At 40.7% G+C, this 139,203-nt stretch overlaps 5 protein-coding genes and 2 long non-coding RNA genes across 13 annotated transcripts in view; 3 read left to right on the top strand and 4 right to left on the bottom strand.

The window, feature by feature from the left end:
* Positions 1-24,192: 24,192 nt before the first annotated feature.
* LOC120718396 (tripartite motif-containing protein 16-like) lies at positions 24,193-28,860 on the top strand. The gene has a single exon (XM_040006944.1). It carries the CDS (start codon positions 25,427-25,429, stop codon positions 27,098-27,100), a length of 1,674 nt encoding a protein of 557 aa, XP_039862878.1. The 5' UTR covers positions 24,193-25,426; the 3' UTR covers positions 27,101-28,860.
* An 8,045-nt stretch (positions 28,861-36,905) lies between these two features.
* LOC120718414 lies at positions 36,906-48,488 on the bottom strand. Of its 3 annotated transcripts, none has more exons than XM_040006975.1 (10): positions 47,913-48,488; positions 46,773-46,832; positions 46,004-46,113; positions 42,727-42,865; positions 41,441-41,467; positions 40,655-40,734; positions 40,429-40,519; positions 40,224-40,331; positions 38,597-38,764; positions 36,906-37,544 (listed from the first exon to the last, which is right to left on the bottom strand). In XM_040006975.1, exons 1-10 carry the CDS (start codon positions 47,941-47,943, stop codon positions 37,408-37,410), a joined length of 951 nt encoding a protein of 316 aa, XP_039862909.1. In that variant the 5' UTR covers positions 47,944-48,488; the 3' UTR covers positions 36,906-37,407. The 3 variants fall into 3 exon arrangements, with proteins under 3 accessions (XP_039862909.1, XP_039862908.1, XP_039862907.1); XM_040006974.1 differs by having other exon boundaries at positions 36,906-37,541; positions 46,004-46,119; positions 47,913-48,486; XM_040006973.1 differs by having other exon boundaries at positions 46,004-46,119; positions 47,913-48,478.
* A 6,569-nt stretch (positions 48,489-55,057) lies between these two features.
* On the bottom strand, positions 55,058-61,689 carry LOC120718423. The gene is made up of 4 exons (XR_005692481.1): positions 61,517-61,689; positions 58,896-59,030; positions 58,378-58,425; positions 55,058-56,826 (listed from the first exon to the last, which is right to left on the bottom strand). It is a non-coding gene; the product is annotated as an uncharacterized LOC120718423 (long non-coding RNA).
* A 1,911-nt stretch (positions 61,690-63,600) lies between these two features.
* On the bottom strand, positions 63,601-86,693 carry LOC120718381 (protein FAM160A1-like). Of its 2 annotated transcripts, none has more exons than XM_040006912.1 (18): positions 86,524-86,693; positions 82,686-82,743; positions 80,857-81,104; positions 78,943-79,144; positions 78,638-78,859; positions 77,291-77,453; positions 77,043-77,154; positions 72,322-72,423; positions 71,828-71,887; positions 71,619-71,705; positions 70,977-71,144; positions 70,816-70,895; positions 70,352-70,524; positions 70,160-70,271; positions 67,766-69,069; positions 67,289-67,467; positions 67,084-67,204; positions 63,601-66,241 (listed from the first exon to the last, which is right to left on the bottom strand). In XM_040006912.1, the coding sequence occupies exons 3-18, from the start codon at positions 80,959-80,961 to the stop codon at positions 66,009-66,011; spliced, it is 3,423 nt and encodes a 1,140-aa protein (XP_039862846.1). In that variant the 5' UTR covers positions 80,962-81,104; positions 82,686-82,743; positions 86,524-86,693; the 3' UTR covers positions 63,601-66,008. The 2 variants fall into 2 exon arrangements, with proteins under 2 accessions (XP_039862846.1, XP_039862847.1); XM_040006913.1 differs by having other exon boundaries at positions 71,828-71,884.
* Positions 86,694-91,761: 5,068 nt separating this feature from the next.
* On the top strand, positions 91,762-123,387 carry LOC120718383 (SH3 domain-containing protein 19-like). 3 transcript variants are annotated; one of them, XM_040006916.1, is made up of 17 exons: positions 91,764-92,335; positions 100,249-100,285; positions 104,556-104,596; positions 105,016-105,109; positions 106,101-106,236; positions 106,357-106,516; positions 107,548-108,765; positions 112,033-112,104; positions 114,271-114,496; positions 115,090-115,384; positions 115,461-115,658; positions 116,021-116,079; positions 116,177-116,427; positions 117,169-117,200; positions 121,041-121,215; positions 121,318-121,412; positions 121,945-123,387. In XM_040006916.1, the coding sequence occupies exons 1-17, from the start codon at positions 92,245-92,247 to the stop codon at positions 122,050-122,052; spliced, it is 3,288 nt and encodes a 1,095-aa protein (XP_039862850.1). In that variant the 5' UTR covers positions 91,764-92,244; the 3' UTR covers positions 122,053-123,387. The 3 variants fall into 3 exon arrangements, with proteins under 3 accessions (XP_039862851.1, XP_039862850.1, XP_039862849.1); XM_040006915.1 differs by having other exon boundaries at positions 91,765-92,335; positions 115,458-115,658; XM_040006917.1 differs by lacking the exons at positions 121,318-121,412; positions 121,945-123,387 and having other exon boundaries at positions 91,762-92,335; positions 115,458-115,658; positions 121,018-121,115.
* Positions 96,507-98,640, top strand: LOC120718430. The gene is made up of 2 exons (XR_005692488.1): positions 96,507-96,817; positions 98,301-98,640. It is a non-coding gene; the product is annotated as an uncharacterized LOC120718430 (long non-coding RNA).
* Positions 123,388-134,735: 11,348 nt separating the features above from the next.
* The window catches only part of LOC120718401 (zinc finger and SCAN domain-containing protein 12-like), a 22,453-nt gene continuing 17,985 nt past the window's right edge, over positions 134,736-139,203 (bottom strand). The window contains exons 4-5 of one of the 2 annotated variants that reach the window (XM_040006955.1): positions 136,447-136,891; positions 134,736-136,110 (exon numbers count right to left, since the gene is read on the bottom strand). In XM_040006955.1, coding sequence (XP_039862889.1) covers positions 135,674-136,110; positions 136,447-136,891 — 882 coding nt within the window. In that variant the 3' untranslated portion in view covers positions 134,736-135,673. Of the gene's footprint in view, positions 136,111-136,446; positions 136,981-139,203 lie in introns of both variants that reach the window. The other variant, XM_040006954.1, reaches the window with a different exon arrangement.

Raw genomic sequence — 139,203 nt, 5'->3', positions numbered from 1 at the left:
CGTGTGCTTTGTATTTTGCGTGTGTTTTGTATTTTGCGTGTGTTTTGTATTTTGCGTGTGCTTTGTATTTTGCGTGTGTTTTGTATTTTGCATGTGTTTTTGATTTTGCATTTGTTTTTGATTTTGCATGTGCTTTGTATTTTGCATGTGCTTTGTATTTTGCATGTGTTTTGTATTTTGCATGTGTTTTGTATTTTGCGTGTGCTTTGTCTCTAGGGGCCACCGTACCCTACAACATCCAGATCCTTCAGGAACTCAGGCCGAACCTCATCCACCCCAGGGGCCCTGCCACCAAGGAGTTGTTTAACTGCCTCAGTGACCTCAGCCCCAGAGAGAGATGAGTCGTTCCCAGTCTCTGCTTCATCCACGGAAGACCTGCCAGTGGCATTAAGGAGGACCTAGAAGTATTCCTTCCACCACATGACAATGTTCTCAGTCGAAGTCAGCAGCACTCCACCTGCACTGTACACATTGCAGGTAGAGCACCACTTTCCCTCCTGAGTCGCCTGACAGGAGGCCAAAATCCTGAAGGGACCCCTTCTTCCGCATAGTGGCTCCCTTCAACTCTGGTGTCTATCATTTGGACACATGATAAGGGTCTGCGCAGATATCTGTGTGACTGCCTCTTTGTGACTATATAGACCTGTTCATATTGAATTTACATTACAATGCACCAATTCCTCATGAGCCCCAGACAGTGGACTTCAACTGGACTTCAAAGACATATAGTAGGAATGATTACTTGACTTTTAGGTCTCCAGATGGCCACTTCAGCAAATGAGTATGACCTAAGTATAACAAATTTATTAATCCTTTGAAAACCAAGATCCTAATAACTTACTATCAATACTGAGTGTGCTTGTTGCAGAGCTGAAGCCATAATCTGTGTTTACTTGACACAGGTAACGACCCGAGTCCTCAGTCCTGAGTCTGGACAGTTGAAGTCTGATTCGTCCTTCTCTGAGGGCGTCTTTGTCACTCTGGACTCGTCCTGAAAACTTTTCATCCTGAGACTCTGACAACTCAACACCTTCATGAACATGATACAGGACTGAGACTTCGTGACCAGTTATCAGGTAACAGAGGATGTTAAGCATTTTGGTGGATCTGTCAGGTTTGGTGGTGAACGTCCACTCCAGTGTGATCTTGTGGTTCTCCTCTGCCTGATAGGAGGTCTGTGTCACATTGACTACAAATGATCCTGTTAAGGAGACAGAGAGGGAAAGAGAGGAGCAGACACACTGAGAACTAGAACAAATCTGTTGTTGAGCTTTATTTGGAGTTCATAAAGTGAAGCTGTAAACTAACCAGAGACACATGAAGTGAGGATGATGAGCAGCAGGATCCTGCAGATCATCTTCTCCCTGTGAGAGGAGACAGAGGTGAAGAGTCATCAACACATGAGGTCAAAGGTCAGTCAGTACAGCTACAAGAAGATCATCAGCAATAATTATAGAATTGAAAAAAACGAATGGTCTTTTGTATTAAAAATACAAATGTCGTTCAGATGTGTGTTGGCATGCTGCAAACGGAACAGGGTCGCATGAAGTGCAATTGAGGGAAACCAGTAGCTGTTCAGATCAGTGGGGATGCAGGCCTTGATGAGAGTTAGAACAAACCTCTGATGCACTTCATAATTGGATACCTGCCTTGTGGTGGCAGGTATCAATTAAGGCATGTGGGGATGACAGGGGAATGTTAAAGATGTCAGCACAAGATTTCAGGTCTCTCTTATCATTACTGTAAGCCAGCCTGTCCCCCACCTGTTGACATCATCCTGTGCTCTGAGCAGAGAGCAAACATTTCCATCACAATTTTTGGTTTGGGAACACCTTGAGGGTGTCGGTGGTTAAAAAGTGTCCATAGAGAAAATGATATAAGCCCGAACTGCAGAGCCATATTACTCTAAATCTATACTCTATGGAAACAGCTCCAAATCTGTGTTTTTGAAGTATTCTCACTCCAGTAAAATGGATTCTGACTTGGATGGTTTTTACAGCTGGTCATGCTCTGTAGATCATTTTGTATGTGAACATTAAGGAAGGGAGGAGAGAGAAAAATAATGTGTATAAAAATTGCATTCAGACTTCATAAGTTGTTCTTCCAGTAGTTTCCTGCAATCGGTAAAGACCATCATCAGAAGATCCAGCCTTGGGAGTTCACATTTGGAAATTACAGCAAGAAACACCAGAGAATTAATTTGGATGAACATGTTGGACTTACAAATTTGATTTATACTTTTTTTTTTTTCTGTGCTTGTTTTTGCAATGTTGGATTGTAACATTCAAGGATTTGGCTCCCTTCCTGTAGGATTACATCAACACAGAACCGAGATAAGTGACTCCCTGCATTGGGGGTGTCTAGTGTAATCCTTACATCAGTTTATTGTTTTATGTTATTTGAAAATGTGTCATAAAGTTCTTTAAAATAAAAAAAAAAAGTCAAACTTGGAAGCTTCCTTCCTTTGTGCTATAACTGCAAACTATTTTGTGTGAAAAATAGGTTATCAATCATGAACGAAAAACCTCAAAAACTGGTGAACAGATAAAAATCTGTTGAGAGGAGAACGAGACTTAAAGTTGAGAAGAGCCTTTTTGTCTGTCTTGTTCTCTGTTCCCTGCTCTTTAGATGGGATATAGAATCAATCAGAGTTTGTTAAAAAAGTAAAAAGTAGTTCCTTGAGGATGTTTTTATTTTTTGTGCAAAGCCATCTGAACTTTAGTCTAACTGAATCCAAACTTTAGTCTTTTTTTAAGTTCTATTTATACTCAGCTTGAATCTGAAGAAAAAGAAGGAAAGTAATGTGTTTTCCATATATATATATATATATATATATATATATATATATATATATGACTTTGTCCCCAGCTAGTCAGGGGTTAAAGTAGATTCAGCGGATGAGGGAGCCCTGAAATCTGTTGTAGCTCAAATCTACTGGAGCTATCATGTACAGGTTGTGATCAGCTGACCTGCTGCTCTTTGTGGATTTATATAACTGAATTTAGCCAGATGTCAGCAGATGTTTTATGAGTTGAACAGGCTGATTTCCATGCTCTACACTGACAGTAAATTGTTTATGCTGTCTTTATATTAGACACTATTCAGCTGGTATGAAGGTGGAATTCAGTGAATCTAAGCATCATGAGCTTAACTGCAAATTCATCTCTGCTACACTTGATGTAACCAAACTGAGCATGAAACCACAGCCACTGTGCAGCAGTCACACACCGTTCTGTTAAGTCCATCACAGAGCAGCAAACTAACCTGTTTATCCTGCAGTAGCCTGCAACCTTTAAATAAACCAGTTAGTCTGCCTCAGTTTGTTTAGCAGCACGTTTCACATCATGGAAAAACATAATGTCACATGTACAGGCCCAATATCTGGTTTAAAAACATGAGGAGTTACATGTGAGCTTTAAATGTTACATCTGAGCTTTACTCTCTCCCTGCAAAACACAGCAGCTGGACCTTTAGCTACAACACACTGAGACAAACTGCACACAAACAGTTTGTGTGTTTGCTGATGTTTGTTGAGCTGATAAAAACCTTGCATTTAAAATTACCGGTACCTTAAAAAACTTAAAAAAATTATTCCTTTCATGCTCGTTCCTCTTCTGTAGCGCTAGCTAGATGCTGAAATACCGCAACTGCATTCATTCTGCAGTCATTCCAGTATTGTGTCAAAAACAAAAACAAATAAAAAAAACACCATCCAACTTTAAGCTCCTGACTTTGTCACACATCATGGTGACTTTGGCACTTTTTACGCAACATCCTTGATAAACAAACATAATTGTTTTTCATGTGTTTCTGTTTAGGCTTAAGTTGTTTTGATGTTTGGAGGCTCACAGTGACAAAATAATAACTCGTCCCAAATGCATTATACCAGAAGTAACCAGCCTGTTTTTAAAATATAAGGAGTAGAAAGTACAGATATTTGTTTTAAAAAAATATAGGGGGTAAAAGTAACAAGCGGTCAAAAAAATGCTCAAGTAAAGTACAGATACCTGAAAATTGTACTTAACTACAGTAACAAAGTATTTGCACTTTGTTACTTCCCACCTCTGGAATCAACACATAATTTAATATTTGATACAGTCAGAATAACACATTTTACTTTCAGAGCTGTTGCTTTTAAATGATCTCAAAGAGGATAAAAAATAACACAAAAATACATAATAGACACAAACATAGCAGAAGGAAACATACAGTATATGAAAAGGATGAAATTCATACTTCTCTTGTGTCCTGTTGTTCTTTATGAAACTCTCTTCAACAATTTGAATTCTGTCGCTCAAATCGAGGACTCTGTGTGCTTTCTGTTTTGTGCTACGCAAAGTATTATGCTCACAGTAAAATACCTGATCAGTGAAATGATGACATGGTGATCAGTCAGCATTCCTCTGTTATCTATAGCTACTGACTCACCTTCATGTTTTAAGTTACCGGGCAACAACCCACATGTGGCTGTACACACAGCACATAAACTGTTTCTGATCAGCTGACTGGATTGATTTCATCTGTAAGTCAGACTGTTGTGCATATATTTGATTTTATTGATGAGAATAGTTGTAGTGGTATGAAAACAGTTACAGAGTTTTAGTAGAGAAGAAGAAAAGACAAGGAGGAGGTGGCTTGCACGAATTGGTCTGTAAGGGAGAAAGATGAAAGATGAAGTGCAATTTAAAATACACAGAGTGGAGGCTGATCAGCTTGAAGAGGGCAGGCAGAAAGATGATTGGACGAGAGCAATGCTATCGGCATTAAGTTTTACAGCATGGAAAAGTGAAAGTGATGTAATCAATCGACCAGCAGCCAAACACTTGGGAAAGCACACTGACGAGTGAGCTTTGATCTTCGTTAATGAACTTACACATAAGCTTCATTTAGCTAAATCTCCAGCATCTCCAACAACAAGCTTCATACGTTTTGACAAGGTTTTAGCATAGTCAGACTAATAAGATAAGATAAGATAAGATAAGATAACCTTTATTAGTCCCACACGTGGGAAATTTGTTTTGTCACAGCAGGAAGTGGACAGTGCAAAAGTTATGAGGCAAAAATTTGAATACAATAAGAATAAATACAGTACACAACTGTACAGAATAGAATAAAATACTATATACAGTAGAATAAAATAAAATAAATATACAATAAGATAAAAATAGAATACAAATACAAATACTATATACAACTGAGTAAAAATACAACGATGACAGAAAGGATTATTGCACTTAGTATTATTGCATACGTATGGATGTGTGTGCTTGATCAGTTAAAGTCTTTATTATGGAGTCTGACAGCAGTGGGGAGGAAAGACCTGCGAAATCTCTCCGTCCCACACCGTGGGTGCCGCAGTCTCCCACTGAAGGAGCTGCTCAGTGCTGTCACAGTCTGCTGCATGGGGTGGGAGATGTTGTCCAACAGGGATGACAGCTTAGCCGCCGTTCTCCTGTCACTCACCACCTCCACTGGGTCCAGAGGGCATCCTAGAACAGAGCTGGCCCTTCGGATCACCCTGTTCAGTCTCTTCCTGTCCCCAGCAGAGATGCTGCCGCCCCAGCAGACCACGCCATAAAAGATAGCAGAAGCCACAACAGAGTCATAGAAGGTCTTCAGGAGTGGGCCCTCCACTCCAAACGACCTGAGTCTCCGCAGCAGGTACAGCCTGCTCTGCCCTTTCCTGTAGAGGGCGTCTGAGTTATGAGTCCAGTCCAGTCTATTGTTCAGATGAACACCAAGGTACCTGTAGCTGTCCACAGCCTCAATGTCCATACCTTGGATGTTCAGTGGTTGCAGTGGAGAATGCTTGTGCCTGCGGAAGTCTACCACCAGTTCCTTGGTTTTACTGGCGTTGATCTGGAGGTAGTTCAGCTGGCACCAGTCCACAAAGTCTTGGGTCAGACCTCTGTACTCCTTGTCGTCCCCATCAGTGATGAGGCCGACTATTGCAGAGTCATCAGAGAACTTCTGCAGGAAGCACTGGGTGGAATTGTGGGAGAAGTCTGCAGTGTAGATGGTGAAGAGGAACGGAGCCAGAACCGTTCCCTGTGGGGCCCCCGTACTGCAGACGACCCTGTCCGACACACAGCCCTGAGTCCTCACATACTGTGGTCGGTCGGTGAGGTAGTCCAGGATCCAGGTAGTGAGGTGATGGTCCACTCCAGAGTTCACCAGCTTGTCCTTTAGAACCGAGGGAAGAATAGTGTTGAAGGCACTGGAGAAATCAAAGAACATGATTCTCACAGTGCTCCCAGCGGTCTCCAGGTGAGCGAGGGAACGATGTAGGAGGTGAATGACGGCATCATCCGCTCCAATCCCAGGCTGGTAGGCAAACTGAAGTGGGTCCAGTGATGAGCTTATTAGGCGCCGAAGCTGAGCCAGGACCAACCGCTCCAGGGTCTTCATCAGGTGGGATGTCAGAGCCACCGGCCTGTAGCTGTTGAGGTCCTTGGGGCGTGAAGTCTTTGGCACTGGTACAACACAGGAGGTTTTCCAGAGCTGTGGGACTCTTCCCAACCTCAGGCTCAGGTTGAAGAGGTGCTCCATCACCCCACACAGTTGGTCCGCGCAGGACCTGACGACCCTCGAGCTGATGCCATCTGGACCCGCTGCCTTCTTGCCATTAATCCTCCTCAGTTCCCTCCTAACCTGGGTGGTTGAGAGAAAGTGTTTATAGATCCAGAAGCTGTTTGAATAATCTGTTCCCAAAATATGTCCACATCTGAATGTGTGCCTCATGAAAAAAAAAAAACTAATAAATATGCCTGAACAGAAATGTGTAGAAGCTGTCAGGCAGTGAGAGCACAAAATGAAAATATGCAAACAATCTTTTCTTTTTCTCTTCATTAACACGTGACTGTGACAGTCAGCAAATACAGACACAAAATGAAGCAGCAGCACCTGAAACCAAACATTTCCTGAAATAAAAATGTAACTAAGATGAGGTCGTGTTTATGCACCACAACACACATTTTAAAAGTTCAATTTGAATCAAATCTTTTTGTTAAAACAAACAGAAGTCTGAAAATATCAGAATCTGATTTACTGCTTGTCATGTGGACTATAAAAGCAACAAAAGTTCTTCCCCTGCAATGCTTTATTTGTTCCCCACAGCAGAGCAATGACCTGAATCCTTCTACATCTTTTTTTCATGTTTTGAAAAACTAAAATCATCTTGTAAATCAAAGCAGCAACTAAACACGTGTTGCATCAAATTTGCATTATTCTTAAAAGTTTTCCATTTACTGATAGTTCCACATGGTTGGAAATGTGTGTGTGAGTGACCTTCACGGCTCTGCATAGTCAAAGGTTGCTGATCCGGTCTGGTCAGTGTCAGGGAGCTGTGTGATCATAAACTCTTCAACTGTCCAATCAGAAAGGTTGTGTACAACAACAGGTCAGGATTTACTGTGCAGGACTTCTCTTGGACTGATCTTTATTCTCCTCCTGAATACTGCGCGCCATATACTGATAACTTTGAGTGTTGTCATGTGACCAGTAAAGTACAAGAAAACTGGACCTGAATCACCATTAAAAGTCACAATAGATAAAATGGAAAGAATGCAGGATGGTGGCTCTGAATTTGAGTGTTATTTGTTAGTTACACGTCTGTTAAAAGTATCTTTTAGTCCATTTAAAAAGGGGACACATCCATGAAAAAAGCACTAATATAAGTTGGTAAACAATCTATGTTGTGTAAAGTGCGAAGACACGGACTCCCTTTTTTATTGTACTCCAAGTGTTTGAGTTATATTAAAAAATTGGTAAGATTTAATTAGCTCAGCCTAGGTTGTTCTCTTTGAAAGTATTTTGAGGTAAGGTAAAACAAAACAAAAAAGACGTCAGTATTACCCTTTTGTCAGTTGAAACATGGCGCCACCTTGTGACTGAAAATCATTTCTGCAGCTCTGAAAACCTTAAAATGTGAATCAAAGTGCAGGTTTTCCTTCTGGTTGTTTCCGTTGCAGTGGTTGTAGTTCTTGTAGTTTTGCTCAGTCAGTGTAATAATCTAGATCAGACAGGCTCACGTGTTGTAATGAGTGAATGAAGTCAGGCTGTAGATTTTCCTTCTTCTAGCTGTACTGACTGACCTTTGACCTCATGTGTTGATGACTCTTCGCCTCTGTCTCCTCTCACAGGGAGAAGATGATCTGCAGGATCCTGCTGCTCATCATCCTCACCTCATGTGTCTCTGGTTAGTTTACAGCTCTCTTTTTTAATTTTTATTTAGAGCAACATTCTTGGAAACCTTTTGTTATGACCAACAGAGGTTCTTTCCCTTCAGCACCCTCTGCTGGTCATAGTGGGATTACTCACAAGCTTATATTTTGGTGGGGTTTTTTATGTTCCTGTGGGTGGTTCAGAATATGCTGTTTGTCGGCTTAGATGCCTTTTAAAACATTTGTGCCTTGGAGAGTTATTGCTTGTGAGTATTAATGATACAACATGTTTACAAGTTTATTTAGTGCAGTGGTTCCCAAACTTTTTTACTAGGCCCCCTTTGTTTTACAAGAAAAATCTTTGGTGATCATTAGTCTTTTAAAATGTGCTATAGAAATAAACTTTGATTTGATTTGATTTAATTAAAGGCCGGTCCGTGAAAATATTGTCGGACATAAACCGGTCTGTGGTGCAAAAAAGGTTGGGGATCGCTGGCATAGTTTACTATAGTATAGTTTACTTTGTGTTTGTTTTTAGTTTTACAGGAAGAAAAAGATTGACAGAACTATTGACAAAGTAAAAGCCTTAAACTTAATTCTGTCTCCAATGTTCATTGAAGCCATTAGCTGTTTGCCAAGTTGGTCAAAGGGAGGCACAATAAGGACAGAACACCTTGTATGAACTTAAGTGTTAGCAGTAACTGGAAATGAACCTTATCCACCAGTTCACAGTTTTATAGTAAGTGTTTTACTGTGAGTTTTGTAGAGGGATTTTCTCCTTTCTGATAGTTCTTACAACACAGAGAGCCATGTCTCGATTGATGATTTTAATGAGTTCATATTGTAAATACATTTCTATAAGAAAACTTTTTTTCAGAAACTCATAAGATAAGATCAAAGAAAAAAGTTATTTCACAACAAATATGATGAATTTTACTGCTGTCACTTCTTTGCTGGACACAAATGAAAACAATTATTCCAGTATAAAAAATACACATGATGCAAAAGGCAGCTGTTGTCTGTTTACCTGCTGGAATTTAGTTTAAATCAAGGTTAATGATATTCAGCATCTTCATAAGAAATTCAGGCTTTATATTGAAATACATGAATCCAGCATGTGCTTTAAATCTGCCGAAAGCATTCAGAGCTGAAAATAAGTTAAATGAAGCCTCATAAAAATCTGTGTACAGGCTACATCCAGAGTAAAATATTGTATGTTTTCTCTGAGCTCACAGTTAAGCTGATGATTCTCAGGTGGAGTAAATACATGCGACAATAAGCACACACAGGAAAACATTAGTGTGCAGTAAATATTAGACAATCTTGTAAGCTTGTACTTTAAGATATATTTGGTTTAGAAAAAGATCTTAGAAAAAGTGAAGGGCCAGAGGGAGAACATATCTACAGTGGGTTTTAAATCTCTGCAAGTTGTATTTGGTGGAATCAGTGAAATATCATAAAACAAATTCCCACAAATACTTTAAAGAGAAGATTGTGTGTGGTTTGATTTGCATTGGATCTGGTCTCCTTTCTTGTTCTGTAGATTTGAGACAAGAAAGACAAAGAAACAATGATGTAACTCACAGCAGAGGAAACAGTTCAGAATTAAAGATGAAACAAACTTACCTCTGCTAGCAGACGAGCCACAGTGTTTACTATGAAACCTATCATGACCATCACAGTACCAAGTATTATAACTGCTATGAGTGCAGTTGTCAAAAAAAACTGAAAATTCTCCAGTTTGGTTGCTGCAAAAGAAAAAAACAGGTGATGTTTTTTAAAAGGCAAAAACAAAAAACGTTTTTGAGCAAAAACATAATTATCTAGCTATAAAGTCTAACAGAAAGTTTAGCGCCTCTTTGGATTGTTGAAGACAAGGCATACTGAAGGAACAAACACCAAGTCCTACATGAAGGCTATGATAAGGTCCAAAATACAAAAGGGTACAAAAATAGAAACTGAGGGGAAGACTGGACTATTTTATATACATGAGGTGATCAGGGAATTGTACAAAGACAGTAATAGGGCTATCCACACAGCAGACGAAGTCAAACTAAACACTAAGTAGGTAAAGCGCAAATAGAAAAGAGCTCATTTGTTTAGTTTTGTTATGTTCAGCATTTCACATGTTACTAGACAGGGACAATTTTAATAATCTACTTACGAATGACATTAAGTCGACGTCTTCCAACACCAAAGCCATAATCAGTGTTCACCTCACACACGTACAGACCCGAGTCATTACTCCTGAGTCTGGACAGCTGAAGTCTGATTCGTCCTTCTCTGAGGGCGTCTTTGTCACTCTGGACTCGTCCTGAAAACTTTTCATCCTGAGACTTTGACACCTCAACACCATTATTGACTTGATAGAGGACAAAGTGTTTATTTTGAACATGGCAGCAGACAATTGAAAGAGTTTTGGAGGATCTGTCAAGTTTGGTGGTGAACGTCCACTCCAGTGTGATCTTGTGGCTATTTTCTGCCTGATAGGAGGTCTGTGTCACATTGACTACAAAGGATCCTGTTGAGGAGACAGAGAGGGAAAGAGAGGAGCAGACACACTGAGAACTGCAACAAATCTGTTGTTGAGCTTTATTTGGAGTTCATAAAGTGAAGCTGTAAACTAACCAGAGACACATGAGGTGAGGATGATGAGCAGCAGGATCCTGCAGATCATCTTCTCCCTGTGAGAGGAGACAGAGGTGAAGAGTCATCAACACATGAGGTCAAAGGTCAGTCAGTACAGCTAGAAGATGGAAAATCTACAGTCTGATTAAAAATCAGACAGCATTTCTGCAGTAAGTTTTCGATGCACACAAAGAGCAACAGCAATAATTATTTAAAAAAATTGAATGTAATTTTGGTAATATAACTCTTCTTGTTGGATTACATCAACACAGAATGGAGATAAGTGACTTTCTGCATTGGGCGTGTCTGGTTGAATCCTTGCATCAGTCTACTGCTCCATGTTGTCTGAAAATGTGTCAGTTCGACCTAAACGCTGTAAAGACATCATAGAGGGAACCTCATCATGAGAAGCACCATGTGGCTACGTGTTTAGAGAAAAGAGAAAAGAAGAGGAGAAACAGGAAAAGATGCAGGTAAGCAGATGTGTCTTTGGATAATGGCATGTATTATGTATCAGTTTCAATGTATGATGAATTATAATGGCTGTTTGTTATTCATTTACATACTCTCTCTCTCACTATATAAAATATATAGTGTATTATCTTACTTATTTTGTATTTGTTGTACTTTATTTGTATTTTCTGTACACTAAACAGGCCAGGACCGCCCCTGCTCAGAGACACAGGCTGATGTGACAAACCAGTAAGTAGGTGTACAGCGTACACTGTAGTCTACAGCACACAGGAGTGTTAGGTTATTATGAACACGTTGGTAAGTTTTCTCGTGGCAAATGAACGAATTGAAACAATTCAGCGTGCTGTGTGTGCAACAGCGCGACAAACATGACCTGTCCTTTTATTAACTGCAGGGCTCGCAAAATTTAAAAATCCCTGGTAGCCCTTCGGCTGAGAATCTGAAATTTCCACTGAAGTCACGGGTAAGAGGTAAGTGGAACCAAGATCTAGGTCATTTGCTTTTTGAAGTTTGCAAAGACTACTAAATTTTGCCAATGGTGGTTCAAACTTTGCAACATAGTACGTTGTTCTAAACAGTTTTTTCAGGAGTTCTTGTTGAGCTTGGTTTATTTTTAGTATGTTTTTTTTTGCAATTGGTTTTACAGTCCTTAAAAAAGCACTGTGTTTTAAAGAACATACATTAAGAAACTGATTCTATTAGATTTATATTCCAAATTTGACAAAATGCTGATTTTATAGCAGCAGAATGATTGTAACTTTAAACATTTAATAAGCTTTCTGCCTGCACAGAATGGATCGTCAAACATACATCATATTGAATACATTATTCAATACTTATTTTTTATCCTTATTACTTTATTATTTTACCACTCGGAAAAAATAAGGTAAGGATTCAGCACCATGATGTAAACTTGTGGCAATAGTATATTCAGTATTCTGGACATTCTAAAATGTCACTGTATGTGCATGTGTGTGTGTGTGTGTGTGTGTGGGTGTGTGTTTTATGTGTATAGATTTTTTTAAATTATTACTCACTTAACACTGTCCAGACATGCCTCCACACAGCCCTGCCCTCCACCACTATCAGCAGCAGCAGAAACCCCTCAACAACAACATTGTACTCACCAGGTAAAACATAGGCAACATTAGCTTTAACCTTGTCCCCACCTGATGACAGTGATATAGTATACTGTGGTTTAGGGGGTTGGGAACCGGAAGGTTGCTGGTTCGATCCCCGGGCTCTCTGTCCTGGTCGTTGTGTCCTTGGGCAAGACACTTTACCCTACCACCTACTGGTGATGGCCAGAGGGGCCGATGGCGCGATATGGCAGCCTCGCTTCTGTCAGTCTGCCCCAGGGCAGCTGTGGCTCCACCAGTGTGTGAATGTGAGAGTGAATGAATAGTGGAATTGTAAAGCGCTTTGGGTGCCTTGAAAAGCGCTTTATAAATGCAATCCATTATTATTATATGGTCCCATATTAGATTCTTGATGAATGTGGGTTTTGTTATTCAGCTTGGTTCTATGAGCACCTGCCCCTTCAAACATCTCCACACAGCCCTGGTGCTGGGCGCCATCTAATGAAAACTTTGAATGCTGTCATATGACAAATAAAGTACAGTTAAATTGGACCTGGATCACCATTAAAAGTCACAATGAATGAAATGGAAAGAATGCATAAATGCACGTTTCACTAATCAACATTTCACATAAACAGTGAACAAGAGCAAAGCAGCATTTCTCTTGTATTTAAACTCTTCTGTTCCAGCAGTCAGAGCAGACTCTGACTCTCTACAGCTCAGTACTCCTCTGCTCGCCCCCCAGGCTCCAGCAACCTGCAAAACAAGGCGATTCAAGGCTCTCTGCGCCTGTTTAGAGTCAAGCCCAACATAACTCTGGTCCTTTTTGAGGCTATTTTTAATTAAAGAGAACTAAGGCAAATTGTCTTTTCTCAACTGAGCAAAATATTTAACTTCTCCGTGGTTACAGATCTGTTATGAACCAAACTGAATTTCTACCAAAATACATCTATTAGTGAAAATGTGTTAGGGTGTTAAATTAATGTCACAAAAATGTGACCAACACATTTAATGTCAATAATAGCAGCTGCATGAATAAAAGAGATATAAACGTCTGACTGCTGTTTCTACCTTTTGACAGGATTGTTCTTTCTGGCTCAAAGTGACTTGTTGCCATATCATGAGAGGTATGTTTGACAGTTTAGAAGCCAACAATGGTTTAAATACAGCTATCTTTTTTTGGCAATGACCAAAAATTACTTTTTGGCACAGCATTCCTTCTAAAACTTAATAATTAAATCTGATTGTCAGATTAGCCTAATGCATAACAATGAGTGCTGTAGCCTGGTGCACAGCAGGCTGCTGCACAGAGATAATCATTACCAAAAATAACTCGCCAGAATTTGATGTTTTATATCGGACGTTGACTCTAGACATGATGTGCTACTAATCTTATTGTAAACTTGAGTTTATTGCTTTTGTGTTATTCAAAGTTTGTTATTCAAACACTAGGCAGTTTGGCATATCTCAGTGCAGGCTACACTGGTTAGTCTTTAGTACTGTGGTGAAGTTTACAGTCATGCTCTGTGTTGGGCTGATGCAGAGAAGATGTGATTAATGTGAATTTGCATCAAAACCAGTTTTTTAAAATTTAGTTGATGATACTGCCCTGGTGTTGGAAATGAGCCGTGCAGGTTACTTAACATCTCTTTGACTTCATTTTCCTTCCATTGTCCAAAGACACATAGTTTGTGGGGTTAGGTTAATTGTTCAATTTTATTTATAGCGCTAAATCATAACAACAGTTGCCTAAAGGCACATAAGGTAGACTGTACAATAATACTTAGGTAATAATATATATACAGAGAAAAACCCAACAATCATATGACCCCCTAAGAGCAAGTGACAGTGGGAAGGAAAAACTCCCTTTTAACAGGAAGAAACCTCCTGCAAAACCACAATACTTTGCCCCACATTCCCCACATTGCATCAATCTTGAGCTTTCTCAATGTTTCACCTTGAGTAGGTTCAATAGCTGCAGCCTGAGCTCAGGTTACAGCAGCTCACTGCCCTCAATAACTGCACCTTCCACCCCCCGATGGTACCCAAGCTTGTGGTATCAAAGCGGTTTTGTGTGTGCGAGGCGTTATCTGCATTTGAGTTGCAGACCTTTTGAGTGCTGTATCTGTGGTTGATGATGAGCGATAGATTTGTTTTCCACCGTGTTCTTCAGATCCTCCTGCACAAGACGAGCTGAATGACCTGCTAATGGAGTAAAGTTTTAGGGTCTCTACCAACTACTGTCAGACAAGGTTTATCATGTGTACATTTCTGCGTGGTCTGAACATGTTTGTAGTCTCCCATTAATGGCTGGTTGCGATATTATAAAAAAACGGGTTTAATCATCAAAGACGAGTTTAAGCTTGCAGCGGTCTCAGCAATACTTTGAGTCTGATCACTTAAATAAAGTCAAAAATACACTTCTCATCATATCAGATTTTTTTTTCACATTTTGTCCTATAAATTCTGTTTCTATTGTAAGATTTTTGGTCATAATATTATTGATGAATTACCTCAAATCGGTTATAATCTGCTAATTACTAATCTGCGAACCACTGTGTGGGATAACCCAGTGAACTAAGATAATAAACTTCATTAATAATAATAAAGCACATTCATATTAAATAAAGATTTTAAAATAAATTATAACTTTATTTTATATATTTCACTACCTAGCTAGAGGATAATCTAATCTAAAAAAAAAAAAAAAAAAACCTCTGTCTGACAGATATTGTTTTTATTATTATCCATCCATCTATCTATCAGATACAAAAGCAGATACCGATCTAACATATCGATCAACATATTAGTTTGATTTGTTCCAGTATTCTTTGTAACACTGCAGTGTATTATAAATGACAGCACACACACATTTGGTTTAAAGTGTATGAGTTACATTAATTATTTTCTTGGGTTACCTGTCTGCTGATCCAGTCCCTCCTGCTTTGAGTAAAAGAGGAGGATGAGGGTGGAGCTTGTTTAAATACAGACCCGAAACAGATGGACTAAACCATCTTCTTTGACAGTATGGGGGAAACTCGGTTTAGTTATTCTGCCTTGCAGTTCTGAAATTGCTTATTTTCATGATTAAGTATTCCTGGTATCAGTTTTGTCTTTTGAGTATAATAAAACTCACATTGTGAAAATGACACCTATGCCCAAGCATCAGTTTACTGCAGGGGTGTCGAACTCCAGGCCTCGAGGGCCGGTGTTGGAATTGATATTTTTTATATTGTCATTTGTGCTAAAATATATAGATATATAATCATTGCCTTTATGTGTCCTAATATGGCTATCATTATGAAGAAAAAGCCAGACAGTCAGAGGATTTATTTTCAACTTTCTAACATTTCCTTTATCTGTCTGTGAGACAAAATGTGCTTTCTTTATTTAGATTGCAGCTTAGTCCAGAGATGAGCTATGTTATACATTTGATAAGCACCGTGTTCTCTTTCTTTTAAAGTCCAAGACTTCGCACCTTTAAATGTTCAGTTGAGACATGACCTATTACAAGTTCCTGTTTTTATAGTTTAGCGAGACGCTTACTTCTGCTTTTCTGCATACACACAGTTTAAGTTCATTGAAAGGTCGTATGTCTATGTATGGTATGGCGGGAAACACACACACATACATGCACCTACAGACACAATACAGACACTGATGTTGTTCAGATATGACTGCTTAAGAATGTCACGTGTATTTGTAATCGCATATTCGTGAATGATTGCTTGCTGACAATAAAAAGGACTGTAGCGAAGGAATCAGTCGAAGTTGGCTAAGGACAGGTGAAGGCCTGGGCTGACTTCCCTCGCGGGCCACAAAGACAAAAGAGCTCTGTCTTGTCTTGTTTTGTCGTGCAGTTAGTGGTCTCGTGTTCCAGCGGGGTTTGTGTCTAGATAAACCCAACAGCCGGTGTCCTGCAGGTTTTAGATGTGTCCTTGATACAACACAGCTGATTTAAATGGCTAAATTAGCTCCTCAACATGTCTTGAAGTTCTCCAGAGGCCTGGTAATGAAATAATCATGTGTTTAAGGTATGTTGACCCAGGGTGTTATCTAAAACCTGCAGGACACCGGCCCTCGAGGCCTGGAGTTCGACACCCCTGCTTTAAAAGGTCCTCACCTTTCCAACAAAAATGCAGGTTTTCAATTGAATCATATATTGTACTGATTAACTTACAAACTGTAGCCTTCTTACACATCATATCAAAGATCTTTTACTTATTTAAGTATTTACTTGCCATAGCAGCCTGTTTAAAAGCACCTGGAGAAAACATCTGTCAGTGAAATATACATTTGTGCATGTGCATATTGTTTTATCTTGACAACATCTACAAGGTTCCCACAAGCTGCAAACCTTTTTTTCATTTCAACCACAAAGGAATGTGAAAGGATGTCACATGGCACAGTGGTAAAGTGTTGATTCTGAAACTTTCCAACCACAACAAGGGGGGCACACTCTACAGCTTGGCTGTAGATAGTCAGAGAATTTGGTGAAGGAAGTTTGTTCACAGGCAGCTCAGCAGGTTTTGGAAAACAGACACACACATAGCGCCAACATCAGAGGTGCTTTGTGTTCTGCAGGAAGCATCTTAAAACTTCAGTTGGACCATCAGGTGTTCCAGGTCTCAGAGGAATGAGATTCTGTAGTTCAAAGTTCAGATTGGATTTAAAACAAGAACAACAGTGAAGCATCAGGAACAGACACTGAACACATGATGTGACATAAATGGCCAAATGGCTTTTTCAGTCTCAGCTGAAGAAGTCACGCTTTAGCTTGAAGTCGTGAAAAGAGATTGCCCGACGTTCTCCTTCAGGATCTTTTGATGGACAGCAGAATTCATGGTTCCAATTACCACAGCAAGTCGAGGTCCTGAAGCAACAAGGTTTTTCCACTGTGGAAGCTAATGAGGATTAAAATGTTTAGTGCATAACCTCTATCTTTGCCAGGATTTAGACGTGACATTGAGGGGGGAATTGGATTTCATCACTAGGTATCACTTAGATAAACATGTGCTTTATTTACCTCTGTGTATTACATAGGGCCTAATTGGAACACTAATTGGCAGAAGTGCACAATAACAAATAGCACCCCCCTCAAAAACCCCACAACATCTGTTACAGTGAATTTGAAGAGTAAAGTTGCATGTTCATAAAAAAAGTGGCCACCAGTGGGCATAGTTTGGAATGCAGATCCTTTATTGAAATTAAGTGAAAATAACACTTGTGCTCTTGTTTTGAGATAGTGTTGTAGTTCTGTAAGAAGATTATTTTCTGCTGAAGAAGTGTGCAATGTAACATATTCAGACACTAACTTCTTTACCATACTATATGTTTAAGATAAAACCTTTCCTTGCTATGTATTTACACAGTTCATCACAAAGCATTGCACAAACTATTACTTTTTTTTTTTTTTTTTTTTTTGTGTCCCGTTTGGATCTTTAGCCATCAGAATTGTTGTCTTAAGGCCAAGAAAGATGCCAAGCGGATTTATTTTACCAAGTGGATCATCATGGCCTTGCCATATTGGTCCATTTGATTGACTTTTATTATAATTATGAATTTATTTTATTTTCAGTTGCTACAAACGGGACAGACATGACTGGGGGATAGGACAGGGAGAAAGAATGAAAGAAAGAGAGGGAGAGAAAGAAAACCAAAGGGGAGAAGAGACGGTGAGAAGGGGGGGGAGAAAGAAAAAAAACCAAACAAACAAAAAAAAAAAACACCTGGGTCACCTGTATGGAGAAAAAAAACAGAAGAGAAAGCAAACAACAAAGAGCAACATAATAAAAAAAACAGCACCATCACAATAAACTAGCTACCAGTAGATATCAGTAGATACTAAATAATAAACGATATTGTGCAGCACGCAAGATAGACAGCACACAATGTGCTTTGAGGCAGCAGCCAAGAAAGCTGTAGTCCGCGTCTGTGAACACCCGTGTGTACACCTGTGTGCATACCTGTGTGGATCAGCATGCTTGCATTCCAAAGGTTTATCCATGTAATGATCTGCTAGGGAGTGTGGGGAGCCACAGCCCCGTCCTCCAGGGTATGAAGCAGGTATGGAGGAGATCAAAACTCCAGACATCCAGAGGCCCCCAGAACACAAGAGACCAAGGAAGACTAACAGAGGGGCAGCCGCGCCACTGTCCCAGTAAGAGCTGAGGAGAGTCCCAGATGAGGGCTCACTCAGCAGCCGCAGAGCAGAAGCCAGGGGGAGTTGCAGTGACGCGCCCGGGAGCTCAGCCGGCAGCCAGCTGTGCCTGAGTGACCGAGCCCCAGGCCGAGAGGCCGGGGGCACCCTACCTCCGAAGTGCCCCGAGCGAGCCCCAGGCTCCAGGCCCCGATAAGCGGCCGCCAAGGAGTGAGCCGGTGTGTACCCGGACGCCCACCCCCAGACACAAAGAACCACCAATGCACCGACACCTGAGGGAGTCCGCCACTGGCAGGGGAAGTGGTGGTGGGTGGAGATAGGCCTCCAAACCTTGGAGGGCCTGAGATGTCCCCAGAGAGGTGGCGTCTGATACCCAACCTGACATATAGACACAGACATACAGGCACACACAGACACAAACATCCATTCCCACCCTCATGCTCTCATATGCACTTACTCCACACTCAACCAACGTGGAGACAGACATAAAGAGACGCTGTACACACGATCACACTCCCCAAGCGTACTCTACAAACCGGGTCTAGGTACCCTTGCCCCTGGAGGGGGGAACTGCACCCAGACCCAGGTGGTGTTACCCTTTTCCCTGCGGTGGGGAGAGGCAGACCGCCCCGACTCCGCAGCAGCAGGGAGGCCCCACACTCCAGACCGCAGTCGGACGGCCAACTCCTCCTAGCCCCCCCGCTCCAGCAGGCCGCAGAGAACGGGGGTGAGAGAAGACTCCAAACCTCCCTCCACCCGCTCATTGTAGTGTTGATGCATGTGTGTTCTAAGGCGCAATTAAAACCCAGGAGGGCATGGAGCTACCTGCCAGAGAGCAGCAGGTAAGCGCATGGTCCCTCCTGCTAGCCCTCAATGTCTACGTGTATTCAAAATTGAGAGGTGGGCAACGACGCCAGGGGTGAGGTGTACACCCTGATGGTAATTTGGACTCCGTGTATCGTGCCCACCCCCAAGATCCTATATGTATGTGTAATGAGAGTGTGAGTAATGTGAATGTCTAAGTTGTGGGATAAAATTGAGGCAGAGGCAGCCAGAAGGGGACAGAGGGGGGGTAACCTCCTCTGCACCCTGGTGACATACCCCTACTCCAAGGCCCTGCATGTGTGGGTGGTTGTGGTGGAGCGGGAAGAGGGAGGCAGCTGGAGATGGGGAGGGAAGGAAGGGAGGGGCAGGTGACCCCTCCCTGGGGCCAGCTCCCCCGCTGACCCCAGTAGGCACTCCCATACTCCGCGACCCGCCAGGGAAAGGGGGCCCAGGCCCATCCAGACCGGGGCCCAGCGCAGCAGCGCCCCCCGGCCCCACAGAGCCCGGGACAGTCCACCCAACCCCACCACAGAGAAAACTGCACCCACCCCACCATCCACTCATCTTCCAGACTACATGAGACAATAGACGCCCAGGCTGAGATCTTCCTCCACCTCTCCTGTATCTCCCCCTCCTGTAGAGAGTTCCTGAGGAGAGGAAAGCTCCTGCAAGGTGTGACAATCTCCCCCACCAGTTGAAGAGCCCCCCAGGTGGCTCGATGCACCGGCGGCACCCTGCGCCAGGGGTGGGCCCCCACGCACCCACCCGCCCACAACCCCGGCAACACACCAACCAGGACCCAAGCCCCCGAGGCCCGGCCAGGGCCCCAGCCCAGAGACGGAGTGCCCCCAGAACCTCACGCCCATCCCGGACCCACCCAGGGGCAGACAGGCTACCAGGTCAGTAACCCACGTCCGTCAGCACAGACCCTCCCCTAGCCCCGCTGCACGCAGCCACGAGGAAACAGTCACCCGAGAGCCAACAGAGCCCCTAACCGGACATGACCGCTACCCCGGGTTGAGCCCCCCAAGGAAGATGCCTCCGGGGAACCCCCCGACGCCCTAAGCCTGTCCCTACACCCACACCAATCACAACAGTGAAGGCGGGACCAAACTATGACCCCCCACCCCCACTAGGTGATGGAGCTGATCAAAGGAGCCCAGAGCAATTGATCTGATGTGGTGGCAGAGGCTGTATCAAGACTAATGTAATCTAATAGATAATTTCTATATTGGTTAGAATTAAGATTGTTTTTATTTTTCCAGTTCATGAGGACAGTTTTCTTGGCTATGCATAGGGCAGTGAAAACCATATGGGCTATATTCTTTTCTGAAGTGACATTATCTAAGCTGCCCAACAAACACACTAAGGGGGAAGTTGGAATGTTACATTTCAGACACTTTGATAAGTCTTCACATATCTCGCGCCAAAACTTCTGCACTGGTGGACAGAACCAAAGAGCGTGAATGTAATTGTCTGGTGTATTGCCTTGACAGTGTGAGCAGTTGTTGGAAGATGTAAAGCCCATCTTGAACATCCGATGACCTGTATAGTGCACTCTATGTAGTATTTTGTATTGTATTAATTGCAGACTGGGATTTTTAATCAATTTAAAGGTTTTTAAGCAAATCTGAGACCAGAAGTTTTGGTCTAAACTGAGTGAGCTGCTGACCAGAAAATAATCCAGACGAGAGTAAGAGTGATGAACATGCGAGAAAAAAGTATATTCCTTAAACTATTACTAAGTAACTCATATTAACTTGTTCAAACGTCAGCACCTCCAAAGTAATAAACTGTCTGATGACGCCCTTATAAACAACTGCAACCACGTGGAAAGTTGGAACAAACTACACAATCACAAACAATATAAACAGGGAAGAAATCAGCAGCAAGCCTTGAATCTTTTTACTGGCTGTACAGTCTTCACAAACGTTGAAACTCACCACCAGATCTATGTAATAACTCAACACGACAGTCCTTCCACTATGATCCCTTTCCACACCTCTACCAGCAGTCTCCTTGTGCAGTCAGGGAGTATTTTGATTGGTGGCCAATTTAGTCTATCAGAGGAGCCCGTCCTTTGTCACAAGGCAGATTTCATATTTTAAAGTCCTCACAGCTTCACTTCTGTTTTTTTTTTTTCTCTGTCAGAAGGTGGCGCCATGTTTCAGCTGATGAATATAATTGTATTATTGACCTCACTTCTTCCACCTTGAACACAGAAGACTTTCACTGACTGCTGCAGTAAAGTTAGACTTAGATCACACATTGACCCACATGAATAATACGTTGAACAGCTGGTTGATGATTCGCAGTTTGGGGGATCTAACGGAAATATTGTGCCTGAACTCATCCTCCTCCTTTCAGCTCAATGACTCACAAACTAAAAACCCACAAGCAGCGTCAGCTTGAGCGGGGGACTAAAACGATAATTATCTGTGGTGTTCACACAAACTACCTGATGCTTCCGACCATCGTGAGAGGCAGCTGAAGAAGATGATGCTGGAGAGCTCCAATCCCGTGCATCTCTGCTTTCTTTCTCGATCGAGAGAAAGAAAGATCCGTGTGTTTTTGTGGGGCGGGGCTAACCATGTGCTGCCTTGCTGTGAAGGTTGGTGTTTCCAGCCCTTTGTTCCTGTCCATCTGAAGTTAACAAGCTCACATTTTTGTCACCTGTTGATCAACTCATTACTACTTGCTCAGTCTTTGACAGAGCATTGAATACAAAGTAAAAAGTAGGTCATTTTTAAAACATTAAACAGCAGTTACAAATGGCTGGAAATATTTATCGATCCATTCGTGTCAGTGTGGTGGGGGCTGGAGCCTGTCCGAGCTTTCATAGTGCGAGAGATGGGGTACACCCTGCAGGGCTAAAACATGGAGACAACCATTCACATTCACACCAGTTAACCTAACCCCACAACTGCATATCTTGGGAGTACCCAGAGAGAACCCACGCAAACTCCAAATAGGCCCAGCTCAGATGATGGACTCAGGACCTACTTGTGAGATAACAGGTCTAAATACTGTGACATCATGCTGCCTGCATTATGTTGCATTATTTCTGTTGAGCAACATTCAAAAGTTATTTATTTGCAGACAACAATAACAATGTGGCATCACTACTGTAGTGAGCCCAGTGTAGACCTTACATGTAGCACGGTCTACATTTAGGCTCACTAGCTGAAGTGGGAAATACTTCAAATAAATAAATAAATACTGAGAACTGAGTTGCAAGGATTGTTAGTAACCTTTGATAACTAAGGATGAAGGTCTTAGTCATGTGACGTTGACATCAAATGTAGTGACATCTATATGTAGGCTAACTACATGAAATGAGCCTACATGTAGGACTTTCCCACTTCAGCTATAACAAACCACCTCCCCTCACTTACCAGAAACTCTACTCAGAAATAGAAGCAGAAGAGTTCCCTTAATCCGGTTGTTCAGTCTGACGTCACTAGCCGTGTCTGGACCTAAACTCCGCTGCAGGTCCATATATCAAACGATCACTATGGCATTACTGAGAGTAGAAAAACTGTCTAAAGTCTTTCATCTTTAATAAAATGATCAGCATTCTGCTCTACCAGGTGTAACAATTGAGTTTAACATCCAGGCATCCATGAAAATGGAATTTATGACATTTAACGGAAGTTAGCAGGGAGTTAGCTCGCTAGCTTCTATCTAAATACAATATAGCATGTCCTGACTGCGGGGTTTTGGAAACAAATTAAAACGTACAGCTCTGTTATCACTTCCAGCATACATGAAGACAGAAAACTAAACAGCAGTGACGTTTGTAGGGTTACTGAAGTTGGGCTAGCTGGTATATAATGATGTGCTACGTGACCGCTAGCGACACAGCTATGTTAGCATAATATAAACAAGCTAACTTTTTTTCCACTCTATAAAAGTTAACGTGAGTGTTCTCGGTGGTCAGGAACAAATGTAATCGCATGGCAGGATGCTGTAAAAGGACCAAACTTCAGCCAGGAGAACAACTGAGATAATCCATCCACAATACGAGGTTAGTCATTCATATACTGCTGCATGGGCTGGGCTGTAGTTACATCCTAAGGTTTTAAAAACTGAGCTTAAATAAATGATTAGCGGTAATAAAAGCCGAGGGAGGTCAACAGGGATCACTGACTGTTTTAGGAGCTTTTTGAGATTAAATAGAAGAAAATACATAACGTTAAACATGTTAACAACACAAAAGCCATATTAAACGTAGACTACTTTAGGCCCGGGAGTAGGATTTAATGACAGCAAAGGCTTCATTCATTAGTCCATAATTCAGCCACACCACTGGTTGATTCCCATAAATATCCACATGGAGTCGATAAAGTTAGACGAGAAAAAAAAAAAGACTCTAAAGTAGCTGGAAGCACCTGGAGCTGCTTAAATTTCCACTTTAAATGGAATTTAGCTGAAAAGAAAGGACAAAGAAGCGACACCTGGTGGCTGCACGACTTAATACACGGGAAACCAAACCAAATAAAAAATGGCTTGTTCAAGTTTGAGAAAAAGCATTGAAGGTGAGGATTCCCAAATGCAGATGAAAATCTGATATTTCATATATTGTAATTTAACAATCATAAAAATAAACTCTTAATAATGTCAGATTATTATATTATCTTATGCCAAGTTAAACCCCTGATTAAAGATTGTGAAATTATTATGTAGTTTTAGTTTGCATTATTCTCCTGAATTAGAAGAAGGGGATAACTATTACATTTATTAAACTGATTTGTATTACATTAGACTGCTGATTTATTGTGAATGGATGATATTGTTTTATGATGCATTATACTGCTGATTTATAAGAAATATTGTTTTCTGAGAATCACGGGCTTGGTGTATTACGATAGCATAAACCGTTCACAAGCTTCTTCTGTCTGAAAAAAGTCAACTTCCCTTAGTTATATCATGGGATGAGCAGAGAAGCAGGTGTGGGGAAGTGGCAATGCCCTAAAAAAGGCCTGGAGATTTAAAAACCTGAGTGGCCTAGGCTCAAAAACTTTTTTGTATATATTTATTTTAGTTCATATTTGAAGTTGATGTCGTGTTACGTTTTGTTCCTGCTGAATATCAGTTTCCACTTAGCTTTAAAATCTGAAAAAAAAAGTCAATTTTTTTCCACTTTAAACTGTTGTTCCATTGTCATAACAGTACAATAATGTAAAATGACTGCCAGAAAAAGCTGAGGTTATTCTGAAGAAAGGGGCAAAAACATTCACTTATAGTATGATTTCTGGCCATTTTACAGCCAAAAATACCAAATAAGTCCAGGCAGCCTGTATGATACTTGGTCAATAAAGGGCTAATATTGACTGGTTCTCACATGCCTGTATTTAGCCACGCCCTTGCTCAAGATGATTGTAGAAGTTGTGATCAGCTCAACCATGATAACAGAAAAATACTTTTAAAGAAGGAGTCAGAGTTTCTTTTTATTATTCCTGCAAAACACTTATCACATTTTTATGGAGATGAATGTGTTTGAAAACCATTTAATTTGTTTACTGCCTCATATATCAACTACTACACCTGCTGCACCCTCTCACCTTTGATGGTGTTTGAGGGACAGAAACAATTAAAAATGAACATAAACTTAAATGCAACATAAGCATCATGTCAGTGGCTGCCTTATCTGTATGTTTAGGATCATTATCCTCCTGCATTGACTGAAACTGAAGGACTGTTTGTTAACTTCAGTGAGAACTCTGACATTTCTAAACTGAAGTTTATTTATATAGAAGAAAGTGTTAACAAGCTTAAAAGTTGATGTGAGCAGTAAATAAAAGGGTTAAACACACAGTTTCACTCTCTAACTGCTCCTCTTCCTGGAGTGAAGCACAGCCTGATAACCCTCCCTCTTCTTCCTGCTCTTAAACACAGCACCTCCTCTCTGTCCACGTGTTTCCTCGTTCCCTCCCCTTCAGATCTGCAGTTTGAAGATGGGTGTAACCAACATGTGGTGACATGTAAGAGCTGACAGGCTCCATTCACTGCAGAAACATGTTGTTGAGATCAGAGCTCAGACTAGTTTCAGTTATAAGGAAGAGAAACTCACACAGTCACTGACACTGAGAGGAGAAATGGCACAGAAAGGAGTTCAGCTGGACCGAGAAACCTTCTCTTGTTCCATCTGTTTGGATCTACTGAAGGATCCGGTGACTACAGCCTGTGGACACAGCTACTGCATGAACTGTATTAAAAGTTTCTGGGATGAAGAGGACAGGAAGGGAATCCACAGCTGCCCTCAGTGCAGGAAGACTTTCACACCGAGGCCTGTCCTGGAGAAAAACACCATGTTAGCAGCTTTAGTGGAGCAGCTGAAGAAGACTGGACTCCAAGCTGCTCCAGCTGATCACTGCTATGCTGGACCTGAAGATGTGGCCTGTGATTTCTGCACTGGGAGGAAGCTGAAAGCCATCAAGTCCTGTTTAGTCTGTCTGACATCTTACTGTGAGAAACACCTCCAACCTCACTATGATGTAGCTCCATTAAAGAAACACAAGCTGGTGGCCCCCTCCAAGAAGCTCCAGGAGAACATCTGCTCTCGTCATGATGAGGTGATGAAGATTTTCTGTCGTACTGATCAGCAGAGTATCTGTTATCTCTGCTTGATGGATGAACATAAAGGCCATGAAACAGTCCCAGCTGCAGCAGAAAGGACTGAGAAGCAGAAGGAGCTCGAGGTGAGACGACTAAACATCCAGCAGAGAATCCAGGAGCGAGAGAAAGATGTGAAGCTGCTTCAACAGGAGGTGGAGGCCATCAATGGCTCTGCTGATAAAGCAGTGGAGGACAGTGAGAAGATGTTCACTGAGCTGATCCGTCTCATCCAGAAAAGAAGCTCTGATGTGAAGCAGCAGGTCAGATCCCAGCAGGAAACTGAAGTGAGTCGAGTCAAAGAGCTTCAGGAGAAGCTGGAGCAGGAGATCGCTGAGCTGAAGAGGAAAGACGGCGAGCTGGAGCAGCTCTCACACACAGAGGATCACAACCAGTTTCTACACAACTACCCCTCACTGTCAGCACTCAGTGAGTCTACACACTCATCCAGCATCAATATTCGTCCTCTGAGCTACTTTGAGGATGTGACAACAGCTGTGTCAGAGACCAGAGATAAACTACAGGACATTCTGAGAGAGGAATGGACAAACATCTCACTGACAGTCACTGAAGTGGATGTTTTACTGTCACCAGCAGAGCCAAAGACCAGAGCTGGATTCTTAAAATATTCACATGAAATCACACTGGATCCAAACACAGCAAACACACATCTGTTATTATCTGAGGGGAACAGAAAAGTAACAAGAATGAAACAACAACAGTCTTATTCTGATCATCCAGACAGATTCACTGGATGTTATCAGGTCCTGAGTAGAGAGAGTCTGACTGGACGTTGTTACTGGGAGGTGGAGTGGAGAGGGGGAGGAGTTCGTGTAGCAGTCGCATACAAGAATATCAGCAGAACAGGGACGGGCGATGAATGTTTTCTTGGAAACAATGACAAATCTTGGGCATTATATTGGGTCACAGGAAGTTTTAAATTTCGACACAACAATGTCCGAACTGACCTCTCAGGTCCTCGGTCCTCCAATATAGGAGTGTACCTGGATCACAGAGCAGGTATTCTGTCTTTCTACAGCGTCTCTGAAACCATGACTCTCCTCCACAGAGTCCAGACCACATTCACTCAGCCGCTCTATGCTGGACTTTATCTTTATGGAGATGGAGCCACTGCAGAGTTGATTAAAGTCAAATAGAGAAGACAGGTTCACGTTGATCCCTGACCATTATATGTACTTGTGTAGTTTCTAAATGAGGCTTTACATTTTAGAAGCTGAGAAGTTCAGTGGTCCATTGATGTGTGAAAATAATATTGCACTGATTCAAACTGTACTTACATTTATATACCTTACATCAATATAAATCTGAATTTGTTCTTATGGCTGATAATCATGTGAGTTTACATTATACTACTCTTCATATTCAGCATGTTTGAAATCTGTCATCAGTCTGGTTAGTGGTTTTATTCTGTAGTTGCTGTAGTGGGTTGTCAAATGCAACAATATATTGGAGCTGCAGTGATTCATCAGTTAGTCAATGATTAGAGAATTGATTGTTTTATCATTATTTTAGTCACATTTAAAGCTGCTTCCAGTTTCTGAAATGTGAAGAAAATTGATTTTCTTGATCATATATGACTGTAAACTTAATGTGTTTGAGATTTGAACTTTTAAAATGTAACAAAAATGATTTATACATTTAAATACAGACACTAAATGATACAGGCCTGTATATTGTGGAGGATAGACATGTTTCATTGCCCTGAGCTGTGTCTGGCAGGCAGAGCGTCTCCACAAATCTGAAGCTTCTGATTTGGAGAAAATGAGCTGAGGGAGACACCTGGTGGACAAACACAGACATGACAGGAAGAAAGACTAAAGTGCAGAGTGGAGAAAAACAGCTGGAAATACTTGTTGGAAAGGATTGTCATGCTTCAGACAAACACACAGCACACACTCTAACAGTCCTTTATTTGCACTGAAGGAGACACGTGAAGAAACCAAATCATACAATAATGAAGTGAACACATTTATAGTCAGTGTTCAAGATGATGGATAGAAATGAAAATCATGAAGCATTTGTTCACGTTAAGGTCTGTTTCTTACAGCAGAAGCAGCATTTACATGAACTCACTGGCCTTTTTCCACTGAACGTTCTCTTCTTCATCAACTCATCTTCCTAAAATGTGGATCTACCAACAGTTTATTTCTTTGTTATTATGATTAAAATGTCAAACAAATATATTTTCCACTTTTTGTGTGACAGATGCAGGAAGTTCTCAGTCCTGCATGTGGAGAAATCTGCTGTTAAATCAGAACATTAACAGGTTTCAGGTTGTAATCAAACACATATTACTGTGTATCATGTGTCAGCAGGCATGTGTTAACAGGGATTATAAGACACTTTAGTGGCTTTAATGTATATTTATATGTTTAACATATTTCTGTTTGTTCACATATAAAAACATGTGTTTCGTGTCTGTTTATCTTTGACCTTGTAATTAGTTCAACACTTGTCCAACATCAGCATGCTTTTGAGAAAGAGGAGGTTTTAACCGACCAGCAGGTCTGTAACCCGGAGAGGAACTCTAGTCTGGACCAGGAGGACCCAGAGCCTCCACAGATTAAAGAGGAACAGGAGGAAGTGTGCAGAAGTCAGGAGGGAAGCAGGAGACTGATACTTTCATGGAGACTCCTGCTTATGGGGAAAGTGCCCACAGTGAACCAGAACCAAACAGCGAGCAGCTCCTTTCTCCCAGCTCTCCTGAAGCAGAGAGCCGAGATCATGAAGAAAATCAGCATGTGGACTCAAGATCAACTAGAAATGCAGAGCTGAAGAAGAGACGTCACAGTCAGAGAGTAGACAACACTCCTGTGTCAGTCAGTCAAAGTAGAACGGACGCAAAGAATAAGTCTGTACAATGTGACATGTGTGGAAAAACTTTGCAGAATAAATACAAAATGACTAGACATCTAAGAATTCACACAGGAGAGAAACTGTATTCCTGTAGCACCTGTGGAAAAAAATTTGCTCACCCATCAACGTTGAAAACACACACGAGAATTCACACAGGTGAGAAGCCGTATTCCTGTGGTACCTGTGGGAAAAGATTTGTCCAGAGGATGCACTTAAAGAATCACATGAGAATTCATACTGGTTAAATGTTCATACTTGTAAAATGTGGGAAAACTGTGAGTCATTGCTGGACACCTGAGTGAAAAGATGATCCATATTTAAGTCAATATTTTAGACCCAGAACAGTAAAGAAATGTCAGCATTGTTTGTTCAGTTTATTACCTTATATTATATTAATTGTAACAGGGAAAGTTTGATCTGACATTTCACAAAGGTTAAAGTTCAGTGTGCTCCTGTTCTGCTGGTTCATTGTTTAATTTTATTGATTTAAGTGTGGTTCATGTGTTTTTTAAGATTTATTATGATTATGATTTTTTTCTTACAAAGATGATAATCTCAAATGTGTGAAAGCAGCATAACAGAGTGTTCTGCCTTATTTAACACAGGTTTTTCTTTGTGTTTCTGACAGCGGCATTCCATCAGGACAAGCTTGCCCTGTCAAATTTAAACAATACTGATAAATTTAAATGTACCAAAGTAAAGCGATGTCTCTCCTTTCATTTCAGACAGCACAGTCATAAAGCTCCTCACTTTCATTTAATGTTTAATATATTTATGTTACTGCCGTCTTGTGGCTGCAGTTGGTTATTGTCACTGAAAGCTGTTCTTCTTTCATATGTAGTTATCTTGGTCCATGTGTACGTCTCCCATTAACAATGACTGGAGCTTGTCAAGCTGTGAGGCCAACAGCTTGTTTCTGGTGGTTTGTGCGAGTTAATTGCCCCTGTGAAATGAATTTATTGGCTCAAATTATGTTTTGTTTTGTTTGTTTTTTTGTCGTGTGCAATTTATGACATGAAAGTAATTTCATAGTTTAGACCAGGGGTAGGCAACCTTTCTGATGAGGAGTGCCATCTAAAATTTCCACAGAAGTCAATATGCCGTATGATTGCATTAGCAATAAATTTAATAACGCTCTATATTAACAGTTGCACACTATATAGAACAACATTATACAATTATATTTGTTCGCAGATGTTTGATATGCTGCAAATAAACTCAGCCGATATGGCATGTTTGTTGATACAGGGATACAAATGTTAATGTGATCTTTGAACTTTGAAACTTGAAACTTTGCTAGACCCGCCCCTGCACAGTTACCAGCTGTCAGCAACTTAGAAAAGGATCCTGGTGTTATTTGTCTCTCAGAAACAGCTTATAACTTCCCTTCAACTCATTCATGTCGCCTAAAAGGTAAACAAGCAAGAGAGATGGGACTTGTGTTAGAAATGCTGATCAGCTGATCATTGATCAGTTTTGTGATTGAAGTAGCAACAGGAAAGGGAGGGGGAGAGAATGAGAGAAGAAGAAACAGCTGTGCAGCATAAAAACGCAGAATAACTCCAGCGTTGTGTCTTTTTCCATTCTAGCTGAAGTCCGGGACAAACTGTTCCCTTTTCAGCTCAATACGAAATGCATAATATTTGTGTTCCTTCTCCACTGGTGCAGGCAAGCTACAGTTGTAGCCACAGCTGCCCTGGGGCAGACTGTCAGAAACGAGGCTGCCATATTGCGCCATCGGCCCCTCTGGCCAACACCAGTAGGCAATAGGTGAAGTGTCTTTCCCAAGGACACAATGGCCGAGACTGTCCAAGGCGGGGCTTGAACCAACAACCTTCATACATCTCAATCAATCTTTATTTATAAAGCACTTTTCATACAAAAAAAAATGTAGCACAAAGTGCTTTACATGGTTAAAAGCAGCCCACCCCACCTCCAACTCACTCCCCGCACTCTCATTAACATAAACAGTGTGAATACACACATATCCCCCCACACCACACACACACACACACGCGCACACTTAAAGAGTAAAATTGGGCTGGGCTCGCATGAGCCAAGTGAGGAAACACTATCACAGGGAGCCGTCTGCACCGGGAGCCGGTCACAGACCGCAGCCTCCAGGCTGGGCACACAGCAGGAGGGAGGCAAAGGAGCCCCCCAGCCAGGCTGAGAGGACCCCCAGAACCCAGCAGCCACAGTCGATCACAGCCCCGGTGCAGAGAGCGCCCTCTGAGGAAACACTGGAGATATGACACAATAGGATATGTACAGGGTAAAACGATAAAATAAATATGAACGGGATACAATATAAATATAAATATAAATAGAGTAAGAAGATTAAAAAATGAATAAGAATAAAATCAATAAATATTAGGTAAAACCTAAATTAATAAATAGAATAACAGGATAGAATAAATAAGCATAAAATAAATAAACGCTAAGGTGAAAGCTAAATTAAAAAGGTGGGTCTTGAGCCTGTTCTTAAAAACATGTACGTTCTCTGCGGCCCTGAGCTCCTCCGGCAGGCTGTTCCACAGACGAGGACCATACCACTGAAAAGCTGCCTCTCCGTGAGTATGTGTCCTGACTTTAGGGACAATCAAAAGGCCAGTACCAGAGGACCTCAGGGTCCGCGAGGGTTCATATGGTAAAAGCAGAGTTGGCAGTTCGTCTACAAGACGAACTGGCAACTCTTGAGCCACGATCGCCCCCATGATGGATGTTTTACTGTCACCACCAGAGCCAAAGACCAGAGCTGGATTCTTAAAATGTTCACATTAAATCCCTACAGCTTCCTCCCACAGTCCAAATAAATGCACTTAGTGGGGATAGGTTAATTGGAAACACTAAATTGCCCATAGGTTTGAATGGGGTAAATGTGAGTGTGACTGGTTTCCTCTGTCTATGTGTTAGCCCTGCGACAGACTGGCGACCTGTCCAGGGTGTAACCTGCCTCTTGCTCAGCTGGGATAGGCTCCAGCGCCCCCAGGGGACCCTAAAAGGGTAAGCAGAAGTGAATGGATGGAACTACAGTCTTATTCTGATCATCCAGACAGATTAACTGAATATTATCAGGTCCTGAGTAGAGAGAGTCTGACTGGATGTTGCTACTGGGAGGAGGAGTCTAAAGAGGTTAAAGGAAAAAGACGTGGAAAATCTTTCTTCCTGAATTGATTACTACAAAGGTAATCATGGAACTTGCAGATAAGAAACAGATTTATAAATCCAAATGTGATCAAATAAAGTGCAACAACATAGAAAAAAAGCAACTTATGTCAAACACTCATCTCTGAACTTGAGTACACATGCTTTATTGCACTAGTTATCATAAATATAAAGCCAACATTCGTCTATTCTCCTACTCCTAATCTTGTTTTATGTATGTGGCTAGAGACTGACCACATATGCAGTAACAAATAAAAACATAAATAAGCGCGCTTATTTTTTTTCCATATATTGTCGCAGTTACACATGCGACTCTCCCCTCTTTTAACAGCTGACAATAAACAGTTTTAATAACAACAGATGCTTATAAGCTAACATGATGCCAGCTAATGCTAGGTTCCAGTGTCTGAAAAAATCACACTTTCCCTCTGATAAATTGTTTGAATACATTCTCACATAGCACGAAGGTTTCTTTGCTAAGTTTCCAAGTGCAGTTATGTTGGATTCACGTCATAGAAGGTTTCTCTAATGCTGCCTAAAACAAGAGGCTAACAGCACTCTACAGCCAGTGCTGAGATTTTACACACCATACCTCTAAGCTCATTTTTGGTGATACCAGAATGATTTGGTGTAAGGCAGATAAACAGAATTCCCACGAATCCAGGACTATCCAATACTGCTGCTCCCTGGTTAGTGCAACATAGGCAAAACTGCTGGAGTTATAAAAGTTCAATCCCTATAGAGAACTGAGGGAGTTCATGACTTCACAAAAGACCGAAAATACAAATCAGGAGTCACAACTGTAAAAAAATAAATAAATAAATAATAATAATAATAATAATAATAATAATAATAATAATTGTACTACTCCCACAGATGAGCAACTTGAAACTTGAAATTCTGGATTTATTTATTTATTCATTTGTTTATTTTTTTTTAATCTGAAAAATCACGACTTAACTTTTCACAGAAACAGTGAATACTTAATACTTAATAGTATTTCCTCGGAACCTGCTTTTGTCTGATCATTTTTTGTCAGTGTCCCGGCACACTGCTGCAACAAACAAGTCAGTTTATTCTGAACTGGGTGATGACTCCTTTAAATGAAAATTAGCTTGTAGCTTGTTATCTGTCTAATGATGTGACTGGATATGTGAGCTCAAATATTATTTGTTGAATTTAGCCTGTTGCATCAGTTGCTCACTTTCTATTATCTCGGGGTTAACAAACTCAGTTGTTGCTTACTCTGCAGTCTGGAAGAGGACCCTGTACTCTGCACAGACTTGGATGAGCTTTGTTAAACGAGGTTCATGTTAACAGTTTAAATTACGCATTTTTTGGAGGCAGTGACAACCAAAGACAACGGTGTTTGTTACAATCTGAGAAAGGAAGAAGCAACCCATGTATGTTTTTATTATGTTTTTCTGCTTCTATTGCTACTGTTAGTGATGCAAAAAAGCAAGAATGTGCATAGACTATTATTAGTACAAGTAGTAGTAGGATTAAGTAGTCATAAATTATTAGATATATGAGAATTTGTAAGTTTTTGAGATTTCTATATCATCAATGTGATTTTTGTTTTTCCCACCAAAACACTTGTGATGCAAATTCATATTTATTTTTTTATCTGTCAGGTTCAATAAACACTACATTTTTCACTCTAATTTTCTGCCAATTATTTTATGATTAATGCTTTAAAGAGTTAAAGAGGTTGTGTCATTAACATAATGCTTTTAGAGGACTGTAGCTCATTCTGTGTGTCTGTAGCAAAGTATTTAAACAGTTAAAAAAAATTCTCAGTTTAAGTAACAGGTACAAAAAAAAATCCTTGAAATGAAGCTCAAAAAATCTAGAGAGAACTATGGTGCAAGTTGATTTCGAACTTATTTTCATAAAAAGGGCGATCGTGGCAGTTTGTCTTTTAACCAGAAGGTTGCTGGTTCTAGTCCCGGCTCGGACAGTCTAGGTTGTTGTGTCCTTGGGCAAGACACTTCACCTACTGCCTACTGGTGGTGGTCAGAGGGCCTGGTGGCGCCAGTGTCCGGCAGCCTCGCCTCTCTCAGGGTAGCTGTGGCTACAATGTAGCTTGCCATCACCAGTGTGTGAATGTGTGTGTGAATGAGTGGAAGGCTGAATGTGTAAAGCGCTTTGGGGTCCTTAGGGACTAGTAAAGGGCTATATAAATACAGGCCAAAAATAGCATCTACATTTGGATGGTAAACACTCCTTTAAACACCATCACAGAAAACAGATTTCACAGTGTTGCTGTTTTCTATATGTTGAAACATATAGAAAACCTTGTGTCAGATATATATTTTTGCAACTCTGAATATAAAAAAAAAATATGTCAAATATTTTGAGAGCAAATTTTTCTTCTGGTTGCTTCCAATGCTGTGTTTGTAGTTCATGTAGTTTTGGTCAGTCAGTGTAATAATCAGCATCATGAACAGGATCAGATGTTGTGATGAGTGAATGAAGTCAGACTGTAGATTTTCATTCTTCTAGCTGTACTGACTGACCTTTGACCTCATGTGTTGATGACTCTTCACCTCTGTCTCCTCTCACAGGGAGAAGATGATCTGCAGGATCCTGCTGCTCATCATCCTCACCTCATGTGTCTCTGGTTAGTTTACAGCTTCACTTTATGAACTCCAAATAAAGCTCAACAACAGATTTGTTCCAGTTCTCAGTGTGTCTGCTCCTCTCTTTCCCTCTCTGTCTCCTCAACAGGATCATTTGTAGTCAATGTGACACAGACCTCCTATCAAGCAGAGGAGAACCACAACATCACACTGGAGTGGACGTTCACCATCATAGATGACATGTCTTTGATTAGTGTCCTCTGTTATCAGAAAATTGAAGAAAAAATAGTAGTCTTGTACAATTTTGTTCATTATTTTGAGGTGTCAGAGTCTCAGGATGAAAAGTTTTCAGGACGAGTCCAGAGTGACAAAGACGCCCTCAGAGAAGGACGAATCAGACTTCAGCTGTCCAGACTCAGGACTGAGGACTCGGGTCTTTATGTTTGTGCAGTGTTTACTAACTACTCCTCAGGTTCAGCAAAATGTGATCTCAAAATCACTGGTAAGTTTATTCAGTAGAATTAATAGACTTTTCAATTTTCACTCTTTCACTGGCTGGACTTTTAATCTGCACTTGATGGAGTTTAATTGTTGAGAATTTTATTATTAGTCAAGATCAGCTTTCATAATTAAAACACATTTCATGCATGTAAGACAAACATCAAAATGTGCCCATGCTGGACATGAACATATGTTAACTGTTTCTTTCTTCTTCTTTTTTTCTTTCTTTTTTTGTCTTTTACAGCAGCTTCTGATCAACTCAGAGATCGACTTTAACACCCAACACAGTTGGGAATGGCACTGACAGCACCACCTCTGATGTGGTGTTTGCCATAATTCAGAAAGAAAGTGCAGACACAAGACTTATTTATAGCTGTAGAGATGAGTTTCTCAGATTACAAGTAATAAATCCAAGTTTCTTTGATGATTTTACATCTCATCAACACCAAATAATTTAATTCCAATTTCTTGTTTAAAATGTATTTTCTGTTTTTTTACAACCTGCAAAATGATCATTAAAGAAATTAATTATAGGATTTGACAAAAGTATTTTTTGTTATGGTGTGCTGGCTCTGTGAAGAAACAATACTGGCTTTATCAAGGCTTTCTGTGTTGGGTAAAAATCAACAAAAACAAAACATCAGCTATTTAACACTAATAAAGTGATTGAAGACACTGAGACCTGAGGGCCATGGCCACAAGAAGAAGCATAAATACTCACAGACAGGTAAGTCAAAATTGTTTTATAGTTTTGATATGGACCAAAGAATATACAGATGACTTTCTGAAAAGGTTTGGTGTGAGTAAGGCAGCAAATGGAATTAAACCCAAAAATTAGTTAAGTGAGAGACATTTTAACCATCAGGATAATAAAGAGAATGAAGAAGAGATAACAGTGAAATTCTGAAAAAAAAAAGTTTTATTTGAATCAATTTGATTTTTAACATGAAACAAAGTAACACTTCTCAATGTTTGTTTTTTTAACATTAGTCAGAAAATTATATATTTATATATCAGTTTGAATTAGCACTTTGAGCAAAATGGCAGTGGTGAAATGTATTTTTAGTTAGCTTCTGAAAAGAAACCAGTTTATTAAAAAAATGACTAAATAAATGTAGGTTAAAAAAAAAACAAAAGCATTTAAACATCTAGTAGAATGGAAACCTCCAGAGTCACAAAATTAAAATATAGAACTTGAATAAATGTGAATAATTCACAGTATTCTACTAAAAAAAATATATCGTGTACAAAAATATTTACAGCAATTATGACACAGAGTGTATTTTTATAGTTCAGAGATTTCACAAATCTCCCTGTAGGTTTAGGGGAAACTAGCCTACATCGATAATTTGAGAGTAACAGTTGTCGCTGCTAAAGCTAACTTTAATCTTGTTTTATGATGCTTTAGTAAATAAAATGAAGTAGAAAAATGCTACATTTTAGGAAAAAACTCATTTGATTTAAGTTTGATGTGCTGATAATGTATAAAACAAACAAAAAAATCATAAGGAAGCGTTAAAGCTAATTTTATGTTTATTGGTAATGAGATGTGGTTCCCAAATGAAGCATCATTCTTGTGTATGTCCATTTGCGTCTTGGGATTACAACCATAACTTATTATTGCAATATTAAACTGTACAAAAAGTTAATCAACTGTTTCCTATATGAGTACTTTGTACACACTAATTTCCCCAAAAATAATCTGACTTAAAACCAAACATCTCTTCTGAGAAAACTTTAGCCTACTTCAAAGGATGTTAGATCTGAGAGGAACTGCAGCCAATCTATACGCTCATGAAGTGATGACATTTGGAAAAAAAAAAAAAAAAAGTTCAGGCGTTATTGCTTAGTCTAGATGTCACAAATAAGCTACCTTGCTTATTTTACTTCCTTTGGTATGAAGTTTGCAGTGTGGTTAGGCAACAATAATAATAAGTCAGTTAAATGCAGGAAAAGTTGTGATTTGGGTAAAAAGAGTTAACATTTCTTCAATCCTTCTTTTTCTTCGATGCAATTTTGGACTGCCTCTTTGAGCTTCCCAAATTGCTCAGTTTCAAACAATTCAATTAAAATCAGTTTAAAGTCCTTCATATAGTCTTAGAAAAAATACTAAATGAGACCAATAAATTTGAACAAAAACATATAAAAAATAAGAAATAACAATAAGAAATCAGTTAAAGCTAGCTTCATGTTTACAGGTTGATGTTAATTCCTTGGTTGTTCACTTCACAATCCATACTAGCTTTGGGAAAAAAACACATGTTGTGCTCATGTCCATGTGCTACGAAAGACAGTCTCTGCCTATATGTTGATGGAAGAGGATAACATTCAAGGTGCTAAGAGGAAGAGGAGGATAAAGAGAATGGAGAGAAGGGGAAGACCGAGGAAGAACCTTCAGAAGAATTGAGGAGCTGATCACACCATGCCGGCTCGTCCAGGTTTATTTCAACAAATGGGTCACTGGAGCAAACTGCTGTGAGAGAGGACAAAGATTGGGATTGAAGAAGACAGTGGATTGCAAAATGGAAAATGCCAACTTATCTGCAAACACCTAATCACTGTGCAGCAGTAAAACATTAAAAAAGTGCCACAGAAACAGATAATGTTCACTTTTAGAGTAAAACTGATGGATCACTTCTGCAGCCAAGACTTTTAAAATGCAGACATTTTCATTTAAAGCCAAATGGTCTCTACCTTCAGTTGGTCACTGACCTGTTGCTACTGTAGGTCTACCTTTTGAATTTTGCGTGAAGTAAAAACATTTCAGGAAAAAAGTCCACATTTGGAGGTAGGGATTGATGAGGGAGACATAATTCACATCACTCCTTAGACCAGCGACCACAGTAAGAGTCCCATATACAGCTGTGGTTGGACGTTTCCGTACACTCATTATCGGCATGAATGTCATGGTAAATAGTCTGACAAGGATAAAGCCTATTAAATTTTTAATTGTAATCATGGTTGACTACAACTGGCAGGTTTTCTTTGCCGCATAAAACAATTTGTTTAGCAGCACTTATTGGAATAAATATAGGGGCAATCGTGGCTCAAGAGTTGGCAGTTCGTCTTGTAATCGGAAGGTTGCCGGTTTGAGCCCCGACTCCGACAGTCTCAGTCATTGTGTCCTTGGGCAAGACACTTCACCCGTTGCCTACTGGTGGTGGGCAGAGGGCCTGGTGGCGCCAGTGTCCGGCAGCCTCGCCTCTGTCAGTGCGCCCCAGGGTGGCTGTGGCTACAATGTAGCTTGCCATCACCAGTGTGTGAATGTGTGGATGACTGGATGTAGTGTAAAGTAAAACGCTATACAAATACAGGCCATTTACCATAAAGAGTTGAGCCATATGTATACAAAGAATTTCAGTGAATATTTCATGTTTTGTCTTTAGACATACATAGAAGCGAGTTATATTTTGGAGCTTCATGGTAAACTTTCTCGTGCAAGTCCTGCATGATTTCTGAAAATGCAATAGAGAAATGACCGTACTGCTTTGTGTTTGTATTTGCATTATTAAAGAAAAATCTTACTTGGGTTGTTGTTGTTTTCATTCTGCTGCTCCCCAGTAGCATCAAAGAAAAGGCTGGTACTGCTCGGTGGGTTGGATATCTTGTCAGCTTCATCGCTACTCAGTGAGGGAGTGGTGTTTTCAGCGGGTGAAGTCTCCACACCGTTTGCTTCTGGCTGTTCCTCAGGAGCTGAGTAGAGAGGTCAAACAGAAGACAAACAGGATTTGTAAGATAAGGTGTAACTTTCTTTAGTGCTGCAGAGTTTTGGGTAATCCCCACGATGCTAAAGATATTATTTTGTGTAGTTTAAAGCCCTTCCCACAACATACAGTACTTTTTTCGAAACATGTAATTTGCAATCTTATTTGTAATTTGTAATCTTACTGTGTCTCTGTCCTACCCAAATAATTTTACTTTACTTCTAAAAAAATAACTTATTGATGGCAAAATATCTTGCCTTGTAGTTTAGGCTGTTTAGAAATAATGGCGTAGTGTGGAGGCATATATTCTTGGACCTCTCTGGGCCGCTTATTACAAACAGAGCATTGTTTAAATCCTACTTTAGTGTTGATGCTGATCATGAGTAAAACACAGTGTCACAAAGCTCAAATCTCTCAGTGTGGTTTCTTGTGAATGACAATGCGTTCACAGTACTCAGAGGCAAGAAGTCATGAAGTACAAATACATAGTTACTATACCTAAGTACAATTTTCAGGTATCTGTACTTTACTTAGTAGTAATTTAAACTTAGTAGTTTTTTAACGTTTACATTTTTAAACAACACAGAAATGACTGCAGGTGTCCATAAGTTGCTGCGGTACTTTAGCATCTAGTTAGCCTTACACAAGTGGAGCGAGCATAAAGGTAGTAACATGATTTGTCAGGTAACTTTACATGCAGAATTTTTATCAGCTAAACAAACATCAGAAAACACAAAAAATGCTTGTGTGCAGTTTGTCTCACAGTGAGTTGTAGATAAAAATCCAGCTGCTGTATTTCACAGGAAGAGAAAAGAAAGAGAGCTAACTTCACTCAGATATAGAAAAAGATAAGAAAGACGGGACAGGAGAGGAAGAAGAGAGCTTAGATTTAAAGGTAAGGACTGCTGATTTAAAGCTCACATGTAAGTCATTGTGTTGTTAAATCAGATATTGGGTCTGTACATATGACATTATGTTTTTTTCATAGTGTGAAACATGCTCAAAATAAAACTGAGGCAGACTAACTGTTGCATGTTAGTGCAGGATAAACGGCTTAGTTTGCTGTACTGTGATGGATTTAAAGTATAGAACAGAGTGTGACTGGTGCACAGTGGTTGTGGTTTCATGCTCAGAGTTAGTTTACATCAAGTGTAGCAGTGGTTCTATAATACTTTTCTAATCTACCTGAGGACCCAAAGTGTTTTTTAGGACTATAATTAACCAATATGTGTTCCTAGTAGCGAAACAGTAGTAGAATTTCTCAGATGTGTTCTATTGAGATCTGGTGAATATGAAAATTCTAGTGCTATTATGATGGCCATGAAGGACATGAAGGATTTTCGCGTGCTCGTCAAAAATATAATTTATAGTCAGGAGCTTTACATTTTATTCACTTGAAAAATTTTTAACTTTTTCTTTGAGAACTGAAAAACAGTTTCATTTTGTACCGTTCTCTCCAGTGGAGTCCTTTTCCTCCGACTGTAGACTCGTGCCATTAGCGACCGGTGGAGGTGAAAGGTCATCGGTGGCTTCAATATCTTTAGGTACTGGTCGCTCTGAGATGTGACACACATACAAACGCCAAAGCAAACTCATTAGGATCATCTTAAGTGCAGACATGTATATATAAAATGTAATTCCACAGAAACACACCCAGATCATCCAGGTAGACTGGCTCAAAGGTGCCAGTGGGCTGGTTGAGATGACCAACAGGATTTGGACGCTGGAGGTCAAATGAATATGTCTGCACAAACAAACAAAAAAGCAAGCAAGATACTAATAAGCGAACATGATGTGTGTGTACCTGTTTTAATTGTAATATAATAAGCAAAGGCTAAGTGCACAGAAAACAATTTCTACTTCCATTTCTTTTTCTTACCCTGGAGGCTCGCCTCAAGAGGTAGAGGATGATACACAGAATTATAATCACTATGATGATAAGCGCCAGGACAACATAACCTAGAGACAAAGATAAGCAGAGCTGTTTTAAAAGAAGTGGTAATAACATTGGGACCACCCAAAAAAGGGAATGGGCTTTAAAAATTAATATTATGCTGTTATTCTTATGTTGTTAAACTCCTTAGAACATCACTTAAAAAATATAAAAGTATTTAAAAATGCAAAAGTAGAATTGTAGAGAAATTACAGTGTCAATTTTTTATCATGTAATCAGCATTGCAACCACAAGGGGACACTAGCATTTTTTATGGTTGATTTTTTTTTAGTCCCACCAAGTAAGAAAAACTAAAAGGTGTCTCGCCCAGGCAGCATACACATTTGAGCCAAATCTAGCCTACTTTTGGCACTGGCCAGTGTTCTGTGTGGCATGTCGTGTCAAAACTTTAGTGGAACTGTGGCTGAGTAGTGGTAACCAGGCACATCCTGAGTAAGTGCTGCCAGTCACAACCCAAGGCAGCTCACAGGAAACCACTGATATGTGCCAAAAATTCCGTTAACATCTAAAAAATTTCACTGTTTTGTTTTTTCTTTTGTTTTTTTTAAATATAGATTCTAGATCCTATTTATTACCACTGAAACAACTGGCCACTGTAGTTTTAAGAAGTTCACTACAACATTAGTGTCCATTTGGACAGTTGAAAATGATAGCAGAATAAAACAGACAGATGTTTAAATACATAATAGATAATATAATAAAGATTCTTACCTGCAGACGAGCCAGCTGGAGGGGGTGCTAAAAGAAACAAACAGCAGGCTCAGTAATTCAGCTAAAGTCAGTTTATGTTTTTTTATAATAGAAAAGTGAAGCAAATTCACTTTATAGGTAAAAGCGTAGCATATGTCTGAATATTTAAATTACAAGAGGATGAGCATTTGATTTTTCTTTAGTTAATTTGCAACATTTACAAGTGACTTTCTGTTTAGCAGGCACTATTTAAGCATAGTGATTCAATTTAAGTCAGTAACTCCTTTCCATCTATCCATATCTCCTGTTAGTATCCATGTGATTACTATTCAGAAACTGCTTTTCAAAAAAAAAAAAAAACTTTAAGGATTATTTCGGTTTAATATCCCAAAGAATCGATTAAGGTGTTCCACAAGGATCAGTACTGGGCCCCTTTTAATACTTGTTTGTTTACAATTTTATTACAATGATACTTTTATATCTACTACTTACGTACTTTTCTATCTACCCCTCACCAGGTCTGCCTTTGTTTTAGTCCTGTCTATAGGAAATACCCTAAAACCTGCAAATTAAAATACCCTGAACTTTGGTTCGATTGCAGGCTGTCCAACAAAGTTCAAACTGAACTTGGAGTGTATTTCTATTTTCAATAGGACGATATGTTTTTCTCTCTACTATACATTAAAATTACTTTTTATAATCCACAACAAGAACTATCTAGCTAATGGCCAAGTTTAAATAAAGCAATGAACCTATTTCTATTTCATGTTGACTTTGTGATTTCCAAAAATATTTCTGCTGATATGTTGCTTCTTTTGGATTATTTATAATGTGACTAACCCTTATTCTAAATCTTAGTTAACTTTATTGTTTTAATTGTCTTTAAAATGATAGATAATGATAGATAAAGATGTTTTACATGTTACATGTTTGTTTTGAGCACTATATATCATTTTAGATACAAGAGATCAAAAGTCAAGCAGAAACTTATTCCTTCTGCTTGACAATATGGCTCAAATGATTAACCTGAATTGATATTTAAGTCCTAATTTTAAAAAAGAAAGAGGAAAAAAGGGGTACAAGTGTGCTGCTTTGTGGTCCTTTTATGTGATACGGTGACGTGCCACTGTGTCTGAATATTCAGTTTGACGGTGTGTTAGAATAGGGTGAGAGTGTTTGAGTGGTTGTGTCTGCAGCCTGCTTACAGCTACAGAGCGTGTGAGCCTGCGAGTGTTGTGGTTTGATGCACAGGAAGACAACTTGGGGCGCAGAACTTGTGCATGCGCTTTCTGAATATGTGACGGTACCTGTAGTTCCTGAGCTGGTACTTGGTGTCGTTTGAGTCATTTTACCACCACGGTCTGCTCCTCCTTGTGTGACTATGCTGGTAGTCTCTTTTGTTGGTACATTAGTACTTGTTAGAGTAGTAGCCACTGTGCCTCCAGGCTGTGAAGAGTAACAAACATCCTTTGGTTGTAAACATTTCATCCTGTAATCTGCCTGATTTCTGTTTCACTCATTGAATATGAAGGCATCTGACTCTGTACAGCAGTAGTTTCTGATTCAAAAGGCTTCCTGTGAGGAGTCTTTGTAGTTCAAGTGAGTTATTTTTTGATGTGGGAAGCCATGTCTATAGACTGTGAATAAAAAATAAATAAATAAAGGTGACTGTAGCCACCGTGGTATCACCCAGTGGTTTTAGAAGTCTTATTTCGAAGGCTTGAGTTGAAAACTTTTCAAGGCGCCATCTTGTTTTATTTGAAATTTGACGTCACCATTGAAGGATGAGTCTGGATGTGAAACCGAGCTCACTGCATACTCGTGCAGAAGCCACAACCTAATTCATACACTCCTTTCTCATCTATTTTACTCAAATTAGACTATAAATTTAAAAAAGGACATTATGTTGAGTCCAATATGACTTTAAACTAGCATCAGAGTCCATAAACTCCGGAAACAAAGCTCCCCACAGGAGTTTCCGCACCGGAAGTAGCATATGCTAACGTGCACATAGTCAATTGTGTTGCTAGGACTGATTGGAGGCAAATTTCATTTCAAAAGACTACTCGAGGGAAGCCTTGGTAAAAGCATGGTTTTGTACAAAGTGTGCAAAACGGAGTTTGCATACCATCGAAGCACTTCAACCTTATGTTACCATCTAAATGCAAAACATGTTGCAGCGAGCGCAGAAACTGTGGGAGCTATTAGCGCTAGCAGTCCAAGTACCAACAAAAGGTGTCGGCAGCCCAAACTTCAGGCTTCAGGACCAATATTAGTAAGTCAACAAACTTTGGATGGATTGCTCTGGACTGTAGACCACTATCAGTGGTAGAAGATAGTGTTAGAAAATGTGCTACAGTTAGCGTCAGGTGATCCAACTTTCTAACTGCCATGGCGAAAGACTATTTTAAGTAAAATTCAACAGCTTTTTGACATTGATAAATAAGCAAAATTAGATGCATTACAGACAGCCCTGCTAATATGGAGGAACTACACCAGGAACAAACAAGACTGGGGCAACAGAAAGAGCCACTCATACAGGATGTTTCCACACTGTGGAATTCAGCCCTGGATTTGGTTTCTCGTCTACTAAAGAATCAAGAGGCTGTTTTTACTGCTTTAGACAAACAAAAGCACAAGCTAGTCATTTTAACTCCATCAGAGCTGGTAAAACTCCTAAAGCTGCCGACTGTCCTTGAGCCATGCAGGTAAATAAAACTATTTTTAACAGTTTCTTCAAAAAGCCCTATAGTTACAGTTATTATGTGGATAAATAATGAATTTCTTGAACCGTCTGCTACCGGTTTGTGACTGAGCTTCTTGGAGGTGAGACATGTGTCTCATGTTCAGTGGTTTTACCTGCTTTCTGCCGCTTGCATCACACCATGGTCTCTGATGATGACTCAAACTACATGGTGAAATTTAAGACTGCCTTCACAAAGGATCTATCCCAACATGTAGCTACACTCAACCATCAGTGGCTCAAGATAGCTATTGTGCTTGACCCACGCTTTAAGGACTTCACATGTCTTGCAAGGGTAGAGCGAGAAGAGGTTTGGACCAGCCTTGAGGCCCTGCTGCAGGAACAGTGTAAAAATGCCACCACAAAGGAGCCAGCAAAGACAAAGACCCTCCTCCTCTCTTCATTGTCTTCATCAGCGAGACAGACTGTCCACTGCAGTGGTGGTCCAGTCGAGCAGGGACCTACCCACAGCTGTCTGTCCTGGTATTTGATTAGTCCCCCCACTTCTGTCCCCTGTGGGAGACTGTTCTCATTTGCAGCTCACATAGTAACAAAAAAGAGAGCTGTCTTGAAAATGTGAACAGGTTAGTTTGTCTAAGTAACTGGCTGAAAGAGACCGACAGTAAATAATATATATATAGGTATAGTGAGTCCAATGGGTTTGCTATTTTCTTGCACTGAAATGTTCGATGATCACACTGTTTTAGCCTAATGTTAAAATAATGTTGGCAAAGGTTACTCAGAGTTTAAAGGTGAAGCTGGTCAAATAACCTTTTATGTTTTTGCCTTATTTTTTTAAGAAGAAAAACTGCACTTTATGTTGAAATCTGTATTACTATTATTAATTAAAGACAATACCATTTCGAAAATGTACTTAAAGTACTTAAAATAGCACTTTATTTTTAAGTCCGCCCAATTTTGGAAAGGGATATTATTTTTTTCTATTTTTTTCTCTCCAGAAATTAAAAGTGCTTAAGTTCACAATATTCATGTCCATGTCTATTATTTGATTCTGTCGCCCACTAAAACATTTTGGATTAAAAAAACATTTGCGCTTTGGGGCAAATTTTCTTGTGTGATTAAATGCAATTAATCAGATTAATTAATTACAAAGCCTCCAGTTAATTAGATAATTTTTTTTAATCAAGTCCCACCCCTAGTAATACTAACTTACTACTATGAGCTTTGGCAAATAAAATAATAATTTAACTTTTGGTATCCTACCTTGACTTGGGTGTTTTAATTAATTATTTACATTTTAAAAGGAATTAAACAAAGCTATGAAATTGGTGTGCTCAGTGTTATTCATCCTTTGCTGAACTGTTATATTTTTCTTCATCAGTAGCTGAAAATAACTATTTGGGATGTAAAGCTGTTGATGGAGAATCAAGTCAAAGATTAAACTGAATTTGTGAAAACAGAAATTGAATAATTGCTCTTTATGTTGTGTGATGATCAGAGTTGTGATTAAAGGCAGTAAACGACAGCTTGTGGTTCTCCAACTCTCTCTACGTCTGTGCAGCTACTCTGCTTTTAACTACGCAGCTTCATAGTGACAACAAGACTTCAGGAAGTGACTGCATGTTGTGCACCAGGAAATAGCTCCACCATGTAACTGTGCATAAAGCCTGAGTAGGTGGCTTTTTGCACTTTAAAAAGAACCAGACTGCTGTAGGTGTTACTTTTTATTCCCTTCTTAAAATAAAGCCTGTTTGAAGTTTATGGTCACTGAATGGATGCCAATAATGTGAACTCATAAGCATGAATTCCCAAACCAGACTTTGTCGTTTTACACTTTGAGAACCAAGATTTGCTATTTAACTTTCAGATAATTGACTTACCATACTGTTTGTTTCCTCTGCTGTAGTACTCTCAGCGTCTGTGTCATTTTGCATCTCGTTTTCAGTTCCTTTTAAAACGTATGTGGCAGCGATTGAGGGGACAGGAGAAACTGTACCTGACATAAAGGAGAGACGCATAAAATCACTTTGAGGCCACAGTTAACCTCCCCCCTCTGAAAATAGCACTGTAAAATAATAAACTATTACAACTCTGCAAATAATGAAGTGATATAAAAAATAAATTGAGTGACACAGTTATGCAACAACACAAGAGAAACAGCAGTCTGCTTTAGAAGATAAACCAATGCAGATTTTTATGGTAGTTTAAGAAGCTACAGAGTGCTGACCAGGTTCAGGGGTTAGTGTCTAAATCTGAATAGATTTACACAATACATGAGTTGTTCTTATTACAGAGGACATTTATACTGTAGCATTGCTACTTTTTTAAGGACAAAAATACTCCAATATTCTCTACTTTACACCAGAAAGGAAATCAATATAAATAGATTTTCAGGTTATCAGATCAAGTGACTTTTATTTCTACAGCCTAATATTACATGTAAGGGTTCATAGACTTTACAGGCATAAACAAAACATATTAAGGACATCAGAGAATTATTCAAATGCTTTCAAAAAGTCAGACTCTTGCTTTTTCTCATTTTCATACCACAGGTCCATCTGTATTTGGACTTGTGGTATGCAAGAACCTTGATATTCTCAGCTTGTTTTATGTTAATTAAATAATTTTCTAATTTCCCGTGGAACATACCGTTGGGTTGCACATAACTTGCACCATTTTGTCCCAGGCAAATAGGAGAAACTGCTAGAACTGAAACAAAGAGAGAGAATGAGCAACAGATAAACATGAGGTTAAAAATGAGCCAGTTAGTCATGGAAAGAAATCAAATTAAATAAAAACATCTAAAATTGCCTCAGGACGCAGACTGTGGGTGTGCAACATGATTCTACACTTTACCCTAACAAGTAAATGTCATCCAGATTCTGTGGCTAGCCGGTGTGAGATACACAAACCAACTAAACATGCTCATTTACGGTCACTTGTTTGACAAAGCACGCTTGTTAACTGCTGCTGCAAATACGTGTGAAAAACAGAACAGCTGGTGTGAAAATGAGAGCAGAGAATGGTGAGAGAAGCAGGACAGGAGATATATCATTTTAAATCGTATCAATCAGTCAGTTACAAACTTTCATTCACTCTGCACTCTGACCTTTGACCTCTCTACCAAAGTTCCTCTGTAAGCCTGCAAGCCTTATCTGTATATTACATTGTTATATGTACTGCATACATGTTCTGTGGTCCTAATTTATAGTAATTACAGCAACCAAAACACTTTCATGTTTACAGGGGCATTCACGTTTTTTGTGGTTGACAAATTTAAATTTGTAGCAAGACAAATAATTCGAATAATTATAGCTAAAGAGAAAAGCCTCATGTTGAATTAATACATTCTCGTAATCTGTTAATATTTGCATTGATTTGCACAAAAAGCAGATTCAAAGAAGGGCGTGCATATGGCGAGATTCGTGTGCTCCCAGATTACTTCCTGGATATGTCATGCTTCTCGAGTCCCTGAATGACACTGAAATGTAATCAAATGCATGCAAGTGCAGATTTAAGAGCAAATCAAGGCTTTCCTTGTGTTGGTCAAAGAAAGGTTTGATGTGGAGCAAAAACTCGAGCCTCCTGCAGCGTCTGACCGTAAAAACAATCTGAACGTTGCCCTTGAAAGCTTCTGAGTTTTTGAGCGCGCACAAGGACCCCGATCGCAAGCTTTTCTGTTCCCTTTTAATTTTATTTTTAACTTACCACAAATTCAAACTTCCTCTAGCGAGATAATAGAGCGTGAAATCAGAGATGAAAGCTGCGTGACAGTTGAGTTAAACTCACCGAGGAAGCAGACACGGCTCCACAGCTTCATGGTGGTGATGAATTTACTTTTCTCTCTCTCTCCTACTCACTGAGATTTTAGCCACTTAAAGTTGACGTATGACCATCAGCAGGACTGGTGAGTTTCCTTTTTTGTTTTTTCCTTATTTTGTCCTTTTTATAGCGATCCTCTTCTTCTGATGCTGCTCTCGCTCCTTAGCTATGAGCTTTCTGCTTGCCGCTTTCTCTCTCTCTTCCTCTCTCTCACGCTCTCCTCCCGCCCTCACTGTGTCTCTTGTCACTCAGTGCCTGTTTCATTTGTGCTTAGTGCTCTATGCTTGTTCTGTTAATGCACGCTACACAAGCTAAAGCATGCTGAAAACAGGGCGGTTGATTGATGTGGGCCCTTTATTTCGAAGAATCTTAAAGTTTTGTACCTTCATCCAACAACTTTAGGATGAAGCTGAACCTGGACTGTGGGTTACAACCTATGACCCAGCATCAGTTTTGGGTTAGTCGCTGGTCCTTGAGTTGCAGGTTGGGATTATAATCTCTGTAATAATAATAATCAGGTGAAAACACTGAAAAAAGGAGAGCATCATATCAGATGCATGCTTACATGCTGTTCTTCTTCACTCTTTTTGTGTCTACTTCTCTTTTTCTCCACCTGCTGCAGTCTACCCCCCCCCACTTATTTCTCAACATCTCAACCCACTGTTCTCGCTCTCATATTCTCTATATGATCTGCATGTATCTCCACCCTCTCATGTTTCCCTCGCTCTCAGGAACTGAGTCATCGACCACAGGCACAGGATGCTAGCTCAGTTTTGGCCTCTCACCTCAGAAACACATCGGCAGGACCTCTTTAGTGTTAATTTTCACTGGTTTAAAGCCACGACACACCATATAGCATTTAAAAAAATGCTTACACAAACTCCAGAAAGGGAAACGATTGCCTAAAGTGTTTGAAATCCAGCTTTTGGTGCATTAGATGCTTTAAATTTGCAGCTTTTGTCCCATTTTTTTAACCACAGTCTGAATGTTTTGATCCAGATTATTGAATGTCTCAAGCTTTTTGTGGCTTACAATAGTTTTCAACTTGCGTGTCTTGTCAGATTTCGCACAGTGATTCTCATGTGATGTCTAATGTTAACCACATGAGGGAGAAGTTACACAAAACTACAGCACAGAAATCACTGATGTTGCAAAGATGACACTGATAAAGGATGGCAACAATATAAGAGGCAGAGCAAGATCAAGATCAGTAATTTCAGATGAAATTTGAGCCGCTGTGTTAAACATGGTTTAAACATGTCAGGTCGGGTCTTGGACTCCACCTCTCTGGGAACATCTCAGCCCCCCACCCCCCCAGGTGTGGGGGCCTATCTGCCCTCACCACACTCCCTGGCGGTGGCTGATGCCCTCGTCCATCGGTGTGTTGGTGGATCCTGGCGCCCGTGGCTTGGTCGGGCCCCTTCCGGGTCGGGGCACACTCGGCAGGGCCACCCCCCACGTATCTCTGCTTGAACTCTCGCACTCTAGGGGGCCTCTGGATGTCTGGGGCCTGGATCTCCACCATACCTGCTTCATGCCCTGGGGGGCAAGGCTATGACTCCCCACACCCTCTAGCAGATAGTTGCATGGAGAAACCTTTTGAGGTTGTGACAGCAGGTGTACACACGGGTGCTCACAGAAAAACACTATATCTTCCTTGGCTGCTGCCTCAAAGCATACTGTGCACCGTCGGTCTTGTGTGCTGTTCAGTAACATTCAATATTTATTATTTACTGTTACTCTACTTACCTTGGTTGTTGCTGTGGTCTCCCTGCTGTGTTGTTCTCTTTTTGCTTGTTTTCTTTTTTGTTCCAACAGGTGATCTGGAGGATTATTTTTTAGTGTCTTCTCTCACTGACCCTCTTCCCCCCTATTTTTCTTTCTTTCCCTTTCCTATCCCCCATTCATGTCTGTCCAGTCTCTAATAACTTAAAATAAATAAATAAATAAATTATTAATAATAATAATAATAAAAACAATAATAAAGATCAATCAAATGGACCAATATACCAATGTAAAGCCATAATGACCCACTTGGAAAAACAAATCCGCTGGGCATCTTTTTTGGCAGACAATAATTCTGATTGCTAAAGTACCGAACAAAACAGGCAAAAAAAAAAAAGAAAACAAAAAAGAAATGTACAGACACAGTGTCTCACAGTATAATGTAATCATATTGTAAATGGACTGCTGCTTTTCCTCTCTAACTAACTGCACACTCAAAGTGCTTTCAGTACATTCACCCAATTATGCCCATTTAGTGACTTCTAAACCAAAACACCTTGTCTTAACACACACGCACTGCAAGGATACGTTACCATGCATGCCATGTAATTTGATAAACGACCCACTAAACCTCTTCCTGAGCCACAACTGCCCCCAGGAAACAGATGCAGTCATGACTGGGTATTTGAGGAGGAAACGGAAAGATTAAAAACGGTACATCATGTCAGCTCGCTTTCATTTTCAGCAACATTTGAAATCTTAAAAATATTCTTAACAACAATACTGTGTCATTGATATAAGGAAGTAATATCCTTAGCCTGAAACACTGCCCAGCCGCCTTTTTATACACAATTGACAAAAATAATAAGATATTTATTAAAGAAGTGACTTGTTTTTTATTTAATTTATTTAATTTTTGACTTCTAACATTGATGTTGCCCCTGTCAGAGGAAAGAAGCTTCAGTTCATTCACTAAAACCCCCAAAACTCCCCGCTCTCCTTCCATGGCAGTTTTTCATTCTGGGGCAATAGATCAAAACATCACAACAGAGAGTTTGAAGTCAAGGCTTCATGAGGTGGTTAATGTTGGTTACCAATTGCTGTTGCTGGTGCTGTTCTTCCCATCTATTCCCACCTACCCCCCATTTACCTTTTACCTTGATTTTTTAAATAACCATTTCAAACTATTTACAGAACAATCAGCTGTTCTTCATTCAATAAGATGCCACACAAATTATTTGTGCCACTCCTCTCTCTCTCTCTCTCTCTCTCTCGCCGTCACTCCTAAGACTTCCCCAGTCTTTTTTTTTGTTGTTGTTTTTTTTGCTCATAAGCACAGAGTGCTTGCTAGCACTGTCCTTAGACAGTAAACGTGACGAAACTATTGAGGAAAAAACACAGTGTATATATTGTTTATCATGACTGGTTTTACGTGGCCTATCAACACAATTTAAAAACTGGGATATGTCACCTTGCTTTGTCTTTAAGTGGTCATGTGATTGGCTTACCACGACTACTTTATTCTTTGTCAGTCATACAGCAACACTCATGCGATTGTTTTGCCCCCTTAGCTCCAGGTGTTGTGCTAGACCAGACCTTCCCAAAGTGTGGGGCCCGCCCCCTAGAGGGCGCGCAGAACCATTGCAGGAGGGGGCCGCGGTATGAAAAGGAAAAAAAAACAAAAACAGTGCTTGGACACTGCTAGCATAATGGACAGGTTTTTTGACGGGGCTCCAACACAAACGCAAAGCAGGAGATGAAGCATCGCTGAATATGTTTCCAAACCAACTTCATTCTAAGCCAAAGACTAGAAAATATGGTGAAGCATGTCTGCCCTTTGGCTTCACCTGCACACGTGCCAAGGTAGGTCTCCCCTGCAGAATTGGTTTCCCTTTGTCGGGAGCAGCGCTGGGCTCTCCAAATCACGGACAAACAGTATCCCACATTCTTGATTTTTAGTTCACAAACACTTGTTGTAATGACTAACTACTCCTGACATTTTGGAGATGTTAGCTCTTTATACAGTAAAGTTACAGCGGGATACAAATAACATCAGGCTGATCCTGCCACGATTTGTTTGTTATTCCCATCACTGACCCCAACTAATATTACTGACAACCATCAATAAAAATAGTACTACTGGTAAGTCCGAGCTCACCTCAAAAGTGATAAACAAGACAGACCAAGTGAGGACTAATGCAGGAGCTGATGGAGGTGAGCCAACCAGCATGAACATGATTTCCTGCAACCAATCAGCACAAGGCGTGAGTCAGCGAGGAGAGAGCAGGTTAAAAAGAACGATAGTCAGCTCAGTAACTGGATGGTAAATATTTCAGGAGACAGAGGTGTACATAACAATGAGTAGTTATAAAAATAAAAAAAATCATATTATGAGACATATACAGCTGATGAGATGTAGAAAGAATATAAAGCAAACATTTTTTTTTTTGTTGCTTTGTATGAAGAAAACCCGACAAAGTAACTAACTGAATCTCACCATGACTACATTTTAACTCTTTCTTCACTAGTTGTGAAAATGACACACATGGCCTATTTGTGGCTAGCTGGCCACAGTCAGAACCTGTTGCTTCTACAGCAGCTCCAGTACACTTTGAAACCAAGAGGTTTCAGTTTGCATACTCTGAGGACCAACTCAGCTTTTGACCTTTGCCAGTCCAAGCAGATGGCACGCAAATGTCAACGAGCACTTTGTAAAATATCACACGCATGAATCATTATTCTGGTGGAAACTGTGGGATTCAAACCCTGGACCTTTACATACCTGTGGTGACTGTACGAACTAGAAAAGCACAGTTCTGAGAGCTAACTTGAAAGTCTTGTTTGCATTTTATCAGTATTGATTTTTATTCTTTGTGAGTTATTACTGAGACTAACAGTCAACAACCAGATTCAGTATCTTCTGTTCCTCTTCTATTCATCTAATGGAAATTCTTGGATGAATTCTTTCAAGTCCTTTGGAAGCCCAAGCTTAAATTTACTAACTTTACCTGGGGTGATAAACACTTACCTCATAATGTAACTGACTGGGACATAGACTTTGTTCCTTTCAGATATTTTCCTCAACCAGTTGCAGCAGGTGGCTGCCCCTCCCTGAGCCTGATACTGCTGATTTCTTCCTGTTAAAATGGAGTTTTTCCTCTCCACAGTCACCAAGTGCCTGTTGTCTTTATCCTCCAGTATAAACTCACTTTTGTAGTGAACTGGAGATGTATACATAAAACTGAATCAAATGTAATCGTACCAAATACTATGAAAATTGAAACTATGTAGAAATATGGATTTATTATACTAAATCTGAACCACCTACACTCACCTGCCAATTTATTAAGCACACCTTGCTATACTGTAACTGCTTTAACCCCCTTTAATTTTTCATGGCACTAATAGCGTCCTGGAATCCGTGCTGAGAGATGTTGGTTCATATTGACTTGATGGCATCACACAGTTACACATATCCATGATGAAAATCTCATGGTCCACCACATCCCAAAGGTCCTCTATTGGATTGAGATCCCTGTGACACTGTGTGACATGGTGCATTATCCAGCTAAAAGCAGCCATCACCATTTGTATGCTGTGGTCATAACTCAGGTAGGCTGTGGCATTGAAACAATGCTGCATTGGTACCACAGACTCAAAATGTGCCACCAGCAGCAGTCTGAATTGTTGACAAATTTTGTGATAGTGCATAGCTTTCATTCATTTTAGGCCAAATTCTGACCCTGTCATCTAAATGTTGCAGTATAAATTGAGTCTCATCAGAGCAGGCAACATTTTTCTATCTTGTAGAAACGCTTGCTTTAATTTCCTGTTATTAGCTGGTAGGAGTGGCATCCGGTTTGGTCACAAGCCCCTGCTAAAACCCACCTAGTTCAAGGTTCAACGTGTTGTGCATTCAGAGATGCTCTCCTGCATATCTTGGTTGTAATGAGTGGTTATTTGAGTTACTGCTGCCTTCTAATCAGCGTGAAACATTCTGGACATTCTCCTCTGAAAGGAACCACTGCTCACTGGATATTTTCTCTTTTTTAGATCATTCTCTGTAACCCTAGAAAAGGATGTGTGAAAAAATCCCAGCAGATTAGCAATACTCAGACAGTCCATCTTAAATCAGCCCTCTTGTCCATTGTGATGCTCAGTTTGAACTTCAGCAGGTTTCTTTGACCATGTCTACACTGAGCTGCTGCCATGTGTTTGGCTTATTTGCAAGCACCAAACATACAACATCCAGCATGCACAGTTCTCATAGTTCTGTTAGCTGAGTCTCCAAATCTCTAAACACCATGCGTTAAGGGAACACAACTATAGTTCAAGAAACTTAATGTACTTGACAAAATAAGAGAGAGGACCCACGGTTGAAAAAAAAAAGGGGAAGAACATCATGTGACAGCCACCATCTGACTCAGGATTCTCCCCAAAACTAAAATTAATGAACTGAACTAATACTTAAGCAGGACTGCTGGGAACTCCCAACTCAATGTGTAGATGTTACCTCTTTTATACAGTATGTGGCAAAACCCACCAATTTAATTTAAGTGCTTGCTCATAGGGGGTCATATAATCTACTGTGCAATATAAAGCGCATTGAGGCAACTGTTGTTGTGATTTGGCGCTATATAAATAAAACTGAATTGAATTGAATTAAGCGCAATTAGAAACACAAAGAAAGCCAGATTTGTAAAAAGGTACTAAAAGAACATTTGTTGGGGCAATTCAAAGTGTTCAGCTGAACAGGGAAATATTGTAGGTCTGCTCTTACCCTTACCCTACTTCTACCCTACTCTTCCTCTTCCTGCTCTGTTATTTTTTTTTATCTAACACCTACAAAAGTCACTTGAGGTCTCTTTAATATTTTGACACGTGACTGAGTTGTTCCTCCAAGTTTGAACAGGTGCAATATGACTGAGACCTAATGAAACCACTGTTTTGTACTTTAAAGACGAGTGCTATATGATGACCTTTATGCTGATTTGCTGCTAAAGCGGTGTTTGGATCAGTGGAATTGTGCTTAGAGTTAGAAGCTTGGAGTCATGTTGCTGACACACAGCAGCTTTGTGTTTTCAGTACATAATTCCAATTTTCATGTGTATTTATTCAGAAAAATCAGCAGTGAGGATGATGGAAAGCAGTGACGTCGTAAATAACAACAGCAATACATATGAAGCTTTCCTTCTTTATAAATAAAATACAGTATGAGACATATAACTGTTTTGTGATGAAAAATTGTGTATAAAACATTTACTATGTTGAATTTTTCTTCTGTTGAATAAGTGAAGTAGGACAAAGTCTCACAGCCAGCGGGAGCTGACTGTGTGTTGTGAGCAGAATAGTGGACCCAAACGCAGAAGACGGGAGGAGACGGTACAGAACTTTAAACAAAAAGCGAGACTTTAATAGGGCTGATGACAAGAGTGCAAAACAAAACAACATGAACAGTGGCAAGGCTAAACTAAAACCTAAACTGGAAACACTAGAAATGACTATGACGACTATGAACATGATTTTGTGCAGGCATGAAAGAAACTGTGAAATACAAACATGAACTAGACACATGAACATGCCCTGAACAAAATCATGAAAATCTTGGAAACCTGAAGTGACACGGAGGGCAGGAAAACTGACGACCTGACACAGAACAAAGGAAGAAGGAGGACTTAAATACACACAGGGGAAGTGGAAACACACGGGGAAACAGCTGACTCAAATGAACATAACAACATCACAGGAGAAGAGTAAAACTAAACACATTAAAGAAAGAAACACAAGACTTTCAAAATAAAACAGGAAACACGGAGCGACGTAGATATGACGACACAGGCTTGACAACATGAAACACGCAAACAAGAAATACATAACAAATAGCACAGAAGGCCTGGGTGAAACAGACTAAACTAAAATTCACGGCCAATTAATAATCACAAACTCCACATTATCTTCAAAATATAACAAATGATCAAAACTGAAAGCGCTGGGTCAGAGCCAGCCCTGACACAAAGTGAACAAAGTGAATTTATACTGTTTGTTCTTTGAGCTGTTCCTTTATTTACCACGAGTATTAACAGCACAGTGGTCAGATCTACATCCACTATATAACCAAAAGTATTTACTTCTCTGCCATCACATGCATGTGAACTGGAGTGACAGGGTTTCATATGATGTTGGCCCAAACATTTTCAACTTAGGTTTAGGAGAGTTTATGAGAATTTTTCACCATTCTTCCAGAAGTGCGTCTGTGAGGTCAGACACTGATGTTGGATATGAAGACTTGGCTCACAGTCTCCGCTTCAGTTCATCCCAGAAGTGTTGGGTTGAGGTCAGGACTCTGTGCAGGGCAGTCTTGAGGACATTTGAACTTTAAAGTCATTTTAAACCCTGTATGTATTTAAATCTAGACTTACTACTTACTACAAGTTTAAAAGGGCTTTACAAGTCACACATCTTCTTCTCTCATTTGTTTTCATGTACACCTAACAATGGGTAAATGTTGTTGCTTCTACAGCAGCTCACCTGCACTTTGAAACTAACTTGAGTTTCAAACCCTTGCCAGTACAAGATGATTGCACACACGCAAATGTCAGTGAGTTATTTAAAATATACCACATGCATGCAGGAGTAATTACAATCATGGCAACTGGGGGATTCAACCCTGAAATTTGCATACCTGGAAAAGGTGACTGCACCAATAAAGAAGGCACAGTTTTCATGGTTTATATGTCAGGTGTTTGCAGCTTATGTGCTAATCTGAAGTTTTCTTGGTTAGAATTGGTGAAAAATAAAGATTGTTTTATTTCTAATGGCTTATTCATCTGAAAAAAAAAATAGAACACCTCGCTCTTAGGGGATTTGTGGTTGCAGATGCTGAATACCAGAAGCTCATTGCCGAGAAACACAGAAGTAATCACTTTAACAATCAAACCACTAATCTACTCAGTAAGAGCAGGATGATAAAACTTGCGGGTGGGGGGTGAACAGGTTTCCTGTGTATTTACAAGCAGCTCACACTTTTCAAAAGAAAAAAACAAACAAACTTTTTTTTATACTAGCATACACAAAGCTAAAAGAACATAGCTCAGGCCAAGGGAACAGAGGTCAGCATTTTCAGCACCAGTTGTTTTCAGTCCATGATTTCTGGGAGCTGCGAAGAGAGATAGAAGGCAATCATGCAAAACAACATTCCCTCATTAGCAGAAAAAACAGCCTAATTCTGAGCTAGCTCGAAGCTTTCAGAAGGGGGAAGAAACTCAGAAGTTATGCAAAAGACCTAATGGTACCACAGAGAATCACCTAATAGCTGACAGTAAGCCAAAATTTGTGAAGCAGCTTTTGTTGACACTGGAAATTAAGGAAAATTGGAAGCGCAATTCTACCTTAGGTACGTAGGTACGTGAGAACCTTATGTGCCTGTGATAGAAATTTGCTTTTAAGTGCATCAGACATCATCACCTTTCTAGGAAGGTTACAAGGTGAGTCCTTTCTAGTTATCTCACAACTCCTGATTTCCCCCAAATTTTTAAAACTGAGGTGAAAAGCACAAATTTGGCATGATCCATGCCAAGAATGCCTATGGACAATTCCAGGTTAAAACCATGCAGGCTGGTAGAAGAGTAGTTTAGTGCCTATTGTCTGTGAATGTTCTCAATCATTCAGGTCATCGTAGTCTACGGAGCTTGGAAAGAAAAGTGTCTGGACTTCGTTTCCTTGAAGATGGACGTCAGTGACCCAGTGTTTTGTATCTGTTTAAGTTATATTCCCTGATTATGTATTATTATAATTTATCTCGTTCCCCGGTCATGTCTGATGTCACTCCTGTCTCTGTGCTCCGTGTTTCCTTTGTTCAGTTTCACTCTGTGCTTGTCGTGTTTCCTGTTTTACTTTGAAAGTCCGTTTCTCATGTCAGTGTTTCTATTTTTGCTTCCCTTGTCTCGTTAGGTCTAATTTCTCCCAGCTGTGTTTTTCTCCTGTCTTCCCATTCCCTGATTACTCCAGTGAGTATTTAAGGCCTGTGTTTGCCGTGCTCTGTGTTGTGTTGTACCCTCACTGTGCTGTGTTTTTCTTCTATGATTCTGGTAACTTTATAGTTCTCTGTTCACAGTTATGTTTTCTAGCTTCCCGGTTTAGTTTCGCAGTGTCTTAGTTCCTCGCTGTTAGTTTCTAGTTTTCTACTTTTCGTTTCTAGTATGTTTTACTACAGCGCACTAAAGTTGCCTCTTTTAGTTCACCCTTGTGTCCTGCGATGCTCAAAAATCAGTAGATGCACTTGGGGAACCAGGTCTTTGGTGTCTAACACAAATATAAATCAATATCCAGATAGGAGTCTCCAAGTCTGAGAGCATGCTTCTCAGAAAAGGGTCAAGTGCTCACTCTAGGTTAAAAATTAGTTGGTTCTCCAAGGGGGAGAGTTGAAGAATTTTGGAGTCTTGTTCATGAATGACCAGAAAGTGGAGCCAGAGATTGACTGACAGACTGGTGCAACACTTTGCCAGTTTGTCATGGTGAAGAGAGAAATAAGCATGGAAAGTGAACTTGATCATTTCCAGGGCAATCTACATTCCTTCTCTTACTTATAATTAATAAGTACACCATGGTTAGTTAGCCTTCAAACTGAACCCCAATCCCATTCAAAACATCCGCTTCTGACTTAAACAACCAAGAATTGTTAACGCAGGCCAGAGCAGGCTAACATTACCTGAGGAGCTTGTCGTGTCTTTTTCTGGAATTTCACCACTGCCAAAATCTGAAAATGAAATAACAACTAAGGTTAAGCTGTTACATTTACTCATTAAACATTCAATAAAATAGTAATAATAGACTCCAGCCCCCCGAGACCATGACAAGGATAAGCATGGATGGATGGATGTTTATATTTATAGCTGAGCTGTTTCATTAAAATTTAGTGTGGTAATGTACAGAACCAGAATTACAAAAAAAAGTTGTCTCTGTCCAAATATTTATGGACCTGATTTGATTTTGCCATCAAAATATAATTTTGATTAAAGAGCATCCACAAAGTGATGGATTAACCACTGCAGAAACAGATACAACTATTTTGGTAATTACAAATACTGTTCATAAACTTATGGTCTAATACATTTGTTAAGCAGTCTATTTCACTATGTCAGAAGTACAGTATGTTTGGAGTCAGCATCCTGTAAAGATATTTACAAATTAGAACTACAGACATAGAGCAGAGGAGACAGATATTACCTGACAGTAGAGAGGCCAGCAGTTCAGTGTCATTTATTATTAAGGTTGAATTTATTTCGCCAGAAGTAAAAAAATAACTATAATCTTCATCATCAAAAGGTGGATCATCTCCCTCTGATAAAATAACTCCAGTACCTTCAGGGATAGACAAACAAAAATAGCAGATCAAGTAAAGTTGTAGCCCCAAATATATATAGCATTTAAACAATTGAATGAACATTTTTTTTAAAAAAATAGCTGCTGCCCCAAGCTGAGGAGTTTAAGTATTTCAGAGTCTTGTTCATGAATGACCACAGAGTGGAACAGGAAACTGACTGGTGGACCAGTGCAACTCTATACCAGTTTGCTGTGGTGAAGAGAGAGCTATGTGTGAAAACTGAGGTTGATGATTTTCAGGTCATTCTACATTCCTTTCCTTACTTATGATCAAAGCTGTAGGTTATGACTGAAAGAATGACATCATGGATACAAGTTTCCTCTGAAGAATCCTGGGCTCAGCACAACAGCGGAGAGAAGATCTTGGTCATTTGAAAGGGGCGCAGAGTAAAGCTTCTACTCCTCCACACTGAAAGGAGCCACAGGAGTTGGTACAGCCAACTGACCGTGTCTCCTGGGCATGTGCTGATATATTACAGTGTATGCTAAAGATATAAAGCTAGCACACATTATAACGTATTTAAAATAACATCCAGCCGAAACAATAAAGCGATAGACAAATGAATGAATCAATGATAATGACCCAATAACATATACATGATACTACATAATAGTAATGCATCTGTATGAGGTCACAGGGCTGCATATCAGTGTTTTCTATCTTCATGTCAACCTTTTATGAAAGTCAGCAGAAACTCCCCCTGTCTGGATAGCATGAAGGGGTGAACTCTAAAGTTCCAGTTACTGTTTATTTCCTTCTCATTTACTTGATTCAGGTTTTGAAAATATTGCAGGTTGGGTTAAAATACGTCCCATCTCCCAGGGCTGGTGGTACAGGGTGCTTTGTGTTTCATTAAACACCGGTGTCTGACAGTCTGGCGCTAAGGAAAGGATCACAGGTCATTAATGAAAACTTCATTTAGTTTTGCTGAAAGAAAATTCATCATTTACAGCAACAAACGCTAAACGAAATGAAGAAGCAGTGAAAAACAAATATTCACAATTCATTAGCTTGTAGAGACACATTTAACAGCCATAACTTGAAGTACTTATTTTCGGTGTAACTTTATTAGTCTCTCACATTGCTGTTGAGAATGTTTGGCTCACGAACTAAAACACCCATGTTGTTTTAGTTCATTGAGGTTTGTGGGTATTCAATTCTGCACGACTCTGTTTAGATCCCTCCAGAGCATTTAAATTGTGTTAAATGAACTTGAGTCTTTTCTTTTTCAGCCATCATGTTGCAGATTTGCTGATCTGATTGGGACCAGATTCCACCTGCATGACCCAGTTTCAGCTAAACTTTATCTTTGGCTGTGAAATGAGACCAAATCATTACTCCACCAATAGTGTGCAGTAGCCTATAGAGTCTGAGAAGTGTCTCTTGTATGTTTCTCTCACGGTCTCGCCTCGGAGCTAGTGTTCTAGGATGACTAGGATGACTACCATTGGGATAGAGTAGGAAAGCACTGTATAAGAACCAGTTCATTGATCAGTAACACTTACTTTTCTATTAGTTTGTTGCATGTTTTTGCAACTTTTTTGAGACATGTTGCTGCCATCAAATTCTAAATAAGCCAGTATATTTTCCTAAGATGCTACATTTTCTTAGTTTAAACATTGGATCTATTTTCTAAGTTCTGTTGTGAATAAAAATGTTTATGAGAATAACAAATGATTACTTTCAGTTTTTAGTTATCGCTTTCAGTGAGCTGTTTCTCACACTCTACTTCTGTATTTTGGTTTAGGTTTTGTTGTATAAATAGTGACATAGTGTAATGTCACGTACTGTTCATTTGAGGATGTGTCTCAAAAATGTTATGACTTGCCGAGGACCACGTGATTTTTATTATGCCCTGATATGTAAAATCTCGAGAAAGCCTTTACTTTCTTTTTTATGCGTATAAAACATGTACCTTATTTGAAATGGTCTCTTTACAGCTACAATATGTCTAAAATACTGCATATAATTATTTTTGATAACACATATAACCTATCATATATTAATTAAGCATTAATAGTTAGAATTGTAGTTTTTCTTACTAGTAAACCACATGAAAGGTTAAATAAATGTTAATTCACCAATAATTAACAACAGTTATTATAAGTGTTTCTTTTGTCTGAGCTGTTTGAAAAGTATTGGCAAATGAGCCAAAAAGAACACTTTTTAAAGCATTTTAAGGTGGTTCTTTCAGGTAAACCGAGATAGAACTTATGCAGATCTGAAACTACACACTAATACACAAAAAAAGATGTGCTCACGCTCAAATGTTGAACTTTAGAAGTCGCAAAGATTAAATATAACCTACATGTTCCCGACGGTCAAAGGTACTTTCAATGATCAACATCTCCCCAGATCCTGCCTTTGAAACCCCATCAATACAAATCATGGCTGAGACACACCCTACCATGATGCCATTTAAAAGCAAAACAATAAACCACACGCACAGTTTTAACTCACTCACCAAGAACCCACAACAGCAGGCAAAGTGTCATCGTTGGCATCATCCGTTAATGCTTTGTTGTTCTTCTCTGACAAATTTGATGTGAAAATTTCAAACCAATCTTCTCCTCGTGACTGACAGCTGTCACCTTGATGTCTGCTTGAACTCTTCATTCAGTAAGTCTTGTATATACAAAAACAGGAACTAGCTAAACCACAGTGAACTACATCAGCTGACTTGTTATTGCTTGCAGACTTACGTATAGCTTTGACTTTGACATCAGGGCCACCATGAGGTCGATAATTGCAGCTTTTGTTACAGGTCTTTTGTACAGATTTGAAATGTTTATCCAGAGGATGCTTTTTACTCTAGTGGTTCTCTGACTTTTCCATGACTTATTTTCAACAGATCTTACTTTGAAGGTTAGCTTTTCTCATGTGTAATGTTTAACTTCCTGTGTCTGTCTTCCTCCGATTCCCTGATTGGTCTCACCTTTTAACACTGCTACATGTTGAGTAATTAGTTTAAATATATACATGACTATATGTACATGACTTAAGTGTTACCAGATTATAAATCTACAGGACCTGATAATGTGATAATACAGCAAAAACTTGCTGCACAATGTAAGTGCAAAATCTCTCCTTTGGGTTAGGCACCAGACTTTATCACTGATTGCAAAAGCTAAAATGCAAACGTTATCTATGCCACAAGAAGAAATGACCAAGACGTAAAACAAAAATCTTTTCTGTGTCAAGTTGTATCATCTTGGTAATAATTTATTTCAAAGCAGATGATGGACACTGGTGACAAGAAGAATAAGATCTGAGCAAACGTTCACCAGATTGTGCCAGCAGTAATGCAAATCAGCATCAGAGTCAGACTTCAGTCAGGTGTACTATATTGCCAAAATTATTATCTTATGTGCCTTCACAGGCATATGACTAACATCTCATTCTTAATCCGAAAGGGTTTAATATGATGTTGGCCCACCCTTTGCAACGAAAACAGCTTCAACTCTTCTGGGAATGTTTTCCCCCACGTTTAGGATTCTGTTTATGGGAATTTTTCACAATTCTTACAGAAGCACATTTGTTAGGTCAGACACTGATAAAGGCCTGGCTCACAGTCTCAACTCCAATTCATCTCACAGCTGTTCTTTTGTGTTGAGGTCAGGACTCTGTGCAGGTCAATCAGGTTCTTCCACACCAAACTTTACACTTTGCACAGTGCAGTCAGACAAGTACCGTTCTCCTGGCAACCACCAAACCCAGGCTCCTCAATCACCTTGAAAGATGGAGAAGTGTGATTTGTCCCTCCAGAGAACACCTCTCCACTGTGCTAGTCCAGTGGCAGCGTGCTTTATACCACTGCATCCAGTGATGTAAGGCTTGGATGCAGCTGCTCGTCCATAGAAACCCATTCTAATCTGAAGACCACATGACGTTTGGACTCTGCAGCAATTGACTCTGCAGAAGGTTGGAGACCTGGGCTCGCTTTATGTGCCTCAGCATCTCCTGACCCCACTGACTTTATGTGGCCTAGCACTTTGTGACTGTGTTTCTGACATTCCCAATCACTTCCAGTTGACTGTGGAATATTCAATAGCAAGGAAATTGGTCTTGTTGCACAGATGGCATCCCATCACACTACTACACTGAAATTCACTGAGCTCCTGAGAGCAACCCATTCTTTCTCAAGTGTTTGTAGAGGTGGTCTGCATGCCTAGGTGTTTGATTCTATACAACTGTGCCCATGAAGTAACTGAAAGATCTGAATTCAATGATTTGGATGGATGAGGGAATTCTTTTGTCAATATACTTATTAGTATAGGTTTTGAATAACAGTTCTCAGTTGGAGGAGAATCTGATAGATGCATTCACAGGCAGTGTGCACATGGGTGAAACTGTGCTTTCTACATACAGACCTCATCTATTACTGCTTAAAAATAGAGAGAAACATGGTTTCTTGGTGTTTGAAGTCAGATCGGTGATTATGTTTGCCACCTGAAAACTATGTAAGCAGGAAACCAAATCTCTTTTTCTTCCAACAAACAACACAGCAAAGACAAAAGCACAGGAAAAATTTCACCTTAAAGACAAACATGAAGTTTAAAATGTTATATTAACAACAACAAATCATATTCACAGAGGTTTAAAAGAAAAAATAACATCTGATATCTGCATGGGAAATCAAAATCCACTGACTTTGCATCATTATATATTGCACTAATATTTTAGTCAGCTGAAGTAAGGCTTTTGATACTTTACCTGTGTGTTCGTTTGCATATGAAGACAGCAGCAAAAACACATAAACAGGAAGACGCAACTGATCAGAGCAACCTGACGCTTTAGATACTGTTTCAAGGATTGTCACTCACTTTGTTTGAATTTCAGCATTAAAACTTCCTCCATCTGGTTCAAAATGTTCAAAAAATACACATAAGCAAAAAATGAACTACTGTACACTTAGAATGGCTTTGTCAGGCACATGAGCCAGTCTGGTAAATACAAACAGCAATAAAACAACAGTAAGGACAAATAAGGTGCTTAATCTCACAACACTCAGTGCCTTGTATATTAGTACTGATATTTAGGACCCTAATGAGAATAATAAAGACAGTACTGATGAAACATCTATTCATTTTAACACTACAGCCTTATTTTCCGCTATGCTATGAAGTGCAACTGATCGTGCCATAGAGAAGTGTCATCAGGAAGTAAAAATTCTGATATAATCTCTCTCATGAGTTACACTTTCCTGCCTGGGATTTCCATCCTGTGTGAGGCCTTTAATCTTGACATACAGTAGTTGAAATAACTTTCATTTTTACTCATGATCAGGTTTAGCAAAACCTCACTAAAAAAAACAAGTAAAACTTCTACCATCCTTTAACCTTCTCTTCCATTTTTCTTGTTGTGGTGACACACTAGGCAGTTCCTTCAGACAACTGGTTGCATATACATCTATGGGAAAGGCTTCCTTGCTCTGTAACCTTGGGAACACTTCCCTGATGACTTTGTCACAATCGCTGGTCATCAGGTCATACTGAATGGAAGATGAAGTGCATTTTATGATTGACCTGTTGACAGGTTGACTCTTTCTCAGTCAGATCCACCCCTCGTTTATCACATACAGTTTGAAAAACACCCAGATGATGACAGTGCATACAGTCAGGTCAAGGCTGGGACTTTACAGACCACATTGTCTGCACTCGTCTTTTATGACATCTGTGTCTCTGATTCAAGATGAGGGTTTGTCCCTGACAAACCACAGATGGTATAAAAGATAAATGTAGGCACTGTGACTTTGCCCATCAGTTTGCGAAGCCTCAAAGTCAATGTTTCAGGGTTTTATAATTAATCACAGGAACCAAAGGTGTGGATGCGACTATGACTATAAAACCAAGGAACATCACATACTCTTTAAATAATGACTAGTCATTAGTAAATGAGCAAACTAACATCCATAATCATCTTTTCTGAGCATAATAATAATCATTTGCAAAAGGAACTTACTGCTTTACTCGTTATCACAACAAATTAGTGAATGAGCTTATAAATTCATTAGGAAGTGTTTAGTGAAATAAGGGCGAAGAGCTGGTTTCCCATTGATTTCTTTAGGAGCAGAAATCCTTTTGCAACCACATGCACCGCCCCCTGGTGGTCAGTAAAAAGAATGTAGATTTAAGACAGGTCTGCTTTAACTTCAGACTCTGAAGCTCTGTCCATTTTTTATTTTCATAGCTGCTATGTCAGATGTTGGATGGATATTTGAGGTTTAGAAATGTCTTTGAACTACCATACACGTTAAAAAAAAAAAAACGAAGAAAATGTTGGGAATATAAGCAAGGTTAAATTTTACTGCCTCCTTTTATAAGAGAAAAAAATTGCTGGTGTTAAAAGTAAGAAAAAATTGTCTCGCATTAACAGTTTTAATGAATCATTTTGAATATTAGTGAATTGTTTACTGGATATGAAAACACAATAAAATAAATTAAAGTTTAGATCTATTTGATGCAAAGTCACTTCAGTGCATGTAAGGTAAGAGTTATTGTCAACCAGCTTCTGCAGCACTTTGTGCTTCCTGAGGAGGAGGAATAAAAAGGTCCTCTGCATTTTGAACCACATGTCTAACTTTTTCCATCTCAACAAAACCATGCAAAGATTTAAGAAAATATGGTAGAAAACTATTTTCACGGATCCCACAAATATATAAAACTCAGTACTGATTCTTCAAAATCATCTCCTTCAAAATCATTTTATAAATATCAGTCATATTCACATGGGGAAAGCATCAACATTTTCAAGTGCTGCCAGGAACATACACAACATCTGAATATTTATACTACTTAAATTATTCGCTTATATTAATCCTCGATGAGGAAAGTAGTTCATGCTACATGTTTTCTCCTTGAGCTCAGTCTTTTGCTGGTGGTCACAACATATCCTTGATCTTATCAGCAGCAATCTGGGAGGCAGATTTTTACAGTTGAACTAGGGGTTTGCATTTGTTACTCCTCAGAATAACAGTCCAAGGCAATGCTGTGCTCCTGGGCCAAGGCAGCCAACTCCTTCAGGAACTCGGCGTACAGGATAATGGCAAAGACTCGGCTCTTGGCTTGAGGGGAAATAGTAGGACAGGGGGGCAAGACACTGAAAGGAGGCAAAGGCAGAGCGTTCTTCACAGAGCCATTGGGAAGCGATGGATCCAGGATGATGTCACCGCCCTGAGACTGGAGGCACTCTGCGGGACACACACAAGTATCATAAACTGACGTCTGAAAAACGTTTTATTTGTAACTTTCCAAAAATGACTGTGTTCACACTTTCAGAGGTGGCCTGACAACATCTACAAATTATGTATTTCAAGCTTAGTTAGAGGCTTGCCCAGCGCTATCAGTGCTAAGAAAAGCAGATGTACTCATCTGTGGCTCCAGTGTTGACTGCCCAAGAGTAAAAAATGAACAATTCTCAGTTTCACAAATGTATTCTAGTCCAGATCTTCTCTGATGAAGGCCACAAGGCCGAAACATTAGGATGTTTGCTGGCATGGCCAGAATAAGTTGGTGAAATTAAGAGCTGTCGACTTAACAACTCTTTTGCGTTTTGTTAAGTACAACTTTTCACAGTGGATCATCTCTTTGTCTTTTTTATCCTCTGTCATGCCATCACAGCTCCTCAGCTGCTTAAAGACATTCAGTCATTCTTACTTTGTCCAACCTGAGCTGTTTCTCCATATCCTCACTCCTGAATCTGTCTGCCCTGAATCTTTCATTTCTATTCCTCCTGCTACCTTTCTGCCAAAAAAAACCCCATTCTGCCCAATCTGAGCTTCTTCAGCTCTTTTCCACAACCACTGTTGCTTGGAGTGGTTGACTATAACTATTTAAACTCATCTACATTCAATATTCCACTGTCCTCCATACAATTCAATTCAATTCTATGTCATCTGCAAACAGCATAGCTGACGGAGACTCTTGCCTGCTCTTGTCCATCACACTGTCCATTTAAAGCAGACTATCTAACTTCTTTCTTTAACTTTAACATATGTTGTTTTGTATCCTGTTTATATGTGTACTTATTAACCTCTGAATTTGCCATCTTGGTCTTTTGCCAACAAGAACCTCCAGGCCTGAGTGACTAGAGCAGGATAGTCTGGTCTGGCCATCACATAGCGCTCTATCTGAGCATGCAGCGACACCAGCACCTACAGAATGAAAGTGAACATAACATTTTTATTAACAAAATCCAATCTGACCTGCATGAGTCGTGTCAGATGTATGACTCCTACCTGGTAAAGTGTGCGAACGTTAGGCTGATTTTGTGTGTCTGTGCTGAGCAGGAAGGATCTCAGGAGAGGTTGTGGGTACGATGCCAACTGGGCCAGGATGCCTGTCACAAGCAGGTTTACAGCAATAGAGTTTTCGAGAAGGTTCTCCAGCCGAGACAAGAGCACACTGATGAATGGACCTGGTTAGTGTACGTCAAGAGAAAATGCATTGTATCAGGTGTAAAATAATGGGGGGGGGGGGGGTCTTTTAGTCTTACAACTGACATCCAACCAACAGCTTTTTTGTATTTTCAGTGGCTACATTTATTTTTGACCACGTTACCATGTTGCAAATCTACATTACGTTAAGCGTTAATTGGAAAAAATTCTGAATATTTGACACAAAAGGAACTTTCTCATTCTGTCTTGTAAAAATGTGTATAGTGACTGAGGTTAATAAATCAGTGAAGCTGCTTTAAATGTTACACAAGCACAGACCTGTAAATGGAATTTGATGTCTCCTGCCGCCTTTCTTTGTGTCGCTCCTGATCTTCTCCGCTTCTTCTTCCTCTCGCATCACCTCTTCCTCTTCTTCTGCCCCAACGTCATCCCCAAAGGAGCTAAAACCAAAGTCAGTGCAAAGCTCTTCCTCGTCCTCTTCAAGTCTTTGCCTTAGCACTTGGACACGCTTCCTGAATGTGTCAATATCCTCTGTGATGTCCTCATAGTCTGGTTCTACCCCTAATGACAGCATGAGCTCGCAGTATTGGGACAGGAAGTCATTGTTGTTTGTGTTGTCGTCAGGCAGGCTTGGAGATATGGGACGGTCAAATGATTCAGATCCATGATGGCCATTGGTTAAAGTGTTTTTTACTAAACATGTTGAGGGTGACTGTATGCTTTCATGTACATGTTGCTGATGTGCTCCAGGTGTATGGCTGACACGAGCTGTAATGTATATATCATCATCTGCATCATCACATTCGTCGATGATGTCATTGTTTACATTAAAGCCATTGGTAAAGAGCTGATCTCCCAGTGACCCTCTGTGTCCAAATATCCTTTTGGTTTCTTCTTCTTCTCCTTCCTTTGTTCTCCCTATCTCCTTTTCACAGTCCTCACTCCTTCTTCTTTCCTCTTTTCCTGCATCCTCGCTCCTCCTCCTCGCCGACATAATGCTGTTTACAGTTTCCAGAACCGTCCTTCCTGTTGTTGTTAACATCGTTGTTAATGTTGTCGCTGTTGCTGAAACTCGCTGTCCTTTCGAGATGCTCCCACGGGATTGGCGATTTGCCAGCATGAGCCGATCCAAAATGGCTGCCTTTGCGTCCTTTTTAGCAATGAGATCATAGACAAGAACGTCATCCTGAAACTCGGATTCTTCAACATAAGAGCCGCGCACCAGCTTGGTTGCATTGCGCCGCATTTCCTGGATGTGTCGAGGAGGCAGTGGGGGAGGTGCTGGCAGAAATGTGCATGTATCTGCCTCCAATGATACATCCCCATTCGCCAGCACCACGTTTACCACAGCTGAAGGCAAGGGATTGTCATCTGCAAAAATGTCATCCCACTCCAGTTCAAGGGCGGAGCTGGCTCTGCCCGCTTGGCTGTTATCTAAAGAGGATGGTGTAGGGGAGAGGGCAGAGGGCGGAGGACTGATAACCAGTGAGCAGATGGAGTCGCTCTTGACGCGCTGCATGAACTCTTCCTCATCTTCCATGTTGTTACCAGGTGTATCAGATCGATACTCTTGAAGTGGAGGATTGATGCCATCATAAGAAGCCGACCATAAACGGCAAGACCTGCCAACAAAGAAAAAAAAATATAGATTCAATAAACTTCTCTGAAATTACTCAGTGTATAACTTTTAGTTAAATTCGAAAAATTCCCAAATCATAACCACAGGGCTCTGTCACAGCAATGCTCTAAATTAACATTATAAATACTAAGATCCCAGTCAAATCCATTCACTGGATTGATCATGGATGGAGGCCCAAAGTGATGAAACCCAGTGCAAGTACACACCCACACACGGTCTGCCCCCGCAGAGACTTAAAAGTATGTATTGTATTTATGCAAACTTTTACACTAAGACTTTCAGATCTGAAACAATAATGGCATTCCCATTAGCCAACCATTATCAGATATTTGCATGCCAACCCACAAAACAAAGAGTATAAACAAGTAAGCATTAGCATGTAACTTAAAGTGTTGCTCAGTCTTAGCGTGGCTGTAAGCTGTTGTTCTCGTTTCTTTTGTTAGTCTGTTTCCTGCACCTAAGATTACAACGATAAGGAGTGCATTTTTTTGTTTGATTTTGGTTTCACTATCAGATAAAAGACCAAACTCATTATTGTGGCAACATTTATCTATTACCACAAATGTCTCCTACCTTAGATGTGCCTTGCTGGTTTTCAGTACACGCTTATCTAATTTTAGTTTGAAAAGCAAAACTATGAACTTTAACTCGCCTCTGTCAGTGCGCCCCAGGGTGGCTGTGGCTACAATGTAGCTTGCCATCACCAGTGTGTGAATGTGTGTGTGAATGGGTGGATGACTGGATGTGTAAAGCGCTTTGGGGTCCTTAGGGACTAGTAAAGCGCTATATAAATACAGGCCATTTACCATTTAAAACCACCAGTGAATACAATAACAACAATCAAGGTTTTTAGTACAAATGTATTAGCATATGTTGACCAGCAGATGTCACTATAACACTATGAACCACTTTCACTGTTTCACACTCTGGTTTGCTGCATTGTTTCCCAGTAAGTGGTGCAATGCAGCATGTACACCAGTTATGAGAAACAACCCAAATCACATTTAATTTTAGTAATCAGACCCAGGCTGAACCATAGTCTTTTTGTAGAAGAAGAAGAAAGGCACACTAACCTGTGGGCAGTGGAGATAGCCTGACGGGCATCCCAGAGGTAATGGAGGTAGTTTACATCCATCAGGAAGTCTGAACCACGACAGTAACCAACGCTGTCTGACACTGACAGATCTGACAGACGGTTCAGGAGGAACAGGTCAGTACAGCCAAAGCTAATGTATAAATAAGCAGCTACCCGCTAACATACTGACCGGTTCCTTTGGGCCAGTGGATGTGCTCTGAGTGTGTGAGTGAGTTTTGGAGCTGCAGAGGGCACCAGGAGGGCATCAGCAGTAGGAAGGAGGCAGCACTGGAGGAGTAACAGTCCCTCTGCTTCAAGAAGCAGCGCTGCTTCCTGCTCAGGTGGCTGCAGGGAATCAAATACCTGAGGAGACACAGAGCAGTTACATTCAGTCCAAGCATGTTATACACAACTGGCATCCAGGTGCAGTTTCCCCATGTTAAAATGCATTATAGTAAGTCAATAAAGGAAGCTGTAGCTGACAGTGATCAGTGAGGTCTTACCATCATAGATAGAGTGTTTGTGCTGCTGGTGTTTTAAATGGATCGTCTAAATAATACATTTTCTGCAGTGAAGTTCCAGTTCTAGTGAAACTGTAATATTTTATTAGCACTAATTAAAAGATGTGTGTCTGTGAGTTGCTGTTAGACTGACCTGAAGACCAGCTGCAGCATGACATCTTCACAGAAGAGCCCAATCAGAGTCCTGAACAGAGCCAGCGACACCGTGCCCAACTGAAGGACATGCAAAAGGTCAAAGGTCATTTACTGCATGACAGAGCATGAAGCAGCTGTATTAGATGACTGTGTGGATACCTGGAAAGGTGTGTTGACCCTGCTGACCAGTGTGTCCAGGATGTGAACGTTGTCATGTGTGTGCAGCAGGATGAAGGAGAGGAAGGTCTGGAGGAGGGCGGGCTCAGAGATGGAGCGCAGGAACAGGTCCAAGTATGCTGTGGTAGTCATCACTTCCTCCACCGTCAGCTACTCACAGACAGACAAATGATCACATACACTAGGATGTGATTAAGTAATAGGTATTCCATGCAGGTGTTTTTATCCTGCTGGAATCACAGTAAAATACTGTATTAATAGCTTTCCTGTGAGATGTTTACTGGTGACTAAATGTAAAAGATGAGGAAATAAATGTCCTGTCTGGTCACTTTAATAACTTTAGTGGCTACAAAAACAGCTGAAATTACTGTATGGTCAAACTTACACTCTATAGAGTATAAGTGTAATGTTTTTGCATGAATAAATAAAGTATTTATGGTTATTACAGCAGGAAGACCAACATAACTGTGTTTGGTAACCAAAACCTCTGACAGTATCATCCTTTAAAACTCTGTTATATAACAGGCAACTGTTCCTGTTGTAGATTTCTTTTGGTTTGCTGCCTGTACCTGTACGGCACTTTATCAGGGACTTTCTTTACAGTGTCGTGATGAAATGTGATACCTTGTGCAGAGCCGGAGCAAGTACAGGCACAAGGAAGCCATTGTAGATGTAACCAAGCAGCTGGGAGCGGATGGACGGATGAGCCACCTGAGGGAAACAAAGATGTACACTTACAGAGTAAAAATAAAGTGTGTGTGCGTGCGTGTGTGTGTGTGTGTGTGTGTGTGTGTGTGTGTGTGTGTGTGTGTGTGTGTGTGTGTGTGTGTTACCTTGGTAACAGCACTACAAAAGTCCAGAGAGTGCAAAAAGTGGACCAGAGCAGGAACCTGCTGACCCAAACACAAAGTGTTGATTCATTTATTCTCATTAATATAGTTTTATTTTTCATCTAACACATACTTGTGCATATTATACTGCACATATCACTTGTTAGATTTAATTACCATTGCATAGCTGTTACACAAGTGTTGCATTGATATACTGGAAAATTAGTTGTCTGGCCAAGTCAGGAAGGAAGGCATTCATGCTTGAGCATAGTACAGATTAAGTGTACTTAAAGTGGAAGCTCTTCATCTTCAGTCCTCTGAAGTAATGAGGAAAACCACAAACTTTGCTTAAATGGCTTAAAACTGAAACCTCCCAGGCACCAACAGAAATACACCCCCCACACACGAAGGTACAAGTCCAGACACTACTTTTGGTTTCTCTCACAGGTTCACTCATTCATGATTTCATCCTGTCACCCCAGCGCTGTGGTTGTTACCTGCTGCCAGTCCGCCTGGTCCAGAGAGTGCCAGTCCTCGCTGTAAACCTGCAGCCGAGCCGGAAGAGACGAGTACAGACCGGACAGACCCGTGGCCAGCACCTGCAGCAAACACGCACATACAGGTGCTCAAAATTCTGAAGAAGATTTGGTCAAAAAGAAACAAAAAGAGAGACAACATTTGAAGACTTTCGCCATACCCTTAACGACCAATTTTAACACCTCAGTGTAAATCAACAGGCATGGTTTAAATTAGAATAGTTTTCAGGTTTTCCAAAGAGTCGCTGCACGGGCATCAGCCCTGATGATGCCTGTGGGGGTATATAAGGGTTCATCAATCTTAAATGATAAGTTCACTGACATTATAGATTTCTTTACCATATTTTTATTTACTATTAAACACTACTATTGTGTCCCTGAAAACATTAGTTCCCTAATCCCAAAAATCTATGCTGACTTTGGAGCCACAACTCCTGCTGAAATTTTATTTTACAACTTGCTGATTTTGGTGTTTCTGGATGCTTTTGACTAAAGGTGGAAGTGACTTGTGGCAAATACTGTCGTGGTCCGTGTTATATTTGTTGTTTTTCTCATGATTCTTTGTATTTCTAGATTGTTCATTTCCTCCTGCCTTCTCTGCTTCCCTTCTTTCTGTAAATCAGGGACCGGGGCCCCCTGGTGGACTGCAGCAACAACAGAAGGTCAGTTTGAAAATTACTCATAGAAACTATGTACAGTTGCATATCTATATAATAATATGTATTTATACAACATGTGTATTAAAACTGTAAATAGGAGGTGGTTAGTTTGTGATAGTACTCATTACTCTGACTGAAATTTGCTGCTCTTCTGTTGCAGGTTGAGTTTTGGTCACACATTGGCCATGACACTTTGCATATGTAAGGCGACCATATTTAGATTTCCAAAAAAGAGGACACTTGGCCCAGTCATGAAGAATTTTAATAATACTGTTTGTTTAAATAAAATGTTAACATATTTAAAAGATGCCTTCTCTGTGCGGTTAATGAATGGTGAAATAAAAAATGTCATATAGGCTTTTACAAGTCAACAAGTGCAAAAAAATAACTTAAAAACCTGTGGAATTAAATAATGTTACAGAAATAATGCCTCATCTGTATCAGAAAGCTTACCAGTGAGGTACCAGTGAGGTACCAGTGAGGTATTGTGCAATGGTTTCTGCTGTCTCATTTGGCGTTTCTAACCTCAATTAATTTTGTCTGCGTGCCACCATTCTCCCAGTCAAAGTATGATTGGGAATATTTTCTCTGTTCCATGGTTACTTAAGTCTGAGAAATGCCACAGTACTGGATTTCATTAAGAGCTTCAAGAGTGACTTGAACAACCACCTACAGCACAGCAGTTCAGGGATGACGTTGCAGATATGGGTCCTCTGTAGGAAAACCCGGACATTTTCATCCATCTCGAAAGTCCCCCCGGACGCCTCGGACAGAACGTGAAAAGTGGACATGTCCGGGGAAAAGAGGACGGTTGGTCACCCTAGCATGTAACTGGTAAGCATTAGCAATTTATAGCTCTGTGTTACCTGTGTTGTTGTTTTTTTCAATAAAAAATTTCAAGGAAATACACCACCTTCTCCTATATAATGATTAAAGTGAAGATTTCAGAGTTTCTGGTTTCTAAATGGGCCACAGCGCTCTTTACTTTGGTAATGGCTTGTCTAAATATTTCAGTGGGACCTATTTGTCTTTTTTGATTATCATACATTAAGAAAATGGATATAGCTGTGAGTCCAAGAGCTGCAGCCTTTAGACAAAACCATGAGAGGCCTTTCCTTGTGTTTCAGGTCTTTATGCTAAGCTAAGCTAAATGGTAAATGGCTCACACTAAAAATGGCATTTCACAAACTGGTCCTTTAAACACAGAGGTGAACAAAGAAGTAGCCTGCGGAGCGAGAAGTTGTTTCTAAAAAGAAAAGAAAGATATTGTTTCATTTGAGACAAAAGAAACAGGGATGAGATATCAGGAAAAAGGAAGAAGAGAGGAGGAGAGCTGGTGATCAACATCAGTATAAACAGCAGCAGTGGTGGCGGCGCTGGTCGTCAACAGCTGCCGTCTCGGGTCTCGTTAGCAATCGGGCAGGCGTCCAATCATGTGCAGACTTGCTAATCCCTCTTTGTGTTGGGGCCAATCTCACGCTGATTTACTAAGCTGCTCTCTGCATAAAGATTGAGGTCAGCTAGTGGTCACATGGGCTTAAATCTGACACATGGACAAACACAAGCACACACAGGTGGCACGTGCTCAGATGTCTTTGCTCGCCCTTTCACATATGAAACCCCCACCGTGGGTCTCTCTCTCACACACAGTCAGGAACTGGGAGGGTTGGAGCCAACATGGCTGACGCAGTGATAAACACTGAAACACACAAACATGTACCTACATTACTGTAACATTTAAGGGTCCTTTTTTTATTGTTATGACATTTTATCACATATACATATGTTTCTATATTTTCTTTAATTACTTTAATTGTTTTTTCAAGTAACTGACTGCTTAATTAATCAATTACTAATAGTAAGGTTCATTCAATTTTGTAGAAACACGATTTTTCTTCAAATGTTCCCGTTTTCTCTTATTTCTCTTTGCTGTTTCTTTGGGTTTCCCTCTTAAGCCCCCTTCATCACTTTCCACAGTAGTTTTCCCTCAGTTATCTGCTTCTCCTCTCTCCCTGTATCCATCACACACAGTCCCAGAGGAAGCAGTATGAGCTCATTAGTTTGTTGCATAACTTGCGCTAATGAGATTACAATACAGAGGGGAGATGAATGGGGGGGAGCTCATACACTGGCTCAAAAACTACTGATTGTATTCATTAAACAACCATCTGGTTCATAAAAAATCTGTTAAATGATCAAGGGTCGGGCTGTTAAAGGGCCTTTTTATTCTCCTAATTCCTCTCATTTCCCTTCTTATCCGTGCAGTTTGCACTTTTAATAAAAGTTATCCAGATCTGTGAGAAGCATGTATTTGATTCTTTCTTTCTTAGTTTGTGCTCAATCCTCTCAAGTAAGTTTTATGAAGTGTGTGTATAATCTTGCTGACAGACAGAGAAACAGAAAACAGTCAGTTGCTTCACTTCAGCAGAGGAATAAACGCCCTTTTTCTCTGCAGGCTGGAAGGCATGTGGAGATTAACCCAGTTTAGCTGGGCTAATGGGGGTCTATGTGAGATAAACTGGTGGCTCAGCTTGTGAAGAATAGCTTTAAACACTTTACAGATGTGACATAAATCTCACGTATTTAAAGTTTCACAGCATAATGCAAACACAGAAGTCTTAACCTAACACCACTTTGTTCTCATCATATTCATAATGTTGCACAATGTCTTTGAGAAAACTGAGAAAACAGGTTACCTGGGTACCCCTGTAATATATTAACTACACTGTGATTCGTTAATCAGCAGTATCCTTCACCCTGATTGGTCATCTCTTCAAGTGTTAAATGATGTGGTTCTTATATCGCAGTTTTGAGCTCTATTAGAGCTTTTTATGCCTCACTCACACAAGCACCTTTTTCTAGACTTAAGTGCTTTCTTTCTAAACTTTACGCACATTCAATCGTCATTTACATTTTTGAGACTTGTACACATCCAGTTAAGTTCATAAGGTTTTTGACAATGACACAATTTATGAATCAAGTGATCAAAGTGCAGGGATTTCATTCAAGGGATTTAACAAAAGTCAGAGATATTTTTCGCTGTCTCTCATTTTCAAAGGCCCAGAAATAACTCAATAGTTGACTGACAAGCAGTTTTATGGCCAGGTGAGGCCTGGTCCTTTGTTTAAAACAGATTAAAAAAATAGAGAGTTGAACTTGTATGTGTTAGCTTTTTACTGGAATTCTCCATTTGACTGTCAGTCAGGTGTCAATCTAAGTGAATGAGGTCATCGGTTGGCTGAAACACCAAAAGAAAACTGTGAACCCATCACAACATCGAGCCGAGTCAAGAACACAGGTAAGTGTGTCATCATTATGGTTTACAGTCAGGAAACGCCTTCACAAGTACAACCACAGAAGGTTCACAACAATGTGCAAATAACCGGTTCCACTCAAGAACAGGAGGTATGTCCACACACACACACGCACACACACACACACACACACACTGACGCACACACACACACACACACACACACACACACACACACTCACACTCACGCACACACATAGTAGTAAGTATCTTACTCCTGTCCCCTACATTTTCACTGTCCCTACATCTCACTGTATCTTACACAGTGTGTAAGATATATGGAAGGTAATGTGATGGCATGCATGCTGTCAGTGGCACTAATGCTTATTGATTATGTGACTGCTGATCAAAGCAGCTGGATGAAGTGTAAAGTGTCCAGAATCAGACACACGCTGCAAAACTGCACAGATGAAGCTTCACAGTGCAAATGATGATGACCCAAAGCAACCCAATAGTAATTCAAGGCAAAGACATGGAATAATCTTCATTGGACAAGTAATTCAGATGATCTCAACTCAACTTATTAAACACAGAACTGACCCACAAACAAGCAGCAGCTGAAGGTGGCAGCAGTAAAGACTGAGCAGAGCATTTTGAGGCAGGGAATCATCCAAGTATTAAAAACAAGCCTCTGAAAATGTTGGACTGTGTATGAAAAAATGGTCTGTAATTCTTAAACAGTTATCTTTTTATGTTGTGCATTTACTTACAGGACAGAAGTACGTGTTCTCTGCAATGTGCTGAGCGACTCGAGGCTCAGAGGCAGACAGAGACATGATGAGCAGCAGAGCATCTCGGGCCTGTTGACCTACCAATCCCTGCCTGAGAGACAGAGATAACACAGGCTATGAGTTTTGTGCAGTTCTGAAGTACATACATTACCTGTGTGTTACCTGTGTACATTTGTGTTACCCTTTTTTATCCAGCAGAGTGTATGCACCTGTGTGTGTGTACCTACCTGTGTGTATACGGGATGAGCAGGGAGAAGAGAAGGAAGTTGGCAGCTCCCTGGTCCTCGCTGGTGTGGAAGAACAGTTCGAGCACTGAGGGATCCTTGACCAGAGCCACGCAGAGCTGGTTCAGCAGGAGGACTAGCTCCGCCTCCACCACGCCGCCGGTGTCTACAGGGGGCCGCAGGTGATTAAAGGGTCAGGTAACCAATTAAACGTCTTACTGGTTAGTGGTTACACCTCCAGCTTGAGAAATGACCTCATAATTAACCACTTAAATCCATTTTGATGTAAAGATGAGGGGGAAAAAAATCACCTTATTTGAAATACCATTCTTTGTTTGCTGTGGTTACACTGTGTGTACTGGTGCTTTTTCACAGTGTCTGCAAAAGGCTTCAAGTGACACTTCAGGTACTTAATGTAAAAATCTAAACCTAAAAACATCCCTTAATAAATGAAGCTATCACTTAAACAATTGCCCCTACTTTCTGTCAGAAACATCCGTTATATATATCTATAAAAAACAACACACACCCAGCACGCCCCTGCGGGCGGTTTATCCTTCAAGCTCGGGTCCTCTACCAGAGGCCTGGGAGCTTGAGGGTCCTGCGCAGTATCTTAGCTGTTCCCAGGACTGCGCTCTTCTGGACAGAGATCTCCGATGTTATTCCCGGGATCTGCTGGAGCACTCGCCTAGCTGGAGTCACCGCACCTAGTGCTCCGATTACCACGGGGACCACCGTTACCTTCACCCTCCACATCCTCTCAAGCTCTTCTCTGAGCCCTTGGTATTTCTCCAGCTTCTCGTGTTCCTTCTTCCTGATATTGCTGTCATTCGGAACCGCTACATCGATCACTACGGCCGTCTTCTTCTGTTTGTCTACCACCACTATGTCCGGTTGGTTAGCCACCACCATTTTGTCCGTCTGTATCTGGAAGTCCCACAGGATCTTAGCTCGGTCATTCTCCACCACCCTTGGGGGCATCTCCCATTTTGACCTCGGGACTTCCAGGTTATACTCGGCACAGATGTTCCTGTACACTATGCCGGCCACTTGGTTGTGGCGTTCCATGTATGCCTTGCCTGCTAGCATCTTGCATCTTATATATATATATATATATATATATATATATATATATATATATATATATATATATATATATATATATATATATATATATATTATATATATTGTGTTGTATGGGAGAGATAACAGCTGAACTTGAACTTGGGCTTGGCGGCACTGTAATGTAATACCACATTGTACCACTAGATGGTGTAGTAATCAGCAAAACCTTCATTTGGCCTGGGAAGTCAAATCTTAAACATTTCAACACTTTCACCTCCAACTCACCAGATGCAGCTCCGGCGCAGGAGGCGAGCAGCATCATTAGCGGCCGCAGAACCGGTTTATGGTGAAGCAGAGGCTGTTTGGCCTGAGACAAAAGCATCTGGTACATCCTGAGTTGCTCTAGCTTCATGTCCTCAGTGAACTGCCTCCTCAGACTCCACAGAAACAGCCTCTCCATCACACCCTCAAGGACCACAAACTCCAGGATCGGACCCATCGCTCCCCCTGGTACCGGTGCACAAACACTCTTGAGTCCCAGTATACTACTGCATTTGTTGCACAGTGAGGAATGATTTCTTTAATCCTACCTTGGCCCGCCTCTTCCTCCATCAGTAGAAAGAGCATGTGCTCCACGTAGTTCTGGACGGCGCTGGCCTCGTCGGCCGGGATGGGGCCTAGACGTAGCGCTCCGGAGCTGCTGCTGCCGCCGCTGCTACCATAACCTGTGAGGAAACTCAGCGCGTTGGTGCCGCTGCGACTCGGCTCGTGTTTCTCCAGGATCTTCACCACCTGAAAAACAACAGAAACACAAGGATGTAAAAGACAATGTGTTTACAGCCATCTTTATACGACAAGCAAAACAAACACCTGAAATGAGAGTGATTAGAGGAAATTACTCAGTAGATACTCACACCTGTTTTATCAAAGCGTATTCAGATTTTTTTAAAGTACATTTTAATGAATGTATTTGAAACTCTGCATGGAAAAGTTAAAAACTAAACTAACTAAACCAAAGCTTTATCCTGGTACAAACACAAACATAACAGCTGGAGACAGATTTATTAAATGAAATATGGCATAAATGATGTCACTTAATAATCTCTCAAGCGTCCAGGTTAGAAACATCACTGGGGCAAAATGCTGTTTAAATTAATGCATGAAGAAAACAGAAACACATTATTTATATCATGTTTTTATTTTAGCTTCCTTTAGTTTCTAATGGTACCAAACTGGATCATCACCTCTTTACCTCAATGCATTATAAATAATATTTATATGCAGCTGTCTTGGACCCTTCTCAGCTGAACGTTAAAGGACTACAGTTGTAATTCCTCTAATGACCACTAGGCACCACAAAAACTTATGGAGTGGCAATGTCAATGTTCTATTTGAGGAGTAATTTTGTAATTCTGAGCAATTTTGACCTGTGTATATTTGTTTGATTTCCCTAGAGTTCGTGGACAAATTTGAGCTTACCTCGATCAGCCTTTGGAAAAAGGGTGTTTTGTTTATTTACTCTAGTCTGAATCAGTTAATGAGTTTATTTCCTGTACTTTTGCTTTTTGTAACACAGAGAAATTCCAAGCAAACCAAAATGTGTTGATACAAACCACACAAGACCGTTCAGTCCATATATTGGCAGAATGTGTCTGTGCCGGGAGCAAAGAAAAGAAATACAGGCAGAGGGTGCTGCATTGCAGACTAATGGATAACATGGATAAGTTACTCCCAAAATCATCGTAATTAATTTCTTCGTAATTTCTGAAACTGAAACTCAGCTGAAATCTGCTGAGTACGATGTGCAGACTGAGGTGGGATCACATTGTCATCATAAATAAACCGCTTGGGAGTTTGTTTGGAGACAGACTGAGACAACCTCCGCCAACGGATGTGAGTGTGATCATCTGTCCTCACCCAAGTGCGATGACTGTGTTGAAATGTCCACATATGAAACACGCCAAGGAGGAAAATTAACTGGAGCTCACATAAAATGGACTAAACTTTATTTTTTAATTTTTCTAATAAAGAAAATAATTTTATTGCTGTAAAACATTTAAGATGCCACAACAGAGAGATAGCCGTGGGAGGGATGAAAAAGAGATGAATGAAACAAGAACGCAATTCACTCTCTGGACTTGTGTTAACCTTTGACATTGGCTGCTTCAGACAAGGACCACATGCACACACTTGCAAACACACACAAAATACTTGTACACACACAGACGATGCAGAGTGTGTGGGGGTTTTCTTGGCAGCTGTGGAGAGTGATTTGTACTAAATGGATCCTGTGTTTAAGGGCCAGAGTCTGGCCAGTAATGCTGACACACATTCATAGACACACGCAGACAGTCACACAGTCATTGTAAGTGAAACTAGGCCAGGCCAGACAGAAGAGACAAAGAGCAGCTAAAAAAACATGTCAGTAGTGACTTTATCTGTGAAGCAAAGCACTGATTAACCAGTGAAGATGAAGATGATGCAGGAGTAAATAAAAAGATCACCTGTGCCCAGTGGTTCTTAAACACGATCATGCAGGTCTCTGGGTCCACACCTCTCAACGTGAGGGACTTCTTCCGATGTCCCCCGATTACCACCGAGGCCATCATTTTGACTGACTGTCAGGGAGCTAAAGCATGATCCGGCTCAATGCGTGGAGGCTGTCTGATGGAAGGACTGAGGGTCATTACCTGGCTCCCTCTGCCTAGAATCAGTCTCTGGCACCGGGCTTGGTGGGCAGCTAGCCGCTAGCCTGCAGAATATGGAGAAGGACAGAGTGGAAAGTTTGTTAATTTCCACAAACACTCCACAAACACAATAGCCAGCTGATGCTAGAAGAGTCGAGTAATCCACGATTTGTTGTGCCAGTAAAACAAGATCATTTTAAACTGCACTCTCGTATCATCTTAGTAATTACTTATAAATAATTATGTGTACTGTTTATTCTTCATGTGTCTGAAAGAAAAAAAAAATCTGTCGGTATATCAGATTTTTTTAAAATCACCAAATATTGGTATCAGTATCGGTCTTAAAAATCTTACATCTGAAGAGCCAAAGCTGTTTCCATGTCATGTATTTATAGTGAAACTCTACTTTGACAGTGTGACTATGAGGGACACGTTTAAGGTGCACACCCACTTTAGGATCAAGCTCCTGAGCTGATACACCAGCTTCAGGATTGGACTATGCAGCTTCTTTAACAAGGTTTCTGTTTGGTTCTCCAAGTTCTGGCTAGAGAACCAGCTCACATGTGTGATGATCCTCAAACATCACTGAATGTTCCTCCATAATGTTCAGATGCCTCAGGATGCTAAACTAGAAGACAGCATTGGCAGCGTGATGCTCCGTCACAGGGCTTGGACACTGCAGACTGACTAAAAGCTCCTGTTTGGGCCCTGAGGCGCAGCAAATTTGTGACGAAATTGTGATTTGTCTGTGATGACACAGTAGAAGCTCCAGTGCAAGCAGTCATAAAAGGACAGCAATGTAAGAACAGCAGCTGCACTGGAAGGAGTTGCAGGTTTCCACTCTAACTGTTGCTGGAATTGTGATTCCTCCATTCCCGGCATGTGCACATGTAGCTGTGTAAAGTGTGGATTTCTCTATATGTTTTTTTAAACACACGGGCTGTACATGTGCAGGGTGCTGGAATAAACAAATACAGTGACCTATTGTCCAAAGAATACAAATATTTTTAGCTTAGTTTTCTTCCCTCCAGGCAGCTGCCGAATTCTGTTCATTTCTCTACATTATGACAATCAACTCCCAGAGATTTGAGGCTGCAGGAAGGTAATCCACGTTTATTTTTAGCTGTGCTGGCTGCATAGCTCAAGTAAAGCCATTTCTGTTAATGTAACAGAAAATTGTGATGTCAAACTTTGAAGTTAACACAGAAACAGCACTGCTAGAAACCTATTTTCAACCTTTTACCCATCTGACTGATGATCTAATACCATTTGTTTTACATCCACTCGTGTGCTTTGTGATTCTTTATTGTCTAAGTCTTCATGTCTTACGTAAAGCACTGATTCTCTCCAACAAGAGGTCGCTGAGCAGAGAGGATTTTATTTTTCATGAGGAAATCCTCTTATTTTAATTGTGTATATATCTGACTTTCACAATCACAGAGCTATTTCCTTACTCTGTGTCAGTGTTTGTGTGTGCGTGTGTGTGTGTGCGTGTGTGTGTAAACTAGCAGCAACAGCAGGAAGTAAGGCTCTTCAGTGGAAACAAGCAAACAGGAAAAATGACAACGAGGCCCACCCTGGGCGTTCCGGGACATTCCGTGAATTCCCATGGAGGTCTCGAGGAAATCACCCGGCAGTATTCCTACCTTTGCACTGCTGCTGCTGCTGTGATGCCATGGATGAGCGAGCCTGCTGTCTGCACTCCTAATGGAGAGAGAAAGAAACACACACAGTGACACAGAGCAGCACTAAATGTAACTCTTTACACTATCAGGGCCTGATTTATGTCCTGACAACATGAGTAAAACAAGTAAACACACACAGTTTATATCCCTAACCATCTGGGACTCTAATCTGTGTGTGTGTGTGTGTGTGTGTGTGTGTGTGTGTGTGTGTGTGTGTGTGTGTGTGTGTGTGTGTGTGTGTGTGTGTGTGTGTGTGTGTTTCTTAATTTTTTTGTACCACTTTAAGTCTTTTGTGCCTTTGGAGTATCTATCAACATTTTTCTTTTTGTGGAGACATTGATGCATTTAATAAACATTTTGTGACACATTATTTTTTTCTTTGTGCCTTCAATGTGTGACACTGAAATAATCATTGTTTTTGTGCCACCCTAACATAAGTTATAGTCTTAGTTTGAACCTGCCTATAAAAACCTACATTGCTCCATCAATAGCAGAAGGTAAAAACAATCAATAGCAGAAGGAGCCCATTTTCTTCCACTGTTTGTTTCAGTAATTTCTCCGACAGCCAGAGCTAAAATTAAATCAATAAAACTATATCAATTTATTTTACTTAGAATATTTTATGCAAAAATGTCAAATACGCGTGGTACCAGCTGCTCAAATGGTCATATTTATAAGTTTCTGCATTCTGCATTCATAAAACCTGTAGACTGTATAGAAATGATGGCTGTACCCACTGGTTTTGGACTTCACATTTTAAAGGACTTCGGTCTCTCCCACGTTGCTTTTGTCGAGCCAGAAGAGTCCATATGTCAAGAAATGTGTGTTGCTAAGTTACCAGCTAAACCAAGCAAGCTGTACACAGATGATTTTTAACATAATTACAATAAAATGCTCCAGTTGGCTCCATAATGTGGTGACTTAGAAATTTGTGTAATAAGCAAACCATTACTAGATAAGTTCAATGAGGGGGCATAAATCAAGAGTAAAGTGCACAAAGGTTCAGTTCACTGAGTTGAATTAGAGTAGACAGATGGAGGTACTGACCTATGACAGCTAACTTCTATTCAGTCACCTGTCAATCAAAGCAGCCACACCCCTAACTTTAACAGTATCCAGATGGATGAGATAAATGGAGAAAAAACAATAGCCCGAGTGAATATGAAGGGGTAAATTAGCTTGAAGCTCTAAATTTGAGCATTTTATAGTGGGAGTCTCTGGAATTTGCTCACATTTGGAGCTTTGAGTGGTCATTAGAAGAAATGCAGTTTTTGATACTTAATTTTTAAGCCCTGGAGTTTCCAGCTTGCTTTCAGACCCAATTTTATGAGTCAGGTTTAGTTTGGGGTATGCAAGGCCGAGTGCATGGCTTCATCATCTGTCCTCACAAAGAACAAATGTGTGTGTGTGTGTGACTGAGAGCACGACAGAAAAAAAGAGGTAATCTCAGATGAGACGGTGCTGTTTAATCCCAGCCCGGCTCTTTCTGTGTGTGTCAGACGGTCACATGCCATCACACAAACCAGGGATTAAATACACGCACAAGCAGACTGACCTGAAGTCTTTTCTGACCTGGTTTTTAAAATCATTTCAGGCATTTAGCTGATTGAGATTTAATTGAATCGTGCAAATAACACGCCTCGCTGTGTTGTTTAACGGGCTGAGTTTGTTGCATTGAGGTGTTTGCAGTCCTCTTACAAACAGGTAAAAGACTGAGTCATTTTGAAGAGCTCACTGAATTCAAGTGTGGTGCTGTGACAGGAGCCCACTGTTAGAAAAGTCTGTGAAATTTCACAACAGTTTGTGAAGCTGCTTCCTACTTAGATAGCCCACAATCAGCTGTAAGTGACATTACTGCAAAGTGGAAGCATTCAGAAATCAAAGCAACATACTCATAAAGTGGCAGACCATGCAAAGTTACAGACCGGATTCACAGAGTATATAAAAGTTGTCAAAGCTCTGCTGACTCAGTAACTGCAGATCTCCAAACCTCTGGCATCAACATCAAAACAAACAAAAATTGCATGTTAGGAGCTTCATAGCTGAGCAGCTGTAGGTGTAAAGGTCCAGTATTTTTCTCTACATAGTGTAAATAAGGCCCAGAAACAAGTTTTTTCTTCTGTATTCCCAATGAATTCATGTTTTATTTATAAAGCTTGCAATTGCCAAACTTCATTAGAAGGTGGGCTCTTATGCCATGCCTTATTTCTTATCACATATATGCTGTTATAGGAGTGAATGTTCATATTCCATGGCCAGGTTGGCCTCTAGCTAAAAGCTAGTTAATCACTCAAACTCAGCAAGGATCACTGACCAGCAGTTGTGAGCACTGCAGACACACCTGTTTACCTGCATTGTAAAGGAGCGGGGCCTCACCTGTGTTTGGTGAGGTTACATTATTTAAAGTAGGCCTGAGAGAAGTCACAGGATGGGGAGCCTTTTGGAGCACAATGAGCTGTCTTCTGTTTGTTTAGGATTTACAACGAGCTTCAAGGATACCCTGGCTGCTTTTTCACAGTGCAGGAACACACTGTGTGCCTCCTTATCTGGAGGGTAGATGCAAGACCAGATATATGAAATTATGTGTGAGATTAGAGCTTCAGAACTCAGGATACCTTCTGCAACACAAGTGGATATTTTTCCCTTCCCTCCAGAAGCAAGTTTCACCACTCTGTAGCAATCACAGCTTTACTTCTGTTTCTATTTCTACTCTACTACATCTTTGACACGAAATGTTTTACTGTGTAGTCCACACCGTTTATTTTAAAGCTTTGCTTACTTATTGTTTTGCAGATTAAAAATATAATACATGTATAAACATACACCCATATAAACTGAAACTACAGATCAGAGTGACGTCAAAGGAGGTTAGTGGCCTTTCCTTCCTCCCCTTAGACATGGAAGATTTTAAAACTGCCAGGAAGACCACAGATGCCATGACTCAGATGTTTCTCTTACATTGTCCCTGTTAAGATGAAACCTAATAACAGAATCCAATAGTTGGGTGTTGATAAATTAGCTTCCTTTTTGAGTTTTTGATGCTACTCTGCCTCTGGTTTCTTCACACAATACTAGAAATCAATCATTTATAAATCTATTTATATATTCTGCTCTGTTGTTGCAAACAAAACTGTGCAGCATGTATATAAGTTAGTAAAATCACCCCCAGCGGCTACATTAACGTTAAACACCAATTAATAAATCAATAATTAAATATATAATTATTATACAAATAGCACATGTATGATTCTGCTTAATGACTGCATTTACTTTTGATAGTTTAAGAATCTTTAGTGCTAACAGTTATTCAATAAAAATGGTTTCAGGCTGTCTTTCAGTGTCAGGACTCATTTCATCCTTCTGTATGAGGCCACAGGTCCTGGATATCAGTGTTTTCTACACCAGTTCTTACTTAGACATAAAAAAAAACAGTTAAAAACAAAAATAAATAAATACATCCAGGGCACACAGAGAGTATTAAAAATGCATTTTATATTTAAGTGACGATTTCCTTCCCAATAAATGCTTGTTTCCTTAAAATAAAATCATTTTTTAAATTCTTTAAATTCATTAAAATAGTTTTTAAGCAAAAATCCATTCTATGAATGCAGGTTTATTAAGTTTTATTAAGCCAGGTTTGACCAACTTTGCGCTCCTTTAACTATTATAGTTTGTCTATCCAGAGTCTTGTAACAGTAAACCCTCCTCTTGGTTTACACTACACTGCAGCATGAAAACACTGAGAATCCCAACATTTTCTGCACTTTTTGTCGGTTAACCTGAACCAGGCGTTTCTTACCTCGGCTGCCTCTCTAACTGTTGCTTGTTATTCCCAAAGTGAGAAGAAAAGCGGTTAAAACGCGTTTAACTGTCCAGAAACGTGTGTAAATCCTTAGGTTTGCAGTTTTAAAGCGGCCCGGCTGTGCCGCTTCTGAGCGCTGCGGAGTTTCTGAGGCTTTAAGCGGCTCAGCTGTCAATCACTTAGCTGCTGGGCGCTAGGTAGCACTTAACCACGCCCATAAATGTTGTAAGACCACGCCCCCGGCAGAGAACCAAAGCGCGAGAGAGACGGTTTTATACAGTACATATAACATGTTTGAAGGGTTATTTTCATACATGTGTGTCTGTGCAGCGTTTATCTTTCTGTTTATCATTCAAGGCAATTACTTTATGGTTATTTAATATATGACATTAATCACCATTTTCACTGTTATTTCTTTAAGAAATCCTGATTAATCAGTTCATTTTTTTCTTCGTAAAAATGCAGAACTTACTATTTAGAGGCAAAAAAAAAATCCATTAGAAATGTATTACACAGTGATGGGTTCACAGGGTGTCTGCTACAACAACCTAAAATGCTAAATGACATGAATAATACATAAAGAATAAAGTAAGCAAGTGTTAACAACCCTGAAAGGCTTCAGTTTATCTAATTATTAAGAAAGTGGCCATTAGCTAAATAATTAAAAACAAACAATAACAAAACAACTTAAATAAAACAAAATAGTTCAATAAAATAACACAGATTAAATATTACAAAAATAAATAGTTAAATAAGGTGAGGAAATTAGAAAAAAGAAAATGTGAAATAAATTAAAGGAGCTCAAAATGTGAAAGTCTAAATCAATTGATAAATAAATTGTTATTAAAATAATTATTTCAGTGATTGATTCATAATTATTATTAAAAGTAGTCTTGTGCTCTTGTTTGTTTGCTTGTATTAATCTGGATCTTGGGTGAGTGACAAATGGATTCATCATTTTGTATAGGAGCTTTAGAATTTTATATTAAATGTTAATTTTTACACCTTTGATATATTCATAGCAAAGTAGAAAAGTCCAATGAGTTGATGCAAATCGCTAAAATCTTGACACTAACTTTATCTGTATTTAATTTGTACTCTTACGATAAAACAAATAATTAATGTTCTAAATACGTTTTTCCCAACCATTTGGAGCCACAGCACATCACCAAACAAAAATGTCACAAAATACATATTGATAGTTTTTCCCTGCACCAGGCAGTGTGGAATTGGCTCAGTTTATCCCCAGTATAGCTTTTTTGCTTTTTTCTGACCACTCATCATGCTAGGGCCTTCATCTAGGTTGGAATTTTTCCAGGTCCCAGGTCAGACTGATTACTTTTTCACCTCAAATGTTTATCTATTGCTATTACAAGCTGCTATCTCACACACAGTATGTCTATTGTGTAATTTCTTTTCCGTCTTCCTCTGTTTTACTGGCAGTTGGCAACCAATTTAATTAGAGCAGGTAATTGTACCGCCCTCTAGTGGAAGAGAATGTAATTGTTCTGCCTGTTACTCACGCCGGTCACTTAGTGTACCAATCAGGTGGAACCAGATAATCTTCCACGGCACTCTGGTCATTTCCCACTGCACACCTATGTGCCGCGGCACAGTGGTTGGGAAACACTGTTCGAGACAGATATTTATATAAGCTGGGATGTCTTCTTGTTAAATTGTTAAAGTAGAATTATAAATATTCCAATACTGAAAGTATTAAATAAAGTCTTTTTTCCTCAAATGGAAATAATGTGAACACAAAATGTTCAACGACGCACACTCACACAAACACACACAGTGTATTCCCGTCTCACCCATGTGATTCCTTTAATCAAGCTTTGTTAATCACCGTGCAACAACAGTTTAACACTGGGTGTTTGAGGACAGCAGGAAATTGTTAATCTGAGCTGTTAAATCAATGCACACACAGGTCATCTGGATCCAAACCAGCCTACCAACCTCCTCCACATCAGCTACTTTGCAGTGGCCTCATTTAAAATAAATAAATAAATAAGACGGTAAAAAGTTTATTAAGTCAGAAAGCTTAATGAATGAATGTAGTAACCATGATGCCATTAACACCTCAAGTTATTTGACACCATAAAAGGAATATAATTATTTATTTATTAATTTTCTTTTTTTCAGTCTCTTAAAGTGTGATCTTTCTTGACAGAGCGACAGGATAATGGAGGACTAAATCAACCTATACTTGTTGCATGTTTGCATTTTTTTTTCTTTATGTAGGTTTTACTTTGTAAAATCATCACGTTCTTCTGTAGAAGAACTTGATGTTTATAGATTGTGTGTTTTTGTTGTTTCTCCGCTGATTTTTTTTTTTTCTTTAAGCTTCAATTTTGGTAAAGCCGTGCAAATATTTTAATACTTAAGTTTTTATCCCAAAGTTTGGACACCAGTGTGTTCTTGGTAAACCATTCCTCTACATTTATCAGCAGTGCCCTCTTGTGGCAAACCATTGGAACTGCACTTGATTAATTATGGACTGACTGTGTATTATTCTTAATAATGATCAGCATTTTAATAAAGTAACTTGCTCAAGAGTTGCACTGTGTAATTGCTACAGAATCATCATTGTGATGATTTAAATTGTCATCTTTGAAAATCCGCCTCATTAAATGAAAGGCAGTCACCAGATCAATGGAGCGAGACAGAAAATAGAAAAGATATCTGAAAATCCCTCAACTCCAAAGCACAAAAGAGAACACATTAGCTTCACTGCTATTCTAGACACTGTTAATATCTGATTACATACTTCCTGTGCGTTCACCTGTGTTATTCTGACTCAGGCTCCTGATCTCTCCACTGTGTTAGTCATGTGAGAGTTTTTTAGCTGCGTGGTGCCAAGTTTCAGTTTACTTCACTTCACATTTACCGTGCAGAAAGAAGATTCTGTTTTGAGCAAAGCTCAGCGCACACAGGCACTTACAGTAAGAAGAACTTTCTGTAGTGCTCATTTACATATTTTATTCTAAAGCCGGCCTGCATGCTGTATATTTATGTATGTCACTTGTATACCTGCATACAAATGACCGCATTCTTCCAGAGGACAAATGTGGTCATTCACTGGTAGAAACTCTCAGAGAGCTGCAAATTCTAGATGAATCAAGCATACAATGTAATCCCTTTGTGTGTGTAACAAAACTAACTTCAAGGTTATTTAATGTCACTTCATCATAAGCACTTTGAAGTAGAAGGGACAAGAAAACAGCCAAATGCTGATACCTGGGGTTTTGTGCAATTACAATCCTACAGAACTGTAAAAAATTTTTAAGTTGCCTGAATTAACAAACATGTTGCAAACTCAATACCTCACAAATATGAAGTAAAGGTAACTGGAGTCTTGTGAGTAAAAAAAAATCAGCAGAAAGTTGTAGAGAGTTCAGAGTACTTGTTATTAGCTTAATCTGTTAAGAGGCAGATATTCAATTCACTTTTATGTATATACTGCCAAATCATGACAAAATTCATTTCAAGGTGCTTAATATTGTAAGGTAAAGACCTTCCAATAATACAGGGATACCGCAACAACAAGAGGACCCCCTGTGAGCAAGAGCTATGGTGACAGCGGGAAAGAAAAACTCCCTTTTAAAATGAGGAAACCTCAGCCAGAACCAGGCTCATCATAGTAATAACAAATCATTAAATGTAGAGTGGTGTATAAACACACAGTGAATGAAAAAGTGTATGTTATCCATTCAATAAGATTTAATTAACACCCCTGAAGCTTTGCACTACATGGCTCATTTAACAATACAATAGTCTCACTCATGGTCTACTAAAAGCCAGACCTTTACCCTGTTCCTGCCCACACGAACACTGGAAATCCATTACACATTTACAAGAATCAACGTATGACGTAACTGAATTAATGATGCAAACACTAATAAATTCAGGATTCATGTTAAACATTAACCATCCCACGAGTCTGTGTGGACATCAAGTGGAAATCAAGTAGGTAGGTGAATAATAGTAAGCAAACTTTCCCAGCCAGTATAACCAAAGTGCCAATTCAAATTCAGTCATGACTGTATTTAGAGTATGTAAGCTGTTATCAGCTAAATTCTTTAATATTGCTTCCTAAGCCTTTGTCGCAATTTTCCACATTTTTACTGTCACTTTGTGGATCATGTTAAGTTGTTCAGCATCAAAATTTTGTAGTTTCACATTTGTGATTTGGGCTTCTTTCACGTTGTTGGACAGCACTTGGTGTTCTTTTGCTTCTCTTTCCTTTCTTTTGGTGTCTTTGCAGCTACTGTAAGTGGCAGCTTTGCATGTCTTAGTACTGATTTTACTTACTATTTTTGCAGATGATTGCATCACTGTAGCGGTGTTGCATTCTATGTAGTTATTTTACATCACTGTGGTCATTTTATAGCTCTGTGTATGTGTGTTTGTTGTTGAAGTCTTTTTTGTTCTGTCTGTGTTTTTGAGCATGTTTACATTTTCTGCACCTCTCGGAGCTCATTTTGCCCTTAACAGTGGTCATTCTGCCTCTCATTTTTGTGTTTCGCATTTCTTTATCCCACACTTTTGTCTGCATACTTTGTGCTGCATGTATGCCTTTTTTTAAAATATTATGATGCCTATGTCTATCTATGCCTATCGTTATGTGTTATGTAGTTTGTAAATTTGTAAATGTTTCAGAGGTATTTTGTTTCTGAGTTTTTGAAGAAGTTTTGGTTATTTAGTGTGTCTTTGTCCAACCTTTGTGCCTCTGATGAGGATTCAGAGCATTTGGTGTCACTTTGTGTGATTTAGTTAGTTTGTTTGTTTGTTTGTTTGTTTGAAGGCATTTTGAGGCATTCTGCATCTCTTTGTCAAACTTTTGTTTCTATTTTAAGACATTTTGGTTTATTTTGTACTACTTTGCACCACTATTTGTGCCCCGTGGAAGATGTTTCCGATTTTTTTGTGTCACTTTGAATGATTTTTGTGCTTCTTTGTCCAAATTCTGGGTTCCTTTGCACATGTTTTTGCACGTGGGAGAACATTTTCTCCCACTTTTTGTGTCTGGGCGTTCAGGATATTTTGAGGCTTTTATAGTTGTTTTGGGCCCCTTTGTTACTTTGCAGTTATACATTTGCCGTTTTGCGTGTTGGTATATTATAGTTTAGGTCAGGTGCACTTTAAAAAAACAACAACAACAACTTTTCTCCACCCATGTTCATCCTCTTCTTCCGCCTCTTTACCTGGTTACTTCTCCCAGCACATACTGCCGCACACCATGACGTTAAGTGAACTAAACTAAACGTTTAATCCTCCATATTTATTTATTCTTCTTCTCCGCGTTTTTTTCCCCTGTTGGTGACGTCACGGCGTCGGAGAGCGCCGAGCTCGCGACCAGGGAAAACAGGGAAGCTTGGAGAAAGTGTCATCTGAAACTCGCCGCAAAGATAGTTGTTGTCTGTATATTAAGACTTTACAGACTGCTTTTTCTCGCCTCGAAATCTTCCGAACACGCGGTGGAAGTGTTCAGCTAACCCTGGAAGTCATGTTGGGGCTTTAAAGTTGACGGTGTTTGAGCTTTCGCGGTGCAAGTTGGCGACGAAGCCAAAACAAGAGGAAGAATAAATAATGTGCCTGTCGCCGCCGCTGCTTCTGTTCTGACACGGCTCCAGTTTCCCACAGACACTCGGGAGAAGCAATTTGAAGGAGGAAGACAGAAAGTGAGAAAATAAGGTAGTAAAAGAAGAAGGAGAAATGGCCGAGGCACGCTCAGAAGAAGAGGAGGAAAGCGTGATGAGGGACACTCGGGAGCAAGTGGTCCGACGACAGCCCAACGCCTCCAGAGGTAAAGAAAGAGCCACAAACATCATCTTTATGCGTTTGCTTTAAACTGTTTCCACCTGATAGACATCCAGTTCATTAATACATAAGGAAGAAATAAGCTGTCACGAGTCTGGAAGGAAATGCAACCCCCAAGGTTTGATATTATATGACCACATTTCCACCGATAAAGCTCAAAGCAAACAAACTGTCAGGTTTATTCTCTGTTATTCTTTATTTTCACATTGTGGTAATGTTTCTGTTTCACTTTTGCTCTATTAAAAGGTATCTTAACATACTGTTTAGCAGCTCTGGGATCCCAGACCCCCTCTCCCTTCCTCGTCTGTGAATGTTTAGCATCCCCGCAAAATCTATCACAGCACTGATAAAACGGCACCTTGACATGCATATAATGTGCAGTGTAGGCTCAAAATGCCGCTCACCTAGGGGTTTAAGAGGCAAAATATGAAGCCTGGATCCAGTGTGGACAGTGTTTATGATACTTGGTGTACATTTCAGGTCTAAAACCTTTAAATAAGAGACGTTTTATGAAGCGCGTTAATGTTTAGAACTGATTATCTGATTAAAAATTAGTTGGCAACGTTTTTTGATTGTTATTTTTAAAGCATGAACGCAAAAATGTGTGTATATTTCCTAGCTTTCTTTTATGTTTCTAATCTCAGACCACGCAGGCAGTTTAGATTTGGCAGCACTTGAGTGCTTTGTCATTTTTTCCTCAGACCACCTTTCGTTTAGCGAATCGAGGGAAATCACAAACACATTTCTGATAAGGTTTGTTTAGAAAGCCGTGATGTAGATGAGTGTGTGTTGTCTGGTTGAACTCAGGGTTGTAAATTCTTATATCATGATGTGAACTTGCCGACACTGGGGTCAAAGTTTGTGTATGCCTGTGCCAGGACTTACAACCATTAGTTGAATGACCAAGTCTTCCTCTTTGTCTCTCTCTCGGGGAAGTTAAATTATAACTTGTCCTGACTCTTCTAGGCTTTTCTCAGTTAGTGTGTGAGTAAAGTGAGTCTGTAATTCTTCAGAAACTCTTCAGATGATGCATTCGCTTCTGCCCTGTGGTTAGGGCGGGTACATTTTTGGAGAAATTACCACCGCGTCTTGACATGATTAACTGACACAATGCCACCTGTGTGTCTTTTTCTGGTTGTTATGTAAAGTTTCTAAGTCATCCCGGGAGTGATGTCAGGCTTAAAGATTAGGCTGCATGAGATTAGATTTAATCCTGGGTGATATTTTTGTGGTGGCTAGAGAGGAATACTGGTGCTTTTATGATTTCATTTGCTAAACATGGAGCTGTAAGTGGTAATTATATTTATTACATAGTTGTTTTGACTTTGAAATACCAAATACTCACTAACGTGACAAATGATGGTTATTCATAGTACATGGGTAGAAAATTGTATGTTTCCTAACTGTCCTGTGGCAAGGAAGTGGCTGTGTACAGAAGGCCTACATTAAAAAAAATATAGCTATATATAGCATACCTTTTTTTTTAAGACAGGAAACCAAAACAACTTTTACAGGCTGTACTTTGAGGAAGTGTTGGCACAATGTGACTGTAATCTGTGACCAAAACAAGACTGTTCATTTAAATGTGAGATCATCGCATCTTTTGCCCTAATTTAGCAAACATTCCTCATCAGCAGCCTTATTCTGCATCATACGTCAGAGATGATGGAAAAGGTAGATGGGGTGACCATAACATCGGTGGTCTTGGACTTTGGATTTCGAAAAAGACAAGCTGCGAATGGTCAATACACGGGCACATGTGCACTACATTGACCAAAGAACTGGGCCACATAGACATTACCCCACATAGCAGACAGATCTGGCCTGGATCTGGTGTCATGCTGGCATTGCTGGCTGACTTCTGGCATGGTAAGTGGTCATCCAGATATGGGCCAGGCCTGGTGCAGATGGCACAGTTTATGCGATGGCATGCCACATCTGGCCCAATTATGGTTTAGTTTATGTGGCCCAGGCTCACAAAAAACAGGTCTTCATTTTTTGTGGTTCGATCTAGGGCTGTTCGATATAACGATTGGATGACGATATAAAAACGTCTATCGTTTCATATTACGCTATCGTTTGTTTCGTGTTTACACCAATTTTTTTTCATCGTTTTGATGGTCACTAGTGGCTATATTAATTTGTTAAAGTTATCTCTTTCTCTTATATTTAATATCACGACACTACGGACGGACAAGTGACTGTTTTTACGTGTTGTCGTTATCAACCACGATGATAAAACAATGGCATGGCTTTGCCATCCGCTTGTTTGTTTTGCATGTTAACCTTTCACAATAAAGCTCAAGATCCTGTTGAGACTTTTCAAAATAAACTAAATCTCATGAAAGAGCATGCAGGATTTTTACGGAAGCAAAAAAGAGGCGTTAGGTGCTAAAAAATAAACCTTAGACTCAAACGTTAGAACAGGCTTTTCCCTGCAGCACGCCGTGTAATAAATATTCACAAAGAAAGCGGCGGCCGTTACAATTTATGTTTAAAAATGTATAACTTCATGCATCGGTTAAAAGTCTCAACTCCAGGTACACAACGCCCAGCTGAAAACACTTCCTGCAAGTCGAGCTGCCTGAGATTCACAGAATTTACAGAAAATGTTAAATTTTTGTGATTTATATCGTTATCGGGATGATGGATGTCTTATATCGGGGTATGAGATTATGGTCATATCGCACAGCCCTAGATTATTCCCTGGCTCCTCCAGTCTGCATGTCAAGAGTGTGAATAGGTAGCACTCATGTAGGAAGCACTCAGTTTAGAGAAAGTGTGTGATTGGGTGAATATGGCATGTTGTAAAGAGCACTTTGAGTAAACCGGGAGGGTTGAAAAGCGCTATATAAGAATCAGTCCATTCACTGTCCGAACAGAGTTTCGTCATGTTACTTTTGCACTATTATGTTCTGGCACATGTTGTTATTACATGGCTTGATTAAGGTACACATTAGGCTGACATCTGGGGTCAGAGCTGAAACTGTTCTGGGCCAGCAAAGGACCACCAGTGTGTCTGCAACTAGCCTTGTGCTGGCCCATGTGTGGGCCACTTCTGGCAAACCTGATCTGGGCCACCAAAGGGCCATCACTCTTTGCAGTATGTGGGCCAGATCCGGGCCATACCAATTTTGCTATTTGGGACACCTACAGGAGCTGCTTGGACATTGAAACCCTATAGCATGAAGCTCCTAGTGCACCGTGTGTGTGCTCATGTTGATGTCAAAGGAAGACTGGAGTACCACATTTACTCAGTCAGCAGTGCGCTGATGACCTTTACACAGTCGGTGACACGCCCTGTAACTTTATCTGATCTGCCACTTCATGGTCGAGTTGCTGTGGTTCCTAAAGACTTCCAGTTTGCAATAACACGACTTACAGTTGATGATGGAAGATCTAGAAAGCAACTGGCTTATTCCGACAGCGGCGTCAATGACAGCACCGGTCAGAAATTCATTGAACTCTTTACAGCGACCCATCCTTTTCATGTTTGTAAAGGCACACTGCGTGATTTATTTATTTATTTAATTAATTTTGTTTTTCTGTGGAAGTTTGAAAACTCTTGAATTCAAATAGTGTGGCAGAATAATTTTGTCCATATTTGGCGCAAAAGTCTTGAACAATCCTCATTTCTTTATATTTTGCTAGAAAAATGGGAAATGGATTCAGAAGTTTATTGAAATGTAGAAACAAATATGAAAATACAGCATACAAGGCAAAAACAGAGTTTGTACAATTCTTGAAAGCCAGCATTTAAGGTGACCACCTTTATTCTTCAACACAGTCACTTAGGCAACCTTTGTCATTTCTTTAAGTAGTCTTCAGGAATAGTTCTCTGGGCTTCATGAAGGGCAGAGCTCTTCTTTGTTGGCTACCTTTTGTTCCATTCTCTGGCAACGTGATGGGAAATGGCATTGTTCTATAGAGCGTTTCTACTCTCCCAGAGTACTCAAACCACTCTATATAACATGCCACATTCAAAGACCAAATAAATTCACCCAGTCACTTTTTTCTAAGCCTTTAGTGCAGGGGTAGGCAACTCCAGGCCTCGAGTGCCGGTGTCCTGCAGGTTTTAGATGTGTCCTTGATCAAACACAGCTGATTCAAATGGCTAAATTACCTCCTCAACATGTCTTGAAGTTCTCCAGGGGGCTGGTAATGAACTAATCATTTGATTCAGGTGTGTTGACCCAGGGTGAGATCTAAAACCTGCAGGACACCGGCACTCGAGGCCTGGTGTTGCCTACCCCTGCTTTAGTGGTTCTTAACTAACATTCATGCACAACTTGGATTTAGTATCTTGCCGAAGGATACTTGGCATGCAGACTGGAGGAGTCAGGAATCGAACCACTCTCCTTCTGATCAGTAGTTAAAGTGCTCTACCTCCTGAGCTACAGCCACACTGCATCCATTATGATTAATAATGTTGAACTTAACACCCTGGGGAGGCCAAACCACGACTGAGGTATGCTTTTCCTGTTTCTTAAGGAGATGACTGTCAGGTACTGTTCATCTGCTCTGGAGTTTTTTTTGTTTGTTTCTTTTTTAGGCCTGCTACTAACTCTTCAATTTCTGTTCATGGTGTTTAGGGAAGAGGAAACAGAGAAAATGGGAAGTTAGGATTACTTTTATTTCTTTGAACAAATTCTGAATTTGAATATACAAATATCTGAAGGCAAGGGATGGGATTTTTGTGCAGGAAGCTTCTGGTTTGTGTTTGTATCAGCCAAACATGTTTGAGCTGGAGTCTAAAATGGAGGTGGAGTCTAACTGTGAGATAAGATCCTGTCAGAGGAAGGAGGTGAATGATATCGAGCAGCATCACAAGTGCAGCCCGGCCATGGAGCCAACGGGCAGCGTGACATGGACAGGCTGGGACTAGCTTTCAAATTAATAAAGGTTCATATCCAAAGGTGAATTTTTGCTCCGTACTGAACTACAACAGAACACATCCACAATTCCCAGACAACTCATCACCTATATAAGCTAATATAGCCTTAAACCACAAAATACATATATCAGGGAGCGTGTGAGAGAGTCTGAGTTGGTTGTTGTTGTTGTTGTTGTGCAATGAAACCCAACCATTTGATGAGCTGAGCTCACTTGGTTTTCATTAAATGTGTTTCAGATACTTTTTTTCTAACTTGAGAAATTGAATAGCAGAATATTTTGCAACATGAAGACATTGTTTATTAAAAATTGTAAACCATATGGAGACATTAAGTTACAGTCAGAACAACAAATACAGTGTGTGCGTCTGTCTGTGCAGCATTCCTGGACTGTGGTTTATTGTCTCTCTGTGGGTTTAACAACAGTCTGTTAATAATTTTTCTGGCATCTGAGGTTAGGGATCGTGTTCAGCCTTTTCTTAGCTTCGGGACGTGCAGCTTAATGAAGAACCTTATTTTACCAGCACTGTTTAGTGTTATTATACATTAAATGAGAAGCTAAAGTGAACAGCAAACATTTAAAAAAAGAATACCTTTGAAAGTAGTTGACCTTTTGCAAAAAAGGAAAGAAAAAAAAATCTGAGCTGCATATTTTTAAAGGCTTTATTGAGCAGTCACATGTTTTTCCACACAGGCTCATCTGTGAGAGTGACAGGTGATAAATGCCTCATGTGAGTGCCACAGTTTTCAAGGATAAACATTCCCTCTGGAAGACTTTAAGCTGGCATTGTAACTGAATTTTCAGCCACTTGGCAGCCATCTTGGCAATGCCTTTTGGCAGTTATTTGGGCAGAAGCCTCCCTGTTCTAAATGAATGGGAAGAAGGCTGCAGCTTTAATTCCACTTGTCACCTGGAAAAAAAAGTGCTTAAATAAAATCAAAGATCAAATTAGATTTTAAAAAATGCTTTAAACTTCCGTGGTGTAAATGAGCTTAATACATTTAGTGCTTCATGTCCACTTTAATGGAGTGTTGATTTCTTTCCTCCTACTATCTAAGGAAGCTTCATTGGGGGGAAAAAACTGTCTAAATCCCCTTTTCGTCACTAACCTCTGACCTCCTCGTGGCACACAAGAAAGCCAGTGGATGACGAACGCTGAGTGAAATCTGCTGCGGTGTGCATCTTGCGTGTTTGAATGCAGCTCCAGCAGAAAGCTAAGCCAGCCTGCTGCGCAGGACAAACATCTGGAAGTATTAAAACTCCGATGACTCCAGCAGAATCTGTCTGCAGCCAATTGCAGCCTCACTTCCTGGATGTCCTCTGCCAATCAGGAACCTAGCCAGAGCTGACGGGCTGTCCAGTTGGAGTTTTTCAGGGACAGAAAGTAGAGGAAAAGAAGAAAAAGCACTGAAGGGAGAAGAGAGAAATCTTTTTGAGTTTTTGAAAAGAAGAACTATCTGCAGCAAGTTCTGCACACACGTCAGCATCTAGTTTTTCTGGACTTAAGCAGGTCATACTGATCTGGTTATCAGTTTGGGTTGGGAAGGAAGAAGAAAAAGGAGGTAGGAAATGGAAAAATACACATTCACAGAAAGTGCAGCTCTGCTTTTTCTTGGCTTTTCTCCTCCTTTCTCTTTTTTCTTGCTTTCTTCATCTTGTTGAAGGCATTATAGGAGGTGGTTCACATTTTTAAAAATTCAAATGCTCCCTTAACTTTTTTCTGTGGTGATCACATGACTTATCAGGATGATTGTGACATCCTCTTCCTTTTGTCTTCACTTAGTTTCTGTAGGTGGCACTATTTTTCGTCTGCACTAAACCAGGATTAATCAATCTTTATTCTTGTATTTTCAAACCAAGATAAAAACAGTTTTGTCTTTTCAGCCTAAAACTTTGGAATGCAAAACGACGTTATTGAGGTTGAAGTTAAAATTTTGTTTCTCATTTCAATGTAGGACACATTAAATTATAATCAGAGGAACTTTTAACACTCTTAATAATGACTTTTGGTCAATTTAAACACTTTGTTTTCACATTCAACAAGCTGCCCAAAGCATTCCTCAGAGAGTTTGGTCCATCTTGACATGTTGGTATCACATAGTTGCTGCAGATTTATAAGCTGCACGTCCATGATGTGAATCTCCTGCTTCTACCACATCTCAAAGGTCCCCTATTGAATAGGAGATCTGGTGACTGTGGAGCTCATTTTAGTATAGTGAAGATATTTTCACTTTCAATTTGGCAGTTTGAGATAATTTATGGTTTGTGACATGGTGTGTTCAACATGTCATCAGAAGATGGGTTCACTGCGGCCATGAAGGGATGGACATAGTCGGCAACAATACTCAAGTAGGCTGTGGTGTTTCAATGATGATCAGCTGGTAGTAAGAGGCCCAAAGAGGCCCGTTCTCTGTAATCCCTGGTGTAAAGGTTGTGTGGGAATATCAATATAAAATATTCAGACAAGCACATCAGGCACCAACAACCACACCACCTTCAGGATCACTTAATTCACCTTCAATTCCTATTCTGATGTTCATGTTGAACTTCAGCAGGTTATGTTCACCACGTCTTCATGCGTAAATGCACTGAGGTGCTGCCATGTGCTTATCTAATTAGATGTTTATATTAATGAACATTTAAACAAGTGTAGCCAATAAATTGAACGGTCGGTGTAAATTACGCCATATGATCCACAAGAAAACCAGAATAAACACATAGTCGTATGAAGTTTGTGCATACATGTAACCATGTAAACTCTATATGCCCACACATTCAGCCTCAATGTTTAATAACAATTTAACCAAAGCTGTGCTGACGCTGCAGTTTGTTAAAACATTTCTACCTTTGTGACACAGAAACATTATATATAAGTTATATAAGTTATTTTTACTAAGCAATAACTGAGCTGGTCTAAAGCCTTTTCAGCTCTTTGCCCACATGAACTGCTGAGCTCTGTAGACTAAACAGTGCCTGTTGGTTTACAATCACTCTTTCTCTCCCCAGGTCGTCCTGACAGACATAAGCCAGAGCATCGTCACAGGTAGGAGGTTTCACATTTCACTGTCTCTGCTGGCAGTATGTGCAAAAATGACTAAGTGCTTTGAAGAAGGGTGCGTCTAATCTCTCCCACATGTAACAGACAGTTTGTCCTGGAGAGGTGCATTTGAAATTGAATCCAGGTAAAAGGTCTGATTGCTTTGATCTGACCCTCTAAAAGGATTTACCTTACAGTACGAATCAGGCGTCTTTGGGTTAAAGGCGCAGCTTTGGAGGATTTTCTTCAGTATCCTTGCAGACTTCCAGGGAATGCTTTTCTCCCCTCTCGTCTGTGGTCCTGACACACTCCTGAAAGTATTTTGGCTGTTGGCCGGTGGGCATGGCAACTAGCTGGGGAAGTCACCGGGTTTAAAAAGTGTGTGTGTGTGTGTGTGTGTGGGAGGAACAAAGTGTTGCTTTTGTCGAGCTTATATCACTTAAAAGACGTCGAACAAAGAATCCAAAGTGATTGTGAGAGGATCCAAATGCACAAATATATGGAAGGTTAAGTTTATTACTGAGTACAGAAGTGAGTGGAAAGTCAAAGAATCTCCATTAAGTAACTTTTGAGACTTTATTTTGTGTATTGACCGACTGATGTTTGGCCAAGTCTCCTCACCTGAAGCAGAACATTTTTTTTTAAAAACTGATTCTGTTTTTCAAACTTTCATTGAATAAAAACTTAAAACCAAAGAAGTGCCAAAAACAGTAGTTTCTCTAAATGTCACCTTAGACACAGGTTATGGGATGCTCATGGGATACAGTAGTGACTTTTTATTGTCACTACATGTAGCCTCGAGCTTTATTGTCCTACTGGACACTAAGAGGGCCATAATTTACAAAATAAACATTATATTAATATCAGTGCAAGTTGGAACTAGTGATTGAGGCCATAAGATCACCAGGAAAGACCATCTGTGGTGCTGAGGACTTATATTATTACAGAGGCGCAGGTTGCTTTTATAACATCAGAAGATCACCTCTAGTGACCTCCCACCTCTAGGCGCTCAAGATGCTTAAAACATTTGCAAAGCCCCCTTGGACGAATATAACGTGTGAAGCTCGTCTTTCTTTTTGTGTGTGTCATGGTTCCAGAACAAAATGAGTGGGTGTGCGTCAGATGTTGGTGAGGGTAGTCCCTGCCTCTTCACCTTACCATAGCTAGCCTTGAAAAACCCAGAACCTGTTCTAATGGTCGTGAAGTCTTTACTAATATAAACTGAGGTGTCAAAACTCGTCATTGAGGCTACAGGGAGGTCGTCAAATGTCGTCTTTATGGGTTAAAGTAAAACCTCATAATCGTCTCCTTTCCTTTGGACGACCATCTACGAATTAGCTGTTGTCCAAAGGTATCTGCCATTTTCTTTATTGCAGTTTCTCTGTGCCAGTAGGCTTTTAAATCCACATAGGAATCTGGGCCGTTAGGAGCCATTAAAAACGCCTGTTTTGACAACAAGTGGTTCACTTGTCTTACTGCATTTAAATGTTTTTTGAACTGCTGAGCAATCAGTTGCACACAGCCCACAATGATGTAATGGGAATAGAAGAAAACCAGTGAAAACTTTTTTTTGAAACATAGAAAAGCTACATTAGCACAGAGGTTCATTGTTCCTGCCGACTCTCACCTAAAAACTACAAATCATACCTTCTCCCAGTCAAACTGACACCTCTGACGGTGTAAACAAAGCTTGCTGAGCAGAGGCGTATTTCACTGACATTTAATAAGTGCATCGTGTTTTCTTCAACCTTTCTCTGCAGTAAACAAGGAGAAGTGGAAAGAGGAGGATAGAAGGAACATTTTTTCCACCAGTTTAAAGTAAAGCAGTGTGTTTGGGCAGTGTCAGGGGTGAGTCATGTGCGTCTGTTCATAGTTAGCAGCTCCGTGGCAGAAAGAGAGAGGGTGAGCAGCAGAGTCAAAAGACAGGCTGATCTATAACAGAAAGAGAGAGAGAACCGTCCTCGCGTCCTGTTATCGTCTTGGTGAGTCTGGCTAGATAACCTTCCTAGATTAGGAACTACTTTTCCATTTAAAAAGGAAGAGCTTTGGCTCACCTTTTCTGAAATGTCTGCTGTGATAGATGTGATTGCTGACAGCTGGAAAAATGGTCTATCTATTTGATAAACACGCTCCCAGTTTGGGAATACCAAGGAATTCTCCCAATTTATTTTGTTTGTACTGGAATTTTAGCTAAATGTGCTTTCAGCAAAGTCTTTGCTCTACAGCTCATCTGACCAATGTGACCTCAAAGTGGGCGAGTCCAGTAAGTGTGCTGTATTGAAATGTGTTGATCAGAGTGGAAATTTTCAAACATTCTCCCTACTGTGTAATAATGCCAGTATCCACACAGCAGGAATAACTGTATATTTTATTTTATTTTTTTTTAACTTTTTTGGAGTTATTAGTGATTTTGCTGCAGGTTTTTGGCCATCCAGTGGTGCAGACTGGGTTCTTGGCTCTAGAAGATTGTAAAGGTGAAAAAACACATTTAACTGACAAATAAGATTCATTTAAGGGAGCTGCCATTAAAGTGACTCATTCTGCACCCTTTAGCTGAGGACTGAGTCACATGAGTTTTGCTTTGAATCATAAAATTATGCAGTATTATGTAAGAGTAAGCATACAGATCGGAGTTTCCGACTCTAACCCCCCCTAGCTGCACCGTTGGAGTATATCATATATGGCTCTTTAAAGTATAGCCAGCAAAGTCTCAGGAATCAGGTGACTGAAAACTAAAGTCACACTAAAAACAGATCAGTTTTTTTATTCTTTAATATCTTTAAGATCTTGTGAATTCAGCCCTAATGGTCAACGTTTAGGCGACCCCACCGGTCGCAGCAGATGGCCCCGCCCCTCCCTGAGCCTGGTTCTGCTGGAAGTTTCTTCCTGTTAAAAGGGAGTTTCTTCTTCCCACTGTCGCTAAAGTGCTCGCTCCTCCTGGTTTTTGCCCTTTACTGGCCAAGTCAACGGAAATCCTGAATTTGTAGTTATCTTCAGTGTAAGCATAGAAAACGTGCTTGTGTGAATGGGTGATAATAGGTGAATGCTCTGGGATAGTTGAAGTGCTTTATGTAAGAATCATTGCATTTATTTACATGATGCTGTTTTCAGAAGTGTTACCATATTTGAATGAAGCAAATAAAATAAGCCATGGAGGAAGTATCATAGAATTTTGTCCTTTTGTTTCATCGTCCAGTGTTTGAGAAAACAGATGCAGCATTTACACTTGAGACACGCATAAACATCCACATGCAGTAACACAGGCCCTTTAGTCACAGCACAGACTGTTATTGTAACAGAGCTGAGTGATGCAAGCTACAAAGAGGTGCTTTTTAACTACAGGAACTTTTTTTTTAGTTGGTATCTATTGGAGGTCATACTTCTCTTTTCGGTCTCCATCTAGAGGGACTGGAGACCATCATTCTTCTTAAAACTCACTTTTTATAGTCTTTTATTCATCCTACCATAAATTAAGCACTTTCCTTGGGCAAAATGAACGTCAGGTGACGTAAATATTTTGTGATTGTTCAAATTAATTAATGCTACACCAGTAAAACATTAATGTAAACAAACAATACATTTAAATGTTAGTCTTGGAAATGAAACAAAAGTAGGACGAACCAACTATAAGTGAAATCCAGGTTTTACCACGTATTTATTTGATAGAGGAAGTACATCATAAAAGTCATGAGGAGTATAAAAGTCAAGCATCCTCACAAAGTGTGTAGAAAAAGTGACGTCAGAGGTCATAGTAGTAGGTTTAACAAGTCTGGAGGAAAAAGAAAATGACATTGGAATGAGAATTTGAGATATTACCTGAACCGTGGTTTTCTTTTTTTGTTTGTTTGTTTGTTTTGTTTTTAATTATTATTAAACTGTTACGTCTCTCTGTGTCCCAGAACTGTTGGGACTGAAAATGTCTACAGACGTGTTTGATTTAGATGTAAAAAAACAAACTTGTAGTCATAAATCCTGCATTTCCAGAAGACCAAATCTGTGACTGTTCTTGACTTGTTAATGAGGTCAAATGAGGAAATGTTTTCTGCACAAACCGCAGATTCATTGTTTGTAATTGGAGAACTGTACCCATCATTTAGATCTTTTGCCTGTATGAGGCAGCGGATGCTGAGCTCATGTGTGGAGTTCAAGTAGCGTGGACTGACTGGGACGACCGAGCTATATTTGTCACTGGAAAACAGGGGGAGAGAGAGAGGAGGTGAGGTAGCAGAGGTGAAATGAAATGACTCATTGTTTCCTTTTTGTCCTCTCTGTGCAGCCAGGGTCCTTTGTCATCTATCAGAGCCGTCATCAAGAGAAGTGAGTATTCACTCTCACAAATGAACATAGAACCAAGAAAGAATGAAACAAAATGTGCACAGTGTTTGGAGTGAAGCTGATACTTCCTGTACCTTGGATTTACGGTTCCTAAAAGTGCCAACTTTCCATCCGCTAATTTTTTTGAGGGCTTTAACTCTAAAAAATAAATCATAGTTTTAAGGACAGGGTTGTTTTTCTTGTTTGTTATTGCACAAAAAAAAATAAAAATTAGTTGATTCTGACGGGGTCGGGTTGGAGTCATCCACTTTTTTTTCTTTTAGCAGTGATGGAAAACATCTTCTTGGTTCGTGTGACTATTTTGATTGTGTCCACACTGTTATCTTCTCTGTAGTGGGAATTTTTCTGCTTTGTTTTGCTTGCCTTTCTTTTTTCTAAAGCGGCTTCTGTTTTCCTATCAGCCTCTTCCAGGCCGACCACTCTGTCTGAGGCTCCCAGAGACAGAGAGCGGGACCGGGAGAGAGACCGAGAGCGGGAAAGAGACAGAGACAGGAGGTACGAGTCTGCCGTGCCATCATCATCACTGGTTCATATTTAACATGCAGATGTTTCATGAAGTGAAACGGGGAAAAGAAAAGTAAAATCCAGCTGTGAATTCTGTTGTTATGGTTACTCAGGATAATATGTTAACACTTTAGCCAACAAACAAGCTTTAATCTTCACTTTTAGAGTAAATGAGCTTTATGTGAGGGGAAGCTCATCACTGAGCTCCTTCCTGCGTCACGTTTAAACACTTGGACGGTTCCTGGATCTGAGCCCGTGTAAACATTTGAAAATAGTTGTGTACTCTCTGAGCTGCGTGTGTTTTCCTGTTTCTTCTTTAACAAGGTACTTTAAAACCATTTACTATGAATTCTGAGATTCATCTGGGTTTTTAATTAATGAAACAAAATTATATTTATGTCTCAAATTTAATTCCCCATTTCATTTAAAAGCTAAAATTAGCATTTTTTTTATTATGTTTTCATTTAAGTTTTAATCGACATCTTTGATGTGACTAAAATTTTAAACAGTTTTTTTTAATTAACTGATTAAACTGTTTGGGCTATAAAACTTAAAAACAATTAGAATAGTTTGTTATCATTTTAGAAAAATATAGGTGAAAAAAATCATTAGTCCTGAAGCTAAAATCAGGAAATGAACTTTTTGAAAAACAGTTTTTCTTTTTCAGTGAAGTTAAACGTCCGTTTAGATTCAGTGAAACTGAAAATTATAACTTTTTGAAAAGAATTTTATTTTATGATTTAGTTGATTAATTTCCATGTGTCAGGAAAATGTATACATTTATATTTAATGAATTTATTGAATTAGTGAGGATAAAATGTATGTTTCCATACCTGCTTCTAAAACACTTGTGTGACGTGTGTAATGTTTTTTTTCGTCTCTGAACTTTGCACCTGTGTAGCTTTCAGAGCCTCCTGCCTGCTGTTGTCCTGTTTAGATTTTGCTTTTTATAACCTTCCTTTAACATGTGACGTGTTTCCAGGCGTCCGGAGATCACCATCCTGTCAGCCGAGCCGCTGACCTCTACTTCCTGGTTTCCTGGAGCTTCTGGAGGGTTCCCACCTCCCCCTCCACCTCCTGCACAGATCTGGGGACCCACGATCCCTCCGGCCATACAGGTAAAGTGTTTGTTCAGGGGTGTTTTTGTATTAAATAAATGGCTTTATTAAGTTTCATAGTCCCACCTGTGGATTCAGTGCATGTGTGTGTCTTATATTTGCTGGTTTTCTCTCACTCAGCCGCCTCCTACCTACGAGGAGGTGATCAGGGAGAAGACACAGGAGCAGGTTCTCTCCAGTTCTTCCTCTGTTTCAGCATCCCCCTCACATCCTGTTTCCAGAGTAACCATCTCCACGCAGACTGATCCAGGATCTGACCCTGATCCTCCAGAACCACAAGGCAAGAGGTTTTTTTTTGGGGTTTTTTTGGGGGGGGGGTTGTAAAGCTGGGTGATGTCAATAATATATCAATAACACATCAGTACAGTCATGACTTAAACAGTGCCGCTGTTCTAGATCTGCAGTCGTGTTGCCCTGCCCACACCTTCCAGCTGCACCTTTGCTACTTACAAGCTATTTATTGTGGAGAATATTGAAGCACTAAAAATTATTTTTCATGAATTTCACCTGTAGCGAAAAACTAATCTGATTTCTACATCTCCATTGTTGGGCTGTGGGGGGTCAGACGTCAACACACTCATAGTAAATGTTTAAAGTCTGTTCATATTAGACATAAGCAAGCGTTGAAATAACTGAATATGGTTCATGATTTCCTGCACCATTGCTCTGCCCTCAGCACTTTTATTGGCTTTTGGTGTTTCAGTTTATATATTCTTCATGTGTTATTATCTCTTTCACAGCAAGTGTGTAATGTAAATGACACTGTGTGCCATTTACCTGGACCGCTGTTTAATGTTAATGCTGTTGGTGACTTTAATAGCATTTGTAAATAGTATTATCTGACAAATAATGTGGTTTGCTGTGTGGTGCAGATCATAAGAGGCTTGTACTTTAGTGACTTAACTTCTAGAATTTTATTAGTCTGTTACACTATTTTCTGTTACATTGCACCTATATATTTTATGGGTGGAGCTTTCTAACAAAGTTCACTAATTTTAGCTGAGGCGCTCCACCATTTCATAAAAAAAACCCTCTAAATAACAACAACAACAAAACTATATTGTGACAGCCAAAATACCAAATTCAGGGGGTAATGTTACAGTAGTTACACTATGTGCATGTTTTAAATACAGTACAATACAATACAGTCTGCCTGGGAACTAGTGAGCGGCGTGCCGCCTGTTATTTTACATTTCATAAAGTAGCAGGATGTTATCTGTTTCGTCTGTATCAGCCAGCTGTATTGTCTGCCTTTAGCCTTATTTTATACGTAAGTAATCGAGTAAAAGTAACTTCTGTCTGTGTGTGCAGTAAGAAGAGCAGTGAAACCGCCTCGGCCGCCTTGCCGCCAGCCTCCTAAATCATCTCACGTTGATGACATCACCAGCACTGCCAGCCAATCAGCGCTTGCCCCCATTGGCAGTGACACGCAAATTTCCACGCACACACAGTCCTGTGACCTCACTGATCTGGGTTCACCTTCAACCTCGAACTCTGGTGTTCAGACTGACCAGTGGGATCAGTGCTCTGCTACTGTGGATGTGCCTCCTCCTCGTACTTCTCCCACCACTTCCTTTGAAGTCCCATTGGAGCAACCCAGACCACGTCCTCGTTCTAAGCCTGGCCTTCGACCAATCAGCAGCGAGGTTAAAGTTCAGACTTTGGTGAAGCTGCGGGAGGACGGTTTGGCCACGTTAGCCAGTCGTGCAGCGAGTGACGCTGCTAACCAACAAGTCACTCAAGGGAAATATTCTCAGGAGTTACTCGAGGCCTTCAGTTCAGACGAGTGGGGCTTCCCCGATAACCGCGGCGACACCAGTGGGCTGAGCCAGTCAGAGAGTGAGGAAGGGGAGGACGAGAACGACGGGGAGGACATGGCAACACTGAAAGCTAGGATACAAGCCTTTGAGCAGCAGCAACAGCAGCAGGTGAGCAGTGAGAGCTGTGACGGTAATGACAAACAAAGCGGAACCACAAAGAGGCCCGAGCCTCGACCACGCCCTCGTTTCCAGGGGCAACAAGCCAAATCTAGCCCTCCCACGATTGCCCCCAAACCCAAAAACTTTTCACCTGGCCCTAAACCGTCCACCAAGGGATTCTGGGAAGATGGAGGTTTCACAGCAGCCACAGAGGACTCGACTGAAGCCCCCTCTTCTAAACCTCAAACAACGGCAGAGCCATCACTGAAATCTGCTCCAGGCCTGGAGCCACAGCCCATTAAACCCACAGAGAAACCCACAATAACACCCAAACCCCAGTCCAGCACAGAAACCCTCTCCTCTGCTCCTGTCCCAGCCCCACGGCCCCCTCCACCCAAGCTAACCCCCTGTCTCAGTGACCCTAAACCCCCACCCAGACCTCCGGTCACCCCCAGGGTCAGCGTGGGTGTTTCACACCCAGATAAGAGCACCACCGATGGATGCACTACCCCAACTCTAACCCCGAGGCCCTTGGTGGAAGTTGGTGGTGGATCACAGACAGAGACCCAGACTGGAAGTGAAGCGACGCAGAGCGCCACAAACCAAAGTGGTGAGTTTTCAACACAATTCACATTCTGCTGCCCCCTACAGGTGGCTCCAAGGAACTACTGCAGTTGTTATAAACAATATAAACAATTAATAATTGTTATTAATTAATAACTATTAATTCATAATTGTTACTTTGCTTCAATTTCTTTACCGAAGAGTGCTGTGGCAGAAAAATAATGACCTGCTGGTGCCTTAATATCAGCAGTTTTTCACATTTCACATGGCAGTCTTAGCATTTGTGGTAGTAGCTAGAGATTAGTCCCATACTGTAGTGGTTTACACATTTGCCTAAAAAGTCGAAAGATCCCTAGTTTGATTCCAGGTTGTGTCAGGAAACCTTCCAAGCAAACATGCAGAGCTGTCTGCTTCAGTGAGCGCTTGTGAATAAGGAAGCAGATGAAAGTAGAATTGTGCTATTAGCAAACAAAGGAGGTGCAGCCATGCTTACTTATAGGTTGTGATGATGATAATAATAATAACAATGATAATAATAATAATTGACTAATAATAATGGTGCTAAATAAATGACATGGTTATCGGTCACCAAACCTTCAAAATAAGAGCCAGAACCAAAATACTTACATGAGTGTTCTGACAAACTATATATTTGTGGAAAAACTGTACTTGGCACAGAAATAAGTTAGGGGGACATAATGTCACAGCAAAATAAGTTCTTGGTAATCAGTAATTGATAAAGATCATGGTTGGAGCAGCATGAGTGCTTGATATGATTGTTGTTGAATACAGCCACCAGCTACTGATAGTTGTGCCTCTGGCTGTTGGGACTGACCATGTGTCACTTGAGCTGTTTTACAGGGTTTTTTTTTTTTTTTTTTTTTTTTTTTTGCTCCAAAGGTTTTAAATTGCGCTGACCTACATTTCCTGTTTTTTGTTTTGTTTTGTTTTTTCACATATCTCAGCAGTAAACTGAACACAGAAACTTCGTCCTTTTAAAAAAAACAAAACAAAAACCTCTTTGTTTCTGCACATGTGCAGAAGTGCAGCTCAGCTCACAAATATTTACAAGAGGGAAGCGTGCTGCTTATCTACTAGATAACCCGATGGTGTAGCTGCTGCTGATAAGCATTGACTGAACTTGAGAGCTGCGCTGTGATAATCTGCTATACCTGGATTTACTGATAGTAAATGGGAACATTTTCCTTTTAATGCTACTCACAGTTTTAAGCGTGACGACCCGAAGATAACAGGGTGCAAATAAAAGCTAAGCAGCCGGAACTTCTTTATGCTTTTTCTGTTTCTCAGTCTTATACATTTAGGTCTGTCCTTAAGGACAGACCTAAATGTATAAGATAAAACCAAAGTTTTTACAGCTTTGCCACCAATTTGGATTTTAAATTCATCAAAATGTAACTGAAATGCAATTTTAATTCAAGGGTTCTCACAAAAGCATCATTAACTGTTTAGAAATGGCCTTTATATACACGGTTCCCCCATTTTCATTAGCTTATTAGACAACAAACAGTTTTATGACCACATGAGTGCCTATTTGGTTAGATTTAGACTTTAAAATGTATTAGGCTACAGCCTGGACATTTTAAATTTCAGCATTTAAAACTAAAAAGTTTGCTTTAAAAAAGGTTATTGTTTTGGTTAAAATGCAACTCTTGCCAGCTGTTTTAAAGCTCTATTTGTGTGGTTGCCACGGTGACGCATCTTCTCTGAAGAGCCTGGACAAACTATGTGTTACAGGGTGGCAGCACCTGTAGACAGCTATCTATGTGTCCTGTAAACAGGAACGAAATGATCAGACAGGGAGTCGTGGCTTGTCGTTCCTGAATACTCCGCAATTATTGCTGCTTACAGCTGCACTGAAAAAATACCTTTATGTCCATGAACAGGGATGAATCGATTTCTTTACTGTGAGGCCAGGCTGGCTTTAAGCAGTGGACCGTGATGATGTCATTTCAGGCACAGCAGCTCCACCTAACTCTTCTGTTTGCCAGTGATAGCCAATCAGAAAGAAGTTGGCTTAAAAGACATATGAGCTAAATTAGCTTGTTTGATATATTTAGATAAAAAAAAATGCCCAATTAATGCCCTTTTGGGCATTGTGTGTGGCACTCCTCTGGTTTTGTGTATGCTGAAGCATTATCCGTTAAAAGAGAAGCCAGTCCTGTGCTAATGTTGACATTTGAAATACAATCCGCTGTTTACCCTGAAACCTCTGTCAGGGATTTATAGTGGCGTCAGTGTTTGTGGTGCCTCCTCACTGACTGCTGAATACATATTCATTGCGATCTCAGAATTCACAATGAGCAAGCGTCTCCTCCTCCATGGACCAGTGAAGTCCTTTCCGTCTCGGCCTGAGTTTGCAGACAAATTAACTAACCTATTTTTAAATGACACCAATTGAACCTAATGTGCTGTCTACCAAGACACTGAAACAGCGGACATTCCCTAAACCAGCCCAGATGTTGACTTTGGAATCAGTGCTAATCGCACAAAACTCCAATATAAACCATTTACAGGATGTTTCCTCCTGCTTTGTAAAATGGTTTTACTGGTGAAATAAAGAATGCCTGGGACTTTCTGGGAGGACTGACTGGAGACATTTAATTACCCTTCGTGAAATAGTCACAAATAACGATGTCAACCAAGATAACAGTGCTGTGGAAAACATGGTAACTGCTGTACCACAGCAGATCATCTGCCTCCATCTCACCCATTCCTACTAACCTCCTCTCCACACCAACCCTCTGCATGTCCTTCCTCACTAAATCCACAAACGTCTGGTCTTCCTCTTTTTCTCCTGCTTTGCAGCTTCTACATCCTTTGTCTAATATCCACCATCCTTCCTTCACACTATCATCTTGGAAACTTTCATTCTTATTGTTATCCTAGTGTCACAAATCACCCCTGACACTGATCTCCACCCACCCCACCCTGCCTGCACTGTCTTCTTCACCTCTCTTGAGTACTGTCCTTGAGTTCTGTCTGCTGCTTTGGATGTTTGACCTCCAGGTATTTAAATTCACATACCTTGACTACTTCTGCTCCTTGCATGATCTAAACACGAATCGGTTGATTTGAGACCGGCTTCATGAAAAATTGCGTTCATGAAAACAAAAATAAGATGAGCAGAAATTCTCCCTCATCAAGCTGCAAGCACTGCATGAATGTTATAAATGTGTCTCAGCTTCAAGCAGTTTTAGAATTACAGATTTTTATTAAATCCCCATCGACAACTTTATTTTCAGGGTTATTTTCTGATTTATTAATTAATTAATTAATTTTTTTGTCATTTCAGTGAAAGTTGGAAGTTCTCGTCCAGGCGTCCCAAACAAGCCAGCAGCACTGATGGCACCGCGCAGAGCAAGTGGTAAGACACAAGTGTGTGTGTGTGTGTGGACACTGAGCAGAAGCACAATAGAGTGTTTGAGAGCTTAGAGACACAAATCTGTCCTGCTTAGAAATATGCAAACTTGCAAAGAGATTTTCTGTGGTTTGTGTGTTTTTGCATGTGAGTGTGTGTCTGTGTGTGCTGAAGGGAGGGGGGGAGGGAAGGAGGGAGGGTGATGCATTATGCAATCCAAACCTTGTGAAAGAAAAAGACTGCGATTGTGTAAGGAGAAACAAGACCCCACTGTTGTTGTGGTGGTGTGCTGTGGGTTTGATGCACCAGAATTGTGTGTGTGTGTGTGTGCTTAAGTGTGTATGATATTTTTTTCCAGGGTGTTTATTGGCTGCAGCATGAAGTTGTGCAAACAATAGTCTTTCATTAAATATATTTATCCTTCTCTCAGCTAGTAGTCATGCGCTGTGAGCCTCAGATTGGTGAGCGCATATTGAGGGATATCGACGCCCTTATCAGTTCTGCTCAGACGTCTCGTCCTCGATGGCACGACAGTATTTTTTTGGCACAGCGAAAAATGTTTACTATGATTAAAAAATGTAAACTTAAAAAACAAAAAACAATGTGAAACTACTCGTGGTTTTCCTTTGGTCACCGTTTTGTCTCCACTACACTGAACACAGAGTACAAACAGTAGAAAAAGGGCTGGTTTGTGACTCAGGTGTGAACAAGCTCCACCGATGTGAGTCTGACGTCACTGTTTGGCAGCGAGCTGTCAGGAAAGAAAAAACGCATGACAGCACTGGAAAAGGGAGCTAATCGGCTTGGAGGCATTCTGACTTATACAACCGTTTGGAAACTGTTCTTGACTCCGGTCCTTACTCAGGATGTTTGCTGCTGTGTTGCAATGAAGCAGTGTGATTCTTCTGTGTGTGTTACTTAAATTTAAATGAATTTGGTCGTCATTACGCCTTCTGTGTATGCCATACATTAACTACATGACCATAGCTGTAGTGAATCTGTCCTACCTCAAGGATCATGTAGTTTGATTAAACTGCAGATTTCCTGGAGTTTTGGAACAATAACAGCACTTCTGGATTGCTGGAAAAACAAAAGCCAGCACATGTAAATAACTTACTTAGGAAGCAAATCGAATGCAGACTGGCTGGAGGGACTCAGATAATCAGAGCATGTCAGACTAGTCTGAGCTTGTCGTGGAAGGCATACAGCGGCAGAAGAGATGGGAAATTGAGGCTTGATAGCAAATGAGGGCCTGAATCACTCAGTATTAATATAATGTGCTAATAAAGAGTTGGTGACTTTATATGGCCCTCGCTGAGCCTGGTTCTGCTGGAGGTTTCTTCCTGTTAAAAGGGAGTTTTTCCTTCCCACTGTCGCCAAAGTGCTGCTCATAGGGGGTCATATGATTGTTGGGTTTTTCACTGTATCTATGAAGCGCCTTGAGGCGACTTTTGTTATGATTTGGCGCTATATAAATAAAATTGAATTGAATTAAATATGGAGGTCCAGCAACAGTAAACTCACCACTTGGCAACCATCCCATAAACAGGTTTGGGAATTTATTTGGGAAGTTATTTTGAAGCACTGTGCAAATGCACATGCATTTTATGCCAGCAGAGGGCAACAAAGGACATTTAAAGCCTTACTGATCAGTGATTTAGGTTTAAATAGAAATGCAAACTGAAGAAAAATGATTGCTGAAGCATCTCAACATAAACAAGTAAAGTTCAGATGATGTCTGTGTCAGCAAACATCATCATACCAGGAGCATCACTCATGTCCAGAAAGAAGAGAGCTATGACAGGTGCTTGGTGTGAGTCTCTGTAAGTCTAGCTTTTGTTTTTTGTTGTTCGCACACTAAAATTTGGCTAAAATATAAGTCATTCAAAAATAAAAAGATTCTTCTTAAACGTTTAATCTTGACATTGTAGGAAAAATTTCAAGATTTTGTTCAAATTATTCTAAAAATTATTTTGAATTTTTTTTTTTTTGCGTTGGTTCACATTTTCTTGGTCATTGGTGAGCTCTTCTTTTATGTAAGTGCTACATTAAAAACTTTCTCTTGTTGCCAGTTTGTTTTAATCGATTATTATTAAATCAGCTTTAATCTCAGTGGTTTGATTTCATGTATGCATTTAATTAAAGCAAATTATGTTTGCTTTCTGCCTGCAGCCCCAAATCTGGCTCCCAAACCCTCTGGAGTCTCATCAACTCCTCTGGATCCAAACCCAGTCCCGGCCAAACCTGCAGCAGCCCCTAAAACTTCTGGACCAGCCCCGGCCAAACCCCCGAGCCCGGCTCCAGCTCCGGCCTTGAGGAAGGGGCCTGTGGTCCAGACCAAACCTGAGACTGCCAACACTACAAAACCAAACTCCTCAGACCCTCCTCTGCCGCCACGGTAAGAAAGAGAGCCAAGCTTTAGGAAAGATGGAAGTTTGCTGCAAAGCAATGAATTTCCAGGCTGTGGTGTCTCTGATCCATATGCTGTAAGGCTAATGCAGAGGACCGGGTTCAGGTCCACCACAATTTAAATAAAAAAAAAAAAGGCTGAAAATCCCAAAACATATAATACATACACATACTGAGAGTGGTTTCAGTTGAATTTTGACTAACCTCTGGTGCAGTACGGAGCAGCCCCTCTTCTTTCAGCTACATACAGCAGTCGACCCTCAGAGCCGTACACATCAAGAACTCCACCTTGTTCTACTTTATCACTGTAGATAATGCATACAGATAAACCAGCAGCATTTCACAGTGAATGCAAACAAATCAGTCCAGCGGGATTTGATCCAGAGCTAAACAGACTGAGGACGAAGCATTTTTGTGTCTACATAGGTGATTACCTCTGAACCTGCAAAATGAGGTCCAGCAAAATTAAGAAAGTAAGGTAGTAGGTGTTAGAGGGGCTACAGCTGACTGCTGCTGTCTTCTCTTGAATACACCTCCTGTTTATCTTTACCTGACTAATAATACTCTTTCTTTTACCTTCAGTCCGTCCAGTGTGAAGCTCCTCCCCCTTCGTCCACCACCAATCAAATCTATCCCCGGGCGCCCGCCGCCTCCAGCCATCAACTCCACCTCCTCAGGTAGCCAGAATCCAACTCCGTCTAAAGTTAGTCCCACCCCCTCCCTTTCAGCTGCTAGTCAGGTGACACCTTCACAGACCAGTTCCAGTCCTCCTCCTCCTTCAACAGCCAATCAGACACAGGCACAAAAGGCACCAAAGCGAGGACCACCTCTGCCTCCACGCCCTAAACCTGGACACCCTCTGTACAACAGCTATGTGGTAAACCTGCACGTGCACACACACACAAAGATACAAGTTCTGATTACGTTTCTAATTCCACTTTATCTCTCAGAAGCAGGAAGTGCTGATCGTCCTGGATGACCCGAGTCCCTCGCCTTCGGAGCATCCTCCAGGCGAGAATCAGAATACCACCACCACCCTAATCAACACATCACAGTGTCTGCTCGACCTGGACCCCAAGCCAGAGTCCATCACTGATCAGGACAACCAATCGAAACCTGCCCTGGAGGACCACAGCCTGTCAGGCTCAGAGGTACAGCTTCAGATTTCTTTTAGTTGATTATTCAAATCATTTCTGAAAAAGGATCAGAGGTCACCTGTCAGGAGTGGTGGGTTGGTCCAGACCAGACAGGTTTGTAGCTCTGGACTACAGAGGCCCAAACTGCAAAAAATCATAAATTATAGGAAACTGGAACGGTACCAAAATAACATTTGGTCAATGAATAATTTACATTTGTATTGTCATCATACCTTTTTATATTTGGTGCATTTAATTGAATATTATTTTAATTAATAAATTTTGTTATTCATTTTTTATTTTGACTCGGTGCAAAGGTTTTAAACTGTTTTTAAATGCATAAATATTAATGACGTTATGTTTTGTTTATCCTTTAGTCGATTCTTCCGGTGCAGCCTGCTGAGCTGAAGGAGCAACCAGACTCTCCTCCTGTCAGGTCAGAGACACACACACACACACACACACACACACACACGCACACACACTCTCACTCTCTATGAGCCACATGTTCTAATCAGCCGGTTTTTCTGCAGCGGCCCTCGGTGCGTCGCTCTGTTGGACCACGAGGGAGAGGAAGAAGACGAGCTCACCTTTTCCCAGGGTGATGTCATTGGTCTCCTGGAGCTCATCGGGCAGGAATGGGGGCGGGGCCAAATCCACGGCCGAATTGGTAAATTCCCCTTGAACTTCACAGAGGTGGTGGAGCCCCTCCCAACGTCAGTGACTGAACTGGGGGAAACTGACAAACCGGCATTGACGGACACGGCAATGACAGAAAACTCCGGTGAGCTGAAGGCTGCATTATCATCATCTCTACATCTCTATGCGTCACTGCTGTGGACGACTGCTAACAAAAGTTTTTGGGGTTTTTTTTGTTTTGTAAATCCAAGGTTGCTTAGAGGTTTAAAAAGCTTTGAATGTCACCTTTGCTTTAAAAGAAGTTGTGAATCTTAGTGTCTGGTTTCTTAAAATGCTGGTAATTTCACACATTTTTTGGGTTTCCTTCTTCCGTCTGCATGACTCTGCAATGACCCTGTTATATGATGGCAAAATTAACACTTAAAGAGGTAAAACATTTCTATCACAGTCCTGGTGATTTGGACAAAACCTTGTTGATGAACACCAACATTTTATATCTGCAGTATGCATGCTTCTGAAGATCTGTTTGTGCTGGTTTTATCTTCACATTTTGGAGCAATTGCATAAATAAATCAAAGTGATGGTGTAACACTGCTAACAAGCTACAACAGCTTCTCTGTTTGCACTGTTTAAGAAACAAAAAAGACGGTTATGCCTGTTCTCATGGGGAAGATAAACTCAAAGATGAAGTTGTTCTAAAAAACAGGTTTTAAATGACTGAACTAGAATATGCTGGAAGTAAACTTTTTTTTTTTCCCATTTATGCACAACAATCAGTCTTCTCGCACCTCCTTGTGACCATTTTAAAACTGCAGGAGAAACAAGAGAGAAATGTTCTCTGCTTTGGACGTGAATGTAATGATGCTCTTTCACGTATCATCTGCAGGAATAAAGACTTCACAGGGCTCAAACTCAGAGGTGAGTGAATTTTCATTTTCTATTGTTATTTTATTAAACAGCAATTAATGAGCATGTTTCTTATTAGAGCTGCACAATTAATTTAACGAACCTGATTGAGCAATATTGAAAAAGACAATCGAGCGGAGCCAAATAAATGTCTGACGTGTCTGCGCCTGCTGTTTGAAAATACTTTGGATTCAGGCCAATCGGAAGCAAAGAGTGCTGTAAAGTTGTGCCTGCACCGCAAAGACACACATCTAATCTATTCAGCGACCTGAAAACACAACACTAACCTAAAAATCAGTGCAAAAGTAATTTCCCAGCATTAGTTCAGATGCCCATCAAAGCGAGCCTGTTCATCACGTCTGTGAAACATCCAGCTCACTAAGATGCAGCACAATCACATTCAGCCAAAGAAAAGTGTCTAATAAACACGGTGGCAGAGCCTTTGGTGGACGTCCCAAATCTTTAGAATAACCTCCCTGATTAACATGTTTTCTTATGCATTTCTGTGCATGTTTGCTGATATAGTGATTATAAATGTTATAAGTAACAAAGGCTTCAGGTAAACAGTCAACACGATGGACAAACATGTTCTCCCCTCAGTTATTTTTCCATCCATCCATCCATCCATCCATCCATCCATCTTCATCCGCTTTATCCGGGGCCGGGTCGCGGGGGCAGCAGCCTAAGCAAAGAGGCCCAGACCTCCCTCTCCCCAGCCACCTCCTCCAGCTTATCCGGGGGAATACCAAGGCGTTCCCAGGCCAGCCGAGAGATATAATCTCTCCAGCGTGTCCTGGGTCTGCCCCGGGGCCTCCTCCCGGTGGGACATGCCTGGAACACCTCACCCAGGAGGCGCCCAGGGGGCATCCTTGTCAGATGCCCGAACCACCTCAGCTGGCTCCTTTCGATGTGGAGCAGCAGCTGCTCTACTCTGAGCCCCTCCCGGATGGCTGAACTTCTCACCCTATCTCTAAGGGAGAGGCCAGCCACCCTTCGGAGGAAGCTCATTTCTGCCGCTTGTATCCGCGATCTCGTTCTTTCGGTCACTACCCACAGCTCGTGGCCATAGGTGAGGGTAGGGACGTAGATCGACCGGTAAATTGAGAGCTTCGGTTTTACACTCAGCTCCCTCTTCACCACGACGGACCGGTGCAGCGTCCGCATTACTGCAGCTGCAGCCCCAATCCGTCTGTCGATCTCCGGCTCCCTTCTCCCATCACTCGCGAACAAGACCCCGAGATACTTGAACTTCTCCACTTGGGGCAGGAACTCATCCCCGACCCGGAGTGGGCACTCCACCCTTTTCCGGCTGAGAACCATGGCCTCAGATTTGGAGGTGCTGATCCTCATTCCCGCTGCTTCACACTCGGCTGCGAACCGTTCCAGTGCGAGCTGGAGGCCCTCACCCGATGAAGCCAACAGAACCACATCATCTACAAAAATCAGAGATGAGATTCTGAGGCCACCAAAGCGAAAGCCCTCCGCCACGTGGCTGCGCCTAGAAATCCTGTCCATAAAAATTATGAACAGAACCGGAGACAAAGGGCAGCCCTGGCGGAGCCCATCACCCACCGGGAACGAGTCCGACTTATTGCCGGCAATGCGAACCAAGCTCTCGCAACGGTTGTATAGGGATCGAATGGCCCGTAGCAATGGGCCAGACACCCCATATTCCCGCAACACCTCCCACAGGACACCCCGAGGGACACGGTCGAATGCCTTCTCCAAGTCCACAAAACACATGTAGACTGGTTGGGCAAACTCCCATGCACCCTCAAGTATCCTGGAGAGGATAAAGAGCTGCCAGAATCTCTTCGAGGCAGTCCGAAAGTCTTTTTCCATGGCCTCTCCGAACTCCTCCTACACCCGAGTTTTTGCTTCAGCCACTGCCTGAGCCGCATTCCGCTTGGCCTGTCGATACCTGTCGGCTGCCTCCGGAGTCCCACAGGCTAACCAAGCCCGATAGGACTCCTTCTTCAGCCTGGTGGCTCCCTTCACCTCTGGTGTCCACCATTTGGTTCGGGGATTACCACCACGGCAGGCACCAACCACCTTGCGGCCGCAGCTCAATGCAGCAGCTTCGGCAATGGAGACGCTGAACATGGTCCATTCGGACTCAATGTCCCCAGTCTCCCTCGGAATGCTGTTGAAGCTCTGCCGGAGGTGTGCGTTGAAGATCTCGCGGACTGGGGCCTCTGCTAGACGTTCCCAGTGCACCCTCACTACGCGTTTAGGTGCACCAGGTCTGTCCAGCGTCCTCCTCCGCCACCTGATCCAACTCACCACCAGGTGGTGATCAGTTGACAGCTCAGCCCCTCTCTTTACCCGAGTGTCCAGAACATATGGCCGCAGGTCTGCTGATACGATTACAAAATCGATCATCGACCTACGGCCTAGAGCGTCCTGGTGCCACGTGCACTTATGGACACTCTTATGTTCGAACAGGGTGTTCGTTATGGCCAAACTGTGATTAGCACAGAAGTCCAATAACAAAGCACCGCTCGGGTTCAGATCAGGGAGGCCGTTCCTCCCAATCACGCCCCTCCAGGTCTCGCTGTCGTTACCCACGTGAGCATTGAAGTCTCCCAGCAGGACAACAGAGTCTCCAGGTGGAGCACCCTCCAGCACCCCCCCCCCCCCCCCCCCCCCCCCCCAGGGACTCTAAGAAGGCTGGGTACTCTGAACTGCCACTCGGCACATAAGCGCAGATGACAGTCAGGACCCGTTTCCCGACCCTAAGGCGCAGGGAACAAACCCTCTCGTCCACCGGGAAAAACCCCAACGTACCGGCAGCAAGCCGAGGGGATATTAGAATACCCACCCCAGCCCGCCGCCTCTCACCAGGGGCAACTCCAGACTGAGACAGAGTCCAGCCCCTCTCCAGGAGACTGGTTCCAGAGCCCAAGCCATGTGTAGAGGTGAGCCCGACTATATCTAGCCGGTACCTCTCAACCTCACGCACTAACTCAGGCTCCTTCCCCACCAGAGAGGTGACATTCCATGTCCCTATTGCCAGTCTTGGCAGCCGGGGGTCAGTCCGCCAGGGCCTCCGCTCCTGGCCGCCACCCGGCACACAATGCACCCCACCCCTATGGCGCCTCCTGCGGGTGGTGGGCCTGCGGGAGGATGGGCCCATGTCTCCTCTTCGGGCAGTCCCCGGCCGGGCCCCATGGACTAAGGCCCGGCCACCAGACGCTCGCCCTCGGGCACCCTCCCCGGGCCTGGCTCCAGGGCGGGGCCCCGGTAACCCTATCCCGGGCAGGGTAAACTGTTCCCTCGGTGTCCTTTTCATAAGGGTCTTATGAATCGCTCTTTGTCTGGTCCCTCACCCAGGGCCAGTTTGCCATGGGAGACCCTACCAGGGGGCGAAAGCCCCCAGACAACATAGCCCCTGGGATCCCTGGGACACGCAAACCCCTCCACCACGATAAGGTAGCGATTCAAGGAGGGGCAGTTATTTTTCCATGTGCAGTAAAACCTGGGCTGTAAAGAAAACATGGCAGGGAAAAAGAAAAGTGTCTGACTGCTGTCAAGTGCTTTGCAACAAGTTTTATTCACTTTAATCAGCAGCTGGATTGAAAACGTTATATTTGCTTGTAGGAGCTGCACTGAGATCAGAATAAACGCTGAATTTGTCTGCAGAGATTCTTTAAAAATCAATGTAATAAGAATATAATCCACAGTGTTGATGTGGTTTGGTCTTAATTTTTTCGAACTTTTAAGAACCACTTATTTAGATTTTTAAAATAATGCAAGAAGCTCTTTTTAGATACTGTTTTATTATATAATTTAATTTATGGTTGAGTTAAAATGTAAGTGATTCTCTCAGTATTGATTTGTTAAACTGTGCAGACTGAGGAGTGGGCTGTAGCTCTGTTTGACTTCCCCGGTCAGACCCCAGAGGATCTGTCCTTCCACAAGGGGGCGCTGATCCAAGTGACGGAGCACATCGACACAGAGTGGAGGAGAGGAAGAGTGGAAGGGAGAGAGGGGCTTTACCCCGTGGCCTTTACACAGCCCTGCAAAGGTACAAAAGTCTGGCATGTGTGGGTCAGAGAGAGATTGTCAAACGACAAAAATACACAAATAAACACGCAAACTGTATCAAACTTTTTTTTTTCTTCTCCAGCTCAGCCAATCACAGGCCAGCAGCCTGTGGCTAAAGGAATGGCCAAAGCTCTGTTTGACTTCACAGCAGAAAGCGAGGATGAGCTCACACTGAAGGTGTGTGAGGAGCCATAAGTATTTGGACACAAACACACTGTAGTCTTGCCTCTGTACACGTTCAAAGTGCTGATTTTATACATAATCCCCTCTTCACTGGCATTAATACCTCTGTAGACTTCATGTTGACAGTTCCAGTAATCTGACGAGTTTCTCCTTGGATAATGAGAGAACAGGACTCACCTGGTCATGAAACTATCAGTTAACTATTCACGTATTTTTAAGCCTCAGAAAATTGGCTTAAAAAAAGAAAAAGTATAAAAACAGTTGTTAATCCAGTGTTTTTGTTAAACGCCTTAAATTAAGGCTGAAAGACTGCACTTCAATCACATCTTGACTGGTTGATTTCAAATCCACTCTGGTGGTGTACACAAGAAAAACTACAGAAAACAATATATCACTGATAAATCCTTACAGATATAAATAAAATACCCTGTCAGATTTCCTGTGTTTACTTTTAGGTGTTGATTTTTTTTGGGTGGGTTAATAACATGTCTGCTCTATCTCTCTCTCTCTTTGTGTTTCTGTGCAGGTCGGTGACATTATCACACAGGTGGAGGCTGTGGATGAGCAGTGGATTATGGGCGTTGTGGGCGGGAAGCATGGGATTGTGCCTAAAAACTACATTTCACTTTTGTGACAAGGGAAATCCTGAAACGGCTGATGTGGGAAAACAAAGAATGAAACTGCTGTTTGCTGCCGCTCTGTTAAACAGGTTGGAGGTTTGGAACTGGAAACCTTCAACCTGTCGATGCTACAGGGAGTGCTGGTGCTCCCACAGACACGCACATGAATCTGATCCAGTGTTGTTGAGAAAAACTGAACAGAATAAAATTAACTCCGATTATGCTGGTGGTTTGATGACGTCTTTGAGGTGTCTGTGGTCATGATAACTGAGTACTGGATGATTAAGAGGTTGGTTTTCCTCTCACAGTCATCCTGCTGTGATTATTTTCATCTGCTGTGGAGTGGATCTGAGCTTTCTCTTTTTTTTTTTCTTCTTCTTTTCTTTTTCTTTTTCTTTTTTTTTTTTTTTTTACATTAAATTTACATGTTTGGTATTTGTGAAGATCACTTAAAATCTGGATCGATGGACATAGCAGATCCAGGTTGGACGTCTGCTTCAAAGAGCCACTTTTTAGATACTCAAAGAAAGAAATGTGTAACACATTAATGCAGTACGTTACTTAAGTGCTCGCCAGAGAAAGAAATTTGTTACAATGCTTGTTCCCTTACTTTTGCACTACTCTGTAACATGATCTGAAATGCATTGTCATATAACCACCAGTTAACAATATATACCTAAAGCTACAGTCCCACACATCAACACAAATCCCTATCCTAATGAGGACACACAAGATCTCCGTCTTGGTGTTTACACATGAACACAAAGCAAAGCTGATACCATCCCAACAAGACTTCAGAGGAATCACCACAGTGACTCTGCTGTGGAAACATGAACAGGTAGAAATGGAGGCTGCAAACCTGACTACTTGTTGAAGATGAGGATCTGGATCGGCATGCGCTCGGCTTTATCATCACTCTGGGTTCTTGACTAGCTTTGTGTTGGCATGCTGTCTGTACAGAGGAAGAGTTAAAGTTCTGTTAGCAGCATGATCTGTTGTTTGTGTCATTGATCCAGTCTGTAATTTACCATTATGCTCTTGTCCTTATGTGCAATAAAAACAAAAATAATTCCCATACCTCCGCTCCTCAAACCTATAGACACTGTCTTCCCTACACACAACCTGCAATCAGCTGATTGTAGCAAGAACCACACGTCCCGTGTGACTGAGGGACCTTTGCAACACAAGTAACCATAAAATTGTAAGTCTAATATAGTTACTGAATTTAGTACAGTAATCTATAGGTGATTCTCTTTTTGCGGCTTCGTTTCATGTCCACATATTTCATTTAACCTGATTTTTTTCTAAAATGTGCCAAATATGTACAATAAAGTAATAAAATTGTTTAATTGTTTGTAATTATTTAAACAAAATGTGTGTCAAATTTTTTATTTTACACATGTTTTTGGTGACACAAATTCAAATTTTAATTTTATTTGTCACACACACACAACCATACACAGTATGACATGGGGGTGAAATGCTTGTAGCTGTACAATGCCCGACCATTAAATGACAGAAGAAAAGTTTTACAATATTTACAATTTACAGTTTACTACAAAAATTTACAAATTAACTTAGGAATTTACAGTAAAGAATGTGCAAATAGCAGAAGAGATTATAAAGATAAGGATTATAAATTATAGGAATTAAAGGATTATAGGAAATGTGTGGTGGTGCGTGTGGTGATGTGTGTGAGAGTCCAGTCTTATAGTGACGTGTTTGGGAGAGTCCAGTCCTACACCTGGTTCAGGCCCCGAATAGCCTGGGGGAAGAAGCTCCTCCTCATTCTCTCTGTTTTGGCCTTAAGGGAGCGGAAGCGCTTCCCAGACCTCAACAGTGAGAAGAGTCCATTGTTGGGATGGGAGAGGTCCATCATAATCTTCCTAGCTTTGGACTTGCACCGCTTGGTGTAGATGGACAGCAGGTCAGGGAGCTCTGATTGAATGATGCGTTCTGCCAAGCGCACCACCCTTTGCAGATCTCGTCTGTCCTGCTTGGTGCTGTTCCCAAACCAGGTGCAGATGTTTGCCGTCAGGACGCTCTCGATGGTGCAGGAGTAGAAGTTCTTGAGCACCTTCAGTGGCAGATGGAAGTCTCTAAGTCTTCTGAGGAAGAAGAGACGCTGACAGGCTTTCTTAACCAGGGTGTTGATGTGACAGGACCATGACAGGTCCTGAGTGATGTGGACACCCACTCTCTCCACTGGCGTGCCACTGATGATGAGGGGTTTGTAATTCCTCGCCTGCTTTGTAGTGAAGTCCACGATCAGCTCCTTAGTCTTGCTGATGTTTAGGAGGAGGTTATTCTCCTGGCACCAGGTCTCCAGGTTCCTAATCTCCTCCAGGTAGGCCGTCTCGATGTTGTCGGAGATCAGGCCCACAACAGCAGTGTTGTCAGCAAACTTGACAATGGAGGTGGTGTCTGATGTGGCTACACAGTCATAAGTGTACAGTGAGTACAGCAGGGGGCTTAAAACACAGCCCTGAGGCACTCCAGTGCTGAGTGAGATGGAGGGGGAGACTTGTTTTCCCACCCTCACTGATTGGGGTCTGTCTGTGAGGAAGTTGAGGATCCACTGACACAGTGATGAGCTGAGTCCTAGATCCGTCAACTTGGTGAAAAGCTTAGAGGGAATTATTGTGTTGAATGCTGAACTGTAGTCCACGAACAGCATCCTAACATAATTCCCTCTGCCAGTGTCCAGGTGACTCAGGGATGTGTGGAGCAGGTGAGATATGGCATCGTCTGTGGAACGATTAGTCCGGTAAGCAAACTGAAGTGAGTCGATGGTGGCAGGAAGTGAAGAAGTGATGTGATCTCTCATCAGTCTTTCAAAACACTTCATCACAATTGAAGTCAGTGCTTATGGAAGGAGGTTCTGCAGCATCCGGTCCCGTACCAGCAGACTGAGAGACAGCTTCTTCCACCAGGCCATCAGACTGCTGAACACGTCATAGACACCTCACCTTCACTACTGGAACTTTAACATTATGCACTCCATACTGTACAGTAATGCCACTGTTTTGCACATGTCTCAACTCTGTATATTTTTATATATTTTATTTATTGTTTACTCTATTTAATTTGTAAAATATGTGTACACACACACACACACACACACACACACACACGTAGAAAAATATTTAGTATACACATCCAGAAATGCATATACTATTATATATTGTACATATATTTATTAGTTTCAGATGTAGCCATTCTTGTATTTTGCTTGTTTACATTATTGTATTTTGCACAACTCTGTTGCTTGTGAAGCTCGCACACAAGAATTTCACTCACATGTGCTGTACCAATGTACCTGCACATGTGATGTGACAATAAAAGTGATTTGATTTGATTTGATTTGATTTGACAAAGAAATCTTTAACACGATGTGTTTTCTTCTTCAGGCAGTCCCACTGGCATATCATCTTGATGCAGTGCGCAACATCAACCCTGATATAACAAGGGGGGAGTTTGGCAGACTGGGTTCCAAGAAGGACATGAAAGCATTCATTAAGGTAGGACTTCAGATCAGGATGAGGAGTGAAAGCCTTGACCAGAGCTCCCAGAATTGCCAGAGAAAAGTCACTCACAGCTTCCTTTGGCACAGGTGCACCTGCACGAATCCATTCTGTCAACCAGTTTGCGATGGCATTAACATCATGTTTCTCTGACAGCATTTGCACCACTGGGACACTGGGGCAATTGTTTTCTTTCAGAATACCTTGATAAAGGAAGATATGGCCAGATTTGCCATTTGGTCTCAGCAGTTTTTTCACAACTGAACCGGTTGCATCAAAACACACAGTTGGGGGAGATTTTTTTGACAATGTCTTATAAACATGCATCTGTGTTTGACTCCAGTAGTGACAGAAAAACCTGTCCAGTCCAATATCTCGGATGCTACCACTGTGAGGAACACTATATTTTAACAATTGCAGAGATGCAATGGGGTCCTTATCTCCTAATTCCAAGTCTTTTCTCTCTTGTTTGGCTTTTCGCAGTGTGGCCAAATTTGGAAGGTGGCTTGGCTCAGGATCTCCAACATCCATCAGATCTGCTGCCCTCGCTGACCTCCATACAGCTGGTTCCATTCTGCCCTCACACAGCTCTTTAGCGATCTGTTCACGCAGGTTTCCAGACATGAACCGCTTGGAGTGGCCAGTGTGCAGGGAGAAATCTGTATTTCTCATGAAACACTGGAGCACCATTGGACTATTAATTGCTGGCTGTCTGTCACATGACATTTCTAACTGGCCATGACACTCCTTACAGTCGCCTCTGATGTCCAGATAATTATTGTTGACAGTTGGATGGACCTTTGCTCTTCGGAACACAAGTGTACATGTATTTTTGATCTTCTTCCACATAAGATCGTTGATGATATGAGTCCAAGTGCCAGGTTTCAAAATTGTGTATTCCCTTTTTTGGGTAGGAGAAAATTTGTCATTGTATTCAACCTTTTCAGGAATAAATTTAACCCAGTCCTCAAAAGGGACGTCTAGTTCAAAAGCTTGACAGTTTTCTTGTCCAGGAGAAATGCAATGTGAATCTAACTCTCCTTCACTATTACTTTCCAGATCACTGATTTCCAAAGCTGACCAGATGTTGTGTCTATTTAGCTTCACAAAAGTGTACAGGGCCTTTGCTGACATCTTGTCTTCTAGCTGCTGACTCAGCTCTTTCCAGACTGATGCAGCTGGAGTGGCTATTTTGCCATTTTGGACTATGGCCTCTTTTGAATTGCAAAGAACTGCAAAAATGGAAACCTTGTCTACAGATGGCTTTCGAGGCATCTAAAAAAAACAACACACTGATTATGATGGAGCAAAATGTGATTTCTGAACTATATATACAGCCAGGAGCAACCCCTCCCCCAAGTTCTCCACCAATCTACACTTTCATATTTTGTGGAATTATTGTTTTTAAGATGGAGCTATTGAATTTGTGAGTTTATTAAATTGAGTCTGAGTATTTAACCCATGTACTGTACAGCACTTTAGTCCAGTGTGCTACATGTTTTAAAGTGCTTTAGAAACTTTTTTCTTGGACATTTTTGAAAATGTTTAACATTGAAAAAAAATCCTTTTGATCCAGACAGTTAGCTATATCATGTATTAACTCAGTAACTAAAACCTCAGTATTTTAAATGTAAGCTTACCTTGTTCAGAAATCAGATGAACGCTGTTCTAAGAATCCTTCAGACACAGTAATGCCAAAAAATAGTTTTTTCTGCCAGAAAATGTGTATTTGATGCAAAAGACTGCTAGCTTGTTCGTTTCTCAAAAAGTGTTCATGGGAGTGTAAAATGTTCAAATGTAGTTTTCAATAAAGTTTTTTTAATCCACTCTAAAAAAAAATACTCAAGCATTTGCATCGTGGTTTCATGAACAAAAAGTGATTGAAGTAAAGAAATTGAAGTTTAAAAAAAATACACTCATTACAAATTTAGCTGATTAAATACAACAAGAGGGTTTTTTTAACAGAACTTTATTGAACAAGTGAACACACAAAGTGAAAGGTCATTTGAAAAAGACATTTTTCAGCAGTAAACCATAACAGGATATCTCAAATCATAGCAGCACAAATGCTAATTTTACCTGCACAAATCAGCACAAACGTAGCACTAAAAAAGTAGACCATTTTGGTTTGTTTTGGAGCAGTCTGGGGGGATGGTGACCTTTGAATGACCTATAAAATAATGTTTAATATCTCAAAAACCGTAGCAGCACAAACGCTAATTTTACCTGCACAAATCTGCACAAACGTAGCACTAACCGCTCCGCCTATTTGCCTTTACGTTTCAAGTGGGTGGGGGGTCAGCTTCACTCTGCTTCAATAGCTTGGTCGTGAGGATTTCAAACCTGTTTGAAATCCTCGCGACCGTGAGGGTGTCACCGCAGTTTCTCACACTGCACACGCGCAAACACAAATGTCAGCGAAAAAGACGGCGCAGCACAGCAGTGTAGCGTGTGATCTGGACACAAGCGATGGAGGCACAATTTGTAGAACTTTGGAAAGCTCATCTGAGCCTTTTCGGTGTGGCCTCACAAAATTATCACGACCACAACAACCGTGAAAATAGTTGGATAGACATTGCTGCTCAATCACAGCTGCCTGATCAATGTTTTTCATTAGCAATTTAGCAAAGTTGATGGTGGTGGTGTGTCTGTGTGAGTGAAAGACACAGAGAGAGAGAGAGCGACAGATTTTCTGTTATAACCTTCATTTTATGGAGGCACAGTGTGAGCACTCAGGTCGCATCAGAGCATCGGGCGGTATAGTGTGAGACCCTGCATCGTGACCTACCAACTTCTAACCCCTGCGAGTCAATCGTACAGTTTGAGCAGGAGCTGAATCGCGCGACTGAAAAAATCGCACAGTGTCTGCCCAGCATTAGAGCAGCAATGTTTGTTCCCCTCAGAGAAAGGGAAGAATGGGAAAAGGAAAACACCTGGCTGGAAAAAGTTAATATGGGCATGTGCAGTGAATATCAGCGCTATGTGGCCAGAAGTGTGATAATATAATTTATTTTGTGTAATAAACAACTGCAAGGATAGATGATTGCAACAAATAGATGACTAATACATAAAAGTAATACATAGATGAATAATGATGATGAGTTAAGATGCGTAATCATGGGAACAAGCGGGTTTACAAACAGGAGCAGCTGATTAGCATTAGAAAAGCTGAAATAATACCTCAACTGAAGCCAATTGTACTAAATGCACTAAATGTGCACTGTTACAAGAATATTTTTCTTTCTATTGTTTTCTAATATTTTAAGTTAAGCAGGACAGAGTTCTTTTAAAGAAAGATTTACTTATATTCTCAAAAGTTAAGCATGACAGGCTTCTGTTTAAGAAGGAGACCTGTTTTATTGTGTTAATGTTGTCATTTTGAGCTAAAAATAAATGGCTAAATGATCACTTGTTTCACATGTGTTCATATCACAAAGAATAGAATATGCATCTACTTAAATCAACTTCAAGTCAAATGGTTAAAAAAATAATTTCACACACAAAAAAAGAGCTAGAAAATTCACCACACTGGGAAGGGTGAAGACAACTGGGTCGCCCGGCCCTGGCCACGAGGTGTCCCTTATTTATTTTTCAGGGAGTTGGCAACCCTACTTGTAACAGTTCTTGAACGGGGTGTAGCAGTGGTCTAATGTCCTTGTGCCCCGGGTGGGGCAGTTGATGTGCTGGTGAAGGTTGTGAAATGTCCATTTGAGATTCACTCTGTTAAAATCTCCCATAACAATGAGTGCGGCATCTTGGTGAAGTGTTTGTTGATGTGTGAGAGCCTCATGTAGCTCACATAAGGCAGTGTCCGAGTCCGCGTGAGGCGGCACATGCTTATTTTCATTATCACAGTGCCATAATCAACTTCCTCCAAAAGTATTATGTCATAAAATTATATATGTGTATATGTATACATATATACACATATGTATATGTATGTATACACATGTGTATATATGTATACATATACATATACACACACATATAATTTTATGACATAATACTTTTGGAGGAAGTTGATTATGGCACTGTGAGATTACATTTGCATATATATATACACATATAAACATATATATATATATATATATATATATACACACACACACACATATATATATATATACACACACACATATATATATATATATATATACACACACACACACATATATACACACACACACACACACACACACACACACACACACACACACACACACACACATATATATATATATATATGTATGTATGTATACAGTGGGGCAAAAAAGTATTTAGTCAGCCACCGATTGTGCAAGTTCCCCCACTTAAAATGATGACAGAGGTCAGTAATTTGCACCAGAGGTACACTTCAACTGTGAGAGACAGAATGTGAAAAAAAAATCCATGAATCCACATGGTAGGATTTGTAAAGAATTTATTTGTAAATTAGGGTGGAAAATAAGTATTTGGTCACCTCAAACAAGGAAAATCTCTGGCTCTCACAGACCTGTAACGTCTTCTGTAAGAAGCTTTTCTGTCCCCCATTCGTTACCTGTATGAATGGCACCTGTTTGAACTCATCATCTGTATAAAAGACACCTGTCCACAGCCTCAAACAGTCAGACTCCAAACTCCGCCATGGCCAAGACCAAAGAGCTTTCGAAGGACACCAGGAAAAGTATTGTAGACCTGCACCAGACTGGGAAGAGTGAATCTACAATAGGCAAGCAGCTTGGTGTGAAAAAATCAACTGTGGGAGCAATCATCAGAAAATGGAAGACCACTGATAATCTCCCTTGATCTGGGGCTCCACGCAAGATCTCATCCCGTGGGGTCAAAATGATCATGAGAACGGTGAGCAAAGATCCCAGAACCACATGGGGGGACCTGGTGAATGACCTGCAGAGAGCTGGGACCAAAGTAACAAAGGTCACCATCAGTAACACACTACAACGGCAGGGAATCAAATCCCGCAGTGCCAGACGTGTTCCGCTGCTGAAGCCAGTGCATGTCCAGGCCCGTCTGAAGTTTGCCAGAGAGCACATGGATGATACAGCAGAGGATTGGGAGAATGTCATGTGGTCAGATGAAACCAAAGTAGAACTTTTTGGTATAAACTCAACTCGTCGTGTTTGGAGGAAGAAGAATACTGAGTTGCATCCCAAGAACACCATACCTACTGTGAAGCATGGGGGTGGAAACATCATGCTATGGGGCTGTTTTTCTGCCAAGGGGACAGGACGACTGATCCGTGTTAAGGACAGAATGAATGGGGCCATGTATCGTGAGATTTTGAGCCAAAACCTCCTTCCATCAGTGAGAACTTTGAAGATGAAACGAGGCTGGGTCTTCCAACATGCCAATGATCCAAAACACACCGCCCGGGCAACAAAGGAGTGGCTCCGTAAGAAGCATTTCAAAGTCCTGGAGTGGCCTAGCCAGTCTCCAGACCTCAACCCCATAGAAAATCTGTGGCGGGAGTTGAAAGTCCGTGTTGCTCGGCGACAGCCCCAAAACATCACTGCTCTCGAGAAGATCTGCATGGAGGAATGGGCCAAAATACCAGCTACTGTGTGTGCAAACCTGGTAAAGACCTATAGTAAACGTTTGACCTCTGTTATTGCCAACAAAGGTTATGTTACAAAGTATTGAGTTGTATTTTTGTTACTGACCAAATACTTATTTTCCACTTATTTACGAATAAATTCTTTACAAATCCTACCATGTGGATTCATGGATTTTTTTTTTCACATTCTGTCTCTCACAGTTGAAGTGTACCTCTGGTGCAAATTACTGACCTCTGTCATCATTTTAAGTGGGGGAACTTGCACAATCGGTGGCTGACTAAATACTTTTTTGCCCCACTGTATGTATATATATAGGGCTTTGGAGCGTGATGTCATGGGGGTGGGCGTGGAAAGGATTTTGGCCCGATCCGCCATTTTGGGGGTCTAAGTGAAAAAGGAGCGAAAGCATAGCCATGGTTCGTTCTTGCTGTGTGGTCCGCTGCAATGTTCGATTGCACGGCCGGCAAGAGAATAAGCTTGAAAGGGTTCGTCTTTTCATTCTTTCCCAACCTGGCAGCAACATGAGGCAGCTCGTGTATCGATGTTACCAAACGAAGGCGTCTAGCCTGGATAGCAGCTGTGAGACGAGCTGACGTGCAGTTCTCTTCCATCTCCAAATATCTGTTGGTGCTCCAGACATTTTCATTCCGGTAAGTTATAAATATGTTCATATCACTCTTTATAGCCTATTAGTTTTATTTTCGATGCGCTCTGAGCTCATAGCAAATTAGAACAAACATCCTACTGAGTGATTTTGCAGAACTACCTTCTATTTATAGAGTTGCTAATTATTTGGCATTATTGCAGCAAACCAGCCTATGAAATGGATGAAACACATCATGACTGAGTTCCAGCGCTACACAAGGGACCTGCTTAAAACATACCACCATGCCAATCAGATTACTTCTTCCATGTGAGGGTGAAGAGGGGACCCTTCTGGATAAGATGGTGAAGGTTTGCTGCATTTGTTGAACAGTGTGATAATAAAACCAGGGAAAAAATGAAACCTGCTCCTGTTAAATATTCTTAAGTCTTTTGCTGTATAAATAGCGGTATTTTTTCAAAAGATACAGTAAATAAAGTAATGTTAGTAGTGGGTGATATCATGTAAACACTTATGATTTTATGTAAACATTTTGTCATTTGTAAACTATAAGTGACATGGATTCTACATTGTAACTGATGTGATGTTCTATAAGGTGGTTTTAATTTAATAAAAAAAGAGCAAAAATTAGTTTGTTTCTTTATTCAACTTTTGAACAGTGGGACTCAGTCAGTACATATTCAGTAAATGCAAATTATTTACACGGCAGTGCACTACAGGCATAAATCTAGACCCCTAGATTAAAACATTAAGCATTATAGCAGTGACAACTCCTCCACAGTAGCAGGTGGGATTTTTCTTTTTTGAGGACGGCTCCTTTTACCTGTCACTACAGATGGTCTGTTTATGTTTTGATCAAGAGCCTTTTTTTGGGCAGCTGAAGAGGAGAAGTCTATCTTATGGCCAACCACTGACTGTATCTTGGTCACATTACCCAGCAAAACCCAGTATGCAGGTTCATCTGTAACAGTCCTTGTGCCACAGATCAACACTGTTGCGTCTACTTTAAACAGAAGAGAAGCGACGTGGGTGCAGGTCTCTGGGACTCCGGCCTTACAGGTGCAGTGGGCGGCTTCAACCTTCCCTGTGATGCTCAAAGTGACCCATGGCTGCAATGCTGGTTCATTCAGTCTTTGAGAGTGCAGTACCTGAAACACACACAAAGTTCATTTAAAGACAGAACTATGAGCCAAGACAGACATAAATGTCTTTAATCTACTTCATCATAAATGTAACAAAGTGTTTAGAAAGTTAGCACATACATGTAATTTTTCATTTCTTTATGTGTCCATCTATAGAACGCTGCATGTTATATTCTAAACCTGCCTGCAGAAAATGAACCTAAAGTATGTAATGCAAGGATGTCATCACTTTAGAGATGGAGAAAGCATAAAGTGACAATTATGAATCACTTAATATGATAAGGAGATTCTGCAGGTCATTGATCAATATATAAAATTAAAATAAAATGTATTTTAGTGACACAAGATACAAATATGGAAGCAAGATGTATAATTAGAATTATTTATAATAAACATTAATAAATCATTGCAATTTCTTTAACCATAAAGAATAACTAAATGCTTCAGGACAATGTCACATCAATGCACTGAACTCACTATGTTATCCACCTAACAGCCTCCACATGTTCTCACTGTAATTTCCCCTCATGAATGAATTTATGCTGCACTAATGTGAATGTTTGCAGGGAAATCAAACGCATTTTACTCGCAGTACTCGAGCGGACTTACCTTTGTTTGAATGACCACTTGTACGCGCTGATTCCACAGATACGGTACGAACTATGTCAGGCTACGTCAGGCTACGTCAGTAGCGGTTGGTCTTCAGGGTTTCTACTCCACGGCCGTATTTCATACGGGTCCACATTTCCAATGCACGCTATTTTCTGCAAGTACAGCTGCTTCGCCTCTGGACGCAATCGGTCTCTATACAGTTCATTCTCTTTTGAGCTGCTTTTAAGCATCTTGTAATCGTCGATCCAACACAAGTGTGTTTGTTTTGATTCGTAGACCCCAAAAATGGGGGTCTACGAATCAAAACTAGACCCCCAAAATATATATATATATATATATATATATATATATATATATATATATATATACTCCCATCAACCTCTGGAAGACAAACTTGGAGTAATTAGGACCCTACACCACCGGGCAGAACATGAACATGTTCCGTCTAAGCCTGAAGGGAAAAAGAAGGAACACACGCATGTAAAGGAAGCACTCAAAACATATCGTTATCCTAATTGGGCGTTTATAAAGTCAGCTAAGCAGCACAGAAAAGAAGATCAGACACCAGCTAGGTTGGATAAGAAAGACAGACGCAACAACATTATCATCCCCTATGTAGCCGGTGTATCAGAAAAACTCAGGAGAGTTTTCTCCAAGCATGACATCCCAGTGTAATTCAGACCCAGCAACACGCTCAGACAAAAACTGGTTCACCAGAAAGACAAAACTCCAAAACACAGACTTAACAATGTGGTGTATGCTGTACAGTGTAGCGAGAAATGCCCAGACCTCTACATTGGGCGCGATCGTGGCTCAAGAGTTGGGAGTTCGCCTTGTAATCGGAAGGTTGCTGTTTCGAGCCCCGGCTTGGACAGTCTCGGCCGTTGTGTCCTTGGGCAAGACACTTCACCCGTTGCCTACTGGTGGTGGTCAGAGGGCCCGGTGGCACCAGTGTCCGGCAGCCTCACCTCTGTCAGTGTGCCCCAGGGTGGCTGTGGCTACAATGTAGCTTGCCATCACCAGTGTGTGAATGTGTGTGTGAATGGGTGGATGACTGGATATGTAAAGCGCTTTGGGGTCCTTAGGGACTAGTAAAGCGCTATATAAATACAGGCCATTTATCATTGGAGAGACCAAACAGCCACTTCACAAACACATGGCACAACATAGAAGAGCCACCTCCACAAGACAAGACTCAGCAGTCCATCTGCATCTAAAGGACAAAGGTCACTCTTTTGAAGATGCTCACATTTTGGACAGAGAGGACAGATGGTTTGAAAGAGGAGTGAATGAAGCCACTATATGTTCACTATCATAATTGTCAATAGTACATGGTTGTGGTTAGAATATTTGTGGTTTAATGCTCCAATAACTAAACAAACTAAAACCCATTTTGTGCCCGTGTACATTGACCTTTGGTTTGTTGCATGTTAATCTCCTCCAACAGGAGGAAGTTTTTTAACTGGAGCAGAAAAGCCCTAAAGCTGAACATCCGTCTTTTTTCTCCCATATTTTCTTTCTGTTTTGTGTGCTAAACACTACATCTTATAAAGAGCAGTTAATATTTCCCAGCCGAATTGAACTCTAATCATTGACTAATTAAGGAATCACTGCAGCTACAATGTATTTTTTGGATTTGAAAACTGATGAAAAAAAAATACCTTATGCAATGTTCTAATTGGTGTGAGCTGTATGATAGTCAAGAATACACTTAGTGCCTGGAAATATGCCAAGATTGAAAAAAATATTTTAGCTGCTCATTATAGTTCACACACTCATAACTGCCCTTTTGAAGGAAAAGTGTTATTGTGTGACAGTTTTAAGGCAAAGGAGGGTGGGACTGACAAAATGTATTGGGGACTTCCCCCTTCAAGCATGAAACTTGGTATTTGATACTTTTGCTCCCTTACAAGAATAAACACAATTCTTGACTGTTGCTCAATTCTTTCATTTTTATTGTGTTTATTTATTGTGTTTTATTGTGACATTTGTCCCAATATAGGATATAAAACGGTAATAATAAACAACATAGCTAAACAATGAACCAACAGAACAGGAACATACAGAATTTAAAGCTTCATGAAATATAAGATCAGAGTTTCCCTGATACAATTAATAAAATAAACTGAACAAACAATGCTGAGAGTTCTTTACTGCTCTAGACAGAAAAATAATGGCCTGAATATGGATCATCTTTTCACTCACGTGTTTAGCGATGACTCACAGCTGTCCCGCATTTTCTTAGTATGAACATTTGAACGCGCATGAATTCTCATGTGCTTCTTTAATTTTATCCTCTGGACAAACCTTTCCCCACAGATGCTACAAGGATACGGTTTCTCACCTGTGTGAATTCTTACATGACAGTTCAAATGTGATTTCTGAATAAATCTTTTCCCACAGGTGTTACAAGAATACGGCTTCTCACCTGTGTGAATTCTCATGTGTCTTTTGCATGCTGATGGGTGAGCAAATCTTTGACCACAGGTGGTACAAAGATATGGTTTCTCACCTGTGTGAATTCTTATATGACTTTCCAGTTGTGACTTCTGAATAAATCTTTTCCCACAGGCATTACAAGAATACGGTTTCTCACCAGTGTGAATTCTCATGTGTGTTTTTAATGCTGAGGAGACAGCAAATCTTTTTTCCACAGAAGCCACAGGAATACAGCTTCTCAACTGTGTGAATTCTTGTGTGTTTTTTGAACACTGATGATGCAGCAAATCTTTTCCCACAGGTGCTACATGAATACGGCATCTCACCAGCGTGAATTCTCATGTGTTTTTGAACGCTGATGGGCCAGAAAATCTTTTTCCACAGGTCCTACAGGAATACAAGTTCTCACCTGTGTGAATTCTCATGTGTGTTTTGCATGCTGCTGGAAGACCAAAACTTTTACCACAGGTGGTACAAGGATATGGTTTCTCACCTGTGTGAATTCTTATATGACTTTCCAGTTGTGACTTCTGAATAAATCTTTTCCCACAGGTGTTACAAGAATACGGCTTCTCACCTGTGTGAACTCTTAGATGTGTAGTCATTTTGTATTTATTCTGTAAACTTTTTCCACACACGTCACATTGTACAGACTTGTTCTTTGTGTCAGTTCTACTTTGACGCACTGACACAGGACTGTTGTCTACTCTCTGACTGTGATGTCTCTTCTTCAGCTCTGAATTTCTAGTAGATCCAGAGTCCACATGCCCATTTTCTTCATGATATCTGCTCTCTGCTTCAGGAGAGCTGTGAGAAAGGAGCTGCTCACTGTTTGGTTCTGGTTCACTGTGGTGACTTTCCTCATAAGTAGGAGTCTTCATGAAGGTATCACTCTCCTGCTTCAGTCCAAGCTGCTCTCCCTCCTGAATGCTGCACAGTTCCTCCTGTTCCTCTTTAATCTGTGGAGGCTCTGGGTCCTCCTGGTCCAGACTAGAGTTCCTCTCCTGGTTAAAGACCCGCTGTTCTGTAAGAGCCTCTTCTTCCTCAATAGCATGTTGGTGTAGGACATCTGAAGGCACAAGGAAGAAAAATGATAGCAAAACAAACATTTGCGAAAATGTTTACTGGTCTGAACCATAAGCAGATCTCTACATAGTAAGCATGTTTGCTCACACATACCACTAAAATTTAAAGTGTACAAATGTGAAAAATTATTAAGGCACTGATGGAAATGTTTAGTTCTGTCATGGTGTGTGCTGTGTGCAGGCAGGAGACGAGGACCCAAACGCAGAACTCATAGAGGCAAACGTAGAGTCAAAACAGCTTTAACCCTTTAAAGCCGGTTGGAGCGGGCACGCTCCGTTTTGCGTAACTATTTTAAAATCCCGGTAGCACTGCAACCACGTGAGCTAGCGCAACAATTTTTTTTGCATACGAAACCGGAGAATTTGTACTTGCATCTTATGCCATCAGCTTGTCCTAAGTCACAGTTCCTTCCACATATAGCTTTGCAAAAACTGCATAAAAAGCGCTTGCAGGAACAAAAACAAAATATTCCAGAAACACACTTTGCCGATCAGCTGTTCATAACACTTCCTACATCCATCAGCGTGAACTATCGCATGTCCACTAGGGCTGCCACAAACAATTATTTTGATAGTCGACTAGTCACCGATTATTTTTGCGATTAGTCGACTAATCAGATCATCATCCATTGAACGTAAAACGTACAGCTTATTGCACCAGCAGCATCTGCTCATATATAACTATCATTAGCTTACAGCTTTAAGTGTTTAAGGTATGTGCTAACTAAAAATAAAGACAAGATGATAGTTTATTAAATTTTAATGAAATTTGCAGATTGTTTCGGTGAAGTTTAATAAACTCCTTGCTATCTAAAATATAACAGGACACCGGAGTAAATTCTCCAGCATCTCACACTTCTGATAATCAGCTGTCTGCTTGACGTTTATTCAACTGTGTAAAAACTATAACTTTAATCTCAGCCAAACCGATTTACTCAGGAACAAATAAAATACTAAAAAAGCCAAACAATAACATTTTTAAGTTATCTAAGTGACTTATATATGTTTAAAATGAGTAGCGAAAGACGGCGGTGGGTTTGAAAACGATTTGCCGGGAGTCCGGTGCTCTCACAGCTCTAGTGAGCCTTGCCCCTGGCTAGCTATCGAGCTAGTGGGTAACAGACGTCTCCGAAAACATCGGAGCGCTTTTGAAAATATGTGGTGTCTTGATAAACTGAGCAGATATTTGAGGTAAACACAGCTACATTCTCGCCTGAAAATATGTTAAACGTTTATTTTGTGACCCAGAAAGAATAATAAGCGTAATATTAAAACTAACTAGCTGCCGCCATTGTTGGAAACTGAGCTGGGCTGTGCTATGAATTTTGGGACACAGCTTCTTCTTCGGGGTTTAACGGCAGCTGGCATCCTTGTACATGCAGTGCTGCCATCTTCTGTTTCAGTCCGTTATTACACTCTTAAATCCTGCTACTTATTCCTGCGTCTTTTGGGATCTTACAAAGCTTCAAACGACGCGTCGACTATTAAATTAGTCATCGACGATTTTGATAGTCGACCTAATCGTGACTAGTCGACTAATCGTGGCAGCCCTAATGTCCACCATGACCTGCCCGAAACCGGAAGTGAAGTCATTTTGCGGAAATGTAGGTTTTTTTTACCATCGGAGCCTTATGAGCCTATACTGATGTTTTTTAAAGTTATGTTTGACTTTATGACTTTGTGTCGTTTCTGGGAAGCTTAGGACTCATATTGCACTGCTGGAAATATGCTGTCCTGCATATGCTGTTATTTTGCAAATTTGCATTATAATATTTATTTGCATTTTTCCTGCAGTATATGAAAATTGGTGTATTTCAAAAATAAAATTATGAAGACACTTAAAATAAATTTCCTGTGGTAGGAAACTATTTTGTGCAACTTTTTTGTATTTACAGTTTTGAGGGATAAGCCTCTTAAATTTCTCTAACTAGAAATATATGTTAAAAAAACAAAAACAATTTTCAATTTTTTTGTAGTTTATTGCACTTTTTTGCAATTTATGTAAGTACTATACACTTAATGCATACATATTATTAAGATTTAGGCTATAATGGTTGTATTGATGTATATCAACTTGAAATGCTCCTAAAAATGGCACTACAGCATGTAAAAATATAATATAAGCTCTGGCAGACTTGGTTCTATGGTAGGTCTTAAAGGGTTAATGCTCAACTCCAACATAAGAAAACTGAATATACAATCATAAA

Source organism: Simochromis diagramma, unplaced genomic scaffold (genome assembly GCF_900408965.1).
Source record: "Simochromis diagramma unplaced genomic scaffold, fSimDia1.1 OVJJ01000141.1, whole genome shotgun sequence".
In the NCBI taxonomy this organism is placed as follows: Eukaryota; Metazoa; Chordata; class Actinopteri; order Cichliformes; family Cichlidae; genus Simochromis; species Simochromis diagramma.
The sequence above is the reverse complement of the archived record's forward strand: the minus strand, read 5'-3'. Positions and strand labels throughout refer to the sequence as shown.

Bases quoted from the DNA above. Each gene is read 5' to 3' on its own strand.
- LOC120718396 (XM_040006944.1), top strand. From the start codon at position 25,427: ATGGCACAGAAAGGAGTTCAGCTGGACCGAGAAACCTTCTCTTGTTCC.
- LOC120718381 (XM_040006912.1), bottom strand. From the start codon at position 80,961: ATGATGGCCTCGGTGGTAATCGGGGGACATCGGAAGAAGTCCCTCACG. The intron at 77,454-78,637 runs GTGAGTTGGAGG...GGCCCCCTGTAG, and splicing joins CTGCGCCGGAGCTGCATCTG to ACACCGGCGGCGTGGTGGAG. The intron at 72,424-77,042 runs GTAAGTAAATGC...TGTTTGCTGCAG, and splicing joins AGAACACGTACTTCTGTCCT to GTGCTGGCCACGGGTCTGTC.
- LOC120718383 (XM_040006915.1), top strand. From the start codon at position 92,245: ATGGCCGAGGCACGCTCAGAAGAAGAGGAGGAAAGCGTGATGAGGGAC. The intron at 100,286-104,555 runs GTAGGAGGTTTC...CTCTCTGTGCAG, and splicing joins AAGCCAGAGCATCGTCACAG to CCAGGGTCCTTTGTCATCTA. The intron at 104,597-105,015 runs GTGAGTATTCAC...TTTTCCTATCAG, and splicing joins CAGAGCCGTCATCAAGAGAA to CCTCTTCCAGGCCGACCACT.
- LOC120718414 (XM_040006973.1), bottom strand. From the start codon at position 47,943: ATGAAGCTGTGGAGCCGTGTCTGCTTCCTCG. The intron at 46,120-46,772 runs GTATGTTCCACG...CCTTTATGTCAG, and splicing joins AAGTTATGTGCAACCCAACG to GTACAGTTTCTCCTGTCCCC. The intron at 40,520-40,654 runs GTAAGAAAAAGA...TTGTTTGTGCAG, and splicing joins TCTTGAGGCGAGCCTCCAGG to ACATATTCATTTGACCTCCA.